The 104140-nt window shown below is 42.2% G+C and overlaps 1 protein-coding gene across 1 annotated transcript; it reads right to left on the bottom strand.

Annotated features, from left to right (window-relative positions):
• Positions 1-521: 521 nt before the first annotated feature.
• Positions 522-72671, bottom strand: LAPTM4B (lysosomal protein transmembrane 4 beta). The gene is made up of 7 exons (XM_004431192.3): positions 72386-72671; positions 50075-50186; positions 35190-35263; positions 34736-34858; positions 31230-31328; positions 24993-25088; positions 522-999 (listed from the first exon to the last, which is right to left on the bottom strand). The coding sequence occupies exons 1-7, from the start codon at positions 72482-72484 to the stop codon at positions 922-924; spliced, it is 681 nt and encodes a 226-aa protein (XP_004431249.1). The 5' UTR covers positions 72485-72671; the 3' UTR covers positions 522-921.
• Between the last annotated feature and the right edge of the window lie 31469 nt (positions 72672-104140).

The following is a 104140-nucleotide window of genomic DNA, read 5'->3' on the forward strand; positions in this document are numbered from 1 at the left end:
CGACCCAGACACAGGCGTTCAGAACAGCCATCGACAGTGACTGCTCTCACTGCCTGGGATTGTCCAAGGGTCTCAATTTAGCCTAGGGACAAAATCCTCGACCAGCAAATTCAAACCATCATTCAATGTAAGTCATAAAGGATCTTAAGGAAAATCTTGTTTTATTTATACATATGGACTCCTATTTACCTAATTAGAGCAATGATTACACAATTAACATTCCTGTTCTCATAAGGGTTTCTTCTATACATTGGAACGGCTTAAGAAAAGCATTGTCGGGCCGGCCCCGTGGCTTAGCGGTTAAGTGCGTGCGCTTCGCTGCCGGCGGCCCGGGTTCGGATCCCGGGTGCGCACTGAGGCACCACTCCTCCAGCCATGCTGAGGCCGCGTCCCACATACAGCAACTAGAAGGATGTGCAGCTATGACAGACAACTATGTACTGGGGCTTTGGGGGAAAAATAAATAAATAAAATCTTAAAAAAAAAAAAAAAAAAAAAAAAAAAAAAAAAAAAAAAAAAAACATTGTCTAATTTTTATTTTATTTTACACTTTCAAAGAGACAGAGGGAACAGAGAAAAAGTGTGACAAATTCCCCAACTCTGGGGCCCAGCAGGTACAAAACCAGATTCCTCTGGTGCAAAATCCCTCCATATTTTGGGCGTTTCAATGCCTAGGGAAGACGAGGGAAGCCCACTGCACCCACCCTACAGAAAGGGTTCTGTGGTTAATCTATCACAGTGCTCTAGCGAAAGCATATGTTTAAAACTACGGAGGGTTTCAACTTAACATCTAAAGTTCAAAACTGTAGCATTTCAGCAACAAATAAGCTCAGAGAGCTCATCTCAGAAGTGAAATTAAAGAACTATTGCTCTGATGTCTGAGAAGTCAAGTTGTGACTCTCCGCTTCACCCCCTTCAGGCTTAGGCAGACACGTAAGGTGGCGGCGGCTCCTTGGCAGCGCCATTCACTGTGCCATCATCGTACGGGGGTAAGAGCACCTGAGGAGAAAAAGAGAAGACAAGGGTTAGTGTTTAAAGGTACCCATACATTCCCGAGTTTTAACTTCAATTGAACTTTTATGCAATTAACCCTTTTCCATAACCTGCACCCAATTTCAACTTTCCAGCAAGTGGACAGACTCTGGTGAGAGACTTTTTGAATCCTTAGAGAAGCAAATGGGAAGAGACTTTTGGCCCTTTCTGGTTTTTCCGAACCCTGTCCACATGTGCCTAGATGTCATGGCGCCTGGAAGGCCAGAGGGCTGTGTCTCTAGGACTAGGGAGGAGGCGGCGGTGGCTCTGAAGACGTGAAACGGCTCCTGGGTGACGTGTACGTGTGCACACACAAATAGGGCAGGCACCTGAGGAACCGCTCACGGTGAGATCCAGGCGGCAGAGTGGAAAACACAAGGGCTTTGTGGCAACCTGGACTCTCCTGGCTCAGCCACATTCTATCAGCGTAGCTTTGGGTAAGTTACTTAACCTCAATTTCCACATCTGTAGAACAGGGATTCCTGTGAATTAGAGATCTATAAAATACTCAACCCACTGCTTGATGCACACCTGAAAAGGCAGATGTTACCTATAAATGGCTGGAGAGGAACAGACAAGCACACGCAGTAAGTTGACTGATAACCTCTCTGTTCACATTTCAAGTACAAAAACAATTGCTTGGAATTGTTTATGAACCATCAGCATAAGACAATGTTGGCTGATTTTGGCTTTCTTGGAGTAGAAAACAAAACACAGGGAATATCGACTCAATATGATTAGCCTTTATTCAGTCAACCAACATTTATGATGCACCTACTATGTGACAGGCATTGTGGGGACAATTAAAAGAGAGTTGTTGCCCTTAGGAATTCAGAGATGAGATGAACTAAAATCTTACCCACCTCAGGCGCTTTGTGGAAAGAGAAAGAATAATCACACACAAAACAGAACAAAACAAAACCACACTTGGTTACTTTTTCCATTATGGACATCACTTAAGTGGTAAATGTTTATCAATTTCATGAATTTTCATTATCTAATCCTTTAGCTCCTAGAGCGATGACACTAAAATTTTATTTTTAAGGTTTTGTCATACCCTACTCCCACAACCACGAACACACACACATACCCCTCTCTAATTCAACACACTTTACTATTTATTTTTCTCTTCTTCCAGTCTTGGGGGCTCCTGTTGGGCTAAAGCTGTCTTACTTAACCCCAGTGTTGGGCCCACTGCCTATTCTGTAGCAGGAACTCAGAGGAGGGTGGTGGAATAAATGACTGAGGTATCATTTAGGCTGGCCCTTGAGGAATCTGTATGGTTCCTCGGGTGGGGAAGTGGAGTCTGGCATTCTAGGCACAGGGCACCTGTAGTGGTTTGGGTCCAATCGGAAGACACAAACCACCCAGGAATTTGAACAGAGAAAGTTTAATAAAGAATTATTACGGGGCCAGCCCGGTGGCACAGAGGTGAAGTGCATGCACTCTGCTTTGGTGGCCCCGGGTTTGCCGGTTCGGATCCCGGGTGTGCACCAACGCACCACTTGTCAAGCCATGCTGTGGTGGCGTCCCACATAAAGTAGAGGAAGATAGGCACGATGCTAGACCAGGCCCAATCTTCCTCAGCAAAAAAAAAAAGGAGGATTGGCATGGGATGTTAGCTCAGGGCTGATCTTCACAGAAAAAAAAATAATTATTAACAGGGGATTGGAGGGGAATTAGCTAGGAGGGGAGAAAAGAGAACTCTAATGGACATTAGTGCTGAGTGAGGGTACTCAAGGAAGGAACCAACACGAAAGGGGTTGCCTCCCCAAGGCTGGGAATCAGACATTGTTGGAGAGGGTATGGTTGAAACCCACTGGATGCTAGAGAAGTTTTCGGGGTTGCACCAGGCCAGAGCTGGTCCACGGTCAGGCTGGTGTGTAAAGAACCACCTGCTGCTGGAAGTGGTTCACGGGGAGGTGCCACTTGCCCTGGAAACTGCCGGAGAGCAGGGTATGTGCCGGGAGGGCTGTCCTGAGGAGGAGGTGCTACTGCTGCTGTCCCACCCTCCCCCCCAGGGAGCACTGGCTATAGGACCCAGACACCTGCATGTGCACAGAGGAACCAGGGACAGAAAACCTCTTCTTCCTCCAGCACCCTCTGTGGACAAGGCTTAACGGCAGGGCAGGTGCTAAAGGAGAAATATTCACAAGGCCCAGCTCCAATCAGGCTAAAAGGGGGCCTTTGGAGCCGCAAAGCGGTGAGTGGATAACTGGTACAGCACCAGAAAAGCGATGACAACAGGCCCGAGAACTGTTCCTGTCCGCCTGGTGGCCTCTGTTCCCAAAAGCGGTGGTGACATCGGGCCTGTGTCCTAAGTACTTCATACTTCAGGCGTTACCCAAGGGACAGTCGGGCAACGTTCAAGTGCTGCCGGTGCTGAAAGGGACAGGTGGACCCCTGATACGCTCCGTGCAGGACGCCAAGCCAAGGCAAGGACACATTCCCAATGTCCTCCCCACAAAAGGAAACCCTCTGCTCTTGCGTCCAACAAACCAGCACCTACTGAGCACTTAGTATGTAGAGGGCACTCGCCATTGGCAACACCTCACGTCTGTTAAAGGAGGTCACAGTCCAGAGGAGGCAGGGACAGGTGAAGCAGGTAAAACTGAGCACGATCAGTGTGCGGGTGTAGACAAGGTGTTAGAGAAGAACAGACGGGGAGAACTAATTTAGGCTGGGGGGGTCAAGGAAGGTCTCTCAGGAAGATAAGCAGGATCAGCAGACGGCGAAGAGGACGACACTGCAGGTAGACAGGGAAGAGCCTAGGCAAATGGAGGGAAGCTTGAAAGCAGAGCTCTCCCTGGGAACGGCGGGATTTGCAATGATGACTGCGTACTTCTGGGAGAATGCTGCAGAGAGGAGGCTGGCACTGACTAGGTGCCTCCAGAAACACAAAGGTGGGTTTGGAAGCAATTAACTGTTTTTCCAAGTTGTTTCTTTTCCTTTTGTGTGTTAAGGAGATGTAACCACCAGCCATCCTGAAACTGACCAAGCCAGGCACTCAAGGGAGATGTAACCACTAGCCATCCTGAAACTGACCAAGCCTCACCACAAGAGCTATGCCCATGACCTTTGCCTTATCTTTAATGCAAAGATCTCTCCAGGAGGAGCTTAGGCCTTATTATGTGGAAGCATGTTCTCCAACTGAGCCTGTGCAAGCGAATACCCGCCTCTCCCTTTTGAATATTCATTCCCCAACCAAATAAAAGTTCCTGCTTTCCTTTGTTCCGGGATGCCGTGACTTTGGAAATGGATTCCTCATGGCCTCCTATTTGCTGCAAATACACTTTACTTTGAGAGACAACTTCCACTGGTGTAGGGTCTTATTTAACTCACCAGGCGGCGAGCCCACTTGGTTCAGTATCAAAGCTGGCAAGACAGGCAATCTCAGAGCCGGGAAGAGCCTTGTGTACCACCTGAAGGAGCTTCATCCAGTATCTAGCTGCAGCATCTCCACTAGGAATCCTACAAGTCTCAGCTTGAGCTGAGGAAGAAAATGTACTCTCTACAGCAGAGTCACAGCTCTCCTCCGCGCCTGCATGTCTGACTAAAGGACTGAGCTCCCAGCACGCACGTGTGAGCGCATTAGATACAATAACTTATAACCAATGGAAGCAGCTGTGACCAGCACTAGAAATATTGAATTTTACATGACTGAGCTTCAGCATAATGCTCCACAACCTCATTAAACAATTAGCTGATTCACATCTCCTTATCCTTAGAGAAATTATCCTAAAAGGCAGTGGAGTTACTTAAAAGGGAGTGAAATCAGCCATCATGTCCAACTTATTTTTTTTCCTGAGCAAAATGCAATACTCCAATTCTACAAAATGTTCACAGAAGATTAAACACCAAATTTTCTTTAAAAAGAAAAAAAAAGTGCTGCAGATTTGCCTTTTTGTTTGTCAAAAACTTATTTTCACTTTCACGTTAAGTTTGGTAGTTTGTCACTATTTCTTGCTATTTATTTTCAAACTTGTTTTAAAGTTTTATCTCACATCAGTATTTTAACATCCTCATGGCTTTTTCTCTCAAATATTCTATTGACTTGGACCCTTTACTCAAAGTCAAGATGCCTGGTGAAGAGTTTCTCCTTCACTAAGGTTTCTGACACTCACTCGTCTTCAGGGCCCTGTTACCACACATGAAATACTGACTAGAACATTCTTCACACGGCACTTCATACTCCTGCACTACTTTCAGTGAGAAGTTCTCCAAATGAAATTGGTTTTAAATTCTGAAGGGACAGCGTCATCTTTTTTATCTAAATGACGTTAATATTATCGATGATTTCAAGGGAGGGCTGGTGAAGTAAGGATGGCCATCCTGTTTCTATTACATACAGTCTGTAAATACTGACTAAAAACACTTGCTATTGTCCTTTGTACCAAGATCAACGAAGTACTTAAAAATCTGCGAAAATAACGGTAGGGTCGATTAAGATAGAATATGCGAATTAAGATGCCATACAACAAAATTATTGAAAACTCAATTATTTTGACATTTTTAGAAGCTGGTATTTAGTTAAAGCCAGTCTTTCACTTTAAAAAAATGTAATCATTCACAATGAATGACCAAAAAAATAATCTCTGATGACGAAGAATACAGGCCACGTCCTACTTCAATCTAAAGTCACTGCCTGGTCAACAGCAGCTACTCAATGAGCAGACGGACACAAACGTGTTACAAATCTCAACCATGGACCACTGTACTTCAAGCAAGATTCAATACAACTGGATTCTAATCCTAGTACAGTCCCTGGAAGTTTGTCTTCATAGGATCTCAACCAAAGAGCGACGATATGTGATGGTGTAACTCTCTTCCACACAGATGGAAAAATCTCCCTTGCCAATGACCCCAGAGGCATCTGTTCATTAGGGAGATTAGCGTCGATCTATAAATAGCGTCTCTTCAATTGGGAGTCAACGTGCTAGGTGACAGCGTGCTGGTGGGAAAGCAGCTCATCATTCATTTCAATTCACCTCAACAAATATTCAGTGTTACCAGGGGAGAAACTTCATTCTTCTTAGCTACATCAACATACAGAACAGTTGGAGGGAGATATAAATTAACATCAAAGGTTGCAAAATGTAACATCTTGGAAGAGAAATGATTCCAACTGACCATAAATCTATATAAGTCATTAGAATTTGGGAAACTAATTCATTCCATTAAATATTAAGAAATGATAAAACGCTCAAGAGGAAAGAACTATTTATTGGTAAAAAATAGGAAATGTTTGGGTACTATGCTTAGAGTTGGACTTTTACTGTAATATTAAAGTTAAGCCATGAAAGGCTTATTTGGAATTCTAAGTTGCCAGGATTACATTCCCAAAAGTATTATATATAAAAGTTACATAAATATCTTCAGACAGTCACAAAGTTACAAGCCAAATTCTGTGTTTGTGCATTTATTTTCCTGGGGGGAGTGTTCAGAGCTTTCATCAGATTCTCAAAGGATCTCTGGAGATTTGGGGGTCCAGGACTGGGGGCGGGGGGCAGTACAAGGCACAAGGTAAATTGCACCAGAAGTCTGTTTGCTGGCTCCCACATCCTAAGGGTGAGGTAAGTTAAGATGAAATCAAGGCCCAGGGTGACGGCCATGGGGCACCTTGTCCGCCCTGGAGCAGGAGGAGAAGCCCAGGAAACAAAGGGAACTGAGAGGTTACTTTATACAGTCAAACATTTGGAAAATAATATTAAAAGGTAACTGACAGATCCGATAGCCACATAGAAAAGATCGAGGCTAGGTAAAAGGTAAAAATGTTGGCAGCTGAAAAAACAAGGCAAATGTTTGCTTGGGAAAAACAGATCGTATAAGAAGAGGAATGCACAGGACAGAGCTCTGCACTGAACAACGTTCAGATACTCGCACAAAGTAAACAGTAACTGGTAACGTAGCCCGAAAATGTGATATGACCATACAAGGAAGATGAAGGCAGCGGAGGGCACGGGGAGGAGGAAAAGTTAAATCCTATCCAACAACAAGAAATCAGAAGATATCTCAAATTGATCATTGGAAAATTAGTAACGCAGACATTTTAAAATATGGAGGTAAACACTAGAAGAAACAAGCAAGAGCTGACAGTGTTTACTGCTGGGTGGAGAGTGGGCAAGAGAATGGCAGAAGACAATTAAGAAATAAATCTTTCCAATATGATTTTTAGCTATGCACACGTAATACTGTGTTAAAATAAAAGTAATATCTTAAAAACAAAAGAATAGAGGCCAGCCTGGTGGTGCAGCGGTTAAGTGCGTGCGCACTGCTTCGGCAGCCCGGGGTTCAGAGGTTCGGATCCTGGGCGCGTGCCTACGCACTGCTTGTCAAGCCATGCTTTGGCGACGTCCCGTATAAAGTACAGGCAGATCGGCATGGATGTTAGCTCAGGGCTGATCTTCCTCACATACACACACACCAAAAAAAAAAAGTTAAAAAAATAATAAAAAAATAAAAGAATAATCACGGCGGTTTGAAGGAAAGAGGAAGTCAACTTGTAACCTGAGGGTGGTGAGCAGGCCTGAGACCTCATTCCTTTTGCCTTCTCAGTTGGCAGGAGAGTTGTGGGTTTGACAGGAGCTTCTGCAGGGGCCTGGAAAATGAGCCCCCCTTGCCAAAGATGTGACTCTCGACACAAGGAAGGGTGTAGGGACTGGACACGTGCAGTACAGACACTAAAGAAAGTAACCAGGGAGTAGTGTGCCGTTTGAAGCTACTGCCTAGGAGGTGAAGTATGTTTTCACATTGAAGTTGGTCAGGACCGGCCCCTCGCCTGCTTGAGACCTCCTCTAGTCCTGTGAGACCCAACCTCCACATTAACACATCACCTAGAGTACCCCAAACACCCACGGAAACTAAAGAACTCCGATGCCATGAGGCGGCCCCAAGGAAACAAATGTGTGCCACGGGAAAACGAACAATTCTCTTATTAATACCACCAGCTTCATGCCACTCCAGCCCTGGCGGGCAGCAGCCCCATATCTGACTCTCTCATCCCTAATTCATTTCCATCACTCCCTAGCACAGCAAGCTTGTTACCAATCAGACTCCTTTTTCTTGTGACTTTTCTCCCTGGAACGTTTTTCTTTCTTACGTCGCTCCATACATAGCCCAAATAACCCAAGGCTTAGGTTAAATTCCTTTCTAACATGGAGATCTGAAATATCTCAGCCTCAGTTACTCTCTTCTCCTCTTAATTATGCTTTGCAATTGTAGTGCAATAAATAAATTCTTGAAATAAAAACACCAGCCTTATATATTTTCATATTCTTTATAGATAAGATAAAGTCATAAGAATAACACTGGAAATGGTAGTAACTACAGTACAGCCCTCTGCAATCAGACACAAAAATCACTCTCCTGAAGCACTTACATAATTTATCAATTAAACTATATGCTCTCTAGTACTATTAACTGTCTTGTATAACTTACCTTGCTCCTCTCCAAAAAGTTTGTAAAAGGCAAGTCTCACACTTCTGTATTCCTTTCTCAGCACTGGTTCTTAGAGGTGTGTTGAAATTTGAGCTCTATCACTTAGGAGCCGTCATGGTCAATGCTAGAGGCACTATGGTGGTGGAGAGTCAAACACGGACTCTGAAATTAGGCCTGGGTTCAAATCCCAGGTCTGTGATTTATAAACTCTGACATCCTAATTTACTAAATCTATCTGAACTTCAGTGTCCACATCTATAAAATTGAGACCATGATAGATACCCCTCAAAAGACTGTTGTAAGGATTTAACAAGGTAATGTACTTAATGCACTGAGTGTAGGCTGAGCATTTGATGCTCAATAAATGGCAGCAATTTTCCAACTGTAGCAAGATGATCAGCATGGTATCATTTTGTCTAACTAGTTCGGCCACACACCTTCCTTAAGAAAATGACACCAGGAAGCACTCTAATTTATTCACTTGGGTTAGAAAAGAAGTTCTCTTTCTCTCCTCAGCTCTGGTGGTTGCAGTAAATGAGAGGCTAAAATTTAAGCTGCTTGAGCCACACACATTGCAGCAAGTAGATGGCTGGATAAATGTCTACTGAACTTATAACCTATTTGACATGGACCTTCTGTTAAGAATCCTGCAAATACTTCTGTTCTTGATATGGAAGGATATGCCCTAAGGTCCTGCTGAGAAACTGTAACTCCTATGGAAGCATCCAATACATGATTCCCTTAACCTCAAAAGCTGGAAGTGGAGCAGTACATCCATGTCCCCCAACAATTGGATTTCCCAGCCCACCATCCCTATGTCCTACCTCCTCCTTTACCAAATCTAAACAAAAGGAACTGAATGATGAGACAGGAGACAAAATGGACACCATTTTTACTGCAGGCTGCAAGTCTGCAAGAAGTGTGGGCATACAGTTATAATTCCAAAATCCAAAGAGCGTTTGGTTGAAACACCATCTCCATTCATTCGTTCCTTACCCAAGTACAACCTGAGCACCTATCAGAGGCCAGTGGTTGTGCCAGGTGCGGGGAAGGCAGAGATGACGATAACCGACCTCAGGCTGGAGGAGGATGCCCCATGTTAACTCAGCAGTGCTCACACAGGAGCGGGGAAAGCATATGTAAACTGTATGTCATGAAAGACCAAGGCGTACATGTAAAGGTGTAGGCAGATGCTGTAGTTGGAGAGCTGGGTACGTGAGGCGGGATTACATGAGAGGAGCCTGGAACAACAGGCAAGATCCCAACTGGCCTCGTTAAGTAATAACAGGAAAGGGGAACATTCTTATCTAAGAACTAGCGGTCCTCACCATTTTGGGGGTGGGGGGAAAGGGGAGCTGTGGTAATGTTCACAAGTAAGAGACTCCCATGGCATACACAGATTTGTTTTTACAAAATCAACTGCCCTTCTCTCCCCCCAAAAACATGGAAAAATAAAGAAAATACCACCATAAACAGAGACGTCTTTACTTTCTGTTTTTCTGGCTCCTTTGGGGGGGTCACAGGTGGGAAACAAGGGGCACGATTTTCATGAAAGCATGATAACTCATGGGAGGAACAACTGTTGATGAGACATCAGTACCAGCGCCTCAAAGCTGCCCCACAACTAAGATGGACTTCACAGGATGAAGTTGATACTCCACTCCCTCTGCTGGCTTCAAGGAAATACCAGAATGCAAGGAGCTGAGACTGATGCTGCTGTAGGGATAATCCTGAATCTGTTCTTATTCATTCAAAGGAAAAAAAAATTCAAACCACTGGCCAACTTAGGTTTTAAATATTAGCCCGTAAGTCACAAATGACTGTCACACAACAAAGTGAAGTGACATCACAGTTCAGAAATGCTGCAGTAATAAACAGCAGAACCCCTGAAGACTTTATTTAAATACAAAGATGACAAAATCAGATTTATGTTTTAGATCCATCTGGCAACAACAGGGAGGAAACAACTGAAGAGAATAGAGAGTTCAAGACTAGCGGCTAAAAGACTAATTATAACCAGTTTAAAGAGGACTCCTCAGTTACTGGCGTAGGTGACCAAGTGGACATTGCTACCGTTCAGCAGATTCTAAGCAAAGCAGGCGTGGAAGCAATGGAGTGGGCTCTGCAGCACACTCTCTGTGGACATGGCCGCTGGGTGGCTGGGGCTATGGGCATGGGGTTGATCTGGTCCACATAATCCAAGCTATTTCCTTCAACTGAGATAAAAAAGAGCAAGACAAGTGACTTTTATTAAATATTGTTCATTCATTTCCTCAACAAATGTTGGTCGTACTGTGTGCCAGGCACTGAGGACACCACACTAACTGAAACTTATGACAGCATATCTGCTAGTGGAGGGGTCTGATAAATAGAATTTACCTTCCACGGCGAAGTGCAGAGCTTCTCAACCAGTGTCCATTCACAACAGTCTGTCATACAAATATTGTAACTTTCTATGTTTGCCACCATGTTGAGAAGACAGGGGTACCCTGGGGTAGTAGCCGAGACTATGGGCTGTGGAGTCGACCATCTGGGTCCATCACTTCCCACTCTGAGGCCTTGGGCCAGTCACTTACCTCTTTAAGTCTCACTTTTCTCATCTGTAAATGGGGACGATAATAGGTTCTATCTCACAAGCTTGGTGAAATAAATAAGCCCAAGTAAATGTGATTATTTAGCACAGTACATGGCATGCACTAAGGCTCAACAAATCTTAATTTTATTTCATACATTTGTGAAAGGATGAGATGGTTTGCAGTATTGGACATAATGCAAAATAAGACAACTGAATGCTAAAAGGACCCAGAAATAAGGCAAAATGGAAATGTTTTGGGTTATGAAGTTTTTTTCCATATATGGATGGATGGATAGATACATACATACATACATAGACGGATAAATATACAGAAAGGGAAGGAGAGAGAGGAAGGTGTGTGTTACTTTTTTTCTGGTAGTAAACTAAAATAGGACTTTATGGGCCGGCCCTGTGGCTTAGTGGTTAAGTGCGTGCTCTCTGATACTGGTGGCCCGGGTTCGGATCCCGGGCGCACACTGGCGCACCGCTTCTCCGGCCACGCTGAGGCTGCATCCCACATACGGCAACTAGAAGGCTGTGCAACTATGACATACAACTATCTACTGGGGCTTTGGGGGGAAAATAAATAAATAAATCTTTAAAATAGGACTTTATGGGATGGATCTTTGTATAAAAGACAGTGGGTAACTGCATTTAATAGCTTTAGCTACTGTTTTTCAAGACTTTAGTAACAACTTTGCAAGCGAATTATTCTTTTATTGATTTCCACTATAGTTTTTTTTTTTTTTTGTGAGGAAGATCAGCCCTGAGCTAACATCCGTGCTAATCCTCCTCTGTTTGCTGAGGAAGACCGGCTCTGCGCTAACATCTATTGCCAACCCTTCTCCTTTTTCCCCCCAAAGCCCCAGTAGATAGTTGTACGTCATAGCTGCACATCCTGCTAGTTGCTGTATGTGGGACGTGGCCTCAGCATGGCCAGAGAAGCGGTGCGTCGGTGCGTGCCCGGGATCCGAACCCGGGCCGCCAGCAGCGGAGCGCGCACACCCAACTGCTAAGCCACGGGGCTGGCCCCTAGTTTATTAAATATAAGGTTGATTTAGATCTGTTGGCAAAATAATAAATGTGGGAGAATTCAAACTTTCTCAGGAAAGAGAGATCCCGAAACAGAACTCAAAGATGAGGCGCTGCTGTTGGCCAGCCCACTTGCAGGAGGGGAAAGCGCAGCTCTGAGGTCCATTCAGGCAGAAAGGGGCCACTAAATCCCTGGCATGGTTCAAACAGTTGTCCTACAAATATCTGGAGAACTCGGCTTAAGTTTCCACTAAGGTAGGGGTTTGCGAACTACGTGGGCCAGATCTGGTCTGCCACCTGTGTTTTGTACAGCCTCAGAGCTAAGAATGGTTTTTACCTTCTTTTAATGATTGCAAAGAAAAATATTTTGTGAGGTGTGAAAATTACATAAAACCCAAATGTCAGCATCCATAAATAAAGTTCTATTGGAACACACACTTACTCGTTTACGTACTGTCTACAGCTGCTTTCACACTACGGCCGCAGCGCTGAGGACTCAGGACAGAGACCACATGGCCTGCAAACCCTAAAACATTTTCTATCCGGCTCTTTATAGAAAAACTTTGCCTGCGTCTACAAAAAAAAAAGGATTACCCTGTATTCTGGCCTTCGAAGATATGATTATGTCACGTGAAAATACACACCCCAAAACAATCTCGTCATTTAGGGGCACTTATGTCTTCCAAAGGTCCATTTAAACTAATCCTAAGTAGCCAAAATATTTATTTTCTCTTCTTCACCATTTGTTACACGCCTAATAGTCTACAATGTATCTTGTTTAAAACAGGCAGCACTTACATTAAATGCTTGACTTAAATTGGTCACACCAAATTTGCCTATTTAGATATGAGCTTCCTATGCTCCGGCCATACTGGAAAGGGGAGATAGCTGAATCATGAACCTCCATGATTAAGCAAAACAACCATTTCGACATCAGGGACACGATCATCACAAATATAAAGTATGGGCTTGTCTCTAAGGCATCTAGACTAAGTGTATTCAAACTTTTTAAATACCCCCACCTATAATATATATGAGTAAACACACACACACATAACCATATATTTTTGATTCTAAGGTACACATTTTTGAACATTTTAACATCTGAATTCAGGCTGTGCCTTGTAATTGACAGCATCTTACAATAAGAGGTACCTATACAGCAACTAGAAGGATGTGCAACTGTGACATGCAACTGTCTACTGGGGCTTTGGGGAGAAAAAGGGGAAAAAAAGGAGGAGGATTGGCAATAGATGTTAACTCAGGGCCGGACTTCCTCAGCAAAAAGAGGAGGACTGGCAAGGATGTTAGCTCAGGGCTGATCTTCCTCACAATAAAAAAATAAATAAATAAAAAATAAGAGGTACCTAAAATAATGGTGCAATTGACAACTGATGGCATCTTGTATTCAAGGACTCCAACATACCAGGAGACGGGGAGAACATAAACAAATTTCGAGGATTCTAGTGAGAAACTTTCCCCTTGCCTATAGTAAGGAATAACTTCCAACGACAAATAAGATAGAAGGTGATTTTTATCCTCAATTCACTGCAAAACTACTATAAATTGTCCTCACTTGATATTATAGGAGGAAGTCATTCTTTCCCTTAATTCTCAGCAGAGAAGCTACTCAAATTCTTTTATAGATTATACTCATAATATAGAATCTGTACTTCAAATCTTTCAAATTGGGTCAAAAAATTCTCACTGGTGAGATATCTGGGCAAGAAACATCAAAATAATATAGTAGCCCAAATGGAAAGTTAAAATAGTTCTGAGCACTTAACTATCTAATATTTAAATAAATGTATCTAAAATAACTATCTAAATAATATAGATAACTATACCTAAATAAATATATCTTAAAAACCTACCTTTTTATCTATATAATAAAAATATCCAATTTAACCCTTGAGAAAATAAAAGGAATGGACTGTGAACTATCACCATGGTAACCCTACCCAAGGTATCCCAGCTGCTTTCTCGAGCCCCCAAGCCTGAATGTGCTGCACCACCTACTGTGCACATCTCCTTCGTGATTCCTCACCATTGGTTCTGGGGCTGCCAAGCCGGCTGTGCTCAGCTGCTGACAAGGCACCTTGGCTGGAAGGACTGCTCAGAACTCAGATTCCCATTTTATCTGTTTCTCCTTCCCCACACACTTCTCTCCCTCCCTCCAATTAATGGAAAGGGAGAAATATCTTCTGCTTTGATTTCTAGTATCCAACAAATCAACTGCTTAATTTTCTGTTACAATCTAATCTGTGTCTACAAGCTTCGTTTTTTTCATAGCTGTAACCTCAATACAAACTTCCATATCCTGCTTTTTAAAACATGGTAAGCCTTTCTTCTGCTGTTACACTGCTCATAAAAATTTTTATGGAATAAACACATTTTTTTTTTTTGAGGAAGATCAGCCCTGAGCTAACATCTGTGCTAATCCTCCTCTTTTTGCTGACGAAGACCGGCTCTGAGCTAACATCTATTGCCAATCCTCCTCCTGTTTTTTCTCCCCCCAAAGCCCCAGTAGATAGTTGTATGTCATAATTGCACATCCTTCTAGTTGCTGTACGTGGGACGCGGCCTCAGCATGGCCGGAGAAGTGGTGCGTTGGTGCGCACCCAGGATCCGAACCCGGGCCGCCAGCAGCGGAGCGCGCGCACTTAACCGCTAAGCCACGGGGCCGGCCCTGAAAAGCTTTCAAGAGGAAATCCCAGGGGGCGTCCAGTTCAATCTCACCCACGATGCTTTTCTATCAGAACTAACAGATGAGTATATCTGGAGCCCTGCACACATATGAAGTCAGGAAAATGTGTGGGGCTGAGTTACAGGAAGCAGGACTATTTTGCACAACTTTAAACAAGGCAGCTGCCTTGCTGTCACAAAATTTACTCTTAACCTTTGCTTTTCTTCCACCTCTTTCTTCTAAGTCACCCTCCCATCCCTTTCACTGTGCTAAAACGGAAAATAAGCAAAAAAACTCAAAAAAGTCCCACTACTTTAAAAGTTGGTGACTTTTCTTGAGAACAATCGTCTAAATGAACTGTTCTCCTGCCTCACTCCCCATCCTGGTCAAATCCATGCCAGGCACCAGTGGGGGAACACACGGCCCTGGCTGCAGTCTGAACAGACAACATGTCTAGGAAGAAGCTGGTGGGTAAAGAGACTGGTGCCAGGCCGCCTCCACCACTCACCAGCCGTGAGATCTTGGGAAGTTATCTACTTGGTGCCTCACTTTCCTCTTTTGCGCACAGGGATTAACAGAACCTACTTCAAGGACTCTTGTGAGATTAAGTGAGCTCATATACGTAAAGCACCCGGCACCGAGCCTGGCAGACGGCAACCACGACATCCGTGTTTGGCGAGAAACCTATACTACAAAAGCTACAGAGTGGGGAGGTGTGACAGATGCAGAGAAGAGCGGAACATCACTGCAATGATTCAGCCCTCAGCTGGATGGCACCTGTGCAAACAGTCGAGGGGATGAGAACATCAAAAGGTGGCTGGACCAGTTCACTTCCAAGGTCTTGTCCTACCTTTAGGTGACTGATTTTATGTTTTATGTTATAGTCACACACAAGAGATATCCTCAAGAATCATCTCACTCCACATCCTCTCAATTATGCACTATCATTGCTACCTCCTACAGCTCTCTCAAATCCTTCCTCTCTTCCTCATTCCCTCTACTATTGCCCTGGGTCAGAACTTCATTGTCGTCATCATCATCATCATCATCATCATGATCATCATCATCATCATCATAGTAACCTTGACAATGGAAATGGTCTCCTAGCTGCTCTCCCTGCTTATGTAGGATTTTACCAAGTCTACATCAACCTCTCACATTCGTCTTGGTCTTGTAAAATTAAAAAGGAAAAAAAAAAAAGCTTAGAGAGATCAAACTATTAAATTACAAGGGAAAGGAGAGAACCTAAAATTGAGATATTACAAACAAGATCTCCCTTTGGTATTCCAGTACTTAGTAGGCCAGAAGCATCACAGCCAGTAAGTGACAGGCTAGAGTTTCAAACCCTCTAGAAGTCCTGTTCTGGGACAACCTTCTTTATCTCCCCCCTCCCCACTGCCTCCTGGACAATGGGGTTCACACAGGCAGATGACAGTGGTGAAAGGTTTGTTTTGTTTGTGAGGTATGTTTAATGTACATGAATCTGAGATACCCAGGACTGAAAGAGATCTTAAGAGCCACCCTGGTAACTGGCCTTTAGACGCAGCCCCACTCACACCATTTCAGAAAGTTAGCTATGACTTTTCTGAACAATCTGCAAGATGATGACTATACATTCATCTTGGTTACAGTCTAGTTTCTCAGGTATGAAGGAACTTCTGAAATCTAACTAAAAATCTCTCCTGCCGTCAATTTAGTTAATTCCTTCCCCTTTTCTCTCTCTACAGTGGGGGAGAAAATACACAGAACTTGTTACCTAATCAAGAACTTGTTTCTGGGGTCGGCCCGGTGGCACAAGCGGTTAAGGGAGCATGCTCCGCTGCGGCGGCCCAGGGTTCCCCAGTTCGGATCCCAGGCGTGCACCGACGCACCACTTGGCAAGCCATGCCATGGCGGCGTCCCATATAAAGTAGAGGAAGATGGGCATGGATGTTAGCCCACAGCCAGTCTTCCTCAGCAAAAAAAAAGAGGAGGATTGGCAGATGTTAGCTCAGGGCCGATCTTCCTCACCAAAAAAAAAAAAAAAAGAACTTGTTTCTAATAATATTCAACCTATACCTAGGAAGTAAGGAACAACCTGATTTTTAAAAGCAACAAGAGAAAAAAAATGGAATTTTTTATGCACAATTTTTGAAAGTTGTTGAGACTGCTACTAAATCCGCCCCCACCCCCAACGCCTCTCAGTCAACTAAGAATTTGTTTTAGTTTTGTGACAGCCCAAGGTCAGCCTTAATTAACCTCGGGTCCCTCAGAGATAATCTACTGGGAAGTGGCTGCTGGGGAGATCATCTGGCCTTCACCAGGTCACCGACCTTTTTCTTAACTACATTTTTCAAGCAGGCAGACTCAAAATGTGACCCGACACAGCAAAATACTTCTCGAAGTCAAAACGATAAGGCTGTAAATAATGTTAACCAGCATTAGCACCTACAATATGACACGGCATAACAGACTCCAGGAAGTTAAAATTTTCCTATTTATCCCTACATAGTTAGGAATTTTCCTACATTATCTGAGACCATAATTCTTTTACCTGGAAGCAGAATTTCAGACACTGTCTTGGCTAACTATTAATGTCACTGCTTTCAAGTGCCCCAATTCCAAAGAAATCGGGTTCCCTACTTTTGGATTTAACAAAATAGGTACGACCATCACTTAAGTCTTCACTGGTATTTGCAAAACAGGCTGCATAGATTAAAACAGTTTTTTAAATCTCAATTTCCATAAATTTTAATGTGAAATAAATCTGTTTCTACAATCTAGATGTTTAGTATTTTAATACATTTTCCTCTTCAGGCCAAATTTTGATGGAGGTAGGGAAGAGAATGTGGTATTACATAACATGTATCCAGAATGTGAATTCTACAACATTCTAAAAGGAAGGTTGCATCTCCCTAGGGTACCCCACCATGTGCTGCAATGACTCAAAGCGATACCTTGGGAGATTTTAAATTTTCAAGGAAAACACAGCAACACCTATTAGATCCCACACTAACTACGACTCTTAGGTTGTCTGGACCTGACTACTTAGTGAAATGAAGAGTTAGGTATTTCCTTTGGCCTAAGGGTGCCATGAAAAAAAATACCAAGACTCTAAGACATTATGAACTAACAGAATTTGTGACCCCTCTGACTTAGGCATTTCTTTCAAAGGCTTTTACTTTGGTTTGTTTGTTTGGGAAACTGGAAGAGAGATTAATCCACAGAATGATCTCCAATATCTAATAACTCTTATCCATCCTCCCTGAGTAGTATTTGGGAAAGTATATATCTGGCTAATAAGAGGTGTACTGTTTTAGAGAAGAAAAAAAAAGGCACATTTATTTTCTACCAACAAGAGCCCCAGTATCTTTCCACAGAGGTCACCCTGAGACTATTCAGCCTGGGAGAAAAGCCATCTGGCCTAATATTTGATAGGAAGTGAAAGACACAACATGTTATTATGTCCGTGTAGATTCCCAATAAAGACATGAACAAAAGAGACACATACATTATTTATTACACGCTATGAGGATCTTAATATAGCTACGGAGACGAGGGAAAATGAAAATGACAGAACTAGATCATTCCAATCCCCAATAGAGGGTCTCAGAGTGAGGTGCCAGTATATATACTTTTTAAATTAGAATGCTAACATGAACTACTTACTTCTAGTCAAAACAATCTTTAAACATGCAGAGCCCTGCTTGAAAAAAAAAATCTGTTCTCCAACCCTAGAAATCCAAATTACGGTCTTTACCAAAAGGAAGCAGGGCTCCTTGGAGAAATGGCTGATTCCAGGTCTGGGACAGGAAATGGACAAGATGAGCCTGGAACACCTTGTCAACCAGACAGCAAAGAAGGTGTCAAAGGCTACCAGGGTTGTGTCAGGAGACACGGGCGCCAACTTAAAAAGGCTCCCACTGGCCAAAGATGGCACAATTTGAGCATTAATAAGGATATTAACTGTAAGCTATGAGCTTTTTAGAGAAAGATTTTCTTTTTCCCCTTACAAAGTTTCAAAATAGAATAACAGGTAAGTTTTATTTAGGCCTAGTGATAAAATTTATCAAAATAGTTGTACTTTTCAACTGGACATCCCCAGCTCTTCTACTAATAGGCTTCTTTCATTAGTTATTTATTACTTAAAAAAACACCTCACTGGTCACCAATAGAGAGCCATGGACCAACTTGTCATTTTGAAAACTGATAAATAGGGCCGGCTCCGTGGCTTAGCGGTTAAGTGCGCGCGCTCTGATGCTGGCGGCCCAGGTTCGGATCCCGGGAGCGCCCCGAGGCACCACTTCTCCGTCCAACGCGAGGCCGAGTCCCACGTACAGCAACTAGAAGGATGTGAACCTATGACATACAACTATCTACTGGGGCTTTGGGGGGAAAAACTGAATAAATAAAATCTTTAAAAAAAAAAAAAAAAAAAAAAAAAAAAAAAGAAAACTGATAAATAAAGAGAACAAAACCAAGTATATTTATCCATGTCACAGGCACCACTGGGTAACCAAATTGTACACGAGGGAAAGCTTCTCTTTATAGAAATATCTAGCGAATAAATGGAAAACAAATGACAGAATGTCATCATCTTGCAACTCCTAATGAATCATTGCTATCGATGGTGCTGCCATCCCAGACAGAATCAATCAGATAGTATCTGCCTCCTGATGGAAGAACAAATTATCAACTATACTATAATTTTGCAAAAAAAAAAAGGAATACGGAAATATGAATATGGGAAGCCTCTAGATGCAACTAACTTACAGGAAACACAGAGGACCATATTATAGCTATGCAATAAGTCTAGTCTGTGGGACAAACTAGTTTCTTTAACAAAAAAATTATAGAGATTTAAAACACATATTGACCCATAGATCCTGTTTCAAATAAACTTCTGGAAAGATTATGACATTTATGAGACAACGGGAAATCTGAGCACTTACTGGAAATTTTCTGGTATTAAAGAATTATTATTTTAGGTATAATAAGGATTCTTTAGAAAAATAGCCCCAACACCATTATCTTTTTTAAAAAAAATCCTTAAAAATACTGTCAGAAAGCTGAGACTAACCCTACATTTTGGAGTGAACTATCAATGCAACTGAGTTATGAGAAATGATAAATCTCTCTTTCTCAGGAATACCAATCTTAAAAAAAAAAGAAAGAAAAAAAAAGGTTCACTGGGAACTTTGAGAAGGTAGAGAAACATCAGCAACTCAGTTTCCGCATTTTAAAAATGGCAAGTTGATAGAGAATGATTGAGAAGATAATGACCAACAACCATCATCCAGCAATTCCCCAGCACCTCTGTCAACACTCCAGGAAGCAACCACAGTTGGCACCAGGACATGGGCCCAAATCCCAGTTACTACAAACCACTGCCAAGCTGGAAGCCTGTCTGAAGAAAAGAGACCTTTTGTTAGAGGAGCTGGGGGTGTCCAGTTGAAAAGTATAACTACTTGAGTTTAAGTAAGCCTAAATAAAACCTACCTGTTATTTCATGCCTAATTTTGAATCTTTCAAAGGGGGAAAAATAAAAGCTTCCTCTAAAAAGCTAGTTGGATGCATTTTGGGGACTTATTTGTGGTTCTTAAATTCTCTAAGCACCCCAATTTCTACAATTCCAGAATATCCTCTGATCTGAGGTATATCTAAACAACATGTACCTTTTTAGCCCTTCCACCTTGCTTCTATTAAAAATACACACAACCCTTCAGAAAGCACTGAAAAAGCAACCATCCAAAGTATATCAAAACAAGCACGTGCAACACGGCATTACCTTCTCTGAGCTACTTCTCAAAGGTGGCCGTTTTCTAAGTCCCACACGTCATGGTATTTAGGATTAGGTTCTGATGTATCTTGCTCATTTAGCAACTTCATTGGTTCCTTCAACTCCAATATCTCAAACTTTGTTTAGATTTTTCACTAGTCCAGCAGGACAATAAATAAACTCTAAGATTTCTTTTTAGATAACTAAATACCCAGAAACTCAAAGAAGGAAAAATTCTTTAAGCCGGTAATTTTATCAAAATTACAGTAACTATGAACAGGTGTTTCTGAGAGAGAAGGCTCAAATAAAATTAGAAATGAAAAAGGAGAAATTACAACAGATACCACAGAAATACAAAAGATTATAAGAGAATACTATGAAAAACTATATGCCAACAAATTGGACAATCTAGAAGAAATGGATAAATTCCTAGACTCATACAACCTCCCAAAACTGAATCAACAGGAAATAGAGAACCTGAATAGACCAATCACAAGTAAAAAGATTGAAACAGTAATCAAAAACCTCCCAAAAAATAAAAGTCCAGGACCAGATGGCTTCTCTGGAGAATTTTACCAAACATTCAAAGAAGACTTAATACCTATCCTTCTCAAACTATTCCAAAAAATAGAGGAAGAGGGAACACCTCCCAACACATTCTACGATCCCAACATCACCCTGATACCAAAGCCAGGCAAAGACAATACTAAGAAGGAAAACTACAGACCAATATCCCTGATGAACATAGATGCAAAAATCCTCAACAAAATATTGGGAAAGTGAATACAGCAATACATTAAAAAGATCATACACCATGATCAAGTGGGATCTATACCAGGGACACAGGGATGGTTCAACATCTGCAAATCAATCAATGTGATACACCACATTAACAAAATGAGGAATAAAAACCATATGATCATCTCAATAGAGGCAGAGAAGGCTTTTGACAAGACTGAACATACATTTATGATAAAAACTCTCAACAAAATGGGTATAGAAGGAAAGTACTTTAACATAATAAAGGCCATATATGACAAACCCACAGCCAACATCATACTCAATGGGGAAAAACTGAAAGCCATCCCTCTGACAACAGGGACAAGACAAGAGTGCTCACTCTCGCCACTCTTATTCAACACAGTACTGGAGGTTCTGGCCAGAGCAATTAGGCAAGAAAAAGGAATAAAAAGAATCCAAATAGGTAACAAAAAAGTGAAACTCTCACTGTTTGCAGATGACATGATCTTATATATAGAAAACCCTAAAGAATCCATTGGAAAACTATTAGAAATAATCAACAACTACAGCCAAGTGGCAGGGTACAAAATCAACTTACAGAAATCAGTTGCATTTCTATATACCAACAATGAACTAACAGAAAGAGAACTCAAGAAGACAATCCCATTTACAATTGCAACAAAAAGAATAAAATATCTAGGAGTAAATTTGACCAAGGAAGTGAAAGACCTATACAATGAAAACTATAAGACATTATTGAGCGAAATCAATGATGACATAAAGAAATGGAAAAATATTCCATGCACTTGGATTGGAAGAATAAACACAGTTAAAATGTCCATACTACCTAAAGCAATCTACAGATTCAATGCAATCCCAATGAGAATCCCAAGGACATTCTTCACAGAAATAGAACAAAGAATACTAACATTCATATGGGGCAACAAAAGACCTTGTATAGCTAAAGCAATCCTGAAAAAGAAGAACAAGGCTGGAGACATCACACTCCCTGACTTCAAAATATACTATAAAGCGATAGTAATTAAAACAGCATGGTACTGGTACAAAAACAGACACACAGATCAATGGAATAGAATTGCAAGTCCAGAAATAAAACCTCATATCTATGGGCAGCTAATCTTTGACAAAGGAGCTAAGGACATATAGTGGAGAAAGGAAAGTCTCTTCAATAAATGGTGCTGGGAAAACTGGACAGCCACTTGCAAAAGAATGAAAGTAGCCCACCTTCTTTCGCCATACACAAAAATTAACTCAAAATGGATCAAAGACCTGAAGGTGAGACCTGAAACTATAAAACTCCTGGAGGAAAATATAGGTAGTACACTACTCGTCATCAGCCATAACGGGATCTTTTTGAATTCCATGTCTACGCAGACAAGGGAAACAAAAGGAAAAATAAACAAGTGGGACTTCATCAGATTAAAGAGCTTCTACAAGACAAATGAAACCAGGATCAAAATGACTAGGGAACCCACCAGCTGCGAAAAAATATTTGCAAACCGTATATCTGACAAGGGATTAATCTCCATAATATATAAAGAACTCACACAACTGAATAACAAAAAACCAAACAACCCACTCAAAAAATGGGCAGAGGAAAGGAAAAGACACTTCTCCAAAGAAGACATACAGATGGCCAATAGGCACATGAAAAGATGCTCAACATCACTAGTCATCAGGGAAATGCAAATCAAAACAACACTAAGATATCACCTTACACCTGTTAGAATGGCTATAATCACCAAGACAAAAAGCAACAAATGCTGGAAAGGCTGTGGAGAAATGGGAACCCTAATCCACTGCTAGTGGGAATGCAAACTGGTGCAGCCTCTTTGGAAAACAGTACGGAGATTCCTCAAAAAATTAAAAATAGAAATACCTTATGATCCAGCTATCCCACTACTGGGTATCTACCCAACGAAGCAGAAATCAACAATCCAAAGAGGCTTATGCACCCCTATGTTCATCGCAGCATTATTCACTATAGCCAAGACATGGAAGCAACCCAAGTGTCCCTTGACTGATGACTGGACAAAGAAGATGTGGTATATACACACTATGGAATACTACTCAGCCATAAAGAAAGACAAAATCATCCCATTTGCAACAACATGGATGGACCTGGAGGGTATTATGTTAAGTGAAATAAGCCAGAAAGAGAAACAGTGCATGATTTCACTCATATGTGGAAGATAAACCAACACACGGACAGATAGAACTGTTTGGTGGTAACCAGGGGCTAGGGGGGTGGTGGGTGAGCACAAGGGGTGGAGGGATGCACTTATATTGTGACTGATAAACAAAAATGTAGAACAACAATTTCACAATTAAAAAAGAAAAGAGGGGGAAAAAAAAAAAGAAAAAGCAGAAAAAAAGAAACTTATAGATAACTAAATACCCAGAAACTCAAAGAAGGAAAAATTCTTTAAGCCAGTAATTTTATCAAGATTACAGTAACTATGAACAGTTGTTTCTTTAGAGATTTACTGAGCCAAGATTAATTCTTTAAAGGGTTGAGCAGAACATGTGCTTGCTGTAATCAGTGCACAGCATTCTGCAGAGCCCCCTGAAAGGGCCTTCTCAGCATCTGGGCATGCTGCGTTGTGTGCCTCTGATTATGGCAGAGCCGCTTCCTAAACCACTGCTCGTGTATATTTGATTCAACTCAACAAATGTTTAGTGAGCACTTAGGAAAACTACTGATGTATAACATGCCTTCTCTCAGAAATCCCACAGAGTTCTCAGTGATACCGGTTTGCACCTCTATATTTAATATAACATATAAAATTGTTTTATTCCCATTTTATACACTGGGAAGTAAAGTCAGGGACAGGTTGAATTATTTCAGTAAGGTCACAGAGTGAGCAAGTCACCACAATTTAAAAAACAAAACAAAATCTAACTCTGTTCTAGTTTAGACTTGACATACCATTTATATCTGTCCTGTCCATTCTATCCCCTCCAACCCTATCCATTTGACCCAGCCACATGTTCACGTCATCCATCACCATCCTTCTCATCAGAAACTCCTTGAGCACCTACCTGTACTGAGCACTGCGCCAGGCACTGTGCTGAATACACAGGTGATGGCAACACAGGGAGGTTAATACCTAGAGGACTTAATACTTTTCCCATGAGCCAGGCAGTTTAAGATAATTTACATCAAGTACAAATGATTTGGAGGACTCTTCTGGTGAAAACATGTTTACCAAAATCATATTTGATGGGTTTAAAAATCTTAAGTATGAACAACTAGTAGCAGAACAGAGATCACCTAATTCTTTTACTAAAGTTTTCATATACTGGACAAGTTTTAAGGACACAGTAACCTCTGCCATTCTTATTTCTCTACCTATAAAATCACATTTCTAAGTGTAATTTCACAGTGAGATAGTATAGTCATACTATGCAGAACTGATATCTAGAATTATGTGCCATGGTTTAAAAATTCAGGTTTAAGATACATAAATATGGAGAAGGTACATGCATTATCTATCTGTAATATTTTAAAAAATAAACCAGAAGTCGAGCCATCTAGATTTTAATATCATGTAGGGGGAAAATTTCATTCAATTATGAATCCTCTGATGACTAAGCAGCTCACGAGTATGTTTCAACAACAGTAAAAATGTAGCTGACAGCAGAAACATTTAGAAGCCACCATATAGTAGATTCGTGGAGAACTCCATGATAAGTGACGTCACACCTACCGTGGTGTCGTTGCTGGTAACATAAACCAGGACATCGGAGGAGTTCCTGCCATTGATGTATCGGTAGCAGTTCCAAACACAGCTTATCAAGTAACCCTGTAAGTGAGTAGTGATTATTAGGTCTTTAATTTTCAAACTTCAGACAATTTAAAATACTACCATAGATAAAGCCGTATTACAGAACTTTTGTTTATAAATTATAAATGCACATATTAACGCTACTAAACCAAAAAGCCTTTAAAATTACAAATGTTGGGTACAGTAACTTTCTGGCAAAGGGTGCTACTGTCACCTCATTCTTCTCACCATCCCAGGAGGTGGGGCGTGGAGGGGCTGACAGTAGGAGGAGAATTTCTCAGGAAAGGTAGTCGGAAGGAGCAACGGCCACAAACATGTATTGCCCCGGAAGTCACAGAGCAATCAATTTACTAACCATTTCTCATCACACTTTAACTCTGTGTCTTTGGGATTTTTATTCTACATGATTATATGTGATTTTGTTATACAAGTCAATTTGTTTAAAAACATTCACTGTGGGGCCGGCCCGGTGGTGCAAGCAGTTAAGTGCGCGTGCTCTGTTGCGGCAGCCCGGGGTTTGCTGGTTCAGGTCCTGGGCGCGCACCAAAGCACCACTTGTTAAGGCGGCATCCCATATAAGGTGGAGGAAGATGGGCACGGATGTTAGCTCAGGGCCAGTCTTCCAGCAAAAAAGAGGAGGATTGGCATTGGATGTTAGCTCAGGGCTGGTCCTCCTCACAAAAAAAAAACAAACAAAAAACAAAAACGTTCACTGCACATGAATTTGCTTCATGGTCAATAAAATCCACAACATTTCCATTGTCATAATGAAATAGCCAAAGAAGATAATTAAAATTAAAGTCCAGAATAAAGACACGCTAGAATAAAGCATGAGTTCATGGGAGATGTTTAAACTATGAACTCTCTACACTTTGATTCTAATCATGTGTAATTGGATTAGAACCGAATGATTTCAAAATCCTTTCCTAGCTTTAAAACTCGGTGATAAAAAGAAGTTAAACAGTTATCATGTGACCCAGCAATTCCACTCCTAGGTCTATGCCCAAGAGAAATGAAATGTCCACACAAAAACTGTGCAAAAATGTCCATAGCAGCATTATTCCTAATAGCCAGAAAGTGGAAGCAACCCAAATGTCCATCAGCTGATGACCAGACAAAATGTGGCATATTCATACAATGGAATATTATTCAATGGTAGAAAGGAAGGAAATTCTGATACATGCTACAACATGGATGAACCTTGAAAATATTATGCTAAGTCCAAGAAGCCCATCACAAAGGACCACACACTATGTGATTCTATTTATATGCAATGTCCAAAATAGGCAAATCGAGAGAGACAGAAAGTAGATTAATGGTTGCCAGAGGTAGGGGAGGCAGGTAAGGGCAAAGGGCAAGTGATAAAAATGTTCTACAGTTACACTGTTTAACCACAGAACTGTGTTTACACAACTCTGTGAATAAACTAAAAACCACTGAATTGTACACTTTAAATGGGTGAATTTTATATGTGAATTATATCTCAATAAAGTCATTTTATAAAAAAGAAGACATTTAAGGACAAAAGGGATGCTTGTCAATCTTTGTCAGGAGAGTGAGGTAAAATTCTGTCATATACTCAGAATGCTGTCTTAAGCTGCATTCATATTTGGTGATGATTATCTCTTACATTTAAATATTCTGTGATGATGTTAAGATGAAAATGTATAATGCTATTTTATAAAATATTTCCTGAATGGCAATAATCTGAAACCAGAGATCAACAGTAAGAGAGATGGAAAGGTCATATTTCTTGAACAATATACACAATATGTTCAGTTTGCTCATATCTTCAGTTTACTCAAGCTATTGCTTCGTCAGTGAAAAAAAAGAAAAAGGCCTAGACTTTTTGAGAATTTCAATACAAACGAAAAAGGAATGTTTGGACATATTAGTTATGTATTATGTAAGAAGACCAACTAATCATCCATTATTTTAGTAGTGAACAGTAGATTCTTTAAGGCAAGAACTCCTGATGTGAGGCCTCTGAAATAACAAATCTCTAACTGGAAGGTTAAACAGCAGAGGGGAGGCACCTTGTGTCTGGGGCTTCACAGATGCACAGTCAGCATTCTGAGGGCCCCTAACAACACCAGTGCATTTGCTTGCTAACCACTCCAACAGGAGAAAAACCTCTGGCCTGTTGTCTCTAAAAACCCAATAACTTATTTCAGTGACCTTACTTCTTAGTTGACATTTCTGTAATCTTGAACAGAGAGTTAAATATTTAGTATACTTCCCAAATAAACTTGCAATGACAAATTACGTCCATCATCTATTTGCAGAGCCAGGTGGTAAGCACTGCTCTCTTTACCGTCTTAAGACAGAGTGAGACTGACACGTGTCCTGATTTGGGCTCCCAGGGAACCGGTGTGATGATAAACCTTATTAAAGAGTAACAGAGAATTGAGGTCGTGAGAGCCACTAATCACGTAAACTGATATGTGAAACCACAACATGTGTACAGTCAGGCACTGCATAATGACGTTTCGGGTCAACAATGGACCACACATACACTGGTGGTCCCATGAGATTATAATGGAGCTGAAAAATTCCTGTTGCCTAGTGACGTTGTAGCTGTTGTAATGTCGTAGTCAACGCATTTGTCACGTTTGTGGCGGTGCTGGTATAAACAAACCTACTGTGCCGCCAGCTGTATAGAATAAAGACATAAAGAAAGAAAATATTTTTGTACAGCTGTACACTGTGTTTGTGTTTTAAGCTAAGTGTTATTATAAGAGTCAAAAGGTTTATAAAATAAAAGTTACAGTAAGCTAAAGTTAATTTATTATTGAAGAAAGAAAAATATTTTTTTATAAATTTAGTGTAGCCTAAGTGTACAGTGTTTATAAGTCTAGAGGAGCGTACAGTGATGTCCTGGGCCTTCACACTCACGCACCACTCACTCACTGACTCACCCAGAGCAACTTCCAGTCCAACAAGCTCCATGCATGGTAAGTACCTATACAGGTGTACTATTTTTTATCTTTTATACTATTATTTTTACTGGACCTTTGCTATGTTTAGATACACAAATATTTACCATTGTGTTACAATTGCCTGCAGTATTCAGTACAGTAACATGCTCTGCACGTTTGTAGCCTAGGAGCAATGGGCTACACCACATAGCCTAGGTGTGTACAGGCTATATCATCTAGGTTTGAGTAAGTACACTCTGTGATGTTCATACAACGATGAAATCACCTAATGACGCATTTCTCAGAAGTATCCTTGTTGTTAAGCGACACATGACTGTACTCATATTTATTTAAACTAAATTACTGAGTCTCTTCGCGAGAGGCATCAGCTTAGTGCTAAGAGAGATATAAAAATAAAGGCACAGGGCCGGCCCCGTGGCTTAGCAGTTAAGTGCGCACGCTCTGCTGCTGGTGGCCTGGGTTCAGATCCCGGGCGCACTGACGCACTGCTTCTCCGGCCATGCTGAGGCCGCGTCCCACATACAGCACCTAGAAGGATGTGCATCTATGACATACAACTATCTACTGGGGCTTTGGGGGAATAAATAAATAAATAAAATAAAAAAATAAATAAATAAAGGCACAATCTAGGTTCTCAGAGAAATGCAATCTAGTTAGTAGAGGAGACAGATGCTTAAATAATTAAATATTAAGTACATATTTCTCACAGGTTGGAGATAGTGCTGTGAATAATTTGTATTATGTCTTGTATTAGATTATTACGATAACTGATAATGCTCTGCAATTTATGAAAGCACCAGAGAGCAGACATTTTTCTTATTCACTACCAAACCCCAGTACCTGGAACATGGCCTGGCACATAGGAGACCCTTAATAAATATTTACTAAGTAAAGGAATAAATGATGCATCTTCCCATCCATGAGCTCACTTAAACCTCACGGTCACCCTACAGAATGTTTCCTTAACTATTTTGCTATTTAGTAAATGACGAAACCAAGGCTCTGGTCACATGGCTTGAAGTAGCAGTGAGAGAAGCTAAATCTAGGTCCTCCAACTCAAAATCTCAAGTAAGCATTTCCAACACAAACGAAAACACCTACAAAGTTAAAATGCCTTTTTTAAGGGCACTGGGAGGTTCCAGTTTCTGAGCTTCTGGTACATGCAGAGAGTAGCCTGGTCAGACTAACCTTCCTGGTAAAATGATAAAATCTGGAATAAACACACAAACATATACACACATGCTATTTGAAGGCACAAGTGAGGAAGCCAAAATAGGCAGAAGCCAAAGAGGAGTCTACCCTTGAGAGACAAACGGCAATGAGTGGGATTGGAGAGTTTGTGGCCTATTTCCAGGGGACACTGCCAACTCCACACCCAGCCTGGGTGGTCTGGGTGGCAAAGGACCATATTCCGGGCTGACGAAGCAGCTGGAGAGTTGGGGTGGGGGAGTGGGACCTGCAGAGGCAGTGAGCCTCAACATCCCTGGATAAAATTCACCCAAATCCTTGACCACTCAACTACAGTATCAAATATGCAGGGCATGTTTTATGGGGGAAAATGTAGACCCATATGATTTTCAATGAATCATTTCCTTTCTACTCCTTTTCATCACATTACTATTTAAAATGACTTTTCGGGGGTGGTGTAGTGGTTAAGTTTGTGTACTCCACTTCCACGGCCCAGGGTTCACAGGTTGAGATCCCGGGTGCAGACCTACCCACCGCTCATCAAGCCATGCTGTGGCAGCACCCCACGCACCAAAAATAGAGGAAGATGGGCACAGATGTTATTGGCTCAGGGCTAATTTTCCTCAGCAAAAAAGAGGAAGATTGGCAACACATGTTAGCTCAGGGGCAGTCTTCCTCACAAAAATAAATAAATAAATCAAATGACTTTTCTCCCTAAATGCAGCTTCCTCAAGCTTACCGAGGCTCAACTTTTTAAGAATTGAGTAATTTTATGCCAAAACAAAGACAACGAAAGATATTAAGAATTAAAAGTTCAGTCTAATTATTTGAGAATTTTCTCCTTGTTAGTAGCATACAAGCACAAGTCACAGTGACATTTTTATTATCAGGTTTACAAAGATGAAAAAGAATGGATAACACTCAATTGATGAGGGTGAAGGGCAGCACCGCTGATGGGAGTGTGAAGTCATTCAACTTTTGGAGAGATCAACTTGGCAACCTATCAAAAGCCTTCAAATTATGCATAACCTCTAATTTTAAGAAACGTATCTTGGGGTCCCGGCCCCGTGGCCTAGCGGTTAAGTGCACGCACTCCACTGCTGGCAGCCCGGGTTCAGAACCCAGATGCACACCGATGCACTGCTTGTCAGGCCATGCTGTGGCGGCGTCCCATATAAAGTGGAGCAAGATGGGCACAGATGTTAGCTCAGGGCCAGTCTTCCTCAGCAAAAAGAGGAGGATTGGCATCGAATGTTAGCTCAGGGCTGATCTTCCTCACAAAAAAAAAAAAGAAAGAAAAAAGAAAGAAAGAAATGTATCTTGAGGAAATAAACGCAGAAGTATACAAAAGATGTACTTATATTTATCAGCAGCACTATTAATATGAAAAAGTCCTCCTCACACCCACACACACACAAAATTAAATAAATAAATAAATAAAAACAAATTACAGGGGCCGCCTGGTAGCGCAGTGGTTAAGTGCTCTTGCTCTGCTGTGGCGGCCCGGGGTTCGCAGGTTTGGATCCCGGGCGCACACCGACACACCGCTTGTTAAGCCATGCTGTGGTGACGTCCCATATAAAGTGGAGGAAGATGGGCACGGATGTTAGCCCAGGGCCAGTCTTCCTCAGGGAAAAAGGGGAGGATTGGCATCGGATGTTAGCTCAGGGCTAGTCCTCCTCACACACAAAAAATAAATAAATAAATAAAAATAAAAACAAATTACAAAAGAATGTGTATATAGACATTGTAATGGATGTTACAGTATATAATACATAGTATGCAATGAATAACATTACACTAATTTATTTCCCTCCAAACAGATTTTGGAATAACTCTTGGTGGGCCTGTGGAAGTTTGGTTAGTGTTTACCTCTCATATAGATAAGAGAAGGAACAGAATTGTTAGGAAATCAAAAAGTAGTTCAGAAACCTAAAGCCAGATAATGAACTGACAGAAGTCTGCTTGCTTCTTTAGCATTCATGAATACGTCCAATAATATTTAGACCATAAGTAAAATCTTCATGCTTACCTTAAATGTCAAGATAATGCTGATAAACAGAAGAATAATAAGGACCAAACAGGTAGGATTCACTGACATGATATCTTCTTTGTAGGGAAAATTAGGAGGCTGCAAAAGACAAGCGCCTTGTTAGCAAATCTCATTAATCATTCAGGATTATATTCCTTAGGCATTGATCAGATGTGCTTATCAGAAAGCAATTAGTTAAAGCAGATAGTTATTACTGAAGACTACTAGAAAATTTCTAGCCTACCTCTACTAATGAAAAAGCTACGAATGGTGTGATGAGAGGTTAGTCTGCTCATAATTCAGGCAATAACTCTCGAAAAGAAAATCAGAGGAAGATTCATGAGTGAGACCTGAAAACATAAGTTTGCCCTCCTACTATACAAAAAGTTAAAAGCCAGTATAGTTTTTCTACACCTGCAGTAGTTGGATTTTCTGCAAATTCTGGACCATTCTAAAAGGCTTATGCAGCGCAAGGGGGAGAAACCTATTAAAATAGGGTCTTCTTTATATAGAGCATTTTTGCTAATGCTACTTCTCCTCAAAGAGCAGAATCTTTTATACTAGTAGGTATTTACAGCATTAAAAAAAAAATCAACTCCTACCATTTGACTATACTGATTAACTACCAGGTTAAAGGAAACCTTTTTAGGAGGATCAAAATCTGCTCCTATGGTTAGTGGCAGCGACAGACCTTCACCATGAAATGCCTGCACAGCACTGATGGAAGCCCCCCATTTAACTGGCCTCAGTAAGTGTGTATGAAGGCAGCCCAGGGTACTTTGTCACCTTTTACCTCCTCTTCATCATCCAGTACTATTCGTTTGGATTCCTCATTAGCAATATTCTGAGACATAACAAAGAAGTGCCAAATGCTAAGGAAGAATATGGAGGAATGGGCTGGCCCCGTGGCTTAGCGGTTAAGCGCGCGCACTCCGGTGCTGGCGGCCCGGGGTTAGGATCCCAGGCACACACCGACACACCGCTTCTCCGGCCATGCTGAGGCCGCGTCCCACATACAGCAACTAGAAGGATGTGCAGCTATGACATACAACTATCTACTGGGGCTTTGGGGGAATAAATAAATAAATAAAATTAAAAAAAAAAAAAAGAATATGGAGGAAAAAACTGTGATTCATGTGCATGGCGGCTCCTACTCTCCAGGGTGAACATCACCCCGTGGTTTCAGAGTCTCCTTTCACTTTGGGCAAAATATCTAAGAAATAAAATCTAAGTCATTCTTTGTGATCAGCTTGCGAAACTGGTCCCTCCCCTTGGAGCCTGCTAGAGTTTTTTGTAGCACTGATCTTCAAGGGCAAGAATAAAACAACTTGGTGCCATTCACAAGACCAACATGAAATCATATTGTCTCTCTAATTAAAAAAAAAAACAGGATTAGGGGTCGGCCCGGTGGCGCAAGCGGTTAACTGCACGCACTCCGCTGCGGTGGCCTAGGGTTCGCAGGTTCGGATCCCAGGCGCGCACCAACACACCACTTGTCAAGCCATGCTGTGGCGGTGTCCCATATAAAGTAAAGGAAGATGGGCATGGATGTTAGCCCAGGGCCAATCTTCCTCAGCAAAAAATAGAGGAGGATCGGCATCAGACATTAGCTCAGGGTTGATCTTCCTCACCAAAAAAAAAAAATATATATATATATGATTAGAGTGGAAGTATGTGACCTTTTCCAGAAAGATCTTTAGACTCTTTCCCCTAGAAAAGTGAACATGGTTTCTATGTCCAGTTGAGACCCATAAAAACACATGCACAATTTATTTTAGCTGCATTTTACAAGACTCCACATAAACAGAGTAGGCACTAGAATTGTGTGCTCACCCCTAGCCTTCTCAGACAACAGTTTCTCAGACTCATTATATCTCAACTTGTCAAGAAGGGCCTCCACATGTGGAACTTTAACATTCGCTCAGGCATTGCGATAATCTGTAGGCCTCATTCTTTAAGTAGAACATCAGAAAATACTCACTTGCATTATTTGGTTTGTAATTAAAGATAAAAGTAGATGGTGACTTTTTTCTTTAACCTATATTGCAATTACTGTGAGCATCAGCAATATTATCATTTTACCACTGGTGGCTCTAAAGCAAACGAGTATGGAGTGACTGAACAGTGTGGGGCATAATGGCAAGTCTAGGTAGTATTCTGAGGGTTCTAAACGCTTGCCTGCATATTGGGCTTTATGCTCCTTATAAATCTCTGCAATATATGGGATGCAGCACACAATATACTGTTTAAATAGTCACAGGAGTGCCATATGGCTTGTCTTAGTGTCTCTTTACTCAAGACCACCCCTTCCCAGCCCCCTCCATGACAGGGCATGTTGAGACCATGTTTCCTCCACACTTCCAAGGTTGATTTTAGGAACCCAGCAGCACATCATCATTACAGAGTAAAAACACAAGTCCTTAAAGACAGAGGTAATTCTACAACCTGCTCATCATATATGAACCCCCCATGCAGAAACACTTGGCTGTACCACAAGGGATAACACATAAAATTAGCATACAGGAAATACACAAAAATATTCTTGACACTACATTCTACCAAAACATCGACATGTTTTCTAAAACAAAGAGAAGCTATTACTAACAAGAATGACAACCACAACAATGACAACTTAATACTTTTACGGAGCAAAACACTAGAGGCTCTTCCTCCTAGGTCTGCTAAGTCCCAGTTATGTGATCTGGCACGGCTGCCGCAAGATCACAAACTTGTGTGGGCACGTTCCCTCCTCTGCCCCTCTCCAGCCCCGCTGTCTCTCCCTTCCACTGAACTCCTTGGCATCCATTGTCACATCAAATCCCCAGCCTCCTCTCCCATCCCAGAAAAACCCTGCTCCTTCCCTCATGCTCAGAAACTACTATGCAAACCTCCAAAGAGCAAACATTCTCTCCATTCAAAACATTCTCAGATTTTGAAGAAATTAAATTTTAAGGCACAATAACAATTTAAAAGAGGTTTAAAAAATGTGCAAGTATAGAAGTATTTCAATCTCACAGTTGCACAAACTTCTTACCCAGCTACCAGTATTTGCTCATATGGGCACAAAGGACATTAAACAGAAAACTAGTCCCACAAAGATGCTTGGGGAAGAAAGGGGTTCTATGGTCAAATAAGTTTGGGAACCAATGTATAGTAAAGTTCTACTTTTCCCATACAACAGCAGAGGCAAAAAGCTATCCTTTGCTGATAATTGAGCAAATTGCATTTTACAAAAATAAGACAATTAGCAACTAGCTTATAATTTAGGTAAGCGCATCTAATACCATCATCACAGCCACCAACTTATCTATCTCAAGAAGCATTCTAAGAAACCAAAATTCTCATCGTCAAATTAACATTAAAAAAATCTCTAATCAGTAACTCAAATACAAGTGAAAAAATCCACAAATTAACGTGCGTGTGTACGTCCATCTGTATACCTCTATATCCCCAACTTAACAAGGTTTCCCTGATGAAGAGAAGCAGTGACTGGGACGGCCACCTACCAGCTGTCGTATGTATTCCTGAATGGAGTTTGGATAAATAAGCACAGTGACAGCAACCAAGGTGTTCAGGGCAAAATCAAAGATCTGGTAACAGAAGAACGGGATGATCCAGGCAGCATGTTGCTAAACGTAAGAGAAAAGAGGATGTTAACATGTCCAATATTGCAAAACATTACTGTTTTGAATTCAGAGAAATCTTTTCTTAATCTGAATGGAAATGGAGGAATAGAAATTCATTAAAACAGGCCATGATGGCAAGTGGTAAGCCAAATAGAAGCAGTCAACAAACAAGCCTCTGTGAACATTTCTGAGACTATAATATTGGCTTTCCATGTAATATTAACAAGAGATTTAAACTTCCCAAGATTCTTATAGGAAACAGAATAATCACCTCTTACTTCTTACAGACCCATGTAAGGGAAAAGGCCCAGAAACTTATTTCAAAGCTGCTTACTTTGTATGCTCCGTAAGTAGCCATTGCACATATCAGGATCATCAGAAGAGAAATTGCAATAGCAATGCACATGTCTGCCAAAAAACAAAAAGAAAGAAAATTAGTAGCAGATCCACGGTTTAAACATTTTTTAGTCTCTCCTCAAAGGCATTTTGTTTATAAACCAATTATAAGCAAGAACTTTATACTAAGTAAACCACCAGAGCTCTTTTGGAATTGAGAAGACGATGCTTAATGGATGTAAAGTGCCCAAAAGATGTTCTCCCTAAATCATATGTCTGTAATAAGAGGTTGATCTATACATAAGCTTATTTCAAAAATGGGAAAGAGGGGCTGGCCCGGTGGCATAGCGGTTAAGTTCACATGCTCCACTTTGGTGGCCTGGGTTTCGTGGGTTTGGATCCTGGGCATGGACCTACACACCACTCATCAAGCCATGCTGTGGCGGTGACCCACACACAAAATAGAGGAAGACTGGCACAGATGTTAGCTCAGGGACAATCTTCCTCACGAAAAAAGAGGAAGATTGGTAATGGATGTTAGCACAGGGACAATCTTCCTCATGAACAAAATAAATAAATAAAATAAACAAAACAAAAAAAAGGGAAAGATATTGGTTACAATATAAAAAAATTTGGTCTTCTGGTCCACTGAATTATATATATAACGAATTAGGTATTCTTTTAACATATGAGTGTCTAACTTGTATTTTATAAACTCATGTGTCTCATGCTCCTATTAAAACCATCCACTGGCTTCCCATCTCATTTAAAATAAAATCTCAATTTCTTATCATGGCCTTTATGTCTCTATTTATCCTAGAGCATGCCTACCTCTCTAATCTCATACCACATTTCTTGCTCACTATAATCCAGCCATACTATTTGATTTACTCGACACAGCAAGATCATCCCATCTTAGGGCCTTGCATTTGCAGTTCCCACGGAGTAGAAGCACTGTCACTCATATTTTCACACAGATTAGCTCTGCCTTTTTAACCATTCAGGTGTCAGCTCAAGAGTCAACACCTCTGAGATCTTCCCTGAGTATTCTAGCTAACAGAGCCCTTCTAGTCACTCCCACATTACTGCTGTATTTTCTTTATATCACAAATCATTATTACCTTATTTGCATTTCTTGTGTATTGTCTGTCTCCCTGTGCTAGAGGAACCCTCCCGAGGAAAAGGGCTTTCTATATTTTGTTCACTACTACAACCCCAACATCGAGAAGCAGACAGATGCCCAACAATGAAGCCACGAGCTAAAGGTGGGCACTGAACATTAGAAACGTGGTCAATCTGAACTGAGACATGCTGTAAGACTAAAATACACTCCAGATTTCAAGGACCTAATGCAAAAAAAAGAATGTAAAATATCTCAGCGTGATTACATGCTGACGTGTACTGACTACACGCTGAAATAATATTTTGGATATATTGAGCTAAACAAGATAAACTGTTAAAGTTAATCTCACCTATTTCTTTCTACCTTTTTTAACGTGGCTACTAGGAAATTTTAAATTCCATATGTGCTTGCATTATACTTCTATTAAACAGTGCTGATCTAGAACAACGCCTATATCATAGTGGGTACTAACTGAACATTTATTCAAGAAGTCATATTTCCATATCTTTGGGATATTCTGGTTAGAAGAAGAGTGTGACTGGATTTCTAAAGGTAACGAGTGGGGTTATCACAAGCTAAGAGAATACAAATACCCACACAGGAAAAGTACCCGTACAGTGCTGACAGTTTCCAAGGCATTTCACAGATATCTCATTTAGTGTCCTAACTCTGAGGTAGAGATTGTTCTTATGGAAACCAGGGCTCAGAGGTTATAAAACTTGCTGAGAAAGCATTTGCATCAAAAAGCTGAACTATGACTAATCCTGCTCTTATGATTTCAAGTCTCTGGCTCTTTCTACTATACTATGGTACTTATACTTAAGCTTCAAATACTGACCAATGAACCAACCTATGCTGCCACTTCCCACGGGTATTTCTCCCAAGGAAAACATTCTAGTTTTAGAACCACGCTCTGTATCCCCAGCATCAGAGAGGAGAGAACATTTTAAGCAGGAGGTTCACAAACAGAGGCACAGGGTCAAAGTACATTCTAGGACAGAATACAGATACATCAACAAAGACCATTTGCCATCCAAAAAAAATGAAGGTTCTGGGGCTGGCCCCGTGGCATAGCGGTTAAGTGCGCACGCTCCACTGCTGGTGGCCCGGGTTTGGATCCTGGGCGCGCATCAACGCACTGTTTGTCAGGCTGTGCTGTGGCGGCGTCCCATATAAAGTGGAGGAAGATGGGCATGGATGTTAGCCCAGGGCCAGTCTTCCTCAGCAAAAAGAAGAGGATTGGCATGGATGTTAGCTCAGGGCTGATCTTCCTCACCAAAAAAAAAAAAAAAAAAAAAATGAAGGTTCCTCAAATTGGTCTATAGATTTAATGCACTAAATTCATAACAATGCTGGGCCGGCCCCGTGGCTTGGTGGTTAAGTGTGCGCGCTCCGATGCTGGTGGCCCGGGTTCGGATCCCGGGCGTGCACCGAGGCACCACTTCTCCGTCCATCCTGAGGCCAAGTCCCACATACAGCAACTAGAAGGATGTGCAGCTACGACATACAACTAACTACTGGGGCTTTGGGGGGAAAAAATAAAAAAAAAAAAAAAAAAAAAAAAAATCTTAAATTCATAACAATGCTGATGGCTTTTATTAAAGGAGTGAAAATTTGATTTTCAAAAAAGAAAAAAAAAATTAAGGTTAAGAGAATGATTAGCGGGCCGGCCCTATGGCTTAGTGGTTAAGTGTGCGCGCTTTGCTGCTGGCGGCCCGGGTTCGGATCCCAGGCGCGCACCGAGGCACCACTTCTCCGGCCATGCTGAGGCCGAGTCCCACATACAGCAACTAGAAGGATATGCAACTATGACATACGACTATCTACTGGGGCTTTGGGGGAAAAAATAAAAGGAGGAGGATTGGCAATAGATGTTAGCTCAGAGCCGGTCTTCCTCAGCAAAAAGAGGAGGATTAGCACAGATGTTAGCTCAGGGCTGATCCTCCTCACAAAAAAACAAAAACAAAACAAAACAAAAAAGAATGATTAGTACTAGTCAGTACTTAAAAGATCATGATTTCTTTCAAGATACATACATATTATATAGCTTACGTTATAAATTTAATGCCAAATTAACTTACCTTTCCCTCTTGTGAGGGAAGAGGTACCTAACAAGGAAATTTCGTGGATACCTCATAGTATTCTTGCAGTCAGTGGGGGAATAAATGTGAGTGTATTTTACATGCGAAAAACCAAGGCCGAGAGATTTAACTCCTTAAATGCAAGGGGAAAGTCTCTGTGTGCACATGCGCTACGTAAGTACACAAGATGCATTTCAGTGCTGATATCTGTATAGGAAGCAACGAGTGTTTAGGCTTGTCTTTCCTGCATAAAGCTACGAGTACAGTGGAATGTCCTTTGTCTGCTTTCTATTTTCCCCATTTATAAGTGTGCCTTTTTCCTCAGTGAACTAGGCGTTGTGTTATTTCATTTAATCCTCATAACAACTCTAAAAGATAGGTACTATTATCTCCATTTTAGAGAATAAGAAAAAAATGATGAAGAGAAGGCAAGTAACCTGTCCAAGCTTGCCCAGCGAGCAAGTGGTGGACAAGATATTCTACCCAAGCAGTCCAACCCAAGAGTCAATCCTCTTAGCCACCGTGCTACCTGGCTGTGAAGGAGGCAGATCAAATGTAGGAGTGGAGGGCAGTGCTGGGAAAACCAGATAGCCCCCCTAAAAAGAGTTGGACATCGATATACACTGATTATGTGCAAAGCCTATTAGAATTTACAGCAATCTCTGAAACGAACTCGGGCAGAAGTTTATTATTTTCTTCTTTGTCTACTTCAATGGTTTCCAAATTCTGTCCAAGCATATTTCATAATGAGAAAAAAAGTAATTTTATAGAAGCCAGCCCATTATAGGATATTCTTTACCTCATAGATCTTAAAAGAGATAGATAGATGGATAGATAGGTAGATAGATAGACAGACAGACAAATAACTCAAGGAGGTAGTCAAAAAATAAAAATACTAATATAACCTATGTAGGGGAGAAAGACTATCCTCTACCCACTCTGGGTCTTTTCTGGCTGGGCTACAAATTAAATTGACATGAGACTGAATAGCAGGAGAAAATCAAACAAAGTTTTATAACATGTATACGTGGGAGAACCCTGGAAAAACTGGGTAACTTGACAAAATGGCAGAAGTTCTCATTTTAAATACCCTCTTCAGCTACAGACAAAGCATGTCAGGGGTGGGGGTGTCAGTTATGGGAGGTTACCAGAAAAGCACAGTAAACAAGAGTAAGGTTGGGGCCGGCCCGGTGGCGCAAGCGGTTGGGTGCGCGCGCTCCGCTGCGGCGGCCCGGGGTTCGCTGGTTCGGATCCCGGGCACGCACCGATGCACTGCTTTGGCAGGCCACGCTGTGGCGGCGTCCCATATAAAGTGGAGGAGGATGGGCACGGATGTTAGCCCAGGGCCGTCTTCCTCGGCAAAAAAAAAAAAAAGAGGAGGATTGGCGGATGTTAGCACAGGGCTGATCCCCTCACAAAAAAAAAAAAAAAAGAGTAAGGTTAATATGCAGCCTCGCCTTCTGCATTGATAAGTTTCCAGAGATAAGGTCATCCCATAGGTTTACAAATGGAGATCGCCCTTACAAATGTAAATATTGGGTAAACAGAACTTTGATAAGAATGGGCTTAGCAAGGACCCTCCCAGTCTATCGATACCCAGAGTTATCTCTGGTGATGGCCTGTCCTGAGGACAGGCCTCTTACCTTAAATTCTTTGAGGCAGTTAGTGGAGGGTGGGAGGGTCAAAGTGTCTTTCAAAAAATAATCAAGGTAAAGAGACACATTTTGAGCTGGCCAATTCTGATCCCCCACACCTACAAAAAGAATAACCTTAATGGGAACTACATGTCCTATTCTGAAGAAAAAAAAACTCCAGAACTAAATCTCATGTATCATAAAAAATGTTAAATTTACGTCTTTTTCAAAGAATATAAAACTCAGAGAAATTTAAAAGGTACAAATAAAATGAAAGTCATAAAGTATCCTATCACCATTCATAATGAGATACCATTTACTATAAAAAAGTTAGTTTGAGACCAAGAAATTTTCAAAATTCTATTCCTATAGATGCTTATGCCAACCACACTGAACAGACTGAATATATCACAGGCATGTGAAATAGCTTAGGTAGAAGCAAAGTCTAAATCAAATAAAAGCACAGAGCAGATAAGATAGAGCAGGCTAATAAACCTTCTACCTCCTAGCAGCCTAGAGCAAGGGTCAACTCCTCTGTAACAATGTATTGTGCACCATGGTAAATATGAGAGTCACTCTGAGGAATGAAAATTCATTCCTTTTAATTACATCACAGGCAGATAAGGAAATGGTTCTAATAACAATACAGGGATTTTACAATCAGTAATAGTACTGGTCAGTGAGAGGAACATCTTTTACTTATTCTTTGTGCAGTAGCTCCACCAACCCAAAGTTGGAGCACGCTGACGTCACATTGTTCCAATGTGAAAAGGATCCTAAGAAAAGCAACACCACAGACCACAAAGGCATAATTAGAAAATGCTTCCTGATACTTGGTCAACTAATCATTGAAACAGAATAGGCATATAAAGGAGTTCTCTAAAATGCCTTTGTTTAAATAATCTAATTCTATCTTTTATTATACTTCTTGGATTTGCTTCCTTCCCATAAAACTTGTAGCTAGCCAGATAACTACCTGATTTATGTTCCCACGTCTTACTTGCCCAGTCATAAGTCATTCTTATGTCTCAATTTCCTAATTTTTGGCCACATTCCTGGCACTGCAATTCATGAAAACAAACAGTATTTGAGGTACATTCTCACCATTAAGTCTAGAGAAGAACTATTTTCAGATGAATTCACAGCAACAGTATGAGCTACCGAGAACAAAATATAGAAAGTCCTCAACCCCCTGTTTTGCCCATGGGGGCAAACAGAAAATTCAAGTTCAAGTCCCTACTTTGGGGTCCCCTGCTCTGAGGTTGAAAACCTGGGGAAGAATAAGCAATACAAAGCACTAATTTTACTCCCCTAAAACAAAAGAAAGGTTCTAATACACCTTTTGTATGTTTCTGGCAATTGTTTATAACTTTTTAATAAAGTATATTCAGACAGAGAGTTTTTTTGTAACTTGCTAATTTACAACTTTACGTTTAAACTAAGAATTTCTCTCATGAATACTCAACAGATTCGTATAACAGGATAAACGTTGTGAATCTGCAAAGATTAACAGCACAAATCTTTGCTCTCCGATGATGCTTAGCATCTACCAGGAAGAGAGGGAAGAATTCAATATGAGGTAACAGATGAAAAGCTGGTGGAGTCAAGGGGGCGCAAAACTATTTTCAGCCAAGAGGAACGATAAAGAATTTATCCGAGGATATGCTTATTTGCAGCTGGGTGTTTTTCACCCTCCTAAAACTTTTTTATTGAGATATAATTCACATGCCATAAAATTCACCTTTTTAAAAAGTGTATAATTCACTGGATTTTTTTAGTATATTCAACAAAGTTGCACAGCCATCACCACTAATTCCAGAATATTTTCATTCTCCCAAAAAGAATCTCCACTAGCAGTCACTCCCCATTCTCCCTCCTTCCAGCCCCTGGCAACCACTAATCCACTTCATTCTCTACGGATTTGCCTATGCTGTACATTTCATATAAATGGAGTCATACAATATGTGGCCTGTGGTCTCTGGCTTCTTTCACTTAGCATAATGTTTTCAAGGTTTACCCATGTTGTAGGACCTAAAGATTTAAATGTCAAGTTCAGAGAATCTCTCAACTCCTACCCTCTAAGATAAGGAAATTAGCTCCTGCCGGCCACACTCTTATATTGAGAGATTTATATTGACATAATTAAGTCTCATAAAGGTTGCTTATATAAGAATAGAAAAACCAACAAACAGCATTTACATTTTTTGTGATTATGTTCACTGGAGAATCAAGTTGTGTGACCAGATCTGAAGAGAAGGAAATAAAATAAATTTAATAAAAAATATGCATGATCTATAAGGAAAACATTTGGAAACCCTATTGATGGACACTGAAGAAGACTGCATAGCTGGAAAGGCGTCAGTTGTAATCAGATATTAACAAAAAGTTGCACAACTCTGTAAATTAACTAAAAATCACTGAACTGCACATTTAAAATGTAAACTTTATGGTATATAAATTATACCTCAATAAAGCTGTTTTTAAAAAAGGTATAAAACACTAAATCCCACCTTCTAATGTGTCTTCCTCTTCCGCAGAGGCTAAAAAGCTAAAATATAAATTTTCCAGATTTCCTTGCAGCTGGATGCTAGAAGCAGATTGGGTTCACTCAATTAGACACAGACATACAACAAAGACTCTGTCCCTGCTCGTTTGTCCAGTTTTAGCAAAAATCCTACTGAGTCAATTTACTGAAAATCCCTCACCGTTGGTATCTGATCACCCAGATATCTGATCAAATTCCTTATCCTCCACCCTCTAGAACTTATCACCCTGGCCTGCCTTCAGCAAGAACCCCCAGCTTCGATGTTTCCTCTTAGTAATTTTCCATCTGCTGACCTGACCCTGCTCCTTGGCTGTAAGTCTCCACTTGTCCTCGTTGGAGTGGGAGTTGAGCCCAATCTATCTCCCTTATTACAAAACCCCCACTGTAGTAGCCCCTTTTGAATAAAGTCTTCCTTACTATTTTTAACAAGTGTCTTAATAACTTTTTCATTAACACACAGTAAAACTGGAAAAGCAAGTCTCAAAGGAATGCATACTGCGTGAATCCACTATGTGGATTATCCATACCGTGTAATCCAACTTTGTAAGTTCAAGCACGTGAAAATTAAACAACAGACCAATCAGTCATACAAATGTACATGGTAAGTCTATAAAGAAAAGCCAAGGAGGGATGGAGTTCAGAAGAGCGGCTATCTCTGAGGTCAGAGGAAAGGACATGCAATCAGGAAGGGACATGCAGGGCTCTTTCGAAAGTAAGGTAAAATTCAATTTCTTAAATCAAATAGTGGGTACACAAGTACTTAGAGTACCATTATTTAGTATATTTTCTAAATATTGTTTAACACCTATTCAATATTTTTTTTTAATGTTTATTTATTTATTTTTTCCCCCCAAAGCCCCAGTAGATAGTTGTATGTCATAGCTGCACGTCCTTCTAGTTGCTGTATGTGGGACGCGGCCTCAGCCCGGCCGGAGAAGCGGTGCGTTGGTGCGCGCCCGGGATCTGAACCAGGGCCGCCAGCAGCGGAGCGCACCCACTTAACCACCAAGCCATGGGGCCGGCCCTTATTCAATATTTAATAAGAGATAATTCTATAAAGAATGAGGAACTCCAAATTATTGTTAATGAACAAAAAGCAAGAGAGGTGTTCACTGTACATGAAACCTTTTTGAAAGATTTGAATTTTTTCAAAATAAAGATCTGGAAGAGGGGCCAGCCTGGTGGTGTAGTGGTTAAGCTTGTATGCTCCGCTTCAGCAGCCCGGGGTTCATGGGTTCAGAACCCAGGGCAGGAACCTACACACCACTCATCAAACCATGCTCTGGCAGCATTCCACATACAAAATAGAGGAAGATGGGCACAGGTGTTAGTTCAGGACTAATCTTCCTCAGCAAAAAAAAAAAAAAAAGATCTGGAAGAAAAAAATGACCTTCACGCTAAATCTATGCTGAATTGTAAATCACAGCCTGATTTCAAAAACATTAAAATGCAAACAACAACAACAAAATGCACCATCAGAGAAGCAGCAGGGAGGGGAGAAAAGAGCAAGGAAGAGCCCTGGACACCTGAGTTAATCCACTCCTGCTCCACCACTGGCAAACTCAGGACTTCCAAAGAATTAAGGGCTTCTGTAGGCTTAATGTATCTAATTTAAAAAAGACATTTGGAAAAGTTTTTTACGATGTTCCTGTGGGGAAATGTGCACCAAGCAAAATAGTTTGGTTAAGTGGAACATCCAGATAAGCATGTGCATGATTCATTGTGAATGGAAGATGTTTTCCATTTGCCTTTCCAAATCCACTCTTCACCATCCAGTTTTCTGCCCCAGGAGGCAGATCTGTATGGGCTATCAACAGGGCTCCCTCACCCTCTGGCTTCAGCTGAGTTTAGCCAATGATGAGCCCAGACAAGAGAATAGAGTGAGGCTGTCCCCCTGATGTGAGGTTGTTGGGGTTGGCTGTGGCCCTAGACCAAAGGTCACTGCTCCTTATGAAGAGGTTAACTCCGTATGACTCTCTCATTCTGGGCTCCAGTAACCACAGCCTCCCATTCATCTTTAGGTCTAGGCACAGTAACAGCCGGCCTTGATTATCCAAGTTACTTCACCATCTCTAGTGGTCTTACACCTACATCTTTGTAAAAAGATCTCCTTGAAAATAAATATTCATTGAATTATCCTTTAAAAACATAAGCAAGATGTAGTCAAGGTGTAGAATATGCAACCTTTTGAGCCATGTGATTGAAGAGATAAACAGATGAAAGGATGGAAAGATGGGAGAGTAGATGGATGAAAATAAAGGGCCACGACAGTTCCTATGGCTCAGCTCCCCTGCTGTTGCATGATTATGTTTACCTCCTCTAGACTGCTGGGATCTTTATGCACAAGTGGACAAGCTGTGCAGACTGACTGCCAAGCTTGCTTGGGGCGGTGTGAACAGAGAGCAGGTAGGCAGCCTGGGACCCTTTCCAAATGCCAGAGCAAGGAGAGCTTTACTCTGTGGTGCCAATAGCCATATGGAAAGCCCCAGCTGATCATTTTTTTTTTTTCTTTTCCTATTTCTTAGTTTTTATTATCAAAACTTGCAAACATATACAGGAGTATATAAGTGTACACAGAAGTATAATGAATCCCCATCACCCCTCTTGCCTGTATTGTTTCATCTCTCATCACTCCATTTCTGTCTATTCTACCACTGGTGGAAATCCGGACTGTTTCCAATTTTTGGCTATTATGAACAAGGCTACTATGACCATTTTATACATGGCTTATGATGGACACAAGCATTCACTTCTGTAGGGTACGTATCTAGGAGTAGAACTGCTGGGTCATACGGCAGGTGTATATTTAGTTTTCCCAAAGTAGGTGTGTGATTTACACTCCCAGCAGCAAGCTGAGAATTCCACCTGGTTCCACGTGCATATCAGCAGGTGGTATCATCACTTATGCTGACGTTGGCCACTCTGGAGGGGTGTAGTGATTTCACCACTGTGTTTGTAATTTGCATTTCCTTTACAACTAATAACGTGGAGAATATTTTCATATGTTCATTGGTCATACGCATATCTTCTTTTGTGAAGTATCTGTTTTTCTCTTATTGATTTCACCCAGAACCGTTTATTGAAAAGACTAGCCTTTCTCCAATAAATGTGGTGGTGTCTTTATCCTAAATCAGGTAACCATCAATTCTTGATTATTTTTATGGCTAGTTCCTTCCTCAGGCCAGGTGTGTCTACTTAGTGTATAAAATGAACATAAGTGTGACTAGAAAGACAAATCTGCTATAAAACTAATCAGAAATTAATTTGAGTGATCTGTTCTTTGGTATTATGCATAGCACTACACTTCCTGTTATAGTTCTTTGTCGATCCATTAAAATTTCACAAATAAAATTCCTTGCATTCTACTTCTTCTCAAAGTACGTTATGGGCATAAAATACAACATGCCACACATAGTGCTTTTCAATCATGAGCCTTTGATCTAAGTCAGTAACTGCAACTGCTTTTTTTAAACTTTTTATTTTGAAATCATTTTAGACATATAGGAAAGCTGCAAAAAATAGAGAGTTCAAGAATACGCTTCAGGGGGCTGGCCCTGTTGGGTAGCGGTTAAGTGCGCATGCTCTGCTGCTGGCGGCCCGGGGTTTACATCCCGGGCGAGCACCAATGCACCGCTTGTCAAGCCATGCTGTGGCGGCATCCCATATAAAGTGGAGGAAGATGGGAACGGATGTTAGCCCAGGGCCAGTCTTCCTCAGCAAAAAGAGGAGGATTGGCATCAGATGTTAGCTCAGGGCTGATCTTCCCCACAAAAAAAAAAAAAAAGCATATATTTACAAATTATAAATATGCATTATTACTAATATTTTTGTATTACATTAAAAATATATATATATAAATAGGAATGTTAAAGAGTTGCATTTAAAAACAAAGTGAAATTCCCACATTTTCTTTCTTTAGCCCAGTGGATTCTCCTAGCTGCCCCATTTTAATGTAAATAATAGGAATTTGGCTTTCTTCCACCAGGTTATTTTAGTAACATATCATATGGAAAAGTGAGACACATTCCTGCTCTGTCCTTCTGAATAAAATCTTCAGACGGCTACCACCATTCCAAAAAGATATCAACTTATATTCCACATAATTCTATATTTTTCCAATATATTCCATAATTTTCAAGTACAATTTAAAGCAACTGATTGTATTCATTTAAGTACTATTTAATTCTATTCACATGTGAGGTAAATATACCAAGGCTTGTCAGACACCATGACTTTTGACCTACAAACTTATTAAAGAAAGGACATCAAAACATATGAAAAGGAAATGTAAAAGGAAAGAAGTTAAAAAAAAATGATTCAAGTGAATATCCACTCTCCTGTACCTTTTTAACCATGTGATTTAAATGATCGCTAGATAGTCCTAAAAGTAATTACAACTGTTCATTCATTCCTTTCAAATATATGAAATAGGAGAGAAATCTCAAACGCACTGGAATTAATATTCAGGACATTACAAAACGATTACTATTTTAAAGTCTTAAGTACCAGCAAGCCTTTGAAGTCAGCTAAATTAAGCCTATACCGACAGATAGTCCCTACCCAGCTTAATCTCTGGCAATTAGAACAAGGCATGCAGTGTGACTTTTCAATTCAGAAAGAACTAGCTGTCTCATTTAAAATTTCTTTTTCTAACCTCAACTACCTTAGAAAAGGAATCCTGCTACCGGAAACAACGAAACAAAACTTACTTTTATAATGTCAAACATTATATTTATAGCTTATATAGTCTTTTAACTCAGGAGAAGGAAGGCAGAGAGAGATTAATTTAACATTAATGAAACTCATTATCCTTTCTGGAAAAATTCATAAGAATAGCAGGTTATTCAGAATAGAGAGAGCGAGCAACGTTACAGCAGAGGTCATGTCCCAGCCTGATCAGGTCTCAAACCCCGGGATAACACAACGCCCTGACTTCACGGTACAGAGTAGGAAGCAATGGTGGTGGAAGATGATGGACAGAATTATTTTGATTTGGGTACTAATGCAATATTATAGCATTTAGGTTTACAAGTGTTTACTAGTCAAATGAAGAAGTAACGTTATGTAATTAATCTTATAATTAATAAAATACTCCTGGTCAAAAAAAAAAAAGATGAGGGACAGAAAGCATCTCCTGGTTTTCCCTTTACTTCACTACCAGTTGCTCTCAGGCTCCTCCTCCTGACCTCTGATGTTGGGGCTCCTTCAGAGCTCATGGACCCCCTTCCCATTTCTCTTCACTATTTCCCTAACATAAATACCACTTTTAGGCTGATGTCCTCGTATTTACCTCAGCCCAGAAGTCTGGGTTACAGATTCACATCTCCAACTACCTTTTTAATCTCTGCACTTTAAGACAGCTCACGGGGGACGGCCCAGTAGCGTGGTGGTTAAGTTCATGCCCTCCACTTCGGCGGCCCAGGGTTCGCTGGTCCGAGCCCCAGGCACAGACCTACGCACCACTCATCAAGCCATGCTGTGGCGGCATCCCATACACAAAATAGAGGAAGATAGGCACAGATGTTAGCTCAGGGCTAATCTTCCTCAGCAAAAAGAGGAAGATTGGCAACAGATGTTAGCTCAGGGCCAATCTTCCTCTCACACACACACCCACACACACAAAAGCTCACGTTTCAACTGTTAACATATCTAAATAAAAATGGCTAATAAAACAGTGAAATATACTGAGCCCTTATTAGGGGCCAGACCCCATTCTAAGCATTTTTCATGTATGAATGTAATCATTGCAACAATCCCATGAGGTGGATGCTATGATCACCCCTATCCTTCAGAGGAGGAAACAAAGGCGCACAGAGGTAGTGACTAGCCCCGTGTTAGCACATGTAATACATGGCTGGGTCAGGATTCAACTGAGGTCTTCTGGCTTCAGGGCCTATACTCCCATAAATTAGGCTAAGTCACTTATATCAAAGTCAAGTTTTCTCCTCTAAGTGTTCCCATCTCCTGACCCCAGGAAAGATGTAGGACATTTACTCAAGCTGGAAAGTAGGAGTCATCTTTGATTCTTCTCTTTCCCTCACCACCCATTCCAGCAAGTTCTGTCAACCCCATCTCCAAAACCCACCCTCTCCCCATCCCCAGTATAGCCTGGATTGCAGAGAAATGTCCCCAAAACCAGTCTCCCGCTCTCTGTGCTCACACAGCCAGTCGCCTAAATACATCCTCTGCTCAGCAACAAAAGAGATCTTTTTTTTTTTATTTTTATTTATTTATTTTTCCCCCCAAAGCCCCAGTAGATAGTTGTATGTCATAGTTGCACATCCTTCTTTTTTTTTTTTAAAGATTTTATTTATTTTATTTTTCCCCCCAAAGCCCCAGTGGATAGTTGTATGTCGTAGCTGCACATCCTTCTAGTTGCTGTATGTGGGACTCGGCCTCAGGATGAACGGAGAAGTGGTGCCTCGATGCACACCCGGGATCCGAACCCGGGCCACCAGCATCGCAGCGCGCGCACTTAACCACCAAGCCACAGGGCCGGCCCCTGCACATCCTTCTAGTTGCTGTATGTGGGACGTGGCCTCAGCATGGCCGGAGAAGCGGTGCGTCGGTGCGCGCCCGGGATCCGAACCCGGGCCGCCAGCAGCGGAGCGTGCGCACTTAACCGCTAAGCCACGGGGCCGACCCCCAAAAGAGATCTTTTTAAAACACATCAGTTCATAACCACTGAATTATCTAAAACCACTGAATAGGGTTTCTCACTCTGAGAATAAAATCCACACGCCTCGCCATGTCTTGTGAAAGCCCCCGGTCCACCTCTAAAACTGCGTCTGTAGCCACTCTCTCCCCTCTTACCCATTTTGCCCTAGCCACATTTTTTTTTTCAAATGCATTTAAAGTTCTCCAAAGCCAGGACTGCCCCTTTCAGTTAGCATGGACACAGCCTGATTATAATATAAAATGTTCAGGTTTCCGTGTGCTTGGAGCTGGGTCTAGCCTCCTCCTGCTTACCCCACATCCACGTCCCTGTGCATGTTTCCATTTATCTGGAAAAAGGCCCCAAATTCACCAAAAAAAAACAGCAACATAGTTTCTGGACTGGAGAATGATCACCTCCTGGGAGAAAGGTAAATACTCAAACACAACTGTGTCTTCACAATTGTGTGAAGACACAATGAGATATGTGTTATCCTTCTAACCTTCCCTCCTGCCGTTTGCTCCCTCTCCTCCCAAAAAGGCCAAAAGGCCCAGGGTAAAAAGATTATGACAAAGCAATAATTTAAAAAATGGGTAAGTTAACATAAGATGAAAAAAATAAAAACAAAAGAGATCTTATGTAGACTCCTGGACTTAGAACAGAGGCAGAACATGGGCAGCACATAAAAATGGGTTCATCTGACTTGTAACAATGGAAAGAAAGTTAAGTATCAGTTGAAATGGGCCCAGGAATCGATATTTGTAATTTAATAGGAAGAACTGGCAGCTGGATTCCCTGCCCTTGAAAATACCAAAATATCTACAACTGCTATGTGATGTACTTACTGGCATCGTCCATGAACTCAAAGTCACCTCCTAGTTCAGAACTTGAAAAGTGATACTGATCTGGATCTGCCAGGGCGCTCAACAGAATCAACAGTACCACAGCATTGATGATCTGCAAGGAGAAAGAAAACAATTTAAGTAACCCCAGGAAATGGTCCTCATAATAGAAAATTATACTGACCACATGGAGTTCAACTTCAACAGCCGCTTAACTTTCAACACCGAGCCCCACCCACTGAGGGAGCAGGCGAACATTCCCAAGGCAGAAACATGCCAGCCCATTCAGATGCAGCCAAGGGTACATGGCTTGGGGCACAGCTGACAGCTGGATTTCACCTCACTGCCCCCGTGGGCCAGGCACCCTACAGCAATGAACAAGTGGCACAAACATATGCGGCAGCCCTCACTCCAGTGGCTGGAAAAGCACACAAACTCTCCCGTTAGCAGCGCACATCTAATGAGCAACCACAAGATTTTTCAGGTGATCAAACATTTTTCACAGGTTCAGACAATCAGAGCTCTGAGACCGGCTAGGAGAGTGTCCCAGAATGAATGTAAAGCTCCTTAGTGGGAGAGCCGGGATGGTTACTCCTGCAGGAGCACACGGGAGCCCCTTGCTATCGCAGGCCCACACTGCTGTCTTCTGGAGACTGCTGAATACATACCCCTCGGTACTTCAAACTCAGCTCATCTTAGCAGAAATCATCTTCCCTAACATCTCCCACCTCCACTCCTCTTTTTCTGTTCTCTACCTTACAAAATAGCATCACCAGGGCCCAGCCCGTGGCATAGCGGTTCAGTGAGCAGGCTCCGCTGCTGGCGGCCCGGGGTTCGTACCCCGGGGGCGCACCATCACACCGCTTGTCAGGCCATGCTGTGGCGGCGTCCCATATAAAGTGGAGGAAGATGGGCATGGATGTTAGCCCAGGTACGGTCTTCCTCAGCAAAAAGAGGAGGATTGGCATGGATGTTAGCTCAGGGCTGATCTTCCTCACCAAAAAAAAAAAAAAAAGCATCACCATTAATAATTAAAAGTGGAAAACACTCAGGCACTATGCTAAGTTCTTTATGTGGATTCTCCCTCTCAATTCCTGCAATAACCTAATGAAGAAGATGCTAAATTATCCCCATTTTATAGATGAGAAAACTGAGGCTCAGGGGTTACGAACACTGCCCAAGCTCGGGTAGCTAACAAAAGGGAGAGAGGGGATTTGAACCCAGGAATTTCAATTCCCAAACCCAATCTCTTAAAGTCTCCTATTCATACTTGAAACCTGATTACTTTTGGGCTTACCATCTCCTTTATCCCCTTCAGCCAACCTATTGTGAAATTCTGACCCTTCTCCTTCTGCACTTCTAGTCACTTTACTCCTCCTAACTACCCTTGCTGCCTACTATGCACGTGTATCAACTGTGATGGGACTGTCGGGGCAGACGTTCTCGAGTTTAGATGAGGCTCGGGCTGAGACTGGATTGTTATTTCTCCTTTTTTCTAAGATTAGAAACGTATGGTAGAGTTCTATGTTTTACTCGTCAAAATGGAGAGAAAAGATGAATAATAACCTTCATACACAGAGAAAATTCTTTTACTAACAACTTAACTAAAGGCATACCCTACTATAAAAATCATATTTGGAAATACCTATTTATAGAAGAGGTTCAAATGGAGAGTCAGTTATTCGTTTACAAAACATCGACTCCAGGGCCGGCCCCGTGGCTTAGCGGTTAGGTGCGCGTGCTCCGCTGCTGGCGGCCCGGGTTCGGATCCCAGGCGCGCACCGAAGCACCACTTCTCCGGCCATGCTGAGGCCACGTCCCACATACAGCAGCTGGAAGGATGTGCAACTATGACATACAACTATTTACTGGGGCTTTGGGGGAAAAAATAAATAAATAAAAAATTATATTTAAAAAAAAAAAAAATCGACTCCAGAATCCGTTTTTAAATGGCAATCCCAAGTGACTGTTTTAGGATTGTTGTAGGATTTGGAATAATTGTCTTTCTTCCTCTTTTTTCCAAATTGTCTAATATGGTCTGATTGCTTTTTGAAAAAAAAATTAGGGGCTGGCCCAGTGGCATAGTGGTTAAGTTCAGGCACTCCACTTCAGCGGCCCAGGGTTCACAGGTCCAGATCCCAGGTGTGGACCTAACACCGCTCATCAAGCCATGCTGTGGGGGCATACCACATACAAAATGGAGGAAGATGGGCACAGATGTTAGCTCAAGGCCAATCTTCCTCACAAAAAAAAAGAAAAAAAATTATACTAATGAGAACAGCAATTTCCCAGAGTATACATATACATTACTAATTTAAATAGATACTACAAGCATGTGGTTAAAATGTTTTTTAAGGTACAAAAGGGTATATAGTGGAAAGTAAATCTCCCTCCCACCCTTCACCAGTCACCCTCCCCACAATGGGTATCAGAACTACCAGCTTTTTGTTTCTCTCCAAAGATCCAAGAAACCTCACAGCACATTTTAAAGAGCATGATTAGCAAAACTCTAGTTGAAGAAAACTTTTCAGAACATATCTAGGGCTTAAAGGAAGGTGCAAATTAGTCCCACAACTGGCATCTGATGTTTGGCAAAGATGTTCTCTGATAAACCGTCAAGTTTTCTTGGCATTTCATTCCCTCTATACCCTTATCTTTGGAAAAAGCATTCCAAAGGTTATGGACTGAGATAAGATCAGATGAAATAACCTAAGAGTGTGTTTTTAAAAAGAAAAGCACCATACAAAGATAACGTATTCATTGTTGTTATTGTAATGGGGTTGTTTTCTGTGTGTGTGTGAGAGGAGATCAGCCCTGAGCTAACATCTGCCAATCCTCCTCTTTTTGCTGAGGAAGACTGGCCCTGGGCTAACATCTGTGCCCATCTTCCTCCACTCTATATGGGACGCCGCCACAGCATGGCTTGCCAAGCGGTGCGTCGGTGCGCGCCAGGATCTGAGCCGGCGAACCCCGGGCCACCGCAGCGGAGTGCGCGCACTTAACCACTTGCACCACCGGGCCGGCCCCCAATGGGGTCGGTTTTAAGGTGGAAAAAGGAAAGACATAAATTTGGGGTTCATGGGCGAAGCTTTCGTGAAGGAGTGGAGAGGGTAGAGAAGGCGGAAAGGTGAGGAGGTAGTGCAGGCTGGTTAAGGAATCATCACGGGCTGTAGGGCTAGTTACAGAGTTTGGATTTTATTCTAAGTGTAACAAGAAGCCACTGGAGAACATTAAGGAAGAGAAGAGTGTGATGTGATTGGGGTTCAAATGAGTAAATTACGTTAAACACCTAGAAGAGTGACTGGCATATAACAGCCACTCAAATTAGTTCCTTCATCTCTTCACACCTCCACAAGAAGCATATATAAGCTCCTAGCTGGCATCAGAGAGTCACCAGGCTCCCAGACCTTCTGAGCCGGCACTATGCAGCTGCTTTCCTGTCTTTTCAGTTCAACGGGCCTGTCAACTCCTAATCAGCTTGTTATCATCCCCTTGCCTGGTTTATTATCATAATACATTTACCAATTACCTACAACGAATCAGGTACTTTGCTAAGTGCTTAGGAAGAACTCTCCAGGACTCAGAATATGAGGTTAAGTCAGTCATGGACCCAAGAAACACAACGCATAAAGCAGTATGCATGACAAAAGTGCTCAGAAAGAATAATGGAAGTTCAGAGAAAGATACGACTGAAGCCTGAGGCTGCGACCGGGGTCACGGGGAGGAACAGTAGAGACAGACGGTAGCATTTGCACAGGGACTGGAAAGATGAGAAGGTTCTGGAACCTGAGAGGCGTGGAAAAAAACAATTTCAAGTATGAGTTAGGCTACTGGGACAGGGGCCTGTACTGAAAATAGCAAGTGGTTCGATGAGGCTGGAATCCAGTCCAGAAAGGACAGCGTCAGGGGATGAAACAAGAAATGCAGGCGGGGCCAGATGTGGAGAGTCCTCAAAACGTAATAGGAATTTGGGGGTTTAAACAGTTAAGGAAGAGCTATAAAGGTTTTTGAGGTGGAATATGATGTGATCAGAGCTATATCATTAGGAAGATCAAGCTGGAAGAGTCTGGGAGGCTAAAACGGAGGCAGGAAACCAGACTGGGGATGATAGCAACAGTCGGACTGACAGCTAAAAGGGTTTTATTCACTTCATCTCTAATTCCCATGACAACCCTGCAGACTGTCATCTAACACGTTAGTTTGAGATGTTAAGTGACTTTATCTTAGGTCCTATGTGTGGAACAGCCATGGTTTGAACCCCAAGCCTTTCCACATGGAGGCAAAATTATTAGAGACTTAGTAAGTGACTAGATGCAAAGAAAAAGGGGAGCAAACAAGACTCTTGAGATGTCAAGCCTGGGTGACAAGATACATCTTGTCATTATCAGAAATAAAAAAGACTGAAGGACTATGACAAGATTAGATACAGTGTGCTGAAAAGTACTTGCAGGATGTCCAAATAATCATGTTTTTAGCTTGTCCATCTGGCCCCTAACCCTGCTCTTTTTATTCAGCCTTTGGTATTCAGGCCTGCCCTCGGTTTTCCTGTCGGCCTGCTCAAGTTCCGACAGGCCAGATACCTAGTCTCACGTGCATCCCTGTTCTCTCCTGCTCAGCCTCTGACACATCACAGTGCTTCTGACAACAGAGTTCTGGCTCCTCATTTGGTGTTCTTCTCACTCCACGGTGGGTCCTGGTTCCTACACACAGCTGTGCCCTCGCTGCTCCAGCAACTATCATCCTCTCCCCTGTCCCTCTAGCCCTGTGGCCGGCCCTTCACTCCGTGCTCACAAGCCATAAGCCACAGTCCTGGGGCCAAGTTGCCATCCAGGAACTTGTTCTTCGAGAGATAGTCCAGAGAAAGGAGACAGAGATAAAACAAAGATGTGATGGTAAGGTCATTACACATCACAAATGACTCACCACCGTGCTCTTTTTTTTTTTTTTTTAAAGATTTTATTTATTTATTTTTCCCCCCAAAGCCCCAGTAGATAGTTGTATGTCATAGCTGCACATCCTTCTAGTTGCTGCATGTGGGACGCGGCCTCAGCGTGGCCAGAGAAGCGGCGCATCAGTGCGCGACCAGGATCCGAACCCGGGCCGCCAGCAGCGGAGCGCGAGCACTTAACCGCTAAGCCACAGGGCCGGCCCACCACCGTGCTCTTTTAAGCACAGAGTGAAATTTTCATAATAGAAGGTCTGTGTGCGGAGACATATTTACTGTATTATTATGTAAAAACTCAACTGTTGGATGGGAATTTGGCCCACCATGGAAGATGTGGATATAGTAAGGTGACAGAGTGATCCACGAGGACCTAGGTCTGTGCAAAGGGGTGAGGGGCAAGACTAGCCATGGTTTTCTATCTAAACACGGTCAGACAGAAAAGGTCAAAATAAGTGAGAGACCCAAGAATACTGGGTTAGAAGTACTTCCGGAAAGAGAGAACATGGAAATCACCCAATCATCAGTTCTGAACAAGAATGAAATGTTGCCACAAATGAGAACCAAGGAGATGGGAAGACTTGCCAGGAGCAGATTATGTAATGACCACAACTAATCTAAAAGTGCAAGAAAGTGAGGGCATATTTATATTCTCCTTCAGTTAGTGCTCACTTAGGTTGGGCTGCCTTACATTTGGTAGGTCGTGTACAAACTGTTCCTGTTCTATTTACAAAATGTTCCTGTGGTGTCACATATTTTATCCTTGTTCTTGCCAATGATTGCTTCCATGTGTAAATAAATTCAACTTGTGTCCAATTGCTTAAGTGGTGTTAGGCCCTTGTATATTCTCCAGGGATCCAACGTGCTCCTCACCCTTAAATCATTTGTCAGATCCTAAATGAACAATGAGACCTGCAGCTTGAATCTAAACAACTGAAAATGTAAAATGCAATTATCAGCTCACTTTTTAAAAGCCTCAGTAAAAGAACCTTAGGAACACTCAAACCCACTGAAATAATAATTATACAATTGCAAATTTGCACAGAAAGTTGTGTCCCAAAATGATCACTGCAGACTAATCTATAATAATGAAAACTTGAAATAACAGTCAGCGAACAACTAAATAATATTACAACCAAATAAGAGAACCCTATGTAAGCATTAAAAAGCATATTAAAAAAAATTAATGACAAGAAAATGCTCACAGTATAATGTTAAATGACAACTTCAGTATAAAAATTTTATGATTCCAATTTTATCATTTATGTTTGTAATATGCTCACATGTATAAATCACAGACTAAAAGAACTAAAACATACAATGTTATAAACCATGTGGTAGGTTTGCCAATGTCTTGTATCTTTAATTATCATTATATTTTTTTTGTATTTTCCAGAGTGGCTACCTATGAGCTTAGCTGCTTTTAGAGTCAGGAAAAATTATTTAAAGCTTCAAAAATATTTTGATATAAATTATGTTAAAGAATGTTATCATTAAACCTGATTCTCTATAAAGATGAACAATTAATAGTAAGAAGATGACCAATAACAAGCAAACCTGGCTAGGCATTCAAGTCAAAACTTGCAAATAGGTATATCAGGGGAGAAATGTCAGAGTAAAATAAAACAGTAATGAAGGGATCTGCCACTTTCAGTAACGGTGAAGTAGGTAATACAAACCAATCTTCTCACTGAAGACAGCTAGAAAATCTGGACAAAATATAAGCTACGTCTTCGAGAAGGCAAGAGAGGGCTAACAAGGCAGTGAAGAACTACTGGGCCAAGACCCAGGAGAAGGCAGAAACACCTCTAAGGGCATTTGTTGATTCCAGAAAAGATGGATGAGAGCAAAGAGCTTGAGCAGCACCCTTGCCAGCGTTGCTGGGCCAGGGAGTCAAGAGTTAAGAGCACAGGGCCTTCAGCGTGGGGTGAGGGCAGAACTCCCCAGGGCTTTGCCGTAGGACCCTGAAGGCGCTTGACCACCGAGTCAGGTGAACCAGAAGCAGACAAGCCTTCAGAGGGACACAGGCTTGCCCTGCATCATCTGAATCCTGAAACTGGATTAAGCGGATCCCCATATTCAAGAAGATAAGAAAAAGCAGAACAAGACTTTGGCAAGGAACTAGAATCCAGCATACGACAGATTTGAAAAGAATAAATAGAAACTCTAGAATGAAAAAATGCGGTAGCCAAATCAATAACTCAGCGGGTGGGTTTACTCCACTAGACAGAGTTGCAAGAAAATTAATGAGCTGGATAAGACAGAAGAAAATATTCAGGGGCCAGCCTGGTGATGTAGTGGTTAAGTGGCACTCTGCTTCCGCGGCCTGGGGTTTGTGGGTTCGGATCCTGGGTGCAGACCTACACATCGCTTATCAAGCCATGCTGTGGTGGCATCCCACATACAAAACAGAGGAAGATTGGCACAGATGTTAGCCCAAGGCTAATCTTCCTCACCAAAAAAAAAAAAAACAACAAAAAAAGACAGCTGGCTTTAATAAAAACAAAAGCTGCCAGAAGACAACAGAGTTACATCTTCAAAATGCTGGGGATGAAAATGAAACAGATACTTTCAGATAAAAACAAGGGAATCTGCCAGCAGCAGCTCAGCAGTAAAGAAAGCATTAAAGGGTGTTCTTTGGGCAAAAGAAAAATGATACCAGATAGAAGGCTGAAGATGTACAAAGAAATGAAGAATAACAAAAATGATAATTACGTTGGCAATTATGAATAATGATAACATCTAATAACAACACTAACAATGACTTATGAATACAAAATAGAAATAGAATCAAAATACACAATAATAGCAAATAAATCAAGAGAGGATAACTGGAATTGAACTGATCTTAGGTCCTTGCATTGTCCAGGAGGACAATGAAAATACCAATTAATGTGGGATTTTAAAAAGTCAAGGATGCATGCTATAATCTCTAGGGTAACCTTTTAGAGAACAGTCAGATTTGGGTGGTAGATACATAGGCATTTGCTTAGTGATAACCACGGGGTTTATATTCTGTGTACTTTCTGTACGTGTGCAATATTCACAGTGAAAATGGTTAAAAATAAATATAAATTATAATCTGACATGCTGTTTTCAGAGAGTTGGCTAACTTTTATACTCCAATATTTGAAAATTTTTTTCTAAAAGCAATTAATGGCAGATATGCCTTTCACTTGGGTCCAATTTCAACGGGCAAATCAAAATGAAATGTAAGTTTAAACGTTTTGCTTGAAATTTCTTTAAATCAAATTTTAGAATTCTGGGCCGGCCCCGTGGCTTAGTAGTTAAGTGCGCACGCTCCGCTGCTGGCGGCCCGGGTTCGGATCCTGGGCGCGCACCGATGCACCGCTTCTCCCGCCATGCTGAGGCCACGTCCCACATACAGCAACTAGAAGGATGTGCAGCTATGACATACAACTATGTACGGGGGCTTTGGGGGGAAAAAAAAAAAATTTAGAATTCTGATCCAAATGTGCTTTTTTATTCAAATAAGCCCCTGTCTACATGGTCCTGTTCTGATATTGAAGTAAATTTCTGACACTTGCTATTTCAATTCTAACAACTGTGGTAAATATATTCTGGAGAAAAAATTAAATTTACCATAAAATCCTATTTGCCTAAGAAATTGACTAAATTAGTTCACCTACTGTGTGCCCAAAACTCTGCCTGAAAACTGGGTTATACAAAGATGAATAAGACACAGTCCCCACCCCCAAGGATTAGTAGGCCCGGGGGGTAAACACACACCAGCAGCCAAGTAAAATGTAGAATAAATGCTGTAACACTCATTAATTCATTCATTCAATAGTTCAAAAAATTATCTATCAGGCAACAAATATATGCCCAACACTATGCTAACATCACATATATATTATGGCAATCTCTCAAGGAGGCCTGTTGTCTAGTGGGGAACAAACTGGATGTTCCATTCAGAGTGAAAATGAATTCTGCTGTATTAATGGCTCGGGGACAAGGGGTGGCAGTTGAAAGACTTCACAGGAAGATGACTTCATTAACACCAGACAGTAACAGACTTCTGGAAATCCTGAGAGACAAAGATTACAGCACAAATAATTTTAGGGTATCAGACTAAGTGACTAAGAATTAACTGTTAGGAGAAAGTAGAAGGAAACAAAAACTAAAAATGAGCCTCTCTTGGTAGTTCTTTGAGTTGGATTATAATTACAACCGATGTTTTAAGTTGCAGAAGCTATAAATCAAAGGGCAGTCTCTAGGTTACATACTGTGAACGGAAAAGTTTAAGCAGTAAAATGGAAGTTGTATCTTTTATTAGAGCCCCATTTCAACAGGCAAATTTTGAAAATGTATTGTAGAGATTTTCTGTCCCCAAACTCAACGGGGTTCTTCTGATGCACGCTGCAGCCCACAGTGGCATCCTTTCAGCAAGTCTTCCTCACGGGTGAAGAATTAAATCAAGAAACCACCACCACTGCACACTCTGTTTTACATTATTGAAGCAGTGTTGCCTCCCCTATGACGTGTGACTATCGTCACCCCAATCTACAGATGAGGACTCAAGACCTCAGTGGAAACTTGGGCAAGGTCACAGCGTCTTCCAGTCCTTGGATTACAAATGTCACACACGTTCTTTCCAGTAACCCGGGTTCCACCCAAGAAGCCACCACACCCAGGTTACAAGCCCTAGCCGACTCCATTAACCAATCCCCTGGCAGAAGACTTAGAATTCTTTTCAAGGGAGTGTCCCAGATAACCGCTCTCAATGCGACAGGAGGCTGGCAAGCAAAATGAAACTGATTTGCCACCACAGCAGAGGCAATCCCAATTTCTCTGAAAGGACTTGGTTGGGTTCTGCTCTTCACTCTCGGGCTGAGACACTATTATACACTCTCAGAATACAGGGCCCACACAATTAATGACAAAGATGTCTGGATGGTGGACAGAAGGTGGGGGACCAGAAAGAGGAAGGCTGTCCAAGAGCCTCTGGGAGACTTGGGAGTGGGGGGTGTGGACGGGGAGAACATGCATGTTTCATTTCTTTTTATGTCTTAAAGAACATTCTGGATCTCTGAATATGGAGATAGGCCTAGCCCAGAGCCTGGTTTAGGGCGGGCTTTGGAGACCTAAACTCTGTCCATAAAGAAAGTATCAAGTACTAGAGGGTCAGAAGGCTGGCATCTGGAAAAGAGAAGAGAAAATATGAAGTGCAAAATGGCTAAAGTAATTTTTAGCTTGGCGAGCATGGTGCTCTTTGTGTTCTAATACGCTCTACTCACTAGGTCTGTTAGTCCCTATCTGCGACCATCTGTTCCAACAACGTTATCATGAGATGTGCTTTGAAAGACTGTTTGAAGTGATTATACTACTTATTTCCTCTTAGTTTTAATATATAAAAGAATACTTTATTCCTGTAGCTGTCCATGAAAGACAGAAGTGAAACTCATAAAACAGAATGTCTTTACTAATGAAAGTGAAGAGATAGTCACAGACTTCACTATTAGAATATAAATTTTCCATTTCATTCACAAACACGGTTGTTATATTGTACTTGAGAGTTAAAATCTTCTAAAAAAATAGCAATACATTCAATAAACCCGAAAACAAAAACAAATTTCAAAATTAAAGACAAAAACATATACATCTAGAACTGGAACACAGTTTGCAGTCTAGAACAAAAAGCTGCTCGAGTGTCGATAGTTAAGTTTTCTGAAAGTCTTAGCTGTCACATTAAAGTCAAATGCAATGATATGTTATAATGTAACCATCTCTTAGACAAAGAAATGTTTTGTAACCATAATGCTGAATTGTTGAAGAACGCTTTCTCCTTCCCACATATAAAGTGTATGCCACAAATATTCATTATTATGAATATAGATAAGGGAACATTCTTGAAGGTGATGTCAATATCTGATATTGTTACTTTTAGTTAAAACAGTACAGATACTTCAAAAGTAGACAGCCTCTAAAGATCACTGTTCTTAGCAATTCTCAAAGTGAACTAATGAAAAGATTATCCAGTAAATTACGAATTATCTCTTACTAATGTAAATACATAAATGTCTTTAAGAGTCCATTCTTGTTTACACACTTACTTTAGAATAAATATTAAGAAGATTATTTGAGAAACTCCCATTTAATTTCTAAACTGTTGGTAGGGAAAAAAACAGGCAAAGAAATATTCTCAGGTAAAAATAACAAAAGAATGAAGGAAGGCACCTATTGTAACTTACTAACTTAATTTTCAAAACATTTTCATGAAAGCTCTATGGCATTGCTCTGTTACTAATTTAAACTTTGTTCCTCATAACTAACTTACCTTGGGTTTTCTCAGGGAGCCTTCAGCTACTTGTTCTGTTCAATATCTTTTTTTTTTTTTTTAATTTATTTTCCGCCCCCAAAGCCCCAGTAGATAGTTGCATGTCATAGTTGCACATCCGTCTAGTTGCTGCATGTGGGACGCGGCCTCAGCATGGCTGGAGAAGCAGTGCGCCAGTGCGCACCTAGGATCCGAACCCGGGTCGCCAGCAGCGGAGCGCGCGCACTTAACCGCTAAGCCACGGGGCCAGCCCTGTTCAATATCTTTTGAAGGAATAAAAACGAATAGTCAAAGTTTTAACTACATACGCAGGATTCTAAGGAAAGGATTTTAGCATCAGAAATGTATGCGTCCGCTGAACTGCTACCAAAAGCGTGGTCTGCAGAGCCACTGCTGCAGCATCACGCAGAGCTTGTTACTGATGCAGGAGCATTCAATGAATCAGAAATAACCATCAGGAAGACTGGCAACTGACCTCTCAGCAGCCAAGGAGTCACAAGACAGTGCAATGAGAGCTTCAATGTGTTGAGACATTAACTGTCAACCAGGATTGTATATCCAGCAAAAATACCTTTCAAGAATGAAGGCTGAATAAAGATATTTTCAAAAAGCAGCTGTCAGAGTTTGCCACCAACAGGTCCTCACTAGAGGGAATTTTAAAATACATACTTCAGATAGAAGGATAGTGATCCTAGACAGCACATCTGAGGTGCAAAAGAAAATGATGGATCATGTACTTTCCATACTTTGAGTGTTAAAATATACATTTTATTTTTTTGTGAGGAAGATCAGCCCTGAGCTAACATCTACCAATCCTCCTCTTTTTTTTTTTTTTTTTTTTTGCTGAGGAAGACTGGCCCTGGGCTAACATCCGTGCCCATCTTCCTCCACTTTATATGGGATGCCGCCACAGCATGGCTTGCCAAGCAGTGTGTCAGTGTACGCCCGGGATCCGAACCAGTGAACCCCGGGCCATCGCAGCGGAGCACGCACACTTAACCACTTGCGCCACCGGGCCGACCCCCAAAATATACATTTTAAAGTATAAATTATAGTGATTGCAAGAAAAAAGACACCAAGAGAATAATGGACAAAGAGAGATGTAAATATGTGGGTAATTCTAAACATACATTGATTGTATAGATCAATGTTTTGGGGAGGTTGAAAAAAAAGATACCAAAATACAAGAAATGACTGGTGTTAAAGGACTCAAATTGTTCAAAAGAAAGGCAATATCCAGACTTTAATAAGTTAAGTACACATGTTAAAATTTCTTGAGCAAAGCACTAAACTAATAGAAAGAGTATAATTTCCAAAATAGCAGACAGGAAAAAATGGATAAGAAAAATCCAGTCAATAAGAAAGATGGCAACAAAGGAGAGAAAAACAGAAACAATGACAAAATGTCCTAATATATTAGTAACCACTGTTAATATAAGTGTACTAATTTCTCCAGTTAAAGACAAAGACTGTCAGGCTCTCCAACACTGCCACCTCCATCCCCAAACTCTCCTCTGTGCCTCATCACCGTGCCACACATTCTCCTTTGTAGTATTTATCACAACTATATTCCAATATGTATTTGTGTGACTACTAATTAATATATATTAATCATTGAGTAATATTCTTCTACTAGACCATGGATTCCACGTTGGCAAGGAGTGGGTCTATTTTGAATCACCACTGTACTGCCAGCACCTAGTACAGTTCCTAACACACAGGACATTCTCAAAATCTGTTAAATGAAGGCAGGAGGGAGGTGAGGAGGGAAGAAAGAAACTGGATAACCATCAACATTCCTTCCAGGCTTACATTTTCTAAAATTATTTTCTTTTGAGATGGGAAGTCCTTATCCATAAGCAGCTATAGTTTTCTGATCCATAAACTAGCTGCATTTTGTGTCTTATATGGATGACTGCATGTGTTTTCATACTGAAATTGCTATCCATGTGACCTTCCTTTTATCTTTTTAAAAACTCTTAAATAGTCCATTAAAAAACTCCATTAATGGAGCACACCTTGGGAAAAAATGCATTCGCATTTGGATAGTACTTAGTTTTAACCATAGTCATAACTATTTTTATGATTTACTTAAACTGTTTTGTCATACTATTTGATAATTATTTATTTAGAATTATTTATTTTTAGAATTATTAACTTCAATTTAGAAAGGAAAACTGAAGTACTGTGAACTAACAAGTACTGTTTTGTAGACCAGAATTAAAGCCTCCTGTAGTTGGTACAGGTCACCCACTGGACAACAGGATCTTAGAAATAAGGCCACCCTTTGGTGGCATGTCAGACTAGTAGACATCCCTCGAATCTGTTCTCCTCTTTCTTCACAGTAATCGGCCTATCTGATACATAAATGCCCAGAGAAAGATAACATCTCCCAACCTCCCTTGCAGCTAAGTCATATATCTTTTTTTGGGTACTGGGATATAAGTGAAAGCCATGTGTGCAATTTCCATTTCACATCCTTAAAAAAAGTTGCAGGGCCAGCGTGATGGCATAGTGGTTAAGTTCGCATGCTCTGCTTTGGCGGCCTGGGGTTCGCCGGTTTGGATCCTGGGCATGGACCTACACACAGCTCATCAAGCCATGCTGTGGTGGCATCCCACATACACAACAGAGGAAGACTGGCACAGACATTAGCTCAGCAACACTCCTTCCTCAAGCAAAAAGAGGAAGATTGGCAACAGATGTTAGCTCAGGGCCAATCTTCCTCACCAAAAAAAAAAATAATAATAATAATAATAATAATAAAATAAAGTAGCTTGTCTTTCTCCCTTCCAGCAGGCCAGAACACAAACATGGTGCTGGAGAGCTATCTCCAACAATGAGGATGAGGATAATGGAAGCAGCCTCCTTAGAACCAGAGAAGGAATCCGTGCATTCAATGTGGCACAGCTGCCCCACCAGCCTGGGTCTCCGGATGGCCTCAAGAAACAAAGTCTGCCAACCCTCTCTGGACTATCAGCACGAGAGAAATAAATTTCTACCTTATGTAAATACTGCATCTCTCTGTTACAGCAGCTTTACCTATATCATAACAAATACAGAGGTTAAAGGAAATACTAACACAAAAGAGAAAAGAACAGCTATCAGAGAATCTAACCTTAAAAAGGAATTAAAAAGAAAAAAAAAAGAAATTCCTAGACCAGTAGTGCTGGATCAAGGGTGGGGTAACCAAAACTGCAACCTCAACAGAGGACTATCCAATAACAAGCCCCTCTCTTTACTCATAGCTGGAAGAAGACACACTGTCCCCCAGAGACTTGATCTTTTTAGTCGGGAATGTTATCTCCTGTGAAGTTAGACTCACCAGGCTGTCTCCACGAAAAGCTATTAAGTACTCAAATCATTCCACAATCATAAGTTAGCGTCCTCTAAAGGAAAGGGATGCACAAGCCTAAGGATAGGTAGGGGTGTCCATCTCAACGATGATTATGTTTTCCCATTGAATATTAATAAATTGGCATTCTGGTTTTATGTGTCTACTAAAGTTCAGCTGGTGTGAATGAGCCACTCAACTTTAGGGCACTGACAAGTCCAGGAAGGTTGAGGGCTCACTAAGGAAGGGCCAAACTCTGATGCATCCCACCTGGCCTTGCCTAGGTGACCTCCTCAGTACTTCTTTTTTCTAACCTATAACGCCTCCAGTATTGCGACCCCCAAGCCTTCTACTGTTAGTCAACACAGATGCCAGTACCTACCATGTGCCAAGAGTCACTGCTTCACCATCTCTGTACCATGGAACCAACTAGCCAGGTAATTTTTAGCAGCTCAAGGTTAATGAGAGAAAGAAAGAAGCTCAAGCTTATTTTTACTAACTAACAATTTGCAACTGTATTTCCTCAAGCATTTTTTGGCCCCCACATATTTCCATGACTGCGAAATAATTTTCCCTTGGAAGCTGTACCTGCAAAGAGGCAACTCTAAACCTTCAAAAGTTTGCTAAAAGCATTGAAGAAGTGAGGTCTTTGCTTACTTTTTATTTTGCTTCAAGTAAAATGGGTTGACCAGTTTACAGCTCTTCACCTCTCATCAAGGCTCCAGAAGCTCTTCTGAGAGCCAAGGGAGCTGGGGGCAAGAGGAGGAAGCAGTGAATTATGCTGCTGGGGCTCACACATTATTTCTATTAGGATCCCTTACTGACCAATAATATATCTGCCCCAAAGAGGATGGGGTGGGAAAGGAGAATTGTGGTCTCTTTCTTCATGGCAAAGATTCAAAGTTGACAAAACAAATATATTATACGTTTAGTTAGACATAACACACATCGTGGTGCAAAACCCACAGTAACCACTTTAATACTTGATGCTTTGTTAGTAGTTAGATATATTTAAACTGGGTCCTAGAGAGATTGATATAAATAAAACAGCTTTGATGGCACTCTTTATTTCTTAGCCAGTTTGTCTTTAAAATGTTCTGATGAACATGTATCATTACATGCAATAAAAGCTAAAAAAGATATTAAATACCACTGAAATCTTCACCAGCCAATATTTTACAGAACTTCCCTTGATCCTTTATACTGGAGGGAAGGGGGTGCCAGGAGAGAGATCCCATACTTTTAAAAAATGGCTCATTGGAGATCTCTCAAAATTCTTGTTTCCCTCACTATCCAAATCTATTCAATTCCTGAATTCAGATGGAGAAAGTCTGGATGGCAAGAGAGACTTGCATCATTTACTAACTGATAAAAATTCCCATCCATATGTTTCACACTATTAGCACACGAGAGACTCACGCTGGAAGGAATGTACCCTCCATATCTCCTATCTGGAGGACAGGAACACACCCTTTCTGGTTTCCCAGCCACGGAAAACGGCCTGCCATTTTAATCTCCTTTAAAACCTGCTTTCATCTGATGACCCCTGTTCATAATTCTTCAACGCCAGCCCACGGCCTACAGAATAAAATCAAACTCTCTAGCCTAGTATTTCAGTCTTTTACAACCTAATATAGTAGGGAAAACACTAGGTCATAAAGATTTCATAAGTACTATGAATTAGCCCACAATGTGCCCTGAACTTACGGACAAAGTTATAGAATGTGACAGCTGGAAAGAAACCATTCATCTTAAATAAGCATACCAGCACCTATCGTGCCTGACCCCAGGGTTGCTTTGAGGTCTAAGTAAGTACAAACGTGAAAGCCCACTGAAGACTATCAATCACTCTACAAATACCAGGCATCGGTTTTACCATCCAGCATTACTGTCCAGACAAAAATCAAGTTATCACACCAGAATTTCTCAGGATACAAAGAGAACCCATCAGGCTTGGGTACACAAGCTGTGACTTTCAAAGTGAACTAGTCGATTATTTGAAAGGCCAGGTCATAAAGCCAAGGGGACCAGCTACTCTGAGCTCTTTCATCCCTTATAATCGGATATATGGCCAACGACTCTATGAATAGTGTCTAGCACAAAGAGGCATTCAATATATATTTGCTGAATGACTAAGTTCCTAAAATACACTTGGATGATGATAAAAAGGATGATATGCACAAAAGGGGACCCATCCCAGGTGTCAACGACAGGTGCTTCCAACTACCAGTACCACTTTTCAAAACACTCCAAGAAAATCATGTGGCAAAACAATGAAAGAAATTACCAAGGACAAAGCATACTTGAGTGCGTACAGAGAAATTCAGGTCCTGATGGTAAAATACACTGCACAGAAATGGGGGCTTTAGCCCAAGGAGTGGGGCGGGTATTTTTTATTGACTTCCAAACATTCTTTCCTCCTGTTCCCAGTAACAGTCTCGGATTCCCTGGGAAATTACTCACCCCTCTGCTCTCAACCTGGTGTTCTGAATAAAATTAATCCCACCCCTGGCTCACATCCCTCCTAATCTATATAGTTCAAGGGCAGGAAAATATCCCAGACCTAAACTGATCAGTATACTCAGTCACATAACCCCAGCCTCTGTTTGGTTCAACAGATAACTTAAGTTTGTCAAATCAGAACAGATAACTTAAGTTTGTCAAATCAGAACAAATCTCAGAATTTAGGGCTTAAGTATTGGCTGACAAATACAGTAGCCATTTGTATCCAAAAGGAGGATAACCTGAAAGGGGAGGGGTTGGGAGAGAGGGGAAAGAGATGTGGCAGTAACCACTGTGTTAATAGTTTAAGCCAATTTAAATTGGCTTGAAACACACAGGTCGTGAAATATACAGACCTCCCTGGGACAGCAAGACAGTTCTTAGGAGCAGGATAACAAGTTCATATTTGTATTTCAGAAAAATACCTCTGGGAACTGCATCTATAATAGACTGAAAAAAATGGATTATTGATGGCAAGGCTAGAAGCAGGGAGACCAGCTATGAGACTATTATAACAGCAACGTGACTGATAATGAGAGCCTAAATGAGGAAAATGGAGGACAGAATATGGAGGTCACCAGGAGGTAGGGCAAAAACCAATAGGACACGGAGATGGAATAAAGGAAGAGATTAACGTGGCAAGAGGAACAGAGGCATCTAGCTGGGGAGTCCAGGTAGATGGTGAACGAGAGACTAGAGTATGGGCAAATCTGGGGAGGAAGTTAACGGATTCAGGTTTAGAACACTAAGTTTTGTTGAAGAAAGAGAGGAAATCCCAGAAGACTACAAAGCAATCATTCTGCTTCAAGTATTTCTTTTATATCATGATCGCTTCTTTTATTTTATGATCGCTCTGGAAACCAGGACAAGTCAGTCTTCATTCTCTGTGAAGATGGATAAACATTTTACTCATCTTTCTAAAAACATTTATAGTTATTAAAGGTTACGTAATAACTCAACTTTTAGGTTAAGCGACTAAACTTCCTTTTTAAATAAATACGAACGTCTACCTCACGTAACACAAAAATTAATTTGAGATGGATCACAGATGTAAATATCAAAGCTAAAGCCATAAAGCTCCTGAAGAAAATATAAAAATATCTTTACAATTTTGGGATAGGCAAAGATTTCTTAGAACACAGAGAGTACTAACCATAAATGAAAAAAATTGACAAATTGAACTTAATCAAAATTAAAAACCTCTGTTCATCAAAATATATCATTAAGAAAATGATGGTGGGCCTGCCTGGTGGTGTAGTGGTTAAGTGCTCGTGCTCCGCTGCGGTGGCCCAGGGTTCGGATCCCTGGCGCGTACCAACGCACCACTTGTCAGGCCATGCTGTGGCAGCGTCCCACATAAAGTGGAGGAAGATGGGCACGAATGTTAGCTCAGGGCCAGTCTTCCTCAGCAAAAAGAGGAGGATTGGCATGGATGTTAGCTCAGGGCTGATCTTCCTCACAAAAAAAAAAAGAAAAAGAAAAAAAAAAAAAACTCCAAATGTTGACAAGGATGTGGAGCAATGGAACTTTATACATTGCTGGTTGGAGTGTAAAATGGCAGAACCCCTTTGGAAAACTGGTTGGCAGTTTCTTATCAAGTTAAACATACACCTACCCAATAACCAGCAATTCCACTCCTAGGTATTTACTCAATAGAAATAAAAACATACATTCACAAAAAGTCTTGTGCAAGAATGTTCAGAGCAGCATTATCCACAACAACTCCAAACTGGAAACAAGCCAATGTCCATCATCTGGCAAATGGATAAACAAATTGTGGTATATTTAATAAAAAGGAACAAGCTATTGATACACTCCAGCAATATGAATGAATTTAAAAGACTTTATGCTAAGTGAAAGAAACCCAATACAAAAGAATGCATACAATATAATTCCATTTATATGAACAGGCAAAACTCATCTATGGGGTGGGGGGGTGTCAGGTGAGGATTAACTGGGAAGAGGCATGAGGGAACGTTCTGGGGTTTGGGGTTTTTTTTTTTTTTTGAGTTTTTTTATTTTTTATTTTTTTTATTTTTGTGAGGAAGATCAGCCCTGAGGTAACATCCATGCCAATCCTCCTCTTTTTGCTGAGGAAGACTGGCCCTGGGCTAACATCCGTGCCCATCTTCCTCCACTTTATATGGGACGCCGCCACAGCATGGCTTGACAAGCGGTGCATCAGTGTGTGCCAGGGATCCGAACCTGGGCTGCCAGCAGCAGAGTATGCGCACTTAACCGCTACGCCATGGGGCTGGCACCTCGTTCTGGGGTTTTGGAAATGTTTTCTAGGGGTGTGGGTTACATAGGCGTATGCATTTGTCAACTCAATGAACTGTGAATTTCACCATATATAAATGATGCCTCAATAAAAGAAAGGAAAAAATAAAACAAAGACAAACAAAAAATGATCTCTAACATAAATATGCGAAATCAACATGCTTTATTATGGGACAGAAGGAAACCTTTATTGTTCTGAGGCAATAACAAAACACACACACACCTCTTAAAAGGTAAAACAGTGGAAACAGGACAGACTAAACATCACTCAGACCACAAAGTGACCATGGGACCTTATGTAAATCACATAACTCTCTTGGCCTGGGGTTTCCCATGCATAAAATGTGAACAAAAAAATTTACCTCACCAGGAATACATAAAAATTAAGCTTATGCAAAGCATCTAGTATAGTATCTGGCACACAGGACCTTGGTAAAAGGTAGTGGTAGAAAACAACAATTGGTTTAGAACCTCATTGTAAATGTTTAGAACCCTGTCATAAATGTTTAGAACCTTACCATAAATGCTCGAAGCCCACCAACCAAAACCTGTTCCTCCGGTGTTTCTGCATGCCAGCCTGTTTTCCCTAACCTCTTAAATTTGACCCGAAATCCTGAACTGGGGAGACAGATCCGAGGGCACACACCCCCTGTCTCCCTGCAGATCGATCTTGCAGAATAGAGCTGATTTCTGTGTCCCGGGCAGTCCCATCCCCCCTCCTCCCACCCCACCTTCCGCCCCGCCCCCAAAAGAAAACGCATAAAAAGATACACTTGACCTACCTGGCATAATAAGCAATTATTTGTTATTTAAGGCAGACCCCTTCTAGCCGACTCTTATCTGAATATCTGCCCATAACTCTATCCTTTTTTCCTGAAAAGTCTCTCCCTTTCTGATAACTGACCCAGCTCCAGACAGCTGGCAGGGTCGGGGGTTGGGAAACATGGAGAGGTGCCTTGTTCTTCAGTGACCTGCTCCCTCATCTTAAAAATGTTCATGTAAATCAAAGTTTTGGATAACCACATTATATTTAAAGGTATTAGGGAAACTTCTTTTTAAAAAAGTCAAAATTGTTTTATGAAATGCAAAAGACTTTTTATAAAGATTACTCATACTTAAGCCAGGTTTCCCATTTATTAGGTTCACCTAAAGCGGCATTCTTCCATCTGCTAGAAAGCTTTCTAATTATCTTTCAAAAGGCCATACATTTCCAAATGCTAAAACATGCACACCAACAACTACTTTCCACAAAGAGTATGCTGGAACAATAGATAAAGCAGGCAGAGGACTCTCCTTTTATCACACCAATTCTGTCTGCTTGGATTACAGCCAACAGGGCTCAAGCAGATCTATCTTTTCTGTAGATCATGTAGTACATTTGCCTAATGCAGTGCCCTAGATTTTACAAATTACATTCGCTGATGTACTTGCAAGTCTGCAGATTTGAACACCATCAAGGAGGACACAAGACATTTGTATAAAATAGTCTGTCGTGATCATCAAAAAAAGCACTATTTTGAGGACACCTACTATCTTTTGCTATAATTTTAAATTTCTGTAAAGGATTTCTTCACTTTTAGCCAAGTCAAGATTGAGCCAATACCCTAAAGTTCTATTCTGCATTCTCACTGCACAGTAAGAACCCACACATAGCCAAGATCTGTTTGAAAGCTTTTAAGGCCAAAAATTTCTATTGTGTGATAGGCACTGACTAAAGTGCTTGAAACTATAAATAGCACAGAAACCACCACAGGCCTGGGGGGGGAATGTTTTGCTTAAAATGGCACAAGGAACCACTTCACAATGCGACATAACGCCCATATTATATCAAAAAATTGAATACGAACCGACTGAAAAACTCCGATTAACGAGGTAAGATTTATTCTCACTAGAAAGTTTTATATGCCATCTTACTACCATTTTTAAGACACTTCCTCGTGATGCAGTGGTATTCACTGCAAAGTGGCTCGGGTCTAACTCTCCATCATGATGTCACAAAACCCAAAATGCAGTGGAATCCGACTCAGTGTTGGCGCAGTCTAGGGGTGCCGACAATCAACCTGGAGCAGGCAAGGGGCAGGACTCCACCAGGTCGCCTCACTGCCCCTGATAATCACTGCTCCCCACACAAATAAGATCGTAAAAGCTCCAACCTAAAAACAAAAAATCAGGTTTGCCTGCGGCGTCTGTTAAGGAAGGTACCGGGATCCCCAGTCAATGGACAGGGAAGTCAGTGGGTGGAAAATGGCTTCCCCGGGCGGACCGAAACGCAGTCAATCACCTTCCTGGAGTAAGGGTTTTACCACAGGCGCGTGGGGAACCACCCACAGAGTGGAACGAGGACCCCCAGTCATTTCAACTCGGGATCCGAAGGTGCGCAGGAGCGAGCGGACAGCAACCCCGAGGGCAGTCGCGGGCAGGGCGAAGGGGCAGCCGGGTCTGCAGCCCGGAGCACAGGGGCAGCACCATGTGCCCAGTCCCCCCACGACGCTGTCGGGACCCGGCAGAACACGAAGCCCAACGGGTGTTCAGAAGAAAGAAAGGACGAGAAAACGCGAGCTCCGCACGGAAGCTCCGAGTTCTCCGGCCACCAAGCGCACTTGCACCGGAAAGCGCGGGCTCGGCCGCGGCCGCAGCGGCTCTATGCAGCGGGCTTGCGGCCGCTCCCGCTCTGCGCGCCCCAGCCAGCCGGCTCCCCCAAGTGCCCCGAACTCCAGGCCCCGGCCGGGCCCCGCCACAGGTTGGGCGAGCCGGGGGCATCGCGGACAGGCTCCCCCAGAGAATTAAGTTTCTAATAATACAACTGTAGGCGGATTAGCGCCAGCGTCACTCAACCCCGAGGCCGAACCAGGTCCCAACTTGGCGTGAAAGCGAAGCGGGGCCGCGGGCCGGGGTCCCGGAGGGCTCGGGGCGCCGGCGCCTCCGCCCCGGCAGGTGCGCCCCGGCCGCCGCGCTCACCAGGTACCAGACGCCGAGCAGGATGGTGCCGGTGCGGACATGGCAGCACAGGCAGCAGCTGTTGGAGTAGAACCGCGTCCAGGGCGCGACCATCTTCATGGCTCGGGCCGCGGGCGCAGTGGCGCGAGAGCGCGCCCAAGTTTGCAGGAGAGGCGGCTGCGTTGCTCCGGGCCCGCCGCGCGGCTGCTGCCGGCTCCTCGGCCGCTCCCGCCCCGGCCTCGCTCGCTGCCCGCCCGCCGGCCTTCGCTCCGCGCCTGCCCCGAGAGCGCCCAGCGGCTGCCGCGACCGGACCCTGCGCTCGGAAGGCGGCGGGAGGAGGAGGAGGAGCAGCGGGGGCGGGGCGGGGCGGGGCGGCCGCGCGCCACGTGACCCGCGCCCCGGCCCGTGATGTCACCGGGGGCTCCAGCCAGCTGCCGGCGCCGCCAGCCCAGTGTGAATAAATAAATCATCTTGCACTCTCGGTCGGTCCCACGGGCGGCCCGCCGTGGAGTTCCGGGCCTTCCCTCTCTCATTTGGTCATTTGTGTAACTCTACCAAGGGTTGGAGATTCTTTTACAGCCTGGTTGGTTGTGGTTTTTTCCCGTTCCACTTCTATCTTGCAGATTATCTGTAGATGCAACGCTATCACTGTTGTCACCTTGCAAACTGGAGGAGGAAAACTGCGGGTGTGATTCCGGTCAACTGCAGTACTTTGAACCACTGCTGAAGCCGCCAAGAGCAATATGTCTCTGCCTCCAAGCTCAATTACTGTGGCAGTAATCTTTTCCCGGAAAATAGGATGTGTGTCAAGGACATCCTCGCTGTGCTTTGGGTAGCATTTTTAATCATGATTGCAGCTCTAAAGAAACAATCGGCAAGCCGATTACTGCCACAAGTTCCCTGCAAGACACAACATAGTGCCTTAAGAGATAATGAGAGATAGGACTCCAGTTTGGGGTCATTTCCTCCCATCTGGTGTTTTGTCTCCAAGCGCACTTGTTCTAGGTTAGCCTCTAATCACTGCTGAAGCCAACCATCTCAGACAAGTTAAGATTATTAGCAGTGTCAAAGTTGGAGCAAGAGAAAAACTGGTTAGATTTAAATTTCTTAAGGACAGGTTATAAAGGAAGGAAGATGAATGTTAAATAAGGCTGCTTAAGTGCAAGACTGCTTAGTTTTACAAGGCTGTAAAGCTGTCGCATTCTTACTGTGTAGCTTAAACCTGGATGGAAAGGGACCCCAGAGTCATCCCCAGAGATGTCAGGTGTGGGCCCTTAATCAGAAATAATAGGTAACATCACTGTAGGAATTAATCAGGAATATCGAACAAGAATGCTAAGTTTCTGTTTTATTTTCTTACTACAAAGTTCTGTTTTCTTTCACATTTGAGACAATTTTCTCTCTGAGGTCTTCCATTTAATATTTAATTATGGCCGTAGCCACTTATAACCAGCTATAGGACAAGCATTCATGCTCTGAGAAGGAATGGAAATATAGAATCAGGATGGGGAACGCTAATTTACAAATTCCAGCAAGTTCCCACAGTTACCTCCCGCTTTTCCCTCCCCACCAGAATTTCAGATTCATTAGGCAATGGCTCATTGATTCAAGGGAATTTTATGTTTCAGAAAGCTTACTATTCAAGATTGGAATTTACAGACAGTTGCCAAATTGCTAGATAAGAAGAGAGCGAGTAGAGGAACCTGGTTGGAGAAGGGGCATAGGGAGAGAGAAACAATACGTCTGCAAGTGAAGTTTATTAAATAAAACTTAAAAGTCAGTGTCTTTGGAGTTGTATTTATTTGGATGCAAGAAAATATGGTGATTGGCCACAAAAAAAGAACAGAGTCTTCCCAAGGAGCTTAGTCAAAGCTGGGTTACTTGTTTTCGAACAGCAGCATGTTTAACCAGAATACTGATTGTAGTAGTACAGTTATTTAGACAAGTCACTATGTTCTCATCCCTAGGAGCCTCAGCTGCCTGGACCACACTTGCTCCCTTTCTGCTAGAGCGAAGGACAACAGCCTCCATAGCTCTGGTTAAGTTGCCCTGCAATTCACTCATCCCTTCTCTCCCATTCTTCACTGTCTCCACCGTGCCTTCATTACCGAATTTTAAACCCTTCTCTCCTTTAGGACTTAAGAACTTGCAACCTCTTTCTCACCTAGGTCCTTTTCTTTGTCTTTTTTTTGTGTGTGTATGAGGAAGATCAGCCCTGTGCTAACATCTGCCAATCCTCCTTTTTTTTTTTTTCTTTGCTGAGGAAGACTGGTCCTGGGCTAACATCCATGGCCATATTCCTCCACTTTATATGGGACACCGCCACAGCATGGCTTGCCAAGCGTTGTGTCAGTGTGCTCCAGGGACCCGAACTGGCCAACCCCAGGCCGCTGCAGCGGAGCCGGCGCACTTAACCGCTTGCGCCACCAGCCAGCCCCTCCTTTGTCTTCTTGAACTCCACTTTTTCCCTCCCTGTATCATCCATCCACTGGCCCCCTTCTTGGAGCTGAGCATGGCTGCCACCTCAGAGAACATGAGGTGGTCCCTGTCTATAAGGGGCTCACAATTTAATGAGGGAGACAGAGAAAGAAACGATATGTTTAGCACAGGGTGCCGTGAGACCCCCATATCATAGCTTTGGGAAGACCAGGGAGGTGACATCTAAGTTTAGACCTGTAGGATAAGTTGGAGTTGGCCAGGGAGAGAGACAGAGGACCACCCCAGGCCGGGTGGGAGCAGGCTATGCAAGGACCCAGCAGCTGGCAACTCACAAGTTTAGAAACAGCAAGTAGTACAATAGCTGGGAGTTAACATTTGAAGGGAAGGGGAGCAGAGTAAAGAGAGGTGGGGCTAAGGAAGTTTTAGGGATGTCAACGTAGGTGGGGGAGGTAACAGAAGATGAAAAGCTTTTCATGGCATGCTAAACTGAGAGGTTCAGAGTATATTTCCTTTTGTTGTGTGTGAGGAGATCAGCCCTGTGCTAACATCTGCCAATCCTCCTCTTTTTTTTGCTGAGGAAGACTGGCCCTGGGCTACCATCCATGTCCATCTTCCTCCACTCTATATGGGACGCCGCCACAGCATGGCTTGCTAAGCAGTGCGTCGGTGCGCGGCCAGGATCTGAGCCGGCAAACCCCGGGCCACCACAACGGAGTGCGCGCACTTAACCGCTTGCGCCACCGGGCCAGCCCCCATCGGAGTATATTTTCTGAGGAAAATGGGAATTCTGAATTACTGAGGGTTTCATAGGTAGTAAACCAATGTGACTCAATGATAAATTAATGTCACAGCTTAAGGTACATACAAAAGAGATAGGCAGGACCAGCTACATAATTTGTGGAGTTCAGTGCAAAATGAAAATGTGGGGGCTCTTGTTGAAAAAGTGTTACGAATTTCAAGATGGCAACAGTGGAATATTAAACCGAGTGTGGGGGGCCAGCCTGAGGCTTAGCGGTTAAGTGTGCGCTCCGCTACTGGCGGCCTGGGGGCAGATGCCGGCACCGACGCACCGCTTCTCCGGCCATGCTGAGGCCGTGTCCCACATACAGCAACTAGAAGGACGTGCAACTATGACGTACAACTATCTACTGGGGCTTTGGGGAGAAAAAGGGGGAGGACTGGCAACAGATGTTAGCTCAGGGCCGGTCTTCGTCAGCAAAAAGAGGAGGATTAGCATGGGTGTTAGCTCAGGGCTGATCTCCCTTACACACACACAAACAAACCCAGCGTGGGCCCTTCTAAGTGTGGGATTCTGTGCTACTGCCCAGGTCACATGGCCATGAGATGGCCTTGCAGAGAGGCCCTGTATCTCTCTGAGAAATTAATAACAAAACTAACCAAAAAAGAAATGAGAGGGCAGTCTCTTGTTCCTGTCAGATAACAGACAACTGCTCATGGAGGCTGTGATAAATGCCAATTTTATAGGAGTGCGTGGAAGAAAATAAGCAGTACGCCAGATGATTCATCAAAGAATCTGGATCTTGTCCCAGTTGGGGCTCAGGACCATGAAGGTCAGAACACGGAGCTGGCTCCAGCCCTGCACTGCAGCCAAGGTGGAAGTCAAACATCATGACTGATATGCTCTCAGACACCCGTGTAATTAATCATATACTTATTAAAGCACACATTTGGGGTTGGGTCAGGTTCTAGACTGGCTTGTGAGAAAGAGTGCATATGACACAGACTCTGCCTCCAAGAAACTCATAAAATAGCGAGAAAGACAAAGATGTGCAGAGGGAGTCATTAGTGGTAGATGGTGTGGCTAACAACAAAGCAACAGCATTCTGATTAATAGTGATATTAATATGGCACTCTATACAGTTTATCAATGTTTAAAGATTTGGAATACAATCAAATATATCTGTATCAGTCAGAGTCCAGTCAGGAAAATAGAAACCGTTCTAGATATTTCAAACAGAGGGAATGTAATACAGGGAATTGGTTGCTGTAATAAAATATTTCACAGGTGCCATCTTGACCCAGTTTTGATGCCATAGCTAAAAACTCTCAATTCCCCTTCTCAGGCAGTTTGCTAAGCCCCTACTCCAACAACTTCCTTTATCAGGCTCTAGTATGCCTAGGTATAATACATACTTACCCAAGGCCAGAGGTCCCAGATACCTAACACCCAGGAGTGGCCCTTTCTTCCTTGGGTCCACAGAATTGTTCAAAATACCCAATACCCAGGAACCCCTGGAAACCTAGCTAACCTCACCCCACTTGCCGTAATGAGCCACCTCCTACAGTTCCAACTTGCTACTACCCTGTCCCCAGGTGCAACTGCCCATGTCGCCCTGCTTGACAGTGTTCTCTTATTTGGAGCTGTAAGCAACAAAGAGTTCTGCCTTTCAACCAAGTGTCGTTGTGTTGTGTCCTATCATAGAAATAAACTGAACTCTTACACCACAGTTGCACATAGATGAGAAGACAGACATGAGACAGAGAGGCAACTCAGATATCAGCAAAAGTAGGAAGGAAGCTGCCACCACCCGCCTGGCTAGAGCTGAGGCCATGGCAGGAAGGGCTGTCCAACAGAAGTGGCAAGGCTGCTGTTACACATGCTGCTGCTGTTAGAAACGCCCCTCAAAGCAGAGAGAGAAGAGGAGAAATGCCTTGGCCTCTCCCCTCCTCCCACCCTGCAGTCTTCTACCAGTGCTTCCTATTGGCTGTACTCTCAGAAACCAGCTGACAAGGGGCCCAGGAGACATACTTTCCTATGATACAAAAACAGTAGGGGGTACACCAATATTCATAGAGGCATTATTTACAATAACAAAAAAGGTGGAAGCAACCCAATTGTCCATCAAAGGATAAATGGATAAACAAAATGTGGTATATCTATACAATGGAATATTATTCAGCCTTAAAAAGGAAGAAAATTCTGGGCCGGCTCCGTGGCTTAGCGGTTAAGTGTGTGCGCTCCGCTGCTGGCAGCCTGGGTTTGGATCCCGGGCGTGCACCAACACACTGCTTCTCCGGCCATGCTGAGGCCGTGTCCCACATACAGCAACTAGAAGGACGTGCAGCTATGACATAAAATTATCTACTGGGGCTTTGGGGGGGGGGAATTAAAAAAGGAAGAAAATTCTGTCACACGCTACAACATGGATAAATCTTGAAGACATTATGAAAATGAAATAAGCCAGTCACAAAAAGGTGAATATTGTCTGATTCCACTTATATGAGGTATCTAAAGCAGTCAAATTCATAGAAATAGAAAGTAGAACGGTGGTTGCCAGGAGCTTGGGGGAAGAGGAAAAGGGGAGATGTTTTTCATGGGTATAGAATTTCAGATTTGCAAGATGAAAAAGTTCTGGAGATCTGTGTCACAGCAATGAATATACTTAACACTACTAAACCGTACACTTAAAAATGCTTAAGATGGTAGATTTTATGTGTTTTTTCCCATAATAAAAAAAATGTTTTTAAGGAATGAAATTCTGATACTTGCTACAATATGGGTAACCTGGAAGACATTATGCTAAGTGGAATAAACCAGTCAGAAAAGGACAAATGTTGTATAATTCCAGTTATATGAGGTGCTGCAATAGGGAAATTCGTAGAGACAGAAAGTAGAATAGAGGTTATCAGGTGCTGCAATAGGGAAATTCATAGAGACAGAAAGTAGAATAGAGGTTATCAGGGGTTGTGGGGGGGTGGGGATGGGGAGTTATTGTTTAATGAGTACAGTTGTTTAGTGAGTAATGCCACTGAATTGTACACTCAAAAATGATTTAAAGGGCCGGCCCCGTGGCTTAGCGGTTAAGTGCGCGCGCTCCACTACTGGCAGCCCGGGTTCAGATCCCGGGCATGCACTGACGCACCGCTTCTCTGGCCATGCTGAGGCCGCGTCCCATATACAGCAACTAGAAGGATGTGCAGCTGTGACATACAACTATCTACTGGGGCTCCGGGGGGGAAAAAAGGAGGAGTATTGGCAATAGATGTTAGCTCAGAGCTGGTCTTCCTCAGCAAAAAGAGGAGCATTAGCATGGATGTTAGCTCAGGGCTTATCTTCCTCACACACACACACAAATGATTAAAAGGCTAAATTTTATGTTACGTATATTTTACCACAGACACACACAAAAGAGCAGGGGAGTGGAGGGGAATGGATTGAAAGCAAGCAGGCAAGTTATCTAGGCAACACAACATCTAACCAGGAAATGTTATCAAGTATAATTTATCTTCTTTGATGATCTAGAAAAGCAGAATCTTGCAATGAAGCAGGGAGATCAGTTAATCTCCCCTTTCTCAGTTTGTAGAATTTTGTAATAAAAGGCATGAGTTCAAGACATAATTTTCCAATGATTTTGTCTTTGGGAGAATCACTTAATCTCTCTGAATTTTATAAAATGGAAATGATAGTCCTACTTTTATAGTTGTTGGGAGGTTATTACAGAGTAAAGCATGTTACATCCCTGGCACATAGTAAGTGTAGTAAATGGTAGATTTAGGCAAAATTAAGATTATGTAGCACTTGCTAGTGTTTTACATGTATTAGGTCAGGCTCACAACAAACTTGTTGTTACTGCCCAAGGAGGGTGTCATCTGCCTGCCGAAAGACATGCCAATAGTCAAGAGGCAAGGAGGTAGGAGAGAAAGGGCTATTTATTACAGCTTGCTAGCAAGGGGGAAGATGGGCGACTAATGTCTGACAGAACCATCTTACAGAATAAAGACTACAGGCCAGTTATACAGGGGGCTGGTCTCCGAGTGGGGGAGGCATCTACTCTCAGGGTGGAGATAAGCCATCTGATCCCTGGGTGGAGGCAGACATCTGGTCTTAGTTCCTGTTAGTCTTTTGTTTTACTGGATATGCATCAGAGACCTGAGCAATGCCCTCTACTCTGATCTTTTAGTTGTCCCTGATGATAGCCATCAGCATAGACTCTCTGCCCTGGGGTCATCACATTCCTAAGGAACTCAAAAGAACAAAGTTATCGACTTATTGCAGCTGGGAGGGGCCATAAAATCCACAGAGCGTGTCTGGGTTGGTTAATCAGAGGTCATTCAAAGTTACAATATGGGGTCCAGCCCGGTGGCATAGTGGTTAAGTTCGTGAGCTCCACTTCGGCGGCCCGGGGTTCACGGGTTCGGATCCCTGGCGTGGACCAATGCACCGCTTGTCAAGCCATGCTGTGGCGGCATCCCATATGAGGTAGAGGAAGGTGGGCACAGATGTTAGTCCAGGGCCAATCTTCCTCAGCAAAAAGAGGATTGGCAACAGATGTTAGCTCAGGGCTAATCTTCCTCACATACACACACACACACACACACACACACGCACACACAAAGTAACAATATGGTTTCTTTTCTACTTCCCTGTGTCAACCTTGTGTTGAGCTGGTATCACTGTGAGCTAGGTATTAAAATCCCCATTTTTCAGATGAGAAGACTGAGGCTCAGAGACTTTAAGTCACTTGCCCCATGTCTTGCTGCTAGGCAGTGTCGGGGCCAGGATTTGGATCCAGGATGGTTTCACTGCAGAGCTTGAGTGCATTCTGTTCTCTATGCTGCCACTTAGATCCTATCCTCAGGGATTTACTGTCTGAGGAAACAAAGCACCTGTATAAAGCACTAAATAAAAATGTCAGCCTATACAGGTAGCCCCTACATAATGTGTTCCTAAAAATATATATATGAAACTGGAATGTCCAAAAGTTGATGCAATAATTTCTGTTCCTGGAGAGTTAAACATCTTTCTAATTACATACTAACTTTTAAACACAAGCTTTGATGATATTGCTCTAGGTTTTTACAAGTTTCTTAATCTGTCTCCTTCACAAATGAGCAGAGTCAATTAGCCTCGATTGTCCAGGAACCTCCGATTGAGATATTCACAGCTTCTGACATACCCAAGGATTCCTCGCAAGTGTTTTGAGTTTATGAGACCTATGTTTCGTATGACGCATATCAGCACTTTAATTTTCCATTTTCCATCCATGATTATAAATTAAAAAGCACTAAAATGCAATAAAATATTTAAATGTTTGTACAAATAGTTCCTTAAGAGGGCAGCACTGCCGAAACTGATGATATCAGCAGAATGGTTGTTTGTCAACTGAGAGATAAAAGTTCAAACTCAGCAGAAGAAATGCTTCATAAGAGTGTGGTAGATGGTATTACTGACCTGTTCACCGAGTAATCTGGTTCCGTCTCCCTGGTGCCCCTCCAACCAGGAAGATTAGACATCCCTGCCCTCATGAACTCAGGAGTCCCCATGTGACTTGATTTGGCCAATGATATGGTTAGAAGCCGTGTAGGTGGAAGTTTTAAGAGTCAGATGATGGTTACTAGGTGGATTTCCTCCTCTGCCTGGAAACAGGCGATGGGACAGGTAAGACTGCTCCATCAGCAGTCCAAGACCGAAGATGATGTGGGTCAGAGCCACGGCCAACCCATTTTGGACATGGAGTGTGGGCTAGAAATGACTTGTGGGCTTGTTTGTTGGCACAGAGTGACCTCACCCATCCTGATGGTATAGGGTGTCAGTGTGCCACGCATGAAAACGCAGTTGTCCCATAAGCAGAACATTAAAAAGTAGCAGGTTAAGTGCCTGAAAGTACTATAGCAAAAGCACCAGAAAGTTAGCTGAAAAGTTTCCCCAGGAGATTAGGCAAACAGAAGGCTTCCTAGAGGAGTTGGAACTCAATATGAGCTGTGAAAGGAAAGGAGGACATAGATGAGGAGTAGGCTTCTCCTCTTCTCTGTCCTATTTTAATTATCTAACTATGCATTTTCAAATACCAGATAATTAAAAGGTCAACAAAAGGAAAAATAAGGGTATGAGAAATTTTTATTCTTTTTTTTTTTTTTTTGTGAGGAAGATCAGCCCTGAACTAACGTTCATGCCAATCCTCCTCTTTTTGCTGAGGAAGACTGGCCCTGAGCTAACATCTATTGCCAATCCTCCTCCTTTTTTTCCCTTTTTCTCCCCAAAGCCCCAGTAGATAGTTGCATGTCGTAGTTGCACATCCTGCTAGTTGCGTGGCCTCAGCATGGCCAGACAAGCAGTGTGTCAGTGCACGCCCAGGATCCGAACCCGGGCCACCAGTAGCAGAGCGTGAGCACTTAACCGCTAAGCCACAGGGCTAGCCCTGAGAAATTTTTATTCTTAAGAAAATGATTCCACTAAAGTGAAAAATATTCAGAATAATATCATGAATAATTTTTATGCCCATCACTCAGAGTTCATCAGATCCTAAGATGTTGCTGTATCTGCTTCCTGTTTTTTCTGAGGAAATAAAACGTTACAGATACTGACAAGAGATTTTCACACACTGAGGCATATGGGGTAACTATCTGGGTTCAAAACTGATTTGGCTTGAACTAAAGAAACTTGACTTATTGTCTATGAAACACATATTTTACATCTGCTTTAACCATTTAAGCATGCACTCTCTGGGGCCGGCCCGGTGGCGCAGCGGTTAAGTGTGTGCTCCACCTCAGCAGCCCCAGGGTTTGCCGGTTCGGGTCCGGTCGCGCACCAGCAAACCACTTGTCAAGCCATGATGTGACGGCGTCCCATATAAAGTGGAGGAAGACGGGCATGGATGTTAGCCTAGGGCTGATCTTCCTCACAAAAAAAAAAAAAAACAACCTCTTCGAAACTTTGATGAATATGTATCCTAGGCATGTTTAATGTATATTCTTTGTTCTAAAAAAGTATAAGACTGTATTGAAAACCATGCTTCTCCGGAACGCTTTCTTCCTTTGTGGAAACTGCCTTCCAGGATTATAATCCTCACTCTGGCTCAAGTAAAACTCACCTTATCTCTCTTATCTATAGAATGGTTATTTGTTATTTTGCATCAACAATACAATATGTTCAACCTTCATGCGTACCCCTCCTGGATCCTATTTCTTTCCTTTAAAAAGTCCACATTTACAACTCAGTAAATTAGGCATTGAAAAAAACTGGAAACCATTGATGGTGCTCAGCGCAGGCCACCCCAAGATGCTCCACTCTGGTATGCAGATTATTTCAAGCTGAAGACAATAAAGACTCAGAAAACTCAGGAAAAACATTTGAGTTTCCCCTCCCAAACTACCTAAAGAACTTAAAAGATCTGTTTCAGGAAGGAGTTACTATCATGATGGCTGTAATATAATGTAAAATAGATGTTACAATAGGAAAGACACCAAGCCCCTCTTATCAAAATTCTGTCTCTTCCCGGCCACATTCTCTAGGTGGCCCTGCTGGGAGTTGCCAGACAAATATTTACATTTATAAGGGAAATCTCCATTTGTAAAGGTATCTCCCTCTCTGTGCTGGGAGGAGGGGGGGTGACCTCATCTCTAAAAACTTATCAATGTGAAAGCTGAGGACTTAAATCTGCATAATAACCTTACTCTTGTTTACTGTGCTTTTCTGGTAATCTCCCGTAACTGACTCCCCCACCCCCAACATCTTCTTTTGTCTTTGGCTGAAGATGGTATTTAAGATGAGAATCTCTGCTATTGTGTTGAGAAACTCAGTTTCCCTGGTTTCTCCCATGTATACATGTTATTAAACTTGGTATTATTTTCTCTTGCTAACCTGTCTTTTTAATTATTTGGCCAGCCAGAAGAACCTTAAGGGAAAGGGCAGAGGTGGGATTCTCCCTCTTCCCCTACACCATCAAAATAAAAATCCCACTTTGAAAAAAATACAACTTTGTGATGGCAAAGTTGAGAAGCATATTTTTTTAAAAAGTGAAACACAATTTATTATATCTAGGTGTAAACACCAGATGATCATTACAAATGCCACCCAGTCAGAGGAGGGAACTGAGAGAAAAGTCAGACAATATTTAGTGACTGCACTACTGTTTTCTCCAGTTATGCTTGCACAGAATTGGGAAACAATATTATCCTAGCTCTTAAGGATTTAACAGGATCATGAGGTTTCAGAGCTGGAAAGTGTTTGGAGCCAACTTGAATCAGTGTCTTTTTTTTACACTTGAGAAACTGAGGCCCAGAGAGGCAAAGCAACTTGCCCAAAGTCACACCGATAATTTGTGTCAGAGCGAGAGCTTTGTCCCCACATAACTACCTTCCAAAACTAGTAAGGAGGAGAGACTGAGAGGGGAAGGCCAGCTATCTGTGAGTGTGAAGTACAGGCAGCTTTAGGAGGTAGGAGAAGAATGTTTCTGAGGTGTTGGAGGTAGTGGAGTGGAAAGGGAGTGGGGCACTCATGTGGAGAGGACTGGTCTCCTTCCAGTGGAGCCTGGAGACCTTAAGAAGGTCTCCAGGAAATGCCTAGTGAATGTGAAGCCGGGTACCTGAGGGTTACTGTAAATACTCAATAAGATCACCTTTTGACCTTGTTATGAAAAGAAGTTAATCTTGTCAACTTGCTGTTTTCTTGTTTAGCCTGAGGGGTGACTCATGGGTCACAAGGATTTGTGGGCTTATCTTGCAGAAGAAGAAGAATGCCTTTAAGGAAGTTACAATCACCAGATAACCAGCCCCCAGCTGCTGTTGACACCCAGAAGTCAGATTGCCCAAGGGCTTATCTGGAGTGAAAGAAACACGGATTACCCTTTTGTTTCTCTCTAACTTCTCCTGCCAAGCCCCTTAGCTCTTTAAAACCCCCTGCTTTCTTCTTTTGTTAAGGTGGATTTGAGATAACCTATCTCCCCACCTTCTAGTTTTGGCCAATTTGAATAAACCTTTCTCCATCTCCAAGCACTGATGTCCCAGGGATTGGCTTACTGTACATCAGGCACATGAACTTGAGATTGAGGTTTGGTATCAACTATGCCCCAAGACCATGGCTGCAATGGTTATCTGAAGGCAAGTACTGCTTGCTGGGGTCACCCTGACAAACAGGAGCCCCACTGGAAGCTCCCTTGAGCTGATCTTAGGACTTGGTGAGACCTGTAGTGAAACTGAGTTGTGGGGCCTTGGGATTCTGAGGACCCAGGAAAGCATGAGGTGCAGAGGAGTTCGCTGCTTCTCCTCCCTTTCTCTCTGACAAAATCATCCATGGACATTGTTGTTGGCATGTTTTATTTTTGTTTTTATAGTCTGAGGGAGGTTTTCTGCCTTTTTTAAAAAATATATTGATTAGTTTATATTTTGCAGTGGTTTACATAATACTCAAAAACAAAGAATGAATTTAAATTTTGTTTCCTTCTTGAAATGAGGGATTTAGATTAAGCAAATACAGGGGACGTTTTCACCAGGGCATTTTAATATAGTGAGTCAACCATTTTAGATTACATGAAACAGTGCCTCTTTACTTATGCCAAGACCCTTGCCACAGAGAGGATTTAACACATTCCCGAGATGTTCTTGAGTAAAGGCTGAGGGCACTTGGTTTATGAAAGTGTTTGGCAGCCTCTCCTATTTTCCCCATGGGGGAAAAGTTTGCACTTTGAAAAATAAACTGTGCTAATACTCATGAGTCCACACTGATATAAATAAATGATTGAATAAATAAATGGGGGAGAAGAGATAAATTCACTGGTTCAAAAAAATCCCAAGTAATTTATGTAGATACTTTGCCCATAAGGAGACGGAGCATAACTCCCTACTGCATAACTGTGGGCTGTGCATAGTGACTTCCTTCTGTCGATGCAAAATAACCAATAACCGTTCTATAGATAAGAGAAACAAGGTGAGTTTTACTTGAGCCAGAGTGAGGATTATAACCTGGGAGGCGTTTTCTAGAAAGGAAGAAAGCATTCTGGAGAAGCATGGTTTTCAGTACAGTCTTATATCTTTTTAGAACAAAGAACATACATTAAACACACCCAGGATACATTTTCAAAGTTTCAAAGAGGTATTTAGTTGCAAATTAGCAGGTTGACATGACCCTGATGTCCAGAAAGGGACTAAAAGGGGTGTTACCAATAGGGCGCAGGAAGGGAAGTGTGCATTCTTAAGAGAGTGCATTCTTTATTTTAATGGTTAAAGCAGATGTACAATGTATGTTTGATACGCCGTAAGTCAGGCTTCTTTAGTTCAAGCTGAATAGTTACCTCAATATGTGAAAATCTCTTGGCACTTCCAAAGAGCACGGTATAAAAAGTGGGGGAAAAGAGTAACCTGGAGAAACCTGACAAACGACCTTGGCCAGGTGATCAAGGTCAATATCAACAGTGAGAAGTCACGTTGAGGGTATGTACCCTTGATATGGTGTGATGATGAAAATGGTGCTTTACCTCGCTGATCTTCTTCCCCAAAACCCATAACCCTGGTCTCATCAAGAGGAAAACATCAACAACTCCCAACTGAGAGACGTTCTACAAAATATCTGACCAGTACTCCTCAAAACTGTCAAGGTCATCAAATACAAGGAAAACGATAAACTGTCACAGCCAAGAGGAGCCTAAGGAGATGTAACAACTAACTGTAATGTGGTCTCCTGGATGGGATCTTGGAACAGAAAAATGACATTAGAGAAAAACCAAGGACATCTGAGTGAAGTATGGACTTTAGTTAATAATAATGTATCAATATTGGCTCATCAATTATGACAAATGTGCCACACTAATGTAAGATGTTAATAATATGGGAAAGTGAGCGTGGGGTGTATGAGAACTCTTTGTGTTAACAGTCGTAATTTTCCTGTATATATAAACTGTTCTAAAAAATAAAGTTCATTGAAAAAACAAAGACAAAAAAGTGAACTGTGCTGTAACGAGGAGAGGGGAAAATTATTTTAAAACAGTTTTAGACAAATTTTGTAAAGGTTCAGATAATCACTAAAGCAAAACTTTGAAGAACTCTAAATTTGGCACCACCTGTGCCAAGTAATTTAGCTTCATCATCTTCCTTACAGAGGAAGAAAAGGATGTCCTGTGAGTTAACGAAAATATGATAAACATGTTAAATAAAATGAATCTACGATACTCCTCACAGTGCCCTTTGCTTACCTTTCTTCAAACGCCCCCTTTGAATACCTGGTAAATTTTATATAAATATTTTTTTATTGGCTAAAGGATTTAAAGCAAAGAAATATGCCTTTTTTCTTTTTTTGGTGAGGAAGATTAGCCCTGAGCTAACATCTGTTGCCAGTCCTCCTCTTTTTGTTGAGGAAGATTGGCCTGGGCTAACATCTGTGCCCATCTTCCTCTATTTTACATATGGGATGCTGCCACAGCATGGCTTGATAAGCGGCGCGTAGGTCCACGCCTGGGATCCAAACCCACAAACCCCAAACCGCCGAAATGGAGCACGTGAACTTAAACACTATGCCACGGGGCCAGCCCAGAAATATGCCATTTTGACTTGAAATATCTTTCTCATTTAACTCTGCTCTGTGTGGCCTTTTCATTAAGGCTTTATTATTCTAATGAAAATGCCCATTGTGTGACGGGTTTTATTTTAAAGTTCACTTAATTTTGCAGTTTTCTTGGAATTGGTTTTAGGTAACAGTTCCTTTGTCACCCTCCACTTTAAAAAAGTTTATTTAACATCAGTGCATTCTTTTTTTTTTTTTTTTTGGTGAGGAAGATCAGCCCTGCGCTAACATGCATGCCAATCCTCCTCTTTTTGCTGAGGAAGACTAGCCCTGAGCTAACACCTATCGCCAATCCTCCTCCTTTTTTTCACTTTTTCTCCCCAAGGCCCCAGTAGATAGTTGTATGTCATAGTTGCACATCCTTCTAGTTGCTGTATGTGGCACGGCGCCTCAGCACGGCTGAACAAGCAGTGGGTCGGTGTGCGCCTGGGATCTGAACCCCGGCCGCCAGTAGGGGAGCGCGCGCACTTAACTGTTAAGCCATGGGGCTGGCCCCAGACATGATCAATGCGTTCTTTATGCATTGAGAGATCTTGTAATCTCTCAAGATCTGACACAATGTGCAAGGTTGGAGGAGATCACAAAATATTTCAGAAATCGAGAATTCATTAAATATTTGCTGTATACTCTTTGATAAGAAAAATATATCCAGTTTTAAGTAGCTAGTAGTGGTCTACGTTGTTACTTGGTAGACGAGTAGTCGAGAACATTTTGTGTTTCTTTTAGTTCTAGGGACAGTGGTGGAAGAAAGGGAGGAGAGCCCCCCAGTGTTCTGTACAAAGATTAGGAGATGACCTCACTGAAAAAATGAAGGAAAACACTCAACTCTAATGTTAAACATGCCCATATGGCACTTTGATTGGGCTGAGACTGGCCTCATGTGAATGGCTCTGGGAGCCCTTTGGAGCAGCTATGGGCGGTGTTCCAGTCCATTCCCACAGCATTTATTGGTAACTCTTTAGTGATGCCACATCCCTGGGACACAAGTTGACTGAGACACGGACCCTCCCTTCCTTGAGCATCAGAATGAGTCAGGGAAAGAGTCCGGTCTCCTAGTGCTTCCAAACTATATATGTCTGAGGGGACAGAGCAGGGCTGGATTCTGTTCAGAGCCAGGGGGGCTGTTCCCTCCTAATTGGGCTGCTCTGTGGCCCTGGGCCCCAAATGAGAGCTTCCTTGCCAAGAGACTCACAGATATCTCAGAACAGCTCCCTTATCTAGAGGCAACTTCTCCACTAAAAACCCAGAAATCTCCAGAAGCACAAGCATTGATCGGTGTGTAAGCGTGGTGTCTTCTCTCAGGTGGAACAGAGGGACCCCCTGAGATGGGCCGTCGGGTCTTGGTAGGCGCACCAGTCGGTTTGCAGCCCACGCGCAGGGTGGAATTGATAGAGTTGCAGTCAGGCTAGGGAGGCTGCAGAAGAACAGTGGCTCAGGGGAGGGCGGATCCCGGCAAGAGTGCTCAGTCATCAACCTGAAGGAAGAAGAGCCCAGGAGGAGGGCTGAGAGACTGAGCGGAAACGGAAGGTTGGAGGGTCTGAGGGCTGCTGGGGGTGGGGAGATGGCGGTGAGAGAACGCTGATGTGGAAGCAGCTCCGGAGGCAGACGCGGAGGGTACCTAGAGAGGCCGAGGGACTGAGAGACAGGGACGTGGATGAGTCGTCTATGTGGGCTGCAGGAGGTCACCTAGGATTGATATGGGCTCCAGACAAGGTTGACATAAGGGAAGCCATATTGTAGGGAAAAAAAACTCTATTGTAACTTTGAATGACCTCTGACAAACTAACCCAGCTGGATATGCACCCTCCAGGAGATCTAACTGCTCTGTAGATTTTACGACCCCTGCTTGTGCATGTACCTCCCAGCTGTGATAAGACGAGAACTTTGTGTTTTTGAGTTCCTTAGGAATGTGAAGACCCCTGAACAGAGAACCTATGCTGATAGCCATCATCAGTGAAAAGTGAAAAATCTGGTGTGGCACTCCCAGTCTGTAACACCAGAAGGTCAACATTCCTAACCCGCTCCCCAATAACCTAATGGCCTATATAACTGCTGTAAGATTTCGTGCCCCCTTAAGATGGTTCTTTTGGACATGAGTCAGCCATCTTCCCTCTTGCTAGCAAGCTGTAATAAAAAAGTCCTTTTTCTCCTACCACCTTACGTCTTGACTGTTGGCATGTCTTGTGGCGAGCAGAAGGCCCCATGTTGGGCGGTAACAGGATGATGGCAAACGGGCTGGACAGGGAGACTGTGGGCCAAGTGCTGGGCCTTCGGTTCCACGTGGGGAGATAGCCAGAACTTGGTAGATGCAGGCCTCCCTGTACCTGGGTGGGCGCGCTCTGCCTACCTGGGCAAGCCAGGCTGAAACCCAGCCCACACTCCCTGGCCAGAGGAAAGGGCACCCTAGCGGCAGCCCTGGGTAGATGACCGCGATGAGGCCGGCTCAAGGGCATAGAGTGGGATGGCATGAAGCTCAAAGGAGGGGGCTTCTTATAAGAAGGCAAAGGAGAAATAGTCTGGAGTGGCATAAGGGAGGGAGGAGAATGCCACCTGCCTTCTGGCCCCATGACACAAAACTCTTCTTGTCAATAATAGTAATAGTTAATAATAATAATGGCCAGTACATACAGAGCTTACTGTATTCCAGACACCACGCTAAATACTTTCCGTATAAAACTCATTTAATCCTCACAACAACCTTATGAAGTGGGTACAATTATTATCCCAATTTCACATTGAGGAAACTGAGGCACAGAGATCAGGTTACTCACTCCAGTGCAGGCAGGTAGTGGTGCTAGGAATCGCCCCCCATGGGCATTCCAAAGTTTGTGCTCTTAACCATGACACTAAAACATAAGGTCTACTTTCCTTCACAAAGAGCTCACAAAAACTAGTTTTACATCCCCCAGATTGACAAGTTTTGGCCCAGGTTTAATCAACTCTAAATGAAAATTCGTATGGGAATCCAAAGCTAAACTTTATTTCTTTCAAGATGGAGAAGATCTCACTTGATTGTTTCTCTCACCCTCCAGCTTTGCCCACGTTGCCCTTTGCCTCCCTCCCCACCCCCTCCTTAGACAACTCCTCCGTGGGGCTCAGATCGCCACCTGCTAGAACTTCTGCGTCTTGCCTTCATTATGGGATTAGTGCCTAAGTATAGCCTGTAGTAGTCTCTAATTAGTTTTGCATGATGTAGAAGTTTGTTACCGGGCTGCTTCTTCCTCTAATTGTTTAAACACACGAGTGTTATATATGCAGGTTGGTGGAGAAGCAGACAGCCTGGCCTGGTGGGAAGAAGCTGGAATTCCAGCTGTTGGTTTTGGAACCTCAGACCAGACAAGCATTCAACAAAGTTATTGAGTGTTTAGTAGGGGCCGGGTGCTCTACTGGGTGTAGATTGAATAGGAGTTCACCAAACCCACTTCCCTTCCCTCTGCACACACATGCAGACCACATTTCCCAGGTTTCTTTGCAGTTAAGAGGGGCCATGTGCCTGAGTTTGGGCCATGAGATATGGGTGACAGTGAAGTATGACTCTTCCAGGCCCGGTCCACAAACACCCCACACACAAGCCTCCACTTTCTCTCTTCTCTGACCAAAAAAAAAAATTTTTTTTTTTTTTTGTGGGGAAGATCAGCCCTGAGCTAACATCCACACCAATCCTCCACTTTCTGCTGAGGAAGACTGGCCCTGGGCTAACATCCGTGCCCATCTTCCTCCACTTTATGTGGGACGCTGCCACAGCACGGCCTGACAAGCGGTGCATCCGTGTGTGCACGGATCCGAACCCAGGCCGCCAGCAGTGGAGCGCGAGCAGTTAACTGCTGTGCCATGGGGCCGGCCCCTCCCAAAATTTTTAAGTTTAGAAATCCCTGCTAATGGAGCATAGTAGGTTATAGACAAATACTTGGTGATTGGTGCGTTTAATTCTGTGATTTCAAAATGCTAGCATTGCAGGAGATCTTTTGGGTAGCTGCTGCTGAGACTATTAAAACTGAATTAGGGCCGGACCCGTGGCTCAGCAGTTAAGTGCGTGTGCTCCCCTACTGGTGGCCCGGGTTCGGATCCCGGGCGCGCACCGACACACCGCTTCTCCGGCCATGCTGAGGCCGCGTCCCACATACAGCAACTAGAAGGATGTGCAGCTATGACCTACAACTATCTACTGGGGCTTTGGGGGAAAAAAAATAAATAAAATTAAAAAAAAAAACTGAATTAATACTTTTTGTACTGAATTCCCTCCAAAACACATTTTTAGAGTTTGTTTGGGCAACTGAGTAATGATTGAAATAAAATTCCTAAATATTATTCGTCTCCTGTTAAATCAACTACCCCTTCTATTATCTATTCCATTTCTAGCAACACAATTCCAAAACAGTTTATCTTGAAGTCTTTAGTCCAAACTTCTTTCAAACATTTCTTCTGTGCTACGGGTAATATACTTCCTTGACAGTAAACTGTCGTTATCCCCATAAAACCTTTCACGTTAGCAAAACCTCCTAGATTCTGTGAACTTATGCTCTTTTTTTTCCTGTGCTATAATTCTCAGATCAATTATTGCAGTTAGTTTTCTTTTGGATTCCAGGGAATGTATAAAGCTTATAATAAAAATAATAATTCAAAACTGTTCATCTTGATACAGCTGTCCACAAGGAGTCCAGACAGCTCCAGGGGAGGGTTGTAAAGTATGAGATGAGAGCTAGACAAACAGCGGCTAAAGCCAGACAGAATTCCTAAGTGTTTGGAAGCACATGTATCCACATCTATCTTACTTAAAAGATGGGCCATCATTGGGTATTAGAACAAGAGGTCAGAACTCTCCTGTAATTCCTCCAGCTCTCAGTGTCCCAGCCATGGAACAGGTCAAACGATGTCAACCATCAAATGAGGATAATTGTAACAAGAAAAATAACAGAGACATATTAAGATTGTTTGTATCCAAAGCAAAATGTTATTTTTTTTATAAAAGAAATTTCTTAGGCTTTGACCATCATGATTTGTCCCTGTCCTGGAATTCAGTGTCCCTGTAGTTCTAGCCTCCCCAGCCTTCTGCTCACAAAGGGTTCCCTGGTGTGATTTCTGAGTGAGGGAGCTCTGTCTGAGCAATAGCAGACAGGTGGCGTCTGTCTCACTGCGAAGTAACCTGGAGTCTTCTCTGCATCCTTTGTCCCTACCACCATAGTTCTCACCTGGAGCCCTGCATCAGCCTTAGCGTGCCCAACTGTCTCTGTTTGCCTGGGACTTGGGGTGGGGCTTGAGGGGTGGAAGGGGAGGTTCCCGGAATGCAGAACTTCCAGTGCTAAGACTGGGAAAGTCCTGGGCAAACGGGGACGAGTTGGTCACCCTGAGCAGCTTCCTGCCTGGTCTCCCTGCATTCATCTATTTCCCCCCTCTCATCTATTCTCCACAGAATAGCCAGAAAGATCAGGCAGATATGGTCATGTCACTCCCACGCTAGAAACACTTTGATGGCCTGCTAGCATCATTATAGCTAAGCTACTTTACAGGGCATACAAAGTCTTCTTTATGATTCAGCCCCTGCTGTCCCCCTGGCTTCATTGCTCATCAACATCCTTCCTCTTCCCACCCTACCTGACTCCCCTCAGCAAGCTGCCCTGCAGGCTCCAGCCACACAGGCTTCCTTCGGCCTGGGCAGGAGGCACACTTCTCGTCCCCAGGCCTTCCCTCACCCTGGTGCCTCTAACCAAACACTCTTCTCCACCTCTTTGATTTGTCTGCCAAGGTCTCGCCTTTGATGTCACCTCCTCAAGCAAGTCTCCTCTGATTTACCCTATTTGAGTTAGGTGTCTTTATCTGTTAGAATAATTTTTGGCTACCCATAAGAGAGACATGACTACTGTGGCTTAACAGGGTAGAAATCTAATTTCTCTCTCATGTAAAATGAATGTGGAGATAGATGGTCCAGGGTGGTTTGACAGTTGTGCGGTCATCGGTGACCCAGGCTCCTTTCTTTCTGCACCCTCATCCTAGCATGGATCACCTCGTGGTCCAGGTGGACTATTTCAGCTGTCATGTCCACATCACAGGCAAAGTGTTCTAGATTCTGTGTTTGTTTAACTGGCATCTATTAATCATAAGACCAAACTAACGGCCATAGTTGTTTGCATCTCCCTTGTGATACAGAGCCCATGCTCTGAACCACTTCCTTTATCTAACTCGCACACACCAAGCCAATATTTCCCCTGCCCTAAATCAACCCAGAGCCAGGTACCAGACAACTAAGGACGGCCCCTATGCCCCAGAGCCTGCTGGAATTACTCAAACTAGCCAATCCTAAGCTTGCCTTTCCTTTGGAAAACACAATAAAGCCTGTGGCCTGTGCTTTCCCCTCACTCCTGCTTCTGTGTCCTGACCAAACCTTGTGCTTCCCCATGTGGCCCTGCATAGCATGCCTTGCCTCCTTCTCTTGGGAACTGTAAGTAATAAATTCTTCTTTCCACAGTATTAGCCTCTCCATGTTGTCACTCAGTCTCCTTTATAAATTAAGACCCAGGCACAAATCACGAAGTTTGTCAGATTCCTTCTAGCAGCCTTCCCTGGCCCACAGGGCATTGCAGAGTATGACCATGACTAGTCTCCTCCCCACAAGGAGCTCTAGAGGAAGCTAGGAGGGTGCAGTGTTGTCCCAGATAGATCAGGGTTCTATCATGGTGACCTTTCTGTGTGCCCTCCCAGTGCTCTATGCTTCTCTTGTGCTAGTGTTTATCCTCTTGTCCCACAACTGCCTGCTTGCTTGTTTGTCATCTCTCTAAGGGCAAGTTGGTAAGATGAGGGGATGATTTGTCATGTTTCCTTGTTGACTGTTGTTCCCTGCACCTGACACAGTGCTTGAACATTGTAGGTACTCAGTACTGCAAAAGGAAAGCATAGCTCGTTGACTATTAACTCAGGAACAGGGTGACACACGTCCGCATTGTTAGGTTAACCACACTTTTACAAGATGGGCAACACATTTGTCACATTGTCCACTTACTTATGTAGGCATTGAACAAATATTTTTTTGAGCACTTACATCAGGCTAGTAACTGGTTCTAGGTACCAGAGATAGAGTGGTGAGCTAAGCAGACCGCGTCTTTTATTCAGTCTTATGTTTAAAATAAACTCCTGGCAGCAGATCTAAGTCTTGCTGGGCTCACTTTCCTTTTTCCTTCAGACAAGTTTGATTCTGTGCTTTTTACGGTAAATATTCAATAAATCTCAACTGAGCCGCTGGTTGAAACGAGAAGGAGAGAGAGGGAGATTTTAAATGTCCTCATTATCACTCCAATTTCCTCTTTAAAAATGTTACTTAGTCATTCTTCCCTTTTAAGTTTTATAGCCCCAAGGAAATGAACAATTGGATAATAAGAGCTGGATATAAATTCTAATTCCCTTTCCTGGAATGTATCTCTGTAACATTCTGTACCGTTTTCCTTTGAACTTTGGATATTGTAGAAACTGATGCAGAATAGGGTTTTAGAGTGAACTGAGCCACACAAGTGTTATCTTTCCTGGTCCAGGTTCTTAGATTTCAGGTCTGGAGTGGCATGAAAGCCCCCAGCTACCATCATCTTTCTGTACGGATTCTTCAAAGACATTTTTCCCTAAGCCTGATATCTGAAAAAATAAGTTCACTTCCAGTTAATTATTGGAAGAGAAATAATATTTTTCTATTTTTCAATACATAGATATATATTTTAAACTTTTTCTCTGCTCACCTGCCTTTCGTATGGTAATAGTGATAGAAGTGAATTAAAGCAGGGTGTCCTAAATTGGGGGTCTCTCAAACAATATGTTATCAGTTTATTAGCATCAATGCAATGGGGTCTATGACATAAAATGGAATCTCCCAAACAAGATGCTGCCATTTTTATTGATTAATGTCAGTGCTCTGCTGTCTAAACACAAAATGGTTTCTTTTGCTCCATCCATGCCTTCCTTCATCCATTTTCTGTTGAATCCTCCTTTCCTCTCCCTTAGAGATGTTCCTGGAAGATTCCATCATTTCCCACTCATTTTCAGTAATTAAAGTCTAGAACTGTTATAGCCCCAGTTTAAACATCACCTCTTGCCTCCCCTGCCCAGTACTTGCCAGGCGTGCGGCTTTGGGATTTGGAGGCAGATGGAGCTTGCTCTGTGCTTTCATTTCTTTCTCTCTTCCACCTGGAGTGGAGAAGGGGGCTTGTGATCTACTCTGGGGATTCCTGCCTCTTCCATACTCCAGTTTCTCTGCTATTTTAGGGTAGTCAGCTGGGAGGGAAACAGGTTCTGAGTCTTTTTCTAACTGACTGCTGATCCCCTCCGGGGGTTGTGATGGTTAATTTTGTATGTCACCTTGGCTGGGCTATGGTGCCCAGTTGTTTGGTCAAACACAAGTCTAGATGTTGCTGTGAAAGTATTTTTTAGATGTGATTAACATTTAAATCAGTTGACTTTGAGTAAAGTAGATTACCCTCCATAATGCAGATGGGCCTCATCCAGTCAGTTGAAGGCCTTAAGAGAAAAGACTGATGTCCCCACAAAAGGAGGAAATTTGCTTCCAAACTGCCTTTGGACTCAAGACTGCAACATGAGTTCCTGCCAGAATTTCCAGCCTGCCAGCCTGTCCTGCAGATTTCAGACTTGCCACCTCCCATAATTGCATGAGCCAATTCCTTAAAATAAATCTCTCTCTTTCAGAAATGAGCTATGAAGCCATGAAAAGACATGGAGAAACTTAAATGCATATTACTGAGTGAAAGAAGCCAATCAGAAAAGGCTATATAGTGTATGATTCCAACTATCTGACATTTGGAAAAGAAAAAACTATGGAGACAGTAAAAGATCAGTTGTTGCCATGGTGTGGGGGTGGGAGATGAATAGACAGAGCAAGAGGGTTTTTAGGGCATTGAAAATACTCTGGTGATACCATAATGATGGATACATGTCATTATACATTTGTCCAGACCCATAGAATGTACAACACCAGAGTCAACCCTAAGGTAGACTATGGACTTTGGGTGATAATGATGTGTCTCTTGTCTTCCCCCAGCAAATGTACCACTCTGGTGGGAGATGTTGATAATGGTGGAGTCTGTGCATGTGTGGGGGCAGGAAGTATATGGGAAATTTCTGTACCTTCTGCTCAGTTTTGCTACGAACCTAAAACTGTTCTAAAACAATACAGCCTTAATAAAAAAATAATTTAAAAATCTCATATATATATTTCCTCTTAACGCCTTCAATTGGTTGGAAGAGGCCCACCCACGTTACATATTATATATATACATTCTATTGGTTCTGTTTCTCTGGAGAACCCTGGTAAGGGATTTTACCTGCCTCTCTGCCATCACTGGCTGGTCTGTGTCAGTGGCCTCCATGTGCAGTTCAGGAACCCAAATCAGAAGAGTTTCTCTTGGAGCACTCCTTCATTTGGCTGGGGTGGTGGTGGAGGACACCTCCTCCCTCTTCCTCACAAGGAGAGGAGGGAAGGTCACAGCATGCTGCTCTAGGCCAACAACATTCTACTTCTGTGACTCTCTTCCCATCTCCTCTCCCCAGTCTTTTTGGGTGGGGGTCAGGGATTGATGAGACGAGAGGGCATGGACCAGGATGGTGCCCTAGTGATGGAGATTCTCTTCACAACATCAGGCACTTAATGTCCCTTGGTCCTCAGCTGTAGGCCTCAATAGTCAGTTCCAGGGCAATGGGGAAACTTCAACCAGCATCGGTTACAGTAAGTTTTCAGGATGCTACTAGCATTCCTTGAAAAAAAAAAAAGTTCCAAGTCTGAATGTATCTGGGGACAACTAAGGGAAATAGAAACACTTTTCTTTAATGCAGGGTTTCTCTGAAACTCTGATAAGCTGATGTGTATGGTAAACTCCTGAGAGAGGAAGCAGTATACGGGAATTCCTAAACTTTGACTCTAGAACACAGTTTTGAGATTCAACTAGTAATAACTCCCAAAAGTGTTTCACAGGACACTGGGTTGGGAAATACTGAATTAGCAGGACCGCTGAGATGCTGGTTCTGTTCCTTGCTCCTTCCCAGCTGCACAGCCATGCTGGGATTTGGGACGATTATTTAACCTCCTGAGCTTTGGTGAGCATCTGAGATAACTCACATAGAGCACCTACTATAGAATAGATTCTCTATCCGTGATAGCTATCACCATGAATAAATCAACTCATAACCCGTCCTACTATCAGTAAGTATATTTCACCAGTGGTGCTTTTGTAGTATGAATAATCGAATGCGTGATGTGCTATAGGAAGTCCAAATTCTGAATTGTGTTTTAAAAACATTTCTGCTGTAATCACTCTTTATTTTTCCATTTCCAGAATTGGTACATGGAGGAAATCTGGTGCAGTTTTCCTAACTCCAAGAAGATCTGAACAGTTTTTATACTGGTCAAGTTAACTTTAAAGAGATCAGTGAAGTCACAGAGAATGGGTTAAATATTAGAAAACTCAATTTCCTATTTCAAACATGCAATTAATAAACACACTTTCCTACAACAAACACAAAGCTCAGACATGACATGCCCTGAGATAGGAGGGACTGGAAGATCATTAGATAGCTTCCATCCTCTGCCTAGCCGCCATCCTCAGGCGGCAAGAGGGGACAGTGAGGGGGCATCCTTTCCTTCTTGTGGTGGAGGTTGAGAAGGAACTACCTTGTGACGATCATTCAAAACTTCCTCAGACCAGGGTTTGATCAGATGTGATAAAGTACCATTCTCTTTACTTTTGTGCTTTATGAGGCAATAGAGACTGGCTGAAAAATAGTAGTTTTCATTATTTTGCAAAAACACTACCTCCTATTTTGTGTGATTTATGTGACTAAATATTTTGGACTCCATACAGAAATTATGGCCAGATGTTTACTGTATTACACAGCGTTGAAGTTAAAAGCTATAGAACATTTAATCATTAAAGTTCTCAGAAAGAGAGCTTCTTGCAAATAAAGTATTTAAATTTATGATGATAATATACAGAGGGTGTGTACATTGTTCCAGAAGGACTTTTACCCCAAACTAACTCTTGTCTATATTGTTGATGTCTTCAAGGTGTCTGACCTGGAATGCCCTCCAGCCCTTATCCTTCCCCGAGTAACAGGAGGCAACGGCTGGGTCAGTGCCTTCTCTTCCCACAGTCTCATATCAGAGCTCAAGGATTCTCAATCTCTCGAGTATGTTGCTGTTAGACTCTTGTGTTCTTGATTTTAAGCAAGGCTGTTTTAAAGATTATTTGTTTATATGTTGATTATTGTGGTAAGAACACAACATGAGATCTCCCTTCTTAAATTCTCAAGTGCACAATACAGTGTTAACTGTAGGCACAGCGTTGTACAGCAGACCTCTAGAACTTAGTTGTCTTGCAAAACGGAAACTTTATACACGTTGAACAGCAACTCCCCGTTTCTCCCTCTCCACGGCCCCTGGCAACCACCATTCTGCTGTCTGTTACTATGAATGTGACTAGTTTAGATATCTCATAGGAGTGGAATCATGCAGTATTTGTTTCTGTGACGGGTTTATAATTTTTTTTTAATTCAACAGTGCTTAACATTTCACTGTGAAAAATATATTTGTTGCTTTTTCTAATATATCCCTAATGACCACAATCAGCCCAGAACTCACTGGCCTCATCACATTTTTGTCAGCTACCCATGGGGCACATGAGGGGATGACTTTCCGTTCACTTCGGTTATTTATGACACTATCAAGCTCCAGGTGATAACAAACCAAATCAACCAGCCCCAAGTGGATTTTATGGTCTGTGATGCAGTGGCAGAGTCTAAGGTGAGGCCAGAGGTTACCTTGGTCTAAAGTAAATTTACAAATAAAATACCAGATTTTCAAAAGGATTTGAACTTATTTTCAAATTGGCCCTTATTTTAAAGCCTTGCTTTTTGGGAATGTAAAATGGTACAGCCACTCTGGAAAACAGTTTAGCAGTTTCTTATAAAATAAAACAAGCAATTACTATACAATGCAGCAAATTGCACTCTTGAGCATTTATCACAGATTTAGTGAAAATTAATGTTCACATAAAAATATGTGTGCAAATGTTCATTGCGGCTTTATTCCTAATAGCCCAAATATGGAAACAATCCAAATGTCCTTTAATGGACAAATGGTTAAACAAACTGTGGTACATCTATACCATGGAATGCTACACAACAAGAGGAATGAACTATTGATACAATAATTTGGATTGACCTCAAGAGAATTATGCTGAGTGAGAAAAACCAATTCACAAAGATACATACCATATGATTCCATTTATAGAACATTCTTGAAATGGCAAAATTATAACGAACAGAGTAATGCTGCCATGGGTTAGGGACAGGGATGGGGTTGGGGAAAGTGTGTGTGGTTGTATAAGGGCAGCGCAGGGGAACCTTGTGGTGATGGGGCTGTTCTGTATCTGGATTGGTGCTGATTACATGAATCTACGTAAGATAAAATTGCACAGGATTAATACACACACAGAAAGGCACCTAAAACAGGAAATCTGAATAAGATGTTAGGTCGTATGAATATCAACTTCCTGCTTGCAATATTGTACTATAGTTTTGCAAGATATTACCTTTGAGGGAAACTGGGTGAAGGGTTCTGTATTATTTCTTACAACTGCCTATGAATCTACAATTATCTCAAAATAAAAAAGTTTAATTAAAAAAAGGCTTTGCTTGTAGTTGAATATACTGCAGGGTAAGCAATTCTTTAAATTTGATAGACTGACTCTTACCGAGCCAAGAAAAATTTTCGTTTGTTGCTACTGAGGAATGGCATACATTGCAAAATAGAACTATAGGCCTCAGGAAAGTTATACATCACTTCTGTTATCGAGAAAGCAATTGGTATCAGTATCCTCTAGAAGTCAATGCAAGGATAAGAGCAGCATAAAGTGAAAGTAATCTAGATAAATTCTCAAATTCTAAAAATGAACTTTTAATTACATTTCTTATTCCTTAAGCTCAGAATTGGGCTCTATACTTATGAAGGTCCAGACTGAAAATTTGCACATAGGTCAATTTCCATGTTTGGACATTAACAATTATTTTGTCACACTTAAAAACCATCTATCCAACAAATGGCTCTTTCTACGGTTTCTACTATTTGGAAGACTCTATGGTGGTGCAAAGAGGTGATAGGCATAGAAGGCCTCAAGGAATGTACAGCTGTCCACTGAGGAAGACAGGGCAGCAGAAATAAGAGTGTAAGGGACACCTTTGGGTGCACACAGATGAAGGCCAGGTCTGGGGGGGGGGACAGTTGGGGTGTGTGTGCATGCGTGTGTGTGTAGAGTTAGGGCTGAGGACTGAGGAGATCAGGGAATGATTCCTGGAGACGGCATTTATTTTTTTTAATAATTTTATTTATTTATTTTTCTTCCCCCAAAGCCCCAGTAGATAGTTGTATGTTATAGTTGCACATTCTTCTAGTTGCGGTACGTGGGACGCGGCCTCAGCATGGTCGGAGAAGCGGTGCGTCAGTGTGCGCCCAGGATCTGAACCCAGGCCACCAGTAGTGGACTGCGCACACTTAACCACTAAGCCACGGGGCTGGCCCCCTGTATTGTTTTTTAAGATTTTTTTTCAATGTTTCAGTCTAATCCATCGGTAATTTACTTTCATATAAAGTGTGATGGGGCCCAACTTTATTTTCTTCCAGTTAGATAAGTTATGCCAATAACATCTGTTAAGTAAATCATCCTTTTACTAGTGAATTAAAACACCACCTAAATTGTATACAAAATTCCCATGTATGTAGGAATGTATCTCTGAATTCCCTGCCTTGTTCTCCTGACTTATTTGACTATCCTTTTGTTGATAATTGATTAGATTACATTTGTGTAGTAGCCAGTAATGAGGTTTTGGATGCTCAATAAATACATTTTGATATCCTTTATGTTTGAATATCCCACACAGCCAAAATTCATTCTCCAGTATCCCTCACTCTTTGGTAGACATAGAGAAGGCCTCGCCTCTTCCAAACACAGACTAACGAAGGAGCGAGGTAAGAGGAGACCTGAGCAGAACCCAGTTGTGGACCATGGGTTGGTGGCCTGCAGCCGTGCAGAGGCAGCAGGGGTAGGGCTCAGGCCTTCAGTCCTGAGTGTCCTCATGGGAGCTGGTGAGAGGACCGTTGTTACTAGAGCAGCCTCTGAACGTGGCTAGGCTTATTCCTGGCAAGGTAAGGGCCTGGATCTCTGGTGTGTCCAGACCCCTTTTCAGCTTAAACTAGCCAGAGGGAATCCTAGTTTTACAACTATGAACGCTGACGGATACAAGTCGTTTTATATTTTATTCTGGTATCTGGTATTCGTAAGGCAGGTTCCCTGCCTCTCTCCTGATGCTGCCCACTACTTTGTCTTGATCTTTTTCAAATTACTTGTTTCCATAATCTTCGAGGTACTTTAAAAAATCTGTTGCATTCTAACCAGAACTGAATTCAATTTATATATTAATTGTGGAAATACTGGCATTTTTATTTTCCAAATAAAGAATGACACAGCTTTTCATGTGTTAGATTGTTTCTGTCCTTCAATAAGACTTTACAGTTTTCATTTGGTCTTGTGTCTTTCTTGAAAAATTTACTTCTAGATATAATATTGTGATGTAATTGGACTGTTTTCCCTCCATTTCCTTTTCTAGGTGCTTATTCTAGTCCAGAAAATTTTTATGGTTTTTGTGTATCTGCCACTTGAGTGTATTCTCGTCCTAATGCTCATTGCTTTTTATTAGACTCGCTTGAGTTTTCAGGTATACAATCAGGGGGAAAAAAAGATAATTTCCCTCTTCTTTTCTGATGTTATACAATTTTTAAATTTTCTTATTTGTTAATAGCTCTCCAAGACAATGTTGACCTGCCTTGCACTGATTGTAATTGAGATGACTTTAGTATTTCACCTATTTTTTTTTTTCAAATCTAAATTCAGAATGGTATTGGATCAGCATAGTGTCATGATCATATACTTTTTCTGCTTTAATTTTGTGATGCAATGAAATATGTTAATAGATTTCCTGACATTGGCCCACACTTGCATCTTTGATAGGTGTTTTATTGTTTTGATAAATTATTGGATTTAATTTGCTAATAGAAATGCCACCATTCCTAGTTCCGGTGCTGAGGCAGGTTTCCTTCCATGTTTCGTTATTGTGGTCATTTCACTCTTGATGAGAAATGGGAACAGCTGCGACTTTTTCAAGTAATCCCATAATATTTTTTAATTATTAAAGACAGTTTAGGGCCGGCGCCATGGCTTAGCGGTTAAGTGCGTGCGCTCCGCTGCTGGCGGCCCGGGTTCGGATCCGGACGCGCACCGACGCACCGCTTCTCTGGCCATGCTGAGGCCGCGTCCCACATACAGCAACTAGAAGGATGTGCATCTATGACATACAACTATCTACTGGGGCTTTGGGGGAAAAAATAAATAAATAAATAAAATTTAAAGACAGTTTAGAAGAGAAAGAAATCACTCATAATTCCACTATTTTAAATTACTAGCAGCTCTTGCTGGTTTGCCATAAACCCCTTTGCGGTGCTTGGCCAAGTCCGCAGCCCCTCAACACACTTCACCAGGAAGTCTCACCCTAAGCAGGGCACGGGTTGCTCTTCTGAATCCAGGGGGCAGCTCCTGTCTAGAAGAGAGCCTCGCCACCCCCTTCCTCATGGAAAGGCTGCCACGTGGTGTGCGCTACAGAACTCTGGGGGCACCATTCACATTCAGAGACATTGTGCATATTTGTATTTATTCCAGTAATTTCCCAACAGATGTCAGTGGAATGAGGAAGGAGCGCCAGTGGGGCTGCCTTGACACCTTTCTGAGACCAGGCTAGATGTTACCTGGGACCCTTAGCCAGTTCTGGCACCAAGAAGGACCTGTGCCAAGTGGGGCATCTGAGAGCAGCTATTTTCATCCATGCCTTTCCCCCCTTGATCCTGTTACCAAACAACAGAAGTCAAGCTCTCCCCTAATATCCCCCATTGGTAATGTTCTATTTCTTAAGCAGAATGGTGGTTTCAGAGGCGTTCATTTTATTATGCTTTATAATTTATGTACATGTTACATCCATTTTGAATGCTTTGAGACAACAAATAAAAAAGAAAAGCACACATATACAAATAACAATGCCATTATCATGGAGATGACCTTGAATCTGCTTACATCTTTCTTCAAATTAGTCTATTCATAAATCTCAGTACTGTAACTATTATTAGTTAGCAAACATCTTACAATGCACCTCATATACCTGTCTTGATGCTAGGGTTAGAAATCATTCTGTTAAAGTATTTAGAAAGAATAGTAATGCTTTTTTTTTTTTTTTAAGATTACTTTATACACCAGGTAATTTTTCTATTGAAACTTGCTATAATCTATATTTGCAGTATTGGTGTGATAGCAGGCTACTCAAGTTTCTTTCAGCCTTTCTGTCTCTAGAATTTAAAGCAGTCATTGAGTGGCAGAAGTTTCCAGAATCTATTACCTATAAGTTGGAACATCATTAGTTGCTACTCTGAGCAGCAGCCAAGAGATTTCAAAATTTCTGCTCAGTTGGAAAAGCTAAAACCTGACCTTAAAAATGATGCTTGGGTGCAGGATATACATAGCGTCTGTCAACCCTGTGATAGAGACTGCCAGCTGTGCCCGACATCCAATTCTCTGCTGCTTCCTCAGTATGAATCCTAAAATGTTAATTTGGCCCGACAGCACAGAATAAAGACTATTATTTCCCATCCCCCTTTGTAACTAGTAGGATCAAATGATTTAGGTATGGGTTGATAAGACTATGTGGTGTGAATAACTCGTAAGAAGAGTTCTTAAAAGAAGGGGCCAGAAACGTTGATAGGAGGTTTCTAGCTGGTGCAGCTGTCTACAACCAGCACATGAAAGTCACATGCTGAGAACAGGGAGGGGCAATACAGAAGGAAGCTGGATCCCTGACCCTGGGTTTTCATAGTAGCCCTGGACTGCATTCCCAGACTTTTTACATGCAAGAGAAATAAACTACCTTGTTTAAGTCACTACTATTTGGGGACGCAGCCAAAC

This window comes from Ceratotherium simum, chromosome 23, assembly GCF_057802395.1.
Source record: "Ceratotherium simum simum isolate JZ-2026a chromosome 23, ASM5780239v1, whole genome shotgun sequence".
Taxonomy (NCBI): Eukaryota; Metazoa; Chordata; class Mammalia; order Perissodactyla; family Rhinocerotidae; genus Ceratotherium; species Ceratotherium simum.

What these genes read in the sequence shown, in the direction of transcription:
- LAPTM4B (XM_004431192.3), bottom strand. Translation starts at nt 72,484, where the DNA reads ATGAAGATGGTCGCGCCCTGGACGCGGTTCTACTCCAACAGCTGCTGC. An exon ending in TGAGTTCATGGACGATGCCA is followed by an intron (nt 35,264 to 50,074) that starts GTAAGTACATCA and finishes GTTTTTTGGCAG; the next exon opens with ACATGTGCATTGCTATTGCA. An exon ending in AGGAATACATACGACAGCTG is followed by an intron (nt 31,329 to 34,735) that starts GTAGGTGGCCGT and finishes TGTCTTTTGCAG; the next exon opens with CCTCCTAATTTTCCCTACAA.